The sequence below is a fragment of the Equus caballus genome, chromosome 24, assembly GCF_041296265.1.
Source record: "Equus caballus isolate H_3958 breed thoroughbred chromosome 24, TB-T2T, whole genome shotgun sequence".
Lineage (NCBI taxonomy): Eukaryota > Metazoa > Chordata > Mammalia > Perissodactyla > Equidae > Equus > Equus caballus.
Window position 1 is genome coordinate 14,490,309 of NC_091707.1, and position 144,179 is coordinate 14,634,487.

At 39.0% G+C, this 144,179-nt stretch overlaps 1 protein-coding gene across 9 annotated transcripts; it reads right to left on the reverse strand.

The window, feature by feature from the left end:
* Positions 1-11,589: 11,589 nt before the first annotated feature.
* DDHD1 (DDHD domain containing 1) lies at positions 11,590-97,243 on the reverse strand. 9 transcript variants are annotated; one of them, XM_023627749.2, is made up of 15 exons: positions 96,370-97,242; positions 70,243-70,416; positions 69,595-69,615; positions 62,883-62,984; positions 60,843-60,971; positions 59,611-59,758; positions 54,737-54,843; positions 48,388-48,494; positions 39,867-40,129; positions 38,376-38,451; positions 25,573-25,722; positions 23,164-23,416; positions 21,993-22,184; positions 19,384-19,467; positions 11,590-14,273 (listed from the first exon to the last, which is right to left on the reverse strand). In XM_023627749.2, the coding sequence occupies exons 1-15, from the start codon at positions 97,133-97,135 to the stop codon at positions 14,092-14,094; spliced, it is 2,754 nt and encodes a 917-aa protein (XP_023483517.1). In that variant the 5' UTR covers positions 97,136-97,242; the 3' UTR covers positions 11,590-14,091. The 9 variants fall into 9 exon arrangements, with proteins under 9 accessions (XP_023483517.1, XP_023483518.1, XP_023483520.1 ...); XM_070249472.1 differs by lacking the exon at positions 11,590-14,273 and adding an exon at positions 15,644-15,828 and having other exon boundaries at positions 96,370-97,243; XM_023627750.2 differs by lacking the exon at positions 69,595-69,615.
* Between the last annotated feature and the right edge of the window lie 46,936 nt (positions 97,244-144,179).

Below are 144,179 nucleotides of genomic sequence, written 5' to 3' on the forward strand. Positions count from 1 at the left end.
GAGTCAATTATCAACCACCTTGTGCAGACAGGGCAGGAAGTGCCCAAGAGTCACCTGTGCTTCATTCTAACATTAAGATCTCTGCCCCAGAAGGAGCTTAGCCTTAATTCCTTAACATGTGATATATGTGGGAGCATGTTTTCAAACTGCAACTGCGCTAGTGAATATCCACCTCTACATGTGATGACGAAACTTGCCTTTTGAATATTCATTCCCCATCTGAAATAAAAGGCCCCTGCTTTCCCTTGCTTGGAAAGCCAGGGCTTTGGAAATGATTCCCTGTGGTCTCGTTACTTGCTGCAAATAAATTTTACTTTGTGTGACAACTACTTCGGGTGAAGGCTTTGATTTCAACTCACTGAGAAGTGAACCCACTTTGGTTTGGTGACACCAGGACTAGTTTCTTATCTTCCAGAGGTATTTTATACTCCCCTCTCCAAGAGTGCACCTCTGTACACTCTACATTCTATATACACTGTTCTGTAGTTTGGGTTTCACTTAACCATAGAGTTTGGGGATTGTTCTATACCTGTGCATTGCCTTATCTTATAAGGCTCTTATAAGGATTGCCTTATCTTTAACTTTTTTTATCTTTAAGCTGCACATGATTCCCCTTTATGGAGATACCAGCATTCATTTAACCAATTCCACTCAATGGACATTTACATTGCTTCTAATCTTTTGCTATCACCAACAACTCTGCAATGAATTACTTCATGTGTAGGTAATTTTGCATGTATAGAATATTTGAAGGATAAATTTGTAGAAGAAAATTGCTGAGCTAAACAGTATGGGTATTTTCAATTCTGAAAGCTATTGCCAAATTATCCTCCAGAGGGGTTATGCCCACTCACGTTTCCACTAGCACCGTTTGAGAGTTCCTGTTTCCTAGCACCCTGACCCACACAGCATATCAAGCTTTCGAACTTTGTCAGTGTTATAATAGGTGAAAAGCAGTTTCTCGTACTTTTAGATTCTTTCACTGAATGATTTGAAATGTCAAATTTATCGCATACTATTTGTCTATCTGACCTATTTCTGGACACTGCTCTCTCATCCCTCCCTACACTATTACACAGTGGCTTTACACTATGTTTTACTCCACAAGTCAGTCTCATTACCTTTATTGCTCTTCTTTTCCCTAAGGCTTTTCCTGTCTATTTTTCTTATTTTTCCTATGTGACTTTGAGAAATAGTTTGTCTGGCTTAAAAAAAAATCCTGTTGCACTTTTACTGAGATTGCATCACATTAATAGGTTATTTAGGGGGACTGTTCCCTGCTAAAGCTATCGTCAGGAGCTTACCATTTCTCGTCCCTATCTTTTGAGTTGTGTCTTTCTTGTGCTTATAAAAATGTCTTAAATAAAACGTTTTCTTATTAATTCTTCACAGCATTTTTGGAAACAGGCAGGGAAGGTAGAAGATAAGGGATTAAACTGAGATTCTATTTGAGAGAAAGTCCTAATCCAGTTTACATCTGCTATTTGGTAAGGTCTCACTAGCGGATTTTATGCAAATTCAAAAACAAAACAAACTTTTCCACCAAGGATTAGATTTTCTTACTGCAAAAAGCTAGCAATACGTAAGCACAACTCTGCAGTGTCTTTCCGGTGTATTTCCTGTGGCCAAGCACAGTGGAATGCATTCCAATAGCAAAAGAATTCTGAAACCAGAGTTAGCTTGAATGCTGTACAATGACACCCGAGATCTTGCCCTACTTCCTAGATTTTCCTTGTTTGGTTTTTTATCAAGTTTGATCATGCCTGGGAATTTCCTGAATATGGTACTTGGAACAGTGACTTTCTGAATGTGACATTGAGATCAATGGCATTTGTCTGCCAAAGGGTCTTTGGACTATAATTTTCAGAAATACTGGAGTGGTAACTCAGTTCTCTACCGACCTGGTTCTCAGGAAGCCCTGGAACAAAGGTGCAAACAGGAAGGGCAACTGGTGAATTGACTATGGAAGGTAAAGATCTTGAGGGAGAATGTTCTTTTGTGAATATTGAGTTACATACCTGGGCACTCTGGCATTCCAGCTGGAGGATCTTCCAGGCTTTAAATAAGTGTCTAATGAATTTAAAAGCTATCTTTAATGCTGCCTTTGATAAATGGCCACTCACTAAAGGTCAACCAAGACTTGATCAACAGTTGATTACCTGCAGCAACCTGGGCACTTCCCCCCATCAGCCTACTTCTGCAACACGGGGAGAGCTGAAAAGGAGCCTGCATACGTTACTGAATTACTTAGGATACAGTATGTGTTGACATACATCTGAGTGTATTTTTGGATTACGTTTCCAAAACAAATATTGTTTTCATCATTGTGTTATAGTCAACACTTTTCCCCTCAAACCCATGTGTAATTAAGAGCTGATGACTGCAAAAAATATTTTACAAAGTGTACAGTAGTACGATATACATACCTAGGTAATGTCTGAGGTTTCTTGCTACCACGTAAATGAGAACAGTCTTTACTCAGCCCTCTGCAACAAAAAGACTACTGTGTTCTAAGAGAGAATGTTATGCAAGAATCTGAATAGCACACAGTTTACTGAATGCTCAGACTGTTTAGTGACATACCAGAAAGTAGGACAGAGGCTAAAAGCAGAAGTGTGGGGCAAGTTTTAAGTAATGAAGTTAAAGGCACGTGGCTGATGAAATATTTAATTATTAAAGTGGAGACCAGCTTGTAAAATTTAGCTAGTAAAAGTATAAAGATGAGCTGTGAACAGGAGAGCTGTTTAATTCAATGATTTCACTGGTTTGTTGAGCATTGAGAATGTTGCCAAAATCACTAAATTAGACCTTTCTGAACAGAGAATGGCAATGGTGTGACAGGGTCAGATATCACTTGCCTTTTATCCCCACTATAATGGTAACACTTCGGGCTATAAACATTTATTATTTAGACACAAGAAATTAATGAAAGGTGAGACAAAATGGGCAGCAAAAGGAAACTGTTACAGTAAACTAGTATCCTGCATATCAAGTTAGGAGAGCATTTTCAAGTCTGGGAAAATGACATACAAATTTCCTGATTATCCTTATATTAATAGAATCTGTTTCAACCAAGTCATATGAGGAATAATTTTTATAAACATGACTGTGCTCTGAAGTTTGAAATTACTAAATTCTGTGGTTACAGGACTCAACAAATCTGAGATAAGTGGAAATCCGAGTCTGACAAGTCTCTCAGAGAAAATAAAGGGAATTCTAGCTCCTTTTGATGAGAATTTTTCATTTAAGATTTATGGATTCCTTAGTTAGGGACCTTAGTACAGCTGAGGACCTGAGCGCCTTTATACAGAGACAGACATATATATTTATATACACACACACCTATGTGTATATCTATCTATCTATCTATATATATATATAAATAATTGTTCTAGAGAATTGTCTAAAAGATTTCAGGATCTGAATTCTGGAAAAGACTTCACACCATTAAAAATGTGGTTCCAGGATGATTATAATAGATTACAATACAGGATATTTTCAGCCTTCTTTAGCCTGGGGAATGTGGATTGACAATTCCCAGGACTACTGTATTCCTAGGTAAGAATATTTAGCTGCCATATGTAGTGAAACGAATACAGGTAAGATAATACGCGTTGGGCAGTTAATCTGTCAAGACGGTCAGCCATTGTGCTCACAGCCCTGAAGGAGGCAGAGGAGGATGTGTTTACTTCGGTTTACTCTTCTCACGAAATATGCTCATTTCTATTTGACTTGCAAGCATTGTGGTTATTTTTACCAGCAATAGAGACCAGAAGCAGGGGAGTGAGCTGGAATCTTGACTGAGGTAATGATTCTCAGGGCTCTGGCTGCAGTTGTTTGTGTGGAGTCTGGCCCTGAGTCCATTGGACTGCCTGCCCGCACGCTGCACTGGCAGACGCAGCAGAGCACAGGCTGAAGCATCCACGCACTGCGGCTCCACCTCGTCTGGTAGTCGTGAGACCATGGTCTGGTTACTTAACCCTGTGTCTTGGTTTCCTTGTTGGATGATGAGGGCTAACGATGGCATTTACCTTACAGAGTATTGTGAACACCAAGTGAGGGAAAAGGTGTAAAGCGTCTAGAACAGTGCTGGGTAAAAGTTAACAATGATTGCAATAAAAGCCACACGATTGAGGATTTAATAAATTTGGCAAGCTAGTAAGCTTCCAGCCCTACGTATACAGATGTATCCTTAAATCTGTTTACAGTTGAGAGGGGAAAGAATGAGCAGAGAAACCTCTGAAACAGGTGGTGGTAGCAAACCTTTACAAGCAAAGATCTAGCTGAGGAGAATTCCCAGTTCTCTGACTTGGCGTCGCTAAGAGGAACCAGCTCAGCCCCGGAACAAGACACCCCTCTTGTTCCCGTCGCCCAAGTAACTTTCCACGTCACTGCCTTTGTGAGCAGTTCTCGCCCAGACTAGTCCTTCCGCTTCACTGTGCTTGGTATCCTTTCCCCACAGAAGTCATCTTTAGTACAACTTGTGGGCAGTCAACTAGCAGAGGCAAAAGTTTTGTGTAAGGACTGATCTTGAGGCGCATTTATATATAGGTACACACTGGCGATCCTTAGCCTCCAAAAAAGTTGCTGTCCCAACAGCTATTTATATAAAATTGGGAATACATTCCCTTCTTCATAAACAAAACACAACAAAACGTTACAGTGTCTCTGACTAAAAGCAAATTAATTGACCAACTACCATTTCCCATGAACTCATCTTTTCCACTTTTGCTTGTTTTCCCTTCCATTATGTTTCAGTTGCCGAGAGAGTAAATCCTAAGTTACCGTTTGGTATAGAGAGAAAATAGTCTGCAGCTGGAATTGGGAAAGCACTGGGAATTTTTTCTTCTCTAATTATAAATGCAGTGATTACTGACTTCCAAGTAAGTAAAAGTTCAGTAACGGGGAAAAAAATAGAACACATTCCAGGGTGCAGGGACAGCAAGTGCAAAGGCGGAGAGATGTGAACATGCACTGTTAGGTTTAGGGAACAGAACATGGCAAGAAGGAAACACTTCTTGGTCTTTGCAGGACACAGCCCCTGAGTTACCATGGGGCACAAGCTGGGGCGTGCCTGTAATTATAAAATCTAGTTAGGCATTTTCATTGGGCACAGGTTAATGCAACAATCAGTTTTTAAAATAGTACACCTAAGATGTATTTTCAAGTTCATCCTGACATACTTCCCGCTCTTCTGCCACATCCCAAAAGCTATTAATTTTGCTTTCTTTGGTTGTGGAAAAAGCAAGGCCATTTTGTCTGAGCTTCTTCGTTCCTGGCAGGGTTTGCCTTTTCTCCAGGCTTCTCCCAACTCAGCAATTCTCATGAATTTTGATCACGCAATTTTCCTACTAGAATGTAAACTTCATGAAAGCAAGAATTTTTATGTTTCTAATTCGTGGTTATTCCTAGCACTTAGACTAGAGCCTGGTACATAGTACAAGTCTAGATATAGTTCAATAAATTTAAACACCCATGATGAGGTGCCCTGTGCAGGGCCCGATGATGTTTAACGTATGCTCCCTATCTTTAAAGAGCTTGCAAACAAGTGGGAAAGGGACATGTAATCAAACTTCAAATCAAGCAAAAGGAAACCAGTGCAACTACTGAGGTACATACTGTTAACGGTGGGGGGGTGGGGGGGGTGCTATGGACTGAATGTGTCTCCTCCAAATGCCTATGTTGAGACCTAATCCCCACTGTGATGGTAGTTGGGAGGTGACTAGGTCATGAGGGTGGGTAGAGTCCTCATGAATGGGATTAGTGCCCTGACAGAGAGAGATCCCAGAGAGCTCCCTCGTCCCTTCTGCCATGTGAGGTTGCAGTGAGAGGATGGCAGTCAATGAGGAAGTGGACCCTCACCAGACACCAAATCTGCTGGTGCCATGATCTTGGACTTCCCAGCCTCCAGAACTGTGGGCAATGTCGTTTGTTTGTAAGCTGCCCACTGTACGGTATTTTTGCTATGGCAGCCTGAATGGACTATGACAGGGTGCTCACAAGCAGTTATTAATTTCAACTAGAGGATGGAGGAAAGAAAAATTCACAAGACATTGTCCTCAAAGACAAAATTTCCACTAGGGCTGTGGAGGTTATTTTTGGTTGAACGATAATTAATTTGAACTCTTCTGGATCCAAGAAACAGAAACTCATCTCAAAATAGCTTAAGCAAATAGAAGGAAGGTATAACTGGGAAATCTGGGGGTGGCATTTTCTTCAGCTCTCCAGGAGCTCTTGGCCTTCATGTGTACACTTCCTTCTCCCACACAGATGGACATAATCCGTGTTGCAGATGGCTCCAAGCTCACATCACACCATGAGCCACTGGATTATACTTAAGAGCCATGGAAAGCTATCTGCAGTTTGGGGCTAGCAAATAAAATCCCATGGAAGGCATCTACTTGGTCTAGTTTGGGTCATGTGCCTATCTCTGGGCTAATCACTGTGGCTCATGGGGTGGGAAATATGGTCTGACCTGAATCATGTACCCATCACCTGACCATGGTACAGACATTGCTGTGATTGAGCTGTGTTAACAGGGGCTCATACAAAGCAGAACATAATTTTAACCAGGGGTGGGAAAGAGTTGCAAGGAGAGTTTTATAGGATTGGCTGCCTATGAGAACAGGGAATAGGCAGGGCTAGGGCGGTACCTCATAAGGAGATGGGGAGGAAAGGACCCAAGAGGAGAAATAGGATGTTGGGCAGACAAACACAACGGGTAACCACTACAATAACTAAAATGCATGCATTCTTAGACGAGTGGTGCACAGCTTGCTGTAATAGAAATATGACTGCTGAGGCCAGGCAGTGGGAGGTCAGGCAGAGGAGCTGGGTTGGGCTAGGTTGTGGGGAGCCTCCAGTGAAACTGGCGTCGTCAAAGGGCTTCAATTGAAGGAATGTTGTGATCAGACCTATCACTCTATTCTCCCTTTCTCAGAAACAGCCCCTGGGCTAGCTTTTCTGAAACATCTGAGCTGTCAGATCATCACGACCACATACCAAGTCTCTTTCCTTCCCAACGTTCGCCTTTTCTTTCTCCAGTCCACACAACTGTCCCACTTCAATCCTATATGTAGTCCTACATCCTGGCCATTTACTTCCCAATCCCAGATCAGTATCCATTCAGGGAATTACTTTTGTCCAGCACTGAAATTCCTAGATTCTTACAACGTACATCTAGAACCTACTTTTCTGTTACTCTGGCACCAACAAAGGACGTGGGAGTGAGAGGTTAAGTGGGAATTAGTAGCAGTTGGCCCCAGTCTGCACTGGTTCTTGGAGTTAATTTTCTATCAGTTACCACATGTTCAGATTAGTCTGAAAGATAACTCTTGAACCCTGGACTCACAAGTTGTGAATGGATTATATGCTCCAAGATGAGAATGTGTCAATCTTCTCCCATACACATACTCTATCCTCTGATGTTCTCGAGGAAGGAGTGTGCCACGGTGGCCACCAACCCTCCTGGTAAGAGGCAGTGTGGGTGACCACGGCTCATGAATAGCTGGATTTTAATATCTTTCACTCTTCATAAACTTTTTGGGAAGATTACCATGAACTGTACGGGATCAGAATTACGTTTCCAGGAATGCTTGGAACAGCCTACTCTTTGAGGTTGTTTAACGTGGGGCACAGCTACATGCTTCTGGTGAACGAGATAATGAATGGGTCAATTCAGCAAGAGAAACACAGTCAGGCCAGGAGAAAACTACATTTACCTCTCACTTCCTTGAACTATGTGCACGCACTAGTTCCAAATAAGAAAAATCAAAACTGGACAATCTAAAATGAAAGTTATGGTTTTTTGTTTTTTGTTTTTTTGCCATCCAAGCTGCTCACCGCAGAGATAGAACAGGACTAATGCGTCAGGAAAATTGAAGATTCTAAGAAAACTACCCTGCCTCGACTATTGAACATGAGAGGCAACAAAAGAAAGAGAAAAGACAAAGGTCAGCTTCTAAGAGTTTTCCTGCAGTCACTGACAGCCCCTGGTGCTGTGTGGGAGCCTGAACGTGAGAACAGGTCCTGGACGCCGGAGGGGGAAGCGACACATGGCTCTCAGGGGAGTCACAGTGCTGGCTGCTTCTGAGAAATCTACGTAGGAGCAAAAAGCAAAAAACGCCCCAGACTCTTACTGGCAGAGTTTGGATTTATTATGACAGCCTTAGGACCAGAAAATGGTCACAGGGAGTCAAATATTTTCAAAGATGAAGCAGAGATGGTAGTGTATGTGGGTGTAATCAAGGAAAGGTATGAATGATGCTCATCCAGGAGAAAGCATTAAAGCTGAAGTACTAACACACTTGTTTTTCATCTTACTCCAACAGAAGACCAGATGTACCCTTCCTAAATAGCGTCCCCACATGCCCTGACAACGGTAGGGTGGGGAGGAAGTGAGCTGCACCCTGTTATGCATAAACGAAAAACCAGAAGGTAACAGACAGTACTAAGCTCATTCCCCCCATTCAAATACAAAGGCAGAGGAAAAGTGCATGCTACGTCTCTGCCAAGAGACTATTTTTGGGGAAAACACACACATACACACTCACTCTCTCACACACATACACACACAGAGCAGCAAAAACTCTTCTATTCTCCAAAAAGTACAGTATTTAAATTTTAAAATTTCTATTAGTTAACCTGTGATGGAACAGTTTTAGAAGGGATCTATCTACTTGTCCTGAATTGATGAAAGGGCAACATATAAACACTATGGAAAGGAATACCAAACATTCAACACTGTGCAACTTGTCTCCCTACCAAGTTTGCATTTGTCACCAGAATGGACAACTAACACCACGTTTCCTGGGTATTTTGTGTTTTTAATTTATTTAATTTTCTTATTCTTTTGCTTTTCTTTCTCCAGGATCTTGTGAATCTGAGATATGGAAGGAAGTCTGTCCAGGCCTGGCAGGTCACTCGTTTATGAGGGCCTGGAAACAAGGTGACCACTGGAGACTCAGGCTTACAGCTATCTGTTGAGAGGCTGCAGCACAAACAGTGTCAGGTCACACAAGAGGGTGGGGAGTGGGGACGAGGCACAAAAGATGCAGAGAGCTGGTTCCTGTCCTTCAGCAGTTCCCTGTTAACTAGGGGAAGGAAAGAGGCAGGACGGAGTAAGACACAGCTGGGACTCAGGGAGCCAGGTTCAAATTCTGACCGTCTTTGGCTGGCCATGGGATCTTACAGGGTGGGAACACCCACTTGTCAAATGAAGGAATCAATCTCTGTAAAATGCAGGGATTAAATATGATCAGCATTTCTCTAAGAATATTCCAATAAACATAACTCTGGTTAGCTAAGTTTGGAAAAACTGCCCCCGCCCCAGCACCAGATAGTGTCACACTGCACTGAGTGCATCAAAGGCTCCTCACGTCCTGCTGTAAAGGAATCTTTAACTGCATTTCTCAAACTTACTTTCTGAGACAACAGCTGTTAACATGTGCAGAACACGCTTTGGGGAATGCCCTCCCCACCCATGCCAGCTTTAGAAGTCTGCCTTGCTAACGGGGCTGGCCCTTCGGGACTCCACCTCTTCCCTCCTCTGCTGTTGTGTATTCAGTCCACCACTGAGCATTTGGGCTGAGCCTCACATGCCACCACTCAATGCCGCCCCTCACTTTACTTCTCATGAACTTCATGTTATTTAAATGCTCACATGAAACTAAAACAGAACTGGGCTATATAACCTCTAAAATCTGGACAAAGCCTGAAATTTTAGGATTCTTTGAAAATGATCACCAACATCCACTGAAACAGGATGTATATAACCAAGATGTTTCTACCACTGCACTAACATTTTCTAAATGAGACCTCAGACGAAATTCCATGCCCCTGCCATTCTGCACACTGCTCTAAGCTCAACGCTGCATCTCCTTGACAACTTCCTTTTCCCTTGACCAATGCAAAAGAAGAATGCAGGGAGACAGCATGGCTGTATTGGCTCCCCAGACCCATCCAGAGGTAACAGAGCTCAGGGGAGTGCTTCCTGTCAAATCTGCTCTTTGTAGGCACAGCAAAAGGTTTTTATGTAGGCAAATTATTATAAAACGTTAGGAAACTATACGTATTGCCCATAACCATAAAAATATTTTAATCTATGTGTTTCAAATTGAGCCAGAGTATACCATCCAATTCCTGGCAGACCATGAGGCCCCGGGATGACAGCAGAAAATGGATTAGACACAATTTGAGAATAACCACAAAAGTCAACTACCCTACACTCAGTTTAGTCACATTCTAGTTCTTTCTCCAGTGTATGACTGCAGCCTCTTTCTAGTTCTGCCTTGACTCTTCTTTAACATCATATATTCCTTCTTCAGTCCCATGTCCATAACGACAAAAGATTATTCAGGGTGGCCCTGTGGCTGAGCGGTTAAGTTTGGGTGCTCTGCTTCAGTGGCCCAGGGTTTCGCCGGTTTAGATCCTGGGCGTGGACATGGCACCGCTCATCAGGCCACGCTGAGGCGGCGTCCCACATGCCACAACCAGAGGCACTCACAGCTAGAATCTACAACTGTGTACTGGGAGGCTTTGGGGAGAATAAAAAAAGGAAAGAAGACTGGCAACAGCTGTTAGCTTAGGTGCCAATCTTTAAAAAAGGATTATTCAAAAACAATTTTAAGACATACAAATTAGTTTTCTCAATTGTCCAAATGCCTTATTCATTAGTAGCTGAGAAGACAGAAATATTAACCAACCCAATTAATTAAAAGCAAGTCAGGGGCTTGACCCCGTGGTCGAGTGGTTAAGGTCACATGCTCCACTTCAGAGGCCCAGGGTTTCCTGGTTCTGATCCTGGGTGCGGACATGGCGCCGCTTGTCAGGCCACACTGAGGCAGTGTCCCACATGGCACAACCAGAGGCACTCACAGCTAGAATCTACAACTATGCACCAGAGGGCTTTGGGGAGAAGAAAAAAAAAGCAACTCAATCATTTTTCCTCTCCTGTAGGCCTTAATGGTGCAACCTCTAGGTTTGGTCTGCCTCCACTTTAAGCAGCTTGCGTTCCGTCACCGGAATGAACGCTGGAACTGGCTGACAAGAGAGCGCATTGACGATTCTTCTGTCTACTCTTTGGGAGGATGCAAAGCTGGGATATGGTGTGTTCAATGCTATGAGGACCAGGACGCTTCAGTTCCCAAAGAGGAAACAACAGAGAAAAAAAGAGAATGAAGATGAAGATGACTGTGTACACATCACTGTCTGAGGCCTTCAAAAGAACATATTCAGGGTGAGAATTCCCAAAGACTGACAGATGCTGTTTAATAGAAGTAAAATGTAAGATTCCGAAGGCTTGCTTCACATTTGAGGAGTAGTTATTGGGAAACCCAGTACATTTTGTAATTATGTTCTAAACTACAGTAACACTGGATTATAACATAAGCATGGTTACCGCTGAAAATAAAGCTATGAACTAACAACAAAAGGCTTTAGCAAAGCCTAATTTTAAAGTAAAAATAAAGCAAGATTTAATCCAAAAGATTCTCCTTATTCTAAGTTTAAATAACTCTTGGGAACCTAAGTGGATTAAAATCGAACGATCTGCCCAGTACTTAGAAGAATCATCATAGCGTGTACACAAAATAGAGAATAAAATTTTAATGGTATCAAAACCAGAACTTTTTGGCCAGTTTAGTACTTGCTGAAATAAAGCTGCAAAATGTTACTCAGTAACTGACTTAGCTTCTAAATCAAGCCAGAATTACACATATTCTGTATATTACGTTAGTATATACAAGTACATTCCGTGATAACATGCAGAGACATGGAAACAAGAGTACTGTAAAGTCAAAATCACCATCTCTATGGATGAAATAATGAACTGAAAGCAAAATATCCGTCCAGTAATGCAGAATATCTCATTTTGAAAAAGCGGTTTTGAATGTTGCTTTTTCAACAATTCAAATAAACTCCACATGGTTAAATCTGATTTTTTCTCAATATGAAAAAAGGGAAGCAGACATATTTCATAGCTATGGGAATATGTTTCTTTTTACTCAATATCAAATTAAAAGGTTTGATAGACTTTCACTCTTAGGTGAAAAGGACTCTTCACACCGTAGTGGTTAAGAATGAATCCTCTGGAGCTTGTAGGCATTTGAGTGTCATACCACCCACAGCAACATATGCTCAGGTATCTTCAATGATCCAGTCATATGAGACATGAGTTTAATATTCCGAGAACTAACTTAGACCTATGAAATAAACAGGGTATGAAAGTGGCCCGAGCTCACAGGACTCTCTGATCCGACAGAGACTGCGTCAGCGCTGCTAAGATCTCATCAGAAGCCTTTTATAGCACGGATTTCTTAGTGAGTCACATATTTGGTCACGGAGCCTTGGGATCTTTTTAAATACTAAAAAGAAGTGCTTTGTTATGTTGTGCAAATTCAGTGAAAGGCCAAAATAGACAAGAGGACTGATGGTGCTGAGTAAAGCTTACAGGTAAGCTACAGATTTTACTATCTTATAAAGAAAGGAGTAGGTGAGATGTGCAACTGACCAGCTTCGCTCCCAGTTTGACAGTGATACTGGGAGGCCAAGAAAAATCCTTGCAAGATAAGCAAAGACAGCACCTTAAGTGAAACCTGGTGGAAGCTACTCAGAAGTGAGGGTTGGTTGTGGCAGAGATGGCTACCAATCCCCTCTAGTAACTCCTCCTTTGTGGGTGAGAACCCAAGAATGTATAAGACAGGAAGGGTAAAATATTGGCTTCAGTCATTTCTCCAAATTACGAATTGCAACTACTTATTATTGTTTGCGAACTAAGAGGTCACATATGAATTACTAGTGGCTTAACAGCATATAAAAGAACGTGGTCTGGCTTCAATTGGGGCTCTTCTGCTTTGCTCTGTAATCTAATTCAGGACACTTTAAATGTTTTGGTGCCTTAGTGTATTAACATGTAACATGAGAAAAACTTGCCTCAAGGAGCTACTACATAGATTATTGAATCGTAAAGCACTTTGAGCTCCTCAGATGAAAAGCACTGTGGAAACAATTGCAGCTGAGGAAAATTCTCCCAATGCCTTGGAATCCTGACCTATTGTGCCGTGTGTCTCAATCATGTTTTCTTAAACATTTTGAAAATAAAATTTGTTAGTGGAATTCTATCCCTTTATATATTTTAATTGTTTGGCACAAAGATTTTTATATATTTAAAATAGCTGTCACACTCCCTACTCCAAAGTAGTTTACTAATTTTCCAATAAAGTTAATGAAATGTACTCATTATGGAGTACTCTGTCAAGTTCAGAAAACTTTTACTTCTTCTGAGGTACATGTGATGTAATATAAAGTTAATTTTTTCCCAATACAATTGAACTAGTGTTATTTGTGTGGAACTACAAGTTTATAATGAAAAATTACTCAAAGTATGCCACACTGTCTACATATTCATCTGAAGAGTACAAAGATGGAGTTCTGAGAAAAAAGACAACACTGTAGAAAATAAATATGGTTCTTAAATTGTTCAAAGGAAACATTTAAAAAAATGCAATGTTTCATAACTTAAATAAAGCAATTAGTCAGAGGTAATAAATTATAAATACAGTAGTTCAAACATTTTGTTTCTTTTTTAGTTTTTCCAAACAAGTTAAATTCAAACACTTTCAATCTGTCATACTCTTCTTTCAAAGGCATTTTGGAAATGGAAGCTTTCCTAGAAATCCGAACAATGATACCACCTCCTGATCTTTACATAGAACACACTGGACCTTGACCGTTCTAGATTTCTAACATACTTTGGTTAATACATAAGCTTCAACCCATTAATATGCCTCTATATTTGGGAGAGATTAGATTGTGATTTATAACCCTGCAGTTCGCCCAAACCTGCTTCACTTCTTGCTTGATTCTCTGCAGGGGTTTCTGTCAGACTGACAATTAAAATGATGAAACCTGTAAATAACTTCTTTCGGACTGAAAAAATGTTTTGTTTTTAGAATAAAATAAAGTGCTTTTAAATGCAAATATTTCTTGCTCTAAACAAAATTGGAACATACTTAAACCTGAAGTCTCCATACCTTGACACACATATTTTAACAGAAAAAAATGAGTTTTGGGCCATTAATGTCCTTCAAGAGTTCAGACAGGATCCAAACTGGGTTTTGCATTGTTATTGTGCTCATGCTTGTGCATGAAGGTTAAAAGAAAGAGGGCAACATCCAAGGATGACCAATAGGCCGTGTGCGAGGTGACAGCTGACCAATAGCGGCTCTCCACGAGGCCTTCTCTGAGCTCAAAATCGATTCTGTGATCCAGTTCCACTGAAAAGAAAAGGAGTCAAATGAATACGTATGACAATAAGATAGTGTCTATAAAGACTTACTAGAGTTGAGAATAACAATTTAACTAATACAAGTGATTCGCCTAATTTTTTTCTTTTTAAGTGACTTTTCAGTTTAATCTTATGGGAAAAAACACTCAGGGCCTTAGTAGCCCAGGATTCTATTCGGTGGAGTCCTTTCCTTTGCAAGTCCAGATCAATATGGAATATAAAGGAAGAAAACAAAAACATTCACGTGGCATCAGAGTATATTTGGAGTAAAGACTCTCGGCTCAACTCCTGGCTTTCCCATTTAATCTGTGTGCCTAGTGGGTAAAGTAAGGAAAACAGCCCTCTTGCGCAATCACGGGCCAGGCTTACACGCCATGATGCCTGTGAGAGGGCCACAGGGCGCTCAACGGCTCCGTCATGGGGAGGCCCGATACAGCAACTGGCTCTCTGGGGATGTGCTAGAACACCAGCATCTCTTCACAGTCCTAGAACGTTTTCTTCCCCACTTGGCTGAACTCCCCAAAGGCAGTATGACCCACCCTAGCCTCCATCCAGTCAATAGGGCCTACCCTGTGCCGGGGCATACAGGTGCTCAGTAAATGTCTACTCCATGAAAGCACCCACTGGGTGGCGGGAGGAACGGGGAGGAAGGACTGCATTTGTAACTGCTGTCCTCAAACACTTCAGTGAATTCAATCAAGTCTTTTCTAAAACCCACAGAAAGTGCCTGCAATATCTGTTAGAGAAAAATCATCTTAACAAAAGAAGGCTATAGGAGAAATGCAATCGATTCATTTAATAAATCCTTAGCGACAAAACACATAGAAAAATATTTTGATCTTCAGAAACTCCTTAAAACTGTCAATGACCCCTATGGTATTTTGAAGGGTCTATCTTAAAAACAAAAACAACCAAATCACCACCACTCAGACACTCAGTCTGTTCTTTGTTCAGAATGCCAGAGGATGTGAAAAGTAAAAACTGGCAAAAATTAAGGATGTTGGAGAAAGTCAGGTTTTGCTTTACACTGGGAATTCGGTAACCCTTCGTAGGAAATCACATCTCTCTTGAGGAGGATTTCATCTCACTGTTTAGCTAATGCTTATTTTAAACAGGTATTTTGTGACAAGACCAAAAATGCATATACAGCTGCTATTTTTTTATTTAATGGTGCTTTTCTGACAAGGAATGTCCATCGATCTCTCTATACATTTTCAGATAAGGTTCACACTTAAGCAGCAGAAATACCAATTAGCTTATAAAACACCTATAAAATATAATGACATAGGTTTTATAAAGTTTTTTGTAACTGCTATTTTGCTCATTTATATTACGATAAACTAATCCACAAGAAGTCAGAAGCAGCTGGAATCCGTATGTGCAACTGTGGGGTAGCAGTAATGTCTTAATCTTTTATCTTTCATATTCCATGGGACATTTGCGTTAGATTTCTAGGTACATTCTGGCACAAGAGACAGGAAGATGAAAAAGAGGAAACTGGAACTCTCAAGCATGATGAAGAGGAGTCAAGGTGAAGTTAGTTACTAAAAAAAAAAGGGAGAAATAAGAGGAAAACCAGAAGAGATGGGAAACATACGCATTAATACTGGTGAAGACCACCAAGCTATAATTTCTAAGAATTCACTTTCAAATGCCACTGTAGAATGTCTTCCTACTCCAACAGTCTTAAGCTGAATTGTTTTACAGGTAAAGAAAAGGAGATTTTTTTCTGTTATAACAAGTGTTACTCTTAACATGCTATTATGGCTATGCAACACTGCCTCTCAAACACCAGACACTGAAGTGCTAAATTTGATTATTGTCCTATGACATGCCTTTGTTGTTCCTGCCACCCACAGGAGCTTTAGTCAGTCGCTAACTAGACTGGCCTTCCCTATCCTTATTATCTGTCGGTTGTCCCCATCAAAACGGGAGTCAGGCAGCCAGCTTGTCCCTGATGAGCCTGTTTTAGTCTCTTGCCTTCCTTAAAAGGTTTAGCCCAGGCAGTCTGGTTGCAGGTGCAGCAGACCCCACAGGTGTTGGTTTGCAGGTGGATGGATGGAAGCAGGGGCGCCTATGTCTCATCTTCCCTCCACCTTTTATGGAGATGGCAGAATTCCCAAGGGAGTGAGGTTCTACGTGGCAGCACCAGTCTCTATGTGCTGTGAGATCCGTTCTTAGCCAACGCTGGCCCAAATCTACATGGAGTTGCCTTGGATCTACTTTCCCATTAGCACCATTTCAAGAATGGGTGGTGCCACACAAATTGGTAGTTTTTTTTGCTAGTTTATCTTGCTGAGTTAGGTGAAAGAGAAAGGGGAACATAAAGCCATCACTTTGTCCTTCTTTCTCTCTCTTGAGTGCCTAAGTGCTAGAGTTTCTCTATCTACAAAGAAAAGAAGGAGATTCCTGCAGTTGAAGAGAAGTAAAAATGAGAAAAAGACTGTGGGATTTTAACAGTCAGCAGCAGTTTGCTTATACTGTTTTAAAACATGGATCACAGTCGTCCCTTGGTATCCACGGGGGACTGGCTCCCGAACTCCCTGAAGATACCGAAATCCGTGGATGCTCAAGTTCCTTAGCTGTCCCTCTGTATCTGTGGGTTCCGCACCTGTGCATACAGAGGGCCGACTGTATTTTCTTCTCTGGGGAGTCACACATACAGGCATACTTCCCCTCCTCATGACCCAAAGTGAATCCCTGCAATCTACATAGTGTCACCAGTCCTGTGCTTTCATCAGAGAGTCCTTTTATGCACAAGGCTTGTCAACATGGATATAGTATTAAAAAGATAACATGTGAATAGAAAGTAAGCATCTTAGTAATATGTGTACTAACTGGACAGGTTTCTACCATTTAATGGAAGCATCTTAACTTCCCTGGAGAGAAATTTTCAAAAGTGCAACAAATCTTAGAAGTTATCTTACTTGTAAGTAATAATTATGGTCATAATTGCATGATTTCAGCTCTAGGAAGACACCAAGAAAAATACTTAAAGTAGTAGTGAAGGAAACCCTGTTTCCAAATGACTGGTGAAGGATTCATTTGTAATAAGAAAGATTATGCTCAGAGTTCTTGTTGGTAAGGTATGTCTTCTTATTTTTGTGCTGCCTCACGGTGACTATACATTTCTACAGGGTAGGTGTCTGACATTCAAAGAATGTTTACATTTTGTGAATTATCATAGCTCCAAATGCGTCTAAGACTATTCTCCAGTCATCCTTTGATAAAAAGTAACTAAAAATCCTAAAATGAGTTTTACAATCAGTTGTCATACTTGCCAAAAAAAATTTCCCAACACTAATCTTCCCTGAAAGACATTCAAATACCTGACATTTGACCACACATGGGCTATGTGGGTAAATATAGGTTCTATGGGTAAATTTTGAATACAAACTAACTCCAAGAGACGGCCAGATTTGTTGGACCCTCTCCAATCTGGTTTAAGAAACTTTATTCAATCATATTCAGAACCCCCTTCCCTCACCCATGGTTCTTGTCAAGAAAACCATCTTCTGATTCTCAGTATACCCACGCTTCCCACCTCTGTGCTTCTGCTTCTGATGCTTCTTCCCCTGCAATGTCTTTTTGTCTGCATGTCCAAATCCTACTTCCACAATGCCTTTCATATTTCTCCAGGTGAAAGTATTTTCTCATTCCTTAGAACCGACAGAGTCCTTTACCTGTGCCTCCGTTATGTGGTTCATCACATTCTACCACATATTACAATTATTTATGCAGTTATCTACCTTTCCTAGTAAAGTACATGCCCTCTAGGAAATTTTTAATTTCTACAGTAGCATTTAACATCTTTATGGGCAGTACTGAAGTCTGTTTCATCTGGGCATCTTTTCTACTGACTACCCTGGTATGTTGGCTCATGGTGAACACTTAATAAAATTGTTGAATGAATAACAACAAGGGAGGAGAAAATAGAAGCCATATACACATGACCATCTGAACCAGTGTGGTGTAGCTACGGTTAGTGGTCTAATTGCTCGGGCAGTTGGAATCGCTTTAAGACAGTGGATGTAAGGCTACTTGAATGCAGCACCAATGTATGAGTAGATTAATTTTCCTTTCTCCAAATAAATATACAAAAAGCACAGATCCAGTGATTTCTTTACAGAAGTGAATAGGACATGAGCAGGGACCAGAGAGAACATTCATGTAAGATCACTTCTTAAGTGAAATCACTGAGTTAGATCAACGCAAACTGTTGCCATGGAGCAAAAAACCCCAAATCAACTTGTTATATGAAAACATTATTTTGAAACTTGTATCAAGCAAGAATTTCTTTTAAAAATAGAAAAAAATTAATGAAAATTAGCAATTAAATACAGAAGTTATAAAATTAGATGCAGTTAAAAATCCAAAGAAAAACCTGTAACATTTTTTGTTAAGACAAAACCCAATATTAAAGAAAAGGCAAGAGAGAGGAGCTATGGAAAAAGAAACGAGAAGTTAATGATAAAAATAATTTTAAACTGCTAAGATTAATCTTAGTGATACATTTAGAATCTGCTGAAAATTAGGAGACTGAAAATATCTTTTGCATCCAATGATACTAATTTTTTTTAAGCAGATCTACCCCTCTAACAAAACATTAAATATTTGTGTTGAAACCAGCTATCAGCTATGGCATGCCTATGGCCCTACCTGGTAGCATCTGACATCTGAAATAACTAGGAATGAGACAATTCTTTATGCCGTGACACCCTTTTACATCTAAGTGTATTACACCAAAAGCAGAGTGAACCTCTTTGAAGCCTTTAGTCCTAAAGGACTACTGTCCAGTATTGTCCAAAGAGAAGAAAGTAAGCAGCCTAATGCTTTTCTCCCCTCTCCAAAGGCCCTTCTTTGTAGGCATGTACAGGAACATCATGTATTCTAGCATATTAAGTGGCTCATCGATACTTGGGTTTCATGATCACTACCATTTAAGATAAGAAAATACAGGAAGGAAATACATATACTCTACAATGGTAACATTCAAGCTGATCTCATAGAAGAATTGATCCGGTTTATCAATGAGCAGAAGAACTCTAGGCAGTTCATTTTCACAATACTCTGAATGCTATTCCTGACAGATACCATACCGAGGGCATTATCTTTATTCTGCATTACATTTTCCGGAAAAAGAAGTTGTGGGAGATTAAAGAACGATTCTTGAAGTCTGAAATCTGTGGAAAAAAAACACAAGATGCTGTAAAGTGTCGGCTGATGGTTACAAATGGCCTTCAGATGCAGTGGCCAAAAGTTAGAATAATATTCCTAAACGTGCTGATTGAACCTAGCACACACAAAGCAGCACTCACTGCGGTTCTTGTGAAGAGCTCTTACGTGGAAAAGGTAAGCATAATTCACTTTGAAATATAATGCCATAATCTGTTAACACCCAGACATCCCCAAAATTTATAGCTCATTTAAGTTCTAACCTAGAGGCAAAACAACGCTAAAAGAATTCATAATATGTTAGAAATACAGAGCCCAAGAAATGAAACAGTGAAACTACTGGAAATAAGCCTAGACTTTTCAAAAGAAATGAAGAATAGCCATATAAGATATTTCAGCTTGATAATAATAAAATGGTCTCAACTGACAACACATCCTTCAAAGAGAGAAACCCTGATTACTCATGAATTCAAAATCTGTGTCCATCTTACCCTCAAAAAGCGAGAGAATCAAAGTCGGCAGCTTCAGAACAAAGATTATCGAGAAGAAATCAGGCAATCAATGTGAGCAGAAAGAAGGAAGGAAGCCAAAATCACCAGTCACAATGACCAAATTCCAGAAAGAAGACTGATGGAAAGAAAGGTTTTACGATTTGCACGATATAGCCAAAATAGCAGTCACGACAAGAATTTGTCTAAATCAGGAGTACATGGAAGAGTATATTACTGAAGCAAGTCCAAGAATTAGTAAGGCAAATCTTGGGAATTTGATTTAAAAGATAGACTTCTACTGTAGTACTACTCCAGTTTTACTAGTTACATCTATGTCTAGAGATGAATATACGTAACTAAGACTCGTGATTAGTTCACATTTAGTTCGGAGTCTGTAGTTGACAAGGAATTAACCATTAGGACTAAGAAAGAATTTATATGCAAGGATGACAGAAAATGTGCTTCGTTAGGCTATCAAAATATAATGACGCAACACAGCTAAGCACTTCTACTGACTGTGGCCCTAAGAGAAGAAACAGGCTCCTCTACCATCATTTTGAAATTACTACCTTAAATAGTAAAACTACTAAAAATAGCTTTCGTCTCTCACATCCTATAGATTCTCTCTGTATGTCTTCATTACCCTCTTCTGGGGCTCAAACCCTCCTCTGCTCTTCTCGTCCCCTCACTCACCCTAACATTTACTGGCATCATCACTGTGCATTAACATTATAAGGAACTGTGACTTTTTACCTGCCATTTAACAAAATTCTTTGAAATTATTTTTCCTCAGAAGTTTAGATTTCTTTTGACATCTGCATGTCACAACAGCATTTTCTATTTTCACGAGCACATTTCTGATATTAAGTAGAAGTGAGAGCTTAAGTCAGCAATGGTATAGGAACTCAAAAGAAAACTGAAATATTAATTTTGTACATATATCAAAGTCTAAAAAGAATGTTCTAGACAGTGTTCAAAAGGCTTGCAGCTACAAAATTTTCAGCACTCAGTCTGACACAGACAGGATTAAGTTAAAAAATGCTATTGGCCCAAATAGGAATGTCCAGGATAATTCACCCTGGAGTATGGTTGACTGTGGAGAAGGACCCAGCTTTCAGGGCTATCACTCCTTTTCAAGTAAGTTTTATGGATGGGAATTGATGCTGGTTATTTTAAAATTTAGAGTAGCAGACACAGTAAGTAAACAAGGCTACAAGTATCTGAAATGAAATCTGTTTAAAACCTTTTAGAGAAAGTTTTCCTCTTGCTATAGTTACAGAAAGGAAGTAACTGGTTTCAGAAACGTTTCCTCATATAAGCCAATGGAAAAATAGGACTAGACTTCTTAGTCTTATTTTACTGGACACTTAAAATAAGGTTCAAGTTTAGACCCTTGAAAGTAAATATACAAGAAGTGTATTACTGTTTGACTACTATTTGAGATTTTAAACCTTATAAATGCACTGGCAGAAAACTAAGCCATCCATTCACTCGCTCGTTTCTTGAGCTCCCACTTCACCTGAGGTAGGTGGAGAGGACTGGACGCCACACAGTGGATCTAAGACAACTGAAGCTCTGAAGGTTGCAATGAGGTTGGACGAAGGCATTCAGGGGACTACCAGCAGGACGGCACTGGCTCAGCATTTAAAAAGTGTCAGGGGTAGACAGAGCATAGGTTTAAAGCAATTACATGAATTTTTAAGGCTGAGAAGACTACATTTTAAAACATCTACTTTGTAAAAATTAGGGGTGCTTACCCCAGATAGATTTGTTTTATGCTTGGTGTTTAAAATGCCTGTCCCACAGGGTCCTGATTAATAACGTTCTCATCTATTAATTCACCAATGCAGAGTAAAACTGCATTTACCTGGGGATTATTCGTAAAAATGTAAGCAGAGAGAAAGTATTTTTTCTTTAAAAGCTTAAGTATGCTTTAGGTTTTAGAGAGCTGACCGCTGGTGTTAATATCATAATCCCCTTTGCCTTTCTCAAGTGTTATAAAGATACAGTATAAACTTAAGGAAAGAACTGTGTGAACTAACATGCAGAATCAAGAAACCCAGAACTGCTGTGTGGAAGGGTCTGTGTTGCCACAGTGGTGGTAGCAGGCGAGGCAGCCGGCTTCTTCTCATCTTCTAGGGAGTCTTTGGATGTCTCAGATGGCTGTGATGCAGATGAGCGTCCAAATCTTGAGAACAACATTCCTCCGAGCCCCTTTCCAATGCTCGCAGCCCCTGCGTTTCACAAACAGGGCAGTCACTCTGCTGAATTACACCATGTAGCAAGCTGAGAGCACCACCCACAATCACAGCCAACTGGCATAGGGACCAAGCCCTAGTCACTTGTTCCAGGGTGGGAACGTATCAAAAAGACAACTTACACTGTAGGTTTCTAAATAAAAATGGTGTTGAATAGAATGAGAGCTGTACCAACTCTAGGAATACAGCTTACAAACAAATGAATAAAGATTCTATGTATTTTATTCAAGTGATCATTGCTTATTAAAGGGTTCAGTAAGATTAAAAACTTTAATTAAAAAACCATGCCACTGATATCGGCATATATTTACCATTGACATACTTACTACTAAAATTAAGTGGATGATAATCTGTGATATGATCAAGTAAAGTATCAATGAGTCCAGCAGATAAAGCCTATTTATAGTGCCATCTTGTGGCATTTTACATGAAGGCAACTTACAAGCAAAAGCAATGGACAAATTCAAGTTTCACATAATTGAGCTCCAATGCTACACCAAACACTGTGGCTTGTCCTGGAGATCACTCAAAGGGGAACTAAGTCTCCTTGTTGCCCTCAGGGAGGACACAGTTTAGAGATTTTTGGAATTGGATCAGAGAACTGGCTAGCTAGGGCACCCTTAAAACTTAAATATTGCCTCATTTCTCTGAGGAGGAAGCAGAGCATTAGAAACTGTGTGAGTTGCCCAATATCTCTCAGTAAGTGGTAGGGCCAAGACTGAAAGAGGGACTTGATTCCTAGGCCTTTTCTAGTGCATCCAGCTATTCAGATTCTAGACAACGACAGGGGCTTTTGGCCCTCATATACGATCAGTGAGAAGGTAATTAACTCTAAACACATGAATTAACTGTTGGACGTTTTGTAATACATAGAGTATTCCCAAGTACCCCAAAGTTAAATGCCTATATAAAAAGTGCTTATACTCATTGATAAGGAATACTGAAGAGAAATTACCTAATATGCTTGCTTTGCCTATATTTGTTATAGATTCCCCATAGTGTCGGCGGGACAAGACTGGTGAGGTCACGGGGCTTGGTACTGTTGAAACGCCTTCATTCTCTGAAACTGAGGTAGGTTCTTTTGCTGGGTGGAGAAAGCTTGGCTTCATATGCTCATAAGGTAGAGGATTGGAAGTATTATACCAGTGGATCTGGACAGGTGAAATGTTGCTGTAGTGTTTCAGTATTAAAGGTTCTAATCTATAAGCCTTGATTAAAAAAAATTCAAAGAAACACAACATTAAGGCACAATGCTTGGATTTTAGTAAATCCTGTTTATTCTTATTCTATTGCATGCTCAGTAGACATTAGGGAACTTTTAAAAACCTGAAATTTCTAACATGGATTCCTATTTGTTCACTCTTAATAATGTGTATTTGATCAAATTATATACCCTTAATGATGAGACTACGAAAAGAAAAAGAGAGTTAGTCCAGGCTAATAGTGCCCATTAATTTATTTTCAGAGAGACAGATTCATTTTTATTATGTTCTGATATCATCTAACAATTAGATTTATGTTAGTCTCACAAAAAAGCCACAGTAGTAAACAGTAAACTGGAAAACAGGAAATAAGGTCAATTTTTAATTTTTAGGAGCTCCTACTGAACTCTGTTTTTCAAACAAATTAATATAGTAACACAAATTAGATGAGACATAAGATCATTTGTCTAATGTGAAGCAAGGATGATACGGCAGAAAGGCAATGGCCTTGGCGTCAGGATCACTAGAGTTTATACTCTGGCCTCTGTCTCTAACTGCATGACACTTACTGAGTCACAAGGTCTCAGAGCCTCAGCTTCCTGAGCAACACTTCTTACCTCACAAGGATGTTGGGAAGAAAGATGTTTTTAAAAACTGCCTAGCACAGTTCTGACAGAAACCATTAAAAAAACCATTGCATACAAAAAGAAATCAAAGAAAAACTATAAAATGAATAATAAAAATAACTTTAATAATATTTTAAAATGAGTTTGGAACTCTCCTTTATCATATAACAAAGTTAAGATGATACAAAGGATGGGGTATTCTCTGAAAGCTCAGAGTTCAACTATGAACTCAAGTTCATGTTCAAATGCTAAGAGAATGAGTAAACAGAACGTATATGAATGAAATACTTAACGTCTAGCTGGGTATTTTCACATATATTTTACTTAATCCTGACAACCCTATGAAGTAAAATATTATCATGTGCGTCATATAGATGAGAAACACGTCTCAGAAGTGACTTGGCCAGGACTGTGCAGGCTGTATTCGAATCTAATACTAGACTCCAGGTCAGTGAAAGTTATTCTTAAATAGAGCAGTTTTGATTCTTTCACATATGGGTAATTTTCTAAAATGTAGTGTCTAGTCAATGTTATATTTATTTGCTACTAGCTAAAGATCTTTTAAAAAACTTTACCCAATTATATAAAGCTGTTTTTCAGAGAAGGAATGCTATAGAGAGTAGTTTCTTTTAAATTTAGTTCTATCTAGGAGCGGGCCTGGTGGCGCAGCTGTTAAGTTCCCACGTTCCGCTTTGGCGGCCCGGGGTTCACCGGTTCGGATCCCGGGTGGGGACACCACACTGCTTGTCAAGGCATGCTGTGGCAGGTGTCCCCCATATAAAGTAGAGGAAGATGGGCATGGACGTTAGCTCGGGGCTAGTCTTCCTCAGCAAAAAGAGGAGGATTGGCAGCAGGTATTAGCTCAGGGCTAATCTCCCTCAAAAAAAAAAAAAATTTAGTTCTATCTAGCTTATCCCTAAAAAAAGATTTTAAGGAAGCATTTTTCTCACCTAAAAATCATACTTGGCATATAAACTGCTTACCTGCATGCAAGATCTTTGGAGTGTTCACATTAAAAAAAATTATTTACAGTACAAAGAAATGAGAATGTAAAAATCCAAAATTTTATAATTCTACCAGGCTAAAATAAACTCTTCTACTTTTTCATGTTTAATACACAATACTTAAATATTTTCATTTCTATGAGGATCTATCAAACATATTTCAATATTGTAGCATGCTTTAGAGAAAAAAGTAAAGTGGGATTTTAAAAATTTATGGTTGTTAATTAGTATTACAACTGGTTAAAGTTTGAAAGTCCAGATGACTCCTGTCCCTTGTATTAACTGTCCAGAGATCATATTTTTACATTATACTCTTACACTACAAGTTAAAATATAAACAGATCAACTCTAAGATATTTTATTTCCTGAGTCCTAAATTAACCAAAACATAAAAGTTCTAAAAACAGGAACCTACGCAAATAGAATCAGATAAATGAATTTTTCTCATTAATTCAATGGTACTTTGCAAGATTTCTTATGGATTCTTTTAGGAACAATTTAACATTGAGAGAAAAATGTATCTGCAACTCACCACTGGATCTGTCGGATGAAAAATATTTAGTAACCGGTTACAAATCTCTCTGGGCAAAATATGGTCTTGACTTCCAGTGTTTCCTGGGCGGATGCCACGCAATGCCAAAAAAACTGCTAGTGGGGATCCCATGCAGAAGAAATTCTCAACCTAAAATGACAAAGTCATCCTAAATTTTAAAAATGGTGAAGTGTTTTTCAATAGAATTTGGCCACGACATAATATATGATAAAATACAAACAATAAAATTATCTCCAAATATGTCTTTTTTAATGAGTTTTGTCTAGATGGTATCCGCATTATTTGTTAACTATACGCCAACCACTAATTATCCTAAACAATCTATTTACAGGAGCAACTTCATTATCTTTAAATCTAATAGAAAATGAAGAATGAGAAAAGGTGGATAGAAGAGGGAAGATCATTTCATTGTGTGTTTCCATACACTAATTAAAGATTTATTAAGCTATTTTTTAATTAAATTATTTTATTGAGGTAACAGGGGTTTATAACATTATATAAATTTCAGATGCATATCATCATATTTTGATTTCTGTGTAGACTACGTCATGTTCACCACCCAAAGACTACTTACCATCTGTCACCATACATGCGCCCTGTCACTCCTTTTGCCTTCCTCCCTTCCTAAGCTACTTTTTCTTATGCTTTTTGGTGAGGAAGATTGGTCCTGAGCTAACAGCTGCTGCCAATCCTCCTCGTTTTTTTCTCCCCAAAGCCCCAGTACATAGTTGTATACCCTAGCTGTAGGTCATTCCAGTTCTTCTATGTGGGATGCCGCCACAGCATGGCTTGATGAGTGGTGTGTAGGTGTGTGCCCAGGATCTGAACCCATGAACCCCAGGCCGCTGAAGCAGAGCATGAGAACTCAACCACTTGTCCACGGTGCCATTTTGAGTGAAGTAACACACTAGGTGCTCTTAAGGATAGAAAGACCAATAAGGCAGAGCTTCTGCACTCAGAGTTTACAATCCTGTGGGGGAGGCAGAATAAAATAAATCCATAATAGAGTGAAAGAGAGCAGAGACAGGAACAATTAATTCCAACTCTGAGGGCTTTACAAAGGAGGAAGCACTTACACTGACCACAAAAGATGAAAAGGATTTCCACAGTTGGGGTTGGGACACTGGGGCTGGGAAAAAGGACATTCCAGACTGATACAACCACATGAACTATAAAGCAGAGGCAAGAAAGAACCTGGCTCAATTTAGAGAACAGAAATAGTGTGACATGGCTGAAAAACTGGGTGTGGGGAAAATGTAGTTTGAAATGAAAATGTACAGAATCTTGACTGTTTGAGTTAAAAAGCTGGACTTAATTTATAAGTAGTGAAGGACAATAGGATTTGACCCATGTTTTAGGAGGCTAGTAAACCTGGTACTAGCTTGCGGATGAACTGGAAAATTGAGAGGCTGGTGGCTCAGAGACAAGTTAGGAAACTACTCAAAGAGTTTAGGCAAAAGATAATCTGAACCTGGGCAGGACAAACTGTTCCATTCAGAAACGGAAATATGAGAGGTTAGGGTGGAATCAATCTGAGTGAATGGAGATGAGGAATGAGTCAGAGGCAAGTCACAAGATTTGAGTCTGGCTGATTGGGAGGATAGTGGTTCCATTAATCCTAACAGGAAGCTCTAGGTAAATCCTGCTTTTGTTCATAATAAGTTTGAGGTATCTGTAACACATCTAACAGGTAGCTGAAAATTTAGGGCAAGAGATATAGAATTGCATATATCATCATTTAAGTCTGTGTGTCACCATCATAGAAGTGACATGGAAAACCAAGAGAATGGGTAAGACTGCCTAGGAAGTGCACAGAGTAAAAAAGGGATTTCGATAGAACTATGAGGACTATCTATTTGATTAGCAGGTGAGGGAGGTAAAACTACAACAGGGAGAGTGAAAGGAGAAAGGGAACCAGGATAAAGTAGTATCATGAAGGCCAAGGGAGGAGAGGCCTTCAAGGAAAACAGGGTGTCACAGTGCTGCACTGCACACAGAACGCAATCTCTTTCCCTCCTAAGCGCCCCCTACCTCTCTTACATGTTCCATCTCTTCATGAGTGAGACATCCCAAATACATCCTTCCCTCTCGCCCCCAGCGTCTAAGAAATCATTCCAACAGAGTCTAACATTTCACCTCATCACAGCTCAAATGGACTATATTGTAACAGTGTCCCTGCCTCCAATTTTAAACTCCTTTAATTCCTTCCCCACAATGTCTCTGGAGTGATTTTTCTCTATGTCCAAATTAAAAAATACATATGAATGAGTATGCATTTTGAGATGGTACTTTTATGTTAAATATAGTTCTTTTTTTAAAAGATTGGATAACCAGAATGTTTGTACATGACATCAGCAACATGGAAGAGTGAGCTGTTCCCTCTGTCTCTCCCATTTTGAGCTACAACGTAAATGGACATTCACTGACCAACAGAGGGAGCCCACACAGCACAACAGGACGCCTGAGACACACATGCAGCTACAAATCTGAGGGTGGTCGGACTGGTCCCCCCGGAAGTGGCATAGAGAGGTGAGCATGCCCTTCTCTCCCTAGTAGCCCTGTGCATGCACATGAACATTTTCCAACCTGGCACAAGTGCCCTGAAAGTGGGAACATGCACCGGGGCGACTGTAGGAGGAGGTGGTGGTGACCCTTAGCCTGTAATCATGATTGCTCTCGTGGTGATGGCGGGAGCCCACCATGCCCCTGTGCCACCAAGGAGTGGCCCTAGCTTGGTCCATTGAGAAAGCCCCACCCGCCAAGCACAGCAACCCTGCAGACTGTAAACAGAGACTGCAGCAGATCTATGCACTGGGGCAAGCATAGCTGAGGCCTGCATGCGAGCGTGCTCACAGTGCTGCTGAGCCCCAAAAGAGGTAACATGTCCTGGGAAGCTGTGGAAAGAGGTGGTGGCAGCTTTTAGCTCACTGGTTATCACTCTCCTGGTGGGGAGGGGTAGCCCATAGTGTCCCTGCAGTGCAAAGGAGCGGTCCTAGCTTAGGTCTCAGCAGGAAGCCCTGCCCACCAAGCAGAGTCCACACAAGCGCCTGAATGCACCCCACGCTGGGGCATGCACCCAAAATACCCCCACAGCATCGAGCAGACAAGGCAGGGCCAAAAATGCTGCTCCTGCTTCTCCCTAGTGGTAACACGAGCAATCTGTAACCTAAAAACACCACAAGTGTCCTGACAAAAGATTAGTTCATCCAACACCATGAGAAACTGCAGCAACAATTCAGACCAGGAGGAAAATGACAATTCTCTAGAAACCAAAACTGAAGACACAGAAATTCAGAACCTAAATGACAGAGAATTCAAAACAGCCATCGTAAGGAAATTCAACGAGATGCAAGAAAACACAGAAAGACAATTCAAGGGGCTCAGCAATAAAATGAATCTCTTCACCAAAGAGATTGAAACTATAAAAAAAATCAAGCAGAAATTCTGGATATGAAAAGCATAATTAATGAAATAAAAAACAATCTAGAATCTTTAAGAAATAGCACTGATGTTATAGAGGAAAGAATTAGTGTTCTAGAGGATAAAAATGTAGAAATTCTACAGGTGGAGGAGGAGACAGAACTAAGATTTTAAAAAAATGAAGAAATTTTTTGAGAAATATCCAACTCAATTAGGAAAAGCAACATAAGGATTATAGGTATTCCAGAGGGAGAAAGGAGCAGAGAGCTTGTTCAAAGAAATAATTGCTGAGAACTTCCCAAACCTGGGGATGGTTCCAGATTTACAAATAAAGGAAACTAACAGAACGCCTAATTTCATCAATGCCAAAAGACCTTCTCCAAAGCATATAATAGTAAAAATGGCAAAAGTCAATGATAAAGAAAAAATATTAGGAGTAGCAACGCAGAAGAAAATAACCTACAAAGGAGACTCTATCAGGCTTTCAGCAGATTTCTTGGCAGAAACCCTACAGGCTGGGAGAGAGTGGAATGATATATTCAAAATACTGAAGGACAAAAACTTTCAGCCAAGAATACTCTATCCAGTGAAACTTTCCTTCAGATACAATGGAGAAATAAAAGCTTTCCCAGATAAACAAGACAAGGATGCCCTCTATCACCACTCTTATTTAACATAGTACTGGAGGTCCTGGCCAGAGCAATCAGGCAAGAAAAAGGAATAAAAGGAATCCAAATAGGGAGGGAAGAAGTGAAACTCTCGCTGTTTGCAGACGACATGATCTTATATATAGAAAACCCCAAAGAATCCATTGGAAAACTGTTAGAAGTAATCAACAACTACAGCAAAGTTGCAGGGTATAAAATTAATTTGCATAAATCAGTAGCATTTCTCTACTCCAGTAATGAACCAACAGAAAAAGAACTCAAGAATACAATACCATTCACAATCGCAACAAAAAGAATAAAATACCTTGGGGTAAATTTAACTAAGGAAGTGAAGGACCTATATAATGAAAATTACAAGACCTTTCTGAGAGAATTGGATGACGACATAAGGAGATGGAAAGACATTCCATGTACATGGATTGGAAGAATAAACATAGTTAAAATGTCCATTCTACCTAAAGCAATCTACAGATTCAACGCCATCCCAATCAGAATCCCAATGACATTCTTTACAGAATTAGAACAAAGAATCCTAAAATTCATATGGGGCAACAAAAGACCCCGAATTGCTAAAGCAATCCTGAGAAAAAAGAACAAAACGGGAGGCATCACAATCCCTGACTTCAAAACATACTACAAAGCTACAGTAATCAAAACAGCATGGTACTGGTACAAAAACAGGTGCACAGATCAATGGAACAGAATTGAAAGCCCAGAAATAAAACCACACATCTACGGACAGCTTATCTTTGACAAAGGAGCTGAGGGCATACAGTGGAGAAAAGAAAGTCTTTTCAACAAATAGTGCTGGGAAAACTGGAAAGCCACATGTAAAAGAATGAAAATTGACCACTCTTTTTCACCATTCACCAAAATAAACTCAAAATGGATTAAAGACCTAAAGGTGAGACCTGAAACCATAAGGCTTCTGGAAGAAAACCTAGGCAGTACACTCTTTGACATCAGTATTAAAAGGATCTTTTCGGACACCATGCCTTCTCAGAGAAGGGAAACAATAGAAAGAATAAACAAATGGGACTTCATCAGATTAAAGAGCTTCTTCAAAGCAAATGAAAACAGGATTGAAACAAAAAAACAACCCACTAACTGGGAAAAAATATTTGCAAGTCATATATCTGACAAAGGCTTAATATCCTTAATATATAAAGAACTCTCACAACTCAATCACAAAACATCAAACAACCCAATCAAAAAATGGGCTGGAGACATGAACAGACATTTCTCCAAAGAAGATATACTGATGGCCAATAGGCACATGAAAAGATGCTCATCATCGCTCATCATCAGGGAAATGCAAATCAAAACTACACTAAGATATCACCTTTCCCCCGTTAGAATGACAAAAATATCTAAAACTAATAGCAACAAATGTTGGAGAGGGTGCGGAGAAAAAGGAACCCTCCTACACTGCTGGTGGGAATGCAAACTGGTGCAGCCACTATGGAAAACAGTATGGAGATTCCTCAAAAAACTAAAAATAGAACTACCATACGATCCAGCCATCCCACTACTGGGTATTTATCCAAAGAGCCTGAAGTCAGCAATCCCAAAAGTCCTGTGCACCCCAATGTTTATTGCAGCACTGTTTACAATAGCCAAGACGTGGAAGCAACCTAAGTGTCCATCAACAGACGAATGGATAAAGAAGATGTGGTACATATATACAATGGAATACTACTCAGCTGCAAAACAGAACAAAATCATTCCATCTGCAATAACATGGATGGACCTTGAGAGAATTATGTTAAGTGAAATAAGCCAGCAAGAGAAAGATAATCTGTGTATGACTCCACTCACATGAGGAATTTAAAACTATGGACCAAGAACAGTTTAGTGGATACCAGGGGAAAGGTGGGGTGGGGGGTGGGCACAAAGGGTGAAGTGGTGCACCTACAACACGAATGACAAACATTAATGTACAATTGAAATTTCACAAGATTGTAACCTATCAATAACTCAATAAAAAAAAAACTGGAAAAAAAAAAGAAAAAAAAAAAAAGCTTTCCCAGATAAACAAAAGTTGAGGGAGTTCATCGCCACTAGACCTCCCTACAAGAAATAATTAAAGATGCCCTCACAGTGGCAACAAAAAGACAAAGGTCTACAAAGCCCCAAGCAAGGAGACAAATAGACAAAATCAGAAACCTGCAGCTTTCTATCAGAAAAAGGAGGCAAAGACTCAATTACAACTTTTTAAAAGAGAAAGGGAAAGAAAGCATCAAAAGTAATGATAAAGACTTCAACTTAGTCACAAACTCACAACATTAAAAAGAACGATTTGTAACAGCAATTACTCAGAAAGGGAGAGGAAAGGGAAGGTACCTGCTTAGGTTAATGGAGAGCACAGGCCTTAAGAAAACGGACAATCCCATCTATACAATTCTCATGGTAACCACTAAACAAAAAATCAGAGCAGAGCCACAATTCACAAAAAGAGAAAACTGAGGAATCCTCCTCAGAAAACCACCACAATGAAATGGCAGATGAATACAAAGGAAGAGAAACAATGGAAACATAGAACAACCAGAAAATAAGAGATAAAATGGCAGTATTAAGCCCTCAGATATCAATAATCACTCTAAATATAAACGGATTGAATTCTCCAATCAAAAGACACAGAGTATGCGGATGGATTAAAATTCAAGATCCCATAAAATGCTGCCTCCAGGAAATGCATCTCAGCTCCAAAGACAAATACAGGCTTAGAATGAAAGGATGGAAAACAATACTCCAAGCTAATGGCCAACAAAAGAAAGCAAGTGTTGCTAAACTTTTAGCAGACAAAGCAGACTTCAAGATAAAAAAGACAATGAGAGACAAAGAGGGCCAGTATATAATGATAAAAGGAACACTCCACCAAGATGATATAACAATTATCTATATATACGCACCTAACACAGGGGCACCAAAGTACATAAAGTAATTGTTAACAGACCTAAAGGGAGAAATTAAGAGCAACATAAAAATAGTAGGGGACCTCAACACCCCACTTACATCAATGGAGAGATGATCCAGACAAAATGTCAACAAGGAAATAGTAGATTTAAATGAAACACTTGATCTGATGGACTTAATAGCTATATACAGAGCATTCCATCCAAAAACAGAATATACATTCTTCTTCAAGTGCACACGGATCACTGTCAAAGATACATGATATGTTGAGAAACAAGGCAAGCCTCAATAAATTTAAGAAGACTGAAATCATCCCAACAATCTTTTCCAACCACAATGCTATGAAGCTAGAAATCAACCACAAGAAAACAACTGGGAAAGTCAGAAATATGTGGAAACTAAAAAACATGCTGTCAACCAACCACTGGATCATTGAAGAAATCAAAGGGGAAATTAAAAAATACCTGGAGACAAATGAAAATACAATATACCACCTCTTATGGGAGGCAGGAAAAGTGGTCAAGAGGGAAATTCATAGCAATGCAGGCAAACCTCAACAAGCAAGAAAAATCTCAAATAAGTAATCTTAAAATGCACCTACAAAGTCAGCAGGAGGAGGGAAATAATAAAACTCAGAGCAGAAATAAATGAAATAGAGACTAAAAAAACAGTAGAAAGGATTAATGAAACTAAGAGCTGGTTCCTTGAGAAGATAAAATTGACAAACCCTTAGCCAGATACACCAAGAAAAAAGAGAATGCTCAAATAAATAAAATTAGAAATGAAAGAGGAGAAATTACAACAGATACTGCAGAAATACAAAGAATTATAAGAGAATACTATGAAAAACTATATGCCCACAAATTTAATAACCTGTAAGAAATGGATGAATTCCTAGACTCATACAACCTCCCAAAACTGAATCAAGAAGAAACAGAGAATCTGAACAGACCAATCACAAGCACAGAGATTGAAACAGTAATCGAAAAACTTCCAAAAAACAAAAGTCCAGGACCAGATGGCTTCTCTGGAGAATTCTACCAAACATTCAAAGAAGATTTAATACCTATGCTTCTCAAACTATTCTGAAAAATTGAAGGAGATGGAATGCTTCCTAACACATTCTATGAGGCCAACATTACCCTGATACCAAAACCAGACAAGGACAACATGAAGAAAAACTACAGGTCAATATCACTGATGAACTTAAGTGCAAAAATCCTGAATAAAATATTGGCAAACCGAATACAGCAATACATTAAAAGGATCATACACCACAATCAAGTGGGATTTATTCCAGAGACGCAGGGATGGTTCAACATCCATAAATCAATCAATGTGATACACCACATCAACAACTTGAGGAATGAGAATCAGATGATCATCTGAATAGATGCAGAGAAAGCATTTGATGAGACCCGACATCCATTTACGATAAAAACTCTCAATAAAATGGGTAAAGAAGGAAAGTGCCTCAACATAATAAAGCCCATATACAACAAACCCAAAGCCAACATCATACTTAATGGTGAAAAACTGAAAGCCATCCCTCTGAGAACAGGAACAAGACAAGGGTGCCCACTCTCACCACTCCTATTCAACATAGTACTGGAGGTACTGGCCAGAGCAATTAGGCAAGAAAAAGAAATAAAAGGAATCCAAATTGGAAAGGAAGAAGCAAAACTTTCGCTATTTGCAGATGACATGATTCTATATATAGAAAACTCTAAAGAATCCACCAGAAAACCATCAGAAATCATCAACAACTACAGCAAAGTTGCAGGGTACAAAAATCAATTTTAAAAAATCAGTTGCTTTTCTACACACTAACAATGAACTAGCAGAAAGAAAAATCAAGAATATAGTCCCATTTACAATCACAACTAAAAGAATAAAATACCTAGGAATAAACTTAACCAAAGAGGTGAAAGACCTATACACTGAAAACTATAAGACATTATTGAAAGAAACTGAAGAAGACATAAAGAAATGGAAAGATATTCCATGCTCATGGGTTGGAAGAACAAACATAGTTAAAATGTCTATACTACCTAAAGCAATCTAGAGATTCAATGCAATCCCAATCAGAATCCCAATGACATTCTTCACAGAAATAGAACAAAGAATTAAAAAACTTACATGGAACAACAAAAGACCCTGAATAGCCACAGGAATCCTGAGAAAAAAGAAGAAAGCTGGAGGCATCACAATCCCTGACTTCAAAACATACTACAAAGCTATCATAATCAAAACAGCATGGTACTGGCACAAAAACAGACACACAGATCAATGGAACAGAACTGAAAGCCCAGAAATAAAACCACACGTCTACGGACAGTTAATCTTTGACACAAAGGAGCCAAGAACATACAATGGAGAAGGGAAAATCTCTTCAATAAATGGTCTTGGGAAAACTGGACAGCCACATGCAAAAGAATGAAAGTAGACCCATTAACTTGCACCAGACACAAAAATTAACTCTAAATAGATTGAAGATTTGAATGTAAAATCTGAAACCATAAAACTCTTACAAGAAAATATAGGCAATACACTGTTTGACATTGGTCTTAGTAACATTTTTTCAAATACCATGTCTACTCAGGCAAGGGAAACAAAAGAAAAAGTTAACAAATGGGACTATGTCAGACTAAAAAGCTTCTGCAAAGCAAAGGAAATCATGAACAAAAGGGAAAGACAACCCACCAACTGGGAGAAAATATTTGCAAATCCTTTATCAGACGGGGGTTATCTCTAAAATATATAAAGAACTCATACAACTCAACAAAGTAAAAACAAACAACTCAATCAAAAAATAGGCAGAGGATACGAACAGACACTTTTCCAAGGAAGATACATAGATGGCCAACAGACACATGAAATGATGCTCAACATCACTAATTATTAGGGAAATGCAAATCAAAACTATGATGAAATATCACCTTATACCTGTCAGAATGGCTGTAATTACCAAGACAAAAAAGAACAAATGTTGGAGAGGATGTGGAGAAAGGGAACTCTCATCTACTGCACGAGACAGTTACTGCATGATTTCACTGATATGTGGGCAATAACAAATACATGGATAAAGAGAAGAGATGAGTGGTCACCAGAGAGGAAGAGAGTTGGTGGGGTGGGGGAAAGGGATAAAGGGGCACATATGTATGGTGATGGTTAAAAATTAGACTACTTGGGGTGAGCACAATTAAGTGTATTCAGAAACTGATGAACAATAATGTATACCTGAAATTATGATCTCAATAAAATTACTTGAAAAAAATGTTTGAAGGCTGCAGAAAATTAACTTGTATTAAGAAAAATTAAAAATATAAGAAAAAAAAGTGAGGGGCCCCGTGGCTGAGTGGTTGTTCACACATTCCACTTTGGCAGCCCAGGATTTCACCAGTTTGGATCCTGGGTGTGGACTTGGCACCTCTCTTGGAGCCATGCTGAGGCAGCGTCCCACACAGCACAACCAGAGGCACTCACAACTAGAATATACTATTATGTACTATGGGGCTTTGGGGAGAAGAAGGGAAAAAAAAAAAAAGACTGGCAACAGATGCTAGCTCAGGTGCCAATCTTTAAAAAAAGGAAAAGAAAAAGCAAGTGAAATAATAGTGACACAGATGAAAACAGTGATTTCTGAAAGGATTAAGGTAATTTCTTCATCTGTAAAGTGAGGAGAGGATAAAGGAAAGAGAAAGATACAAAAAAATAGTTGAGATAGAAGAGAAAGCTGTGTAAGTCCTTTCTGCTTGACAGACATAGGCATACAGGCATACACACATCTACCCCAGGAAACTGCTTCATGCACTGGTCGGGTACTTCATAAATGCTTATTAAATTGTTAAATCCACAGAATAAACAACTTTCCTTTCTCTGTTTATGACTGGTCTGCAGTCTGACAGACAAACACACAAAGGAGTTATTCTCTCCCAGGTAAGAGTAATCCTCTTTAGTGATGCCCAAATCCATCGAAGAATTTTAAAGGCGAAAAAGAGTTTTAGATATTTAGTTTAATCTCCTTGTCCAGGGACAATCAGATAAATTCAGAGATGTTAAATGATTTGGCTAATGTTACTTTACTAGTTAGGCAAAGCCTCATGATCAGAACCAAACTTTCCCACTCTCCAGACCAACGTTTGTCAATATTTTCTTCTTTTTTTTAAGTTCAACGGTCACTTGTAACAGATTGAACATCTGTATTCTAAAAGTAAATCCATCTGCTGGTTAAGAGGCAAAGAAAAATTTCTATTCCTTTTAGAACTCAAGTGCTAAATATTCATTTGCCAATTTATGAGACACTCCTTTTTAAATTTCAGATTTCTACATTTTTCTCTATGACTAATTAAATAACAATTAAAAATCCTTATTATTAGGCTACATATAACTACATATTAGAAGGATACACAATTATAGTACATAAGTTCTAGTAATGTGATATTGAATTTTGAGATCCTAATACACTTAGTGGATCATACTCAACTCTCCAGTAAAATACTCAAGCCATGAAATAGAAGAGTTTACTTTTTCTACCAAATCAATTCTATACATTTAACACTGATTATGTATAATAATGGTGGTAGAGATGGAACTCAAATTCCTGGTGGGGATGACTCCAAAGACCATGCTCTTACGGTTTTTAAATGTATGTTATAACTTTACCTTACGGCCTTTAAATGTATAAGTTAAAAAAAAAACTTTGTAAATCATGGAGATAGATTCAATAAGAAAATTCTTACTGTTTTAAAAAAAATTTCTACATCATTCCATAACTTAACCTGTATGTTAAGTTCCTGTGATAAAGAAACAGATTTCAAGAAGAGATGATATAACACACTAGACATGGGCATACATTCAAAAGAAATGAGTATTAGGAAACATGCCATACTCCATGTAACACTGCAAACAAATTATTTGTTATTCAGCTATAGGCTGTGTTCTTTCCAACAGTAGATCAATGTCGACATCTCTCTTGCCACTTCCTTCTAAATCACTGCTCCATTCTGATGCTCAAAAACCCTGAAAAGCTTCTACTGCCTATATCATATATAAGTTCTTTCCTTCCAGCTCTTCTTGCTCTCCTACAGCCCCCTGCTCTGGGTCCTGTTTATTGTAGCCAAACTAGCTTGCTCGCCCTCCAGACTAACTACACGCACCCGCCTCTTTCTTGTGCTTTTGTCTCACATTCTCATTGATGGAAATGCTAATTTTCCATCCCTGGAATTCTCACTGATATACCTCCACTCATTTTTCTTACCACCCACAACTAGTTGGTCACTAAGGTTTGTTAATTCTAAATACTAAATATCTTCCAGATCTATTTTTCTGTTCCCAATACTTAAGGTTTCGTGGTGTTTCTTGGAGGTACTAGGTAGTTACATCCCTCCACACCTTTGTTCATGCTGCTTCTTCCCACAGAACAGCAGTCCTCTTTTCTTCCACTTGGCAATATCCAATTTGCTGAGATCAAATGTCATTCCTTCGTAAACTTCTCCAGGCAAAATTAAAACCTTTCTCTCGCGCATGTATCACTCTGTATACTGCTAATAGCACCAATAACACTTCGTTATATAACCTGAGGGCCGAGGAACTGTCTCGTCCATTCTTTTCTTTGTAGAACCCAGAAACTGTGTCCAACACAGAGTATGTGTTCAATAAATATTCATTTGAAAGAACAATTATTAAGATTTCATTTGAATCCTAATGTCATGCTTCAAATGATGTTTGGAAAAAAAATTGAGATCAATAATGAAAATCTCATCTATCTTTCTTTACCTTAAACTTTAAGGCAGGTGTTTGTGTCACAGATGATGCCTTGAGTCCACACAGCCGTTCTTCTATTTCTCTCAGCCTAGGAAGCAGTGTGAGATTATGAACACACTCGTATTCATAATTCCATAAATACTAGACGCTCACTAGTTCACTAAAGTATAGAGAAGAAAAGGATGCCTCAGTATCTAATCCCTCAAATTAACCCGTATGGACAGTATTTGGCAAATGCACTTGCTGTAGTATAGAAAAATCTACACAAGTTTACGAAATGATTAGTGAAAGTACCCCTACTCTTCATAACACCTGATGTTAACATTTTTTTGGGGAGATCTTTCAGTAAAATGTGAGGCAAGTACAAGCATATATACACCTTTAAAAAAGTCACATCAAACATTCATACCACATATACTGTTCTGTGTCCTTTTTTCTACATTCAATAATGGATCTTAGAGATCTTTTCATTTCACTGCTTGTTGATCTGCTTCAGTCTCTGTAACAGTTGTGTAACTGTCTACCATATGGGTGAACTACAGTTTATTTACCTTATCTGCTGATGAACATTTGGATTATTTCAATTTCTTTCAATTACAATGTTTTGTATCTACTTACATTTAATAAACAATGAAACTAAGTTAAAAAAAGGTGCTGTTCATTTTCTAAAGCTGTTAAAAAACTTTACCAGATTTTATATCTAAAATGATGCTCTAAGACTTGCCAACATATTTTCTTTCAAAACTATCAATTATTTTGACACTATATGATTTGTGTATCTAGCTTATTGTACTTAATAAGGTTCTAAATGCAATTTAGATATCTTAGACAACTTCTATGACACTAAAATAAATCCAAGGCTTCCTGAGTAAGAATTTTAGTCAACTAAATTGGTTGTTTTTATATAATGTTAACTATCAAAACGAGTGACTTTTTCACTGTTAAGAACTGATCAGATGATTGCTAAGAGGACAAAGAAGATAGAGCTCATAACTATATATGAAGATAGGAATGTAGCAAAGAATTAAAAGATAGCATCAGGAAGGCCACAAGCGATCAGATAATTATAAAATCTGTCAAAAATATCCTTGCCAAGAAAAAAGGGCTTTAAATGATTTTCAGAATAATCAGAAAGGTAAAGGCCCATCTCTAAGATTAGTAAAACTACAAAGGACTACACACTGGCAAACATTTTCAATAAGGATTCTATGCAGTGACTCAGCCTGGAATATATTTTAGATTTCATGCTAAATAAATTGTGAAGACAAGACAGAAGGGAAAAGAGGAAGATGACAAAACAATTTATTTTATGCTGTAGGAAAACATATGTAATTAGCATGAAATTAATAGTCTCTAGCTTGATTAGGCATGTTATCTAATAATCTTAGTACCCTAAACAACATATTTCTTCTTTATCATGAGAATCTTAAAAGCATTCTCCTATGAAGTCCAGTAATTCCATGAAGTCATTTTAAACTGTCTTCAGAGACTAGGGCATCTTACCGCCGTTTTGTTAAATAGAGCTCGTCAAGGAGACGTCGCTCTTCATAGCCCATCCATCGCGCATCAGGCAACTCCTCCTCCTTTTGCAGCAACTGTTCATAGAGGCGGACTGGGTTCCAGCCAGTCATTATGTCATAAGTGATCACACATCCCAAGGAATGTGACACTATTGAGACCTTACCCCCTTTTTCTTCAAAGTCTGGATTCCGAGAACAGAAAAGGGAATATAATCGATTCAGCTCTTGCTGAAGGCCTTTAACTAGCTGTTTGAAATAAGAAAACATTGTCATATTAGAGTAATCATTGATTGCTAAAAACTTTATTTCTAAACTCAAATACATTGAGAAAGAAAAACACACATTACTGGCCAAATATATCTAGATTATTAAAATTAGCAGCTTCAAAAGCTTGCAGAAAATGAAGTAAGGTTTACACGCTATTCTAATCCATATCATCACTGAAGAATAAAAGCAGATATTACCCACACAGAGCCTTCCATAGTCCTTAAACCAACTATATGAGCCAACAGTTCCGTAGATTAAAAAAAATGTTCTATGCAGATTCCAATAAAATTTCCAAAGAGCCCCTGGAAATTTCTTCTCTGCAACTTTATACATATGTAATTCTAAATTTTTGTAGCTTGTAGTTTTTAAGCCACAGCAAATTTTGGAAAAGAATATTTCAGTTTACGATAACAGGCGTACTAACATATTATATGTACTTATAGTATGTATTCTGTAAATACATTCTGCATTTAGCCAAGAGTAATGTAATGAAAGGCCATTGTATGACTGAAGAAAAAGCTAACATTGATCTACTTGATATTCCAAAACTCCCATTAAGTTGGCAATACAGAGTTGAGTAAAAAGTTTTATATGTCCAGAAAGCAGGGCTTTGAAACGTTTAGAGGTTAATAATCTGGGAACCATCTTAGTCATTTTTCTTTGTAAAACTGCTTTCTTTGATATTTAGCTTTAACAAATATTGCTAAATATTCCATATGGTCAGAAGAATAAGATTTTTTTGTTATTCAAACCTATACTGGGCCCTGATCTGAGTTTTTTTTTTTTTTTTTTGATGAGGAAGATTTGCCCTGAGCTAACATCTGTTGCCAATCTTCCTTTTTTTTGTTTGAGGAAGATTCTACCCGAGCTAACATCTGTGTCATCTTTCTCTATTTTGTATGTGGGTCACTGCCACAGCATGGCTTGATGAGTGGTACAGGTCCACGCCTGGGATCCAGGCCTACAAACCTCGGCTGCCAGAGTACGCAGAACTTAATCACTATGCCTCAGGGCCAGCCCCTGACCTAAATTTTAAGGCAGTCTTCTCCTTTTTCTATCATTTACTTACTACTGTTTGATTATAAATTTCCTCCTTGATATTCAATTTCTCATTTCAGTACCTAATATGCAAGCTGTTACTCCAACATACAAACACTAGTTATGTTGCTGCTTCCATTTTCAATCTTGTTATTTTGTCTCAAGAGACAACTAGCCTCCATCAGATTTTACTGAAGCTTCTCTACCTGCTGATACGAACTGAAAACCAGGTGAGCTTTCATGCTTGGCAGGGTTGGCAGGGACACAGATGAGGCCAGTGTTCTCTCTGACTGCTCACATCTCAGAGCTCTAAATGTGATGCTGAGGCCTGGCTAAACCCACTCTAACCATGTATGGGATCTAAGGAAATATATTCAGCCAATGAAGGAAGAGAAGGAAAGATGAGCTGGTATCATGTGGAAGGATGATAAGCTGCCTTTTCTTCAGCAAAAGTTTCACTTTAACTGGACATTACAGTTTTTTTCCAGGGAAAAGCAACAGAAATATGCTTTAGTGCAATGGTTCTCTAACTTTCAGTGTGCATCAGAATCACGTGGAAGGCTTGTTAAATACATATTGCCAGGCTCTATCCCAGAGTTTCTGATTCAGCGGTTCTGGGGACCACACCTTAGGACCTACTGCTTTAGTGGTAAATGTATATAACAACCTCCTAAGACATGCGTTGTATGTAATTCTAGTCAATCTAGTTCAAGGAGTAAGCAGTGTGATATGAAATTACATGTTCTGTTTAAAGGGAGCTATAGCGCAATGCTTTGAACTTGGCTTTGATAAGAGTATCAATTAAGTCCTAAAATTTTATAATTTTCCTGATTTATAATCTACCTGAAGGGAGGTGTAGAAAATGCTATGTTTAGATAAAATAAATTCCTTTAAAAGCAAGATTTGTTAACAGTTTTTACTTTAAAGGCCTTGATTTTAAGACTCATACCATGTAAATCTAGAAACACTAAAAGATACATAATTAAGTACTCTGGCAAAGGTACCCAATCTTTTTGTTTTTTTAAACACCAGACCTTCAAATTAAAATTTAAAAATTAAAAGAAAAACAAAAGATCTACCAGTATCTCTACCAGTGATTAACCTATTGCATATTAAAAAAATTCAAAGCCCCTCTCACTCTACGCAATACTTCCTCAGTCCAGCAATCATATATGGATAACAAAACAAGGGTAAACATCTGAGACAGAAAAAATACTGATGTGACATTAAAATATTCCACCATGGAATGAAACACAGAAAGGATGGTTTCTAAAGAGCTGGTGCTTTCATCTGTCTTAATAATCATATACTTGAATAGAAGCAGTCTTTGTGTTTCGTCATTAGAACATATCTAGACATGGCAGCATTTAAAATCTCTGCCTATAGCTTACATATACAGGGACATTTGTGGCCAACACATTATGATTTTGAAAGCCAACCTTTAAAATGGCTTTGCACCACCTCTAAATGCTTTTATAAATCACCTACTCAGCAGGAAAAGGAGAACTCCACCTCTATGTTGTATCCAAAAGCCTACTCTAATTAGAGTTCCCCCCCTCCTTTTCCTCTGATCCAATTATATTCTCCCAGCTAGAATCCCTTTGTGACCATGTCTGTTCATTTGTGATATCTGAACCAAGATTAATGATATACAATCGTAATTTTATTAGCCCTAAAATATTATCTAATCAAGTCAGCTAACTACTTATACAGTAGGCACTGGATGGCTTTTTAAACACTTAGAAGAGTTTCTAATTCTCACATCCACTGCTCAAAAGTTAAAATTTATGAAGAAAATCAACCCAAAAGGAAAAAGCCAGCAGTTTTAAGAGAGAATACAGACAAAATATGGCTTAAGAATATAATTAGTCCTCTGTTTTCTCCCCGCTTCAGGAAATTTTAATGAGAAAAAGTAATTTAGAGTTTTAGTCATATACATCAATTAAACAATTTTTGAGTAACAATGGCAAGATGTGGCCATGACAATTCTCTTTATAATTCTTCATTTTAAAAATCCACTCAAAAGAGAGTTCAGATGTGCACAAAACATACAATTCTCTCTGGATTTTTCATGTTACTTTATTTAGGGTTAAGGTAAGGGCCAAAGGCTCTCTGATAATGTCTTCATAGTCTGGAATGAGTTTCTCTTTTTAAACTGTTCCTCAGAAAGTGTGACCTGAGAAGTACTGACTAATACACAAAACTTTTTCCCTAACCATGGCTTTTTAGTGATTATTGGCAGAGCCACTAATTGGGACCCTCCCATGAGCACCTCATAATCTCGAGTGCAAAGGGTCCTCACACGGCCTGACTCAAACTGCTGAGAACGTAGGAGTCCCTTTAGCAGCTCAGCATCTGCCCCCGTGGTCATTCCATTCTAAAGTGGTCACTTCTACTTTTTTCAAATTATTTTTTCCAGTTCTACTGGGATATAATTGACTTATAACATTGTATAATTTTAAGGTCTACAACATAGTGATCTGATGGATGTATACATTGTGAAATGATTACTACAATAAGTTTAGTTAAAACCCATCACCTCACATTATTTACAAATTGTTTTTCCTTGTGACACTTCTATTTTTTAAGGTAGCTTTAGTTATGACAAAGTTCTTCACTAGTAAACAAACATGTCCCCTTCCACATTTTCTCTTCATTGATTCTTATTTCATTCTCTAGAATTAACACAGCAAGTCTACTGATTTTTTTTTTAAAAAAATGGTAGCCCATGAAATACATAAAGACCGATACTTAATCACAACTTGAGAATCTAAGGATGAGGAATTGTACTGGGAACTTTATATACATTATGTCTTCAATCCTCATGGCAACCTTTATCAGGTTGGTATTGTATGCCCATTTTATAAGTCAGGAAGCTGAGAAATTCGATCTAAGGTCACATAGCTGGTTAAGCGGTAGGTGTTTCTTTTTTGCTGAGCTAACATCTGTTGCCAACCTTCCTCTTTTTGTATGTGAGCCACTGTCACAGCATGGCTACTGACAGACAAGTGGCGTAGGTCTGTGCCTGAAGTGGTAGGTTTTGAATCTGCATCTATTTGATTCCAAAGGCTGAGAGGAAGGGGAAAAAAGGCTCTTTTTTATGTCTATCCAATAAACCAAACAATGTTCATTCACCAGGCATGACAATCCTAAAGGACTCCTGCTGCCTGTTATCACTGCTTCTCTAAGGAAACATATACTGTTTAAAAATAACTTATTCTAGAATATTGCCTAACATCAACCTTGTGCTAAATGGACTGTGATTTGTAGAATCAGCTTTCCTTTTTATAAAAAAAGAACAATTTTTGCCCACTTCTCTCAAAGTTTTTCTTTTGTTTTTCAAACGCCTTAAGTGATGTTTCCCAAACTTCTTGGATGGTATCACTTAGGGAACTGTCAAAAACACAAATTCACAGGGTCTACTTCAGACCTACTGAACTGCAATCTCCAAGGAAGGGATCTGGGAAATTCTTCTTTTTGGTTTCCTTTTCTTAACATTTATTAGGAAATAATTCCAAATTTATAAAATATTGCAAAACAGAAATAGTATAAAAATCATCCATATACCCTTTACCCAAGATTCACCTATTTTTAGCAATTTATCCTAGCTGCTTCGTCATTTGTTCTGTTACTATAACACATACACACAACTACTTTGTGAACCATTTGAGGATATCCTACATAAGTTATGTAATTTATGGTCCTTTACCCCTAAATACGCCAGCATGTATTTCCTAAGACGAGGAATATTCCCTTTCATAATCATAGTGTAGTTATCAATTTCATAAATTTACTTTGATATAATATTTCATCCAATTGAATCTGTCATCCACATGTTAATTTCCTTAATTGCTCTAATAAACCCCTTTTGGTGTCTCTCCGTCCAGCACAGGATGCAGCCTAGGATGAGACGCTGTACTTAGCTGGCACACCTCCTCAGCCTCCTTTAATCTTGAACATTTTCCACAGCCTTTCTTTGTCTTTTATCATATTGACATTTTAAAAGAACAGAGTCCCATTCTTCCTTTTTTATTGGAACTCCCTTATTTTGTGTCTGTCTGACGTCCCCTTATGATTGAAATACTGCATAAAATGACAGTCTCCTTCTCTTGGTGTCCCTCAGTAACACTCAGTAAATGTGTTGCCTGCTTTCTCCACTGTATATCTTTTCTCATTTTTTTAACTAATAAGCAGTCTGTGAGGAGACACTTTAAGACCATGCAAATATTCTGTACATCAACATTTTGCCCTCAATTTAGCATTCATTGATGTTTGCCCAGTCCTCTCTTACCTGATCTTACCATGACAGCTGTTAAAAGAGGACCTTCTAACTCCAGTATTCCCTCCATATTTACCAGTAAGCCCTTGGTATTCTACTGTAAGCAAGGGACCTCCCTTCTCCCTCATTTGTTAATGTACTTAAAATCGACATGGACTTTTAACTTTTCCGTGATTCAGAATAGCTCATTATATTATCCTTAATAATTCTCTATTAAAGGTACCACTAATAATTCCTTAAGTAATAATAATTACTTAATTATTTTGGTGCTCAAATTGTTCCTGATTTGGTCAGTGGGATCTGCTTCTTCAATCTGGCTCCTGTGTCCTTGTGGTCTGCCCCAACATTCTTTTCTTTCACCTTTACCCATTCTGCGCTAGTCCTGGAACCAGCCACTTTTCCGAGGAACTCTAGTTCTTAGTGGAGAGTAACAGTGCTAGAGGCAAAGATCTGGGTGCCAGGTGTGCTCATTAGACCGGGGTGTCTTTGCTTCTTGGCTCTCTCAGTGGACAGAGGTAGTAAATATATATATGGATATAAACATATAAATATATAGATAATATCTATACACACTCACATATTTTCAAAATCATAAATTCACATTAATATCCTCAATTCCAAAGCCCCCCACAGGGTTCTCTTTTTGCCTGCATTTTTATGAGTACTCAGGGTAACTTCTAATTAGGGATGTTTGGGAAACACTGATAAAGATTACTAAAAAATCTTGGTCACAAGTTCAGAGTTTTTCCATGAAATGCAACTGGATCAACAAACAAACTCATTTAAAACACTGGGTGTTCTCTTTCCATTTTGTTTACCTTAGCTATCAGTTCCCTCTTCCTACTGAATATCTGTTTTATTCAGTTCCATTCCGAGGATAATTATCTTTGAAGATATAAGAGCAAAACAGAAAGTGACCACTTTCTCAGTCATCATTAGCTAACAGCCAGAGCTTTAAGTCTGACACTTGCCTCTTTCTAGTTTTTCTTGCTGTTAATATCAACTTATAACTTAAAAAAAAAAGGTCCTTATTATTATTCATGCCTCAGCACATTTCAGCCTTGAACATTCAGGATACCTTCCGTAGGAGTGCTACCAACCATATATATACATGTGTGTGTTAAGGCAGGTATATATGGGGTGTGTGTGTGTAGAGTAATACGCTCTTGGCCATTCTCTTTCCGTTTTCCCCTCACTGATTTCACTTGCAATATTATAGTCCTACTTCCTAACCTTTAGGGCATATCTGACAATGTCCACTGTGCACTATAAAGGACTACAAACATGTTAATTATTAGTATTCTACTTCACCAGCTAGGCCTTTCTTGTTGGTTAGAATTAGGTCCAGAACAGCAGCTCTCCTTGAGGCTTCTTTTACTGCTGTCAATCAGATCAAGGCAGACCCTGCCCAATACTGGTACATGGCAATGAGGGGATATAGAAAGAAGAATGGAGAAAAATCTTACGGGCATGGTAGCTGCAGGAGAACATAGTTTTTGTGGCAACTAACCAAACACAATTCTGTAGATAAAGGATATTTCGAATGAAGTCAGGGAAGGACTTCGAATGAATAAAATCAGAACTGGACTGGCTTGGAGCAGCACAGAGCAGCTCTACTGGTAACGACTCCCTGCACCAGTTCCTTCCTCTTTCAAATGAGAAGACTAACCATATCTACTTCAGAGTTTTTATGAGGATTAAACAAGTTAATACACCTTAGGTAACTACCAAGCTTATTCCTAGGAAACAGGACTCTTCTTCTCTTACCAGTCAAGTGACAAAATGCATTTGGTAGCGCTTCTCTCACTCTCAGAACAAACTTTCACCCCTCACCTCCTTTAGGGTTAACTTTGTGATATGTTGGCAGCATTACCATTTGAGAACTACAGTAGTTCCCCTGTGTCTGGAATTTCGCCTTCCACAGTTTCAGTTATAAGCAGTCCAAAAATATGAAACAGAAAATTCCAGGAATAAACAATTCATAAGTTTTAAATTGCATGCCATTCTGAGTAGTGTGATGAAATCTCATGCCATCCTATCCAGGATGTGAGTCACCCCTTGTCCAACGGATCCACACTGTACATGCTACCCAACCATTAGCCACTAAGTAGCCATCTCAGTTATCAGATCGACTGTCACAGTATTACAGTGCTTGTATCCAAATCACTCTTATTTTACTTAATAATGGCCCCAAAGCACAAGAGTAGTGATGCTGGTATTCGTAGAGAAGAGAAGCCGTAAAAAGCTTCTGTAAGTGAAAAGGTGAAATTCTCGACTTAATAAGGAAAGAAAAGAAATGATATGCTGAGGTTGCTAAGACCTACAGTACCCTTTATTACAGCATATTGTTATAATTGTTTTATTTTATTATTGTTGTTGTTAATCTCTTACTGTGCCTAACTTAGATATTAAACTTTATCATAAGTATGCACATATAGAAAAAACCAGGATGCCTAGGGTTTGGTACTATCTGCAGTTTCAGGCATCCACCTGGGGGTTTTGGAACCCGTACTCCCAGGATAAGGCATGACTAGCGCATACAAATCCACTACAGACATGACACAACAAAAGCAAGTCTATTATATAAAAAAAATTTGAAGGAAATTTCTAAATGTCTAAAACTCTTTTGTGAGGACAATAATCATAAATACAATTAATGAGATTTATGAAAACTGTTATTTTTCAAAGAACTATTTTCTAACCAATCTTCCGCTTCCAAGATTATCCATTTTATTAAGGGTCCCAATGTGCAGTTTGAAGACTATCAAATTCACTATCGAATATGGGTTATTTATAAATTAATGGATTCCTGTACTTTCTCATTTGCTTGTAAAAAAAAGCACAAAATGTTAAAATTCAGGACATATATGTTATCACTCTAAAAAATACCCAATAGCAACAAGATAATCACAATACTTACTTCATCTCTATAAAGTGGGCTAGTATAATACATTATGTCCATTGCACTGCTGTTCAACATATCCCTTAAACCTCGTACTTTGTCAGGAGTAATGGAATCAACAGTGTCTACAAATTAAAAAAAAAAAATTAAACTTACAGAAGATCTCTGTTTTAGGGAAAAAATAAACTGAAAAAAGTTACACTCCCTGAGATAACAGCTCTTTAAGTCAACTAAAATACTCAAGACTCACTTTGGATCTAGAGAACCTTCCCATCCTGCGAAATACTGCAAGGATAAAAAGTGAAAGACAAAGGGGACATGAGAAGAAAAGAAACATTAAAGGATGGAGGCCATTACCACATTCATAAAGCCTCATCATTTTTTATATGTACAGACTTTTTTTTTTCAAGATTGGCACCTGAGCTAACAACTGCTGCCAATCTTTTTTTTTTTTTTTTCTGCTTTATCTCCCCAAATCCCCCCCAGTACATAGTTGTATATCTTAGTTGCAGGTCCTTCTAGTTGTGGCATGTTGTACTGACTTCTGCATGACACTCAGAGGTCTCAGAGCAAAACCAGACCATCTCTATTCCTGGAACAAGTGTCAAGAGACACAATCTCACTCTTTCGGTACCTCCTTTTCTGTTTCCTTCCTCTTCTTCTTTGGCCTATGCTCCTTGGGCCTGGTAACACCCACGTGAAATGCCTAGAGCCACCGGTGGCAAATCAGCAACAAATTAAAAAGTTTCCCTACACTTTACATGTACCTATCTTTAGTGAACCAAAGATCTGAAGGGCAAGAGCTGTCAAATTACAAAGGCAAATGAGCAGAAGGCCCCTTCAGTAAACAAGATAAAGCTGGTGTACCTGACTTTTGGAAAAAACTGCTACACAAACTGCATTGCAGATAGTTCAGCCTTCCAGGAGTTACAGCTAACCTCTGGAAATTACACCTTGGGAAGATTATTCTATTAAATGCCTAATAAGATGACTAGAGATACAGAAAAATTTGCATTTCTTATAGCAATACAAAAAAGGCCAATACCTGGATGAGTATCATGATCTGCAAGAACAGGGTGGGCAGGAGAAGGCTTATATTTTTAGTTTAGTGTAATTTCTCTTATCTTCCAGTTTTTCACTGCATTGCTTTAGATTATTTTATTTTTATTTATTCCCTACTTTAATACAATCTAACAAAGACTGGAAGGCAATGATTCAAGCAAAAGCCAGAGGTGTTTTCAAAGAGGGAAAGGGGAATATTGTGGCTTTTCATGGGTAGCACAACATATTTATAGCCTGTGTCCATTTTTAAATTGTAAAAGTGAAAGATGTGACTACCAAGCTGATACAAAAAGTTCAGCTGTCATTTCAACACATTTCCAAAAATAGTCTGTACTGTGAAATACTCATACAGACAAAAGAAGATATTTAATATATATGTGCAGCTGAAAGAATAATTTATAAAAAGGACAACATGCTCACCACCTAGCTTAAGAACACTGCCAGTATCTCTGAAAGCCACAGCACAGTCACGTGCTTAGAATAAGGCTTTGGTAAATGGACTTTGTACACAATGGTGGTCCCATAAGACTAGTACTGTATACTCTAGGTTTGTAGAAGGCTATACCATCTAGGTTTGTGTAAGTGCACTCTGTGATGTTTGTCCAACGATGAAGTCACCCAATGGTGCATTTCTCAGAACGTGCCCCCACTGTTAAGTAACACATGACTGTATATTCCTAAACGATCACATGCCCTGCTTCTCTGCCAGAAGTGACCACCAATAAAAGGTTTGTGTTTATCACACTCTTGCTTTTCTTTATATATTCCTACATATGTCCATTAATATTAATAATTTTAGCCAATTCTATAGCATTTATTATGTGCCAGAGCTAAATATTTCATTGCATTTTGTCTGTTTCTAAACACTATGTAAATTGTGTTACTGTCCACGGTTTGTTTCACTCTCAACATTGCGTGTCTGAGATTCATCAATGTTGATGTATATAGCTTTAATTCATTCATTTTCCCTGCTGTACAGTATTCTACTCTATACGTATCTTACAATTTATCCTTTTTCCTTTGAAACACATTTGGGTTGTTTCTAGTTTTTTGCTAATATAAACTGTTCCTAATCACACTACATGCCTCCTGGGTGCACATATCTAAGAGTTTCTTTAGGGTATATCTATCTAGGAGTGAAACTGCTGTGTCATAGGGCACACGCACATTCAACTTCCAAGATGACCTCAAATTGTCTTCCAAAGTGATTATACCAATTTACATTCCCACCAACAGTGAATAAGAATCTTCATTGTTGCACATCCTTATCAACATGTGGTGTTAAGTACTTCCATAAATTTTTGCCTGGTGTGAATGATAATTCATTGTGGTTTTAATTTGCATCTCGATTACTGAGATGAACATTTTATATATATTATACATAAATATATATTTAAAATGTGTCTGTGTGCATATATATGTTGTGTGTATTATACATAAATATATATTTAAAATATGTGTCTGTGTGCATATATACGTTGTGTGTATTATCTATCTATCTATCTATCTATCTATCTCCATTTAAGCTTCCTGTTCTTTACTCTGGATATTAAACCTTTGGTGGTTATATCTGTTGCTCTGTTGCAACATTTTTTCCCAGTTTGTGGCTTGTATTTCACTCTTTATGGTGTCTATTGAAAAAGAGAAGTTCTTAATTTTAATCTAATCAAATTTATCCACATTACTTTATAGTTGTGTTTTTGTGTCAAGATATTCTCCTATATTTTTTTCTAATACTTTTTTTCCTAATACTGGTACACTGGTGTATTTGCTTATCCTTGTGCCAATATAAACTGTTTTAATTACAAACGTTAAATAACAGGTCCAGCTATCTACTAGGACATGACTCTCCCCCCAAGCTCACCCCCTTGTTCTGTATCTTGGCTGTTTTTGGGCCTTTGCTCTTCTATAATAATGTCAGAATCAGCTTGCCAAGTTTCATGAAAAGCTCTATTAGGATTTTGATTGGAATCGCAGGGAATTATAGATCAATTTGGGAGAACTACATCTCTGAGATATTGAATCACCCAACCTAAGAAAATTATTGATCTTCGCATTTAAGTTGTATTTAATATCTTCTAATGGTTTTTTCGTTTTTAATATAAATATACATATTTTATTAGATTCATTTCTAGGAACCTTATTTTTTATGCTATTTCTTTTTTTTTTTTTTTTTAAAGGTTGGCACCCGAGCTAACAACTGTTACCAATCTTCTGTTTGTTTTTTTTTTAAAGATTTTATTTTTTCCTTTTTCTCCCCAAAGCCCCCCCGGTACATAGTTGTGTATTCTTCGTTGTGGGTTCTTCCAGTTGTGGCATGTGGGACGCTGCCTCAGCGTGGTCTGATGAGCAGTGCCATGTCCGCGCCCAGGATTTGAACTAATGAAACACTGGGCCGCCTGCAGCGGAGCGCGTGAACTTAACCACTCGGCCACAGGGCCAGCCCCACCAATCTTCTGTTTTTACTTCTGCTTTTTCTCCCCAAATCCTCCCAGTATGTAGTTGTGTATTTTAGCTATGGGTCCTTCTAGTTGTGGCATGTGGGACACCGCCTCAGCATGGCCTGACAAGCGGTGCCATGTCCCCGCCCAGGGTCCGAACCAGCAAAACCCTGGGGCGCTGAAGCAGAGTGTGCAAACTTAACCACTTGGCCACCGGGCCGGCCCCTGTGCTATTTCTAACTGTGCTGGTATACAGAAACGTAATTATTTTCATACACAGATTTTCTATTTCACAACCTTGATAAACTGTCTTATTCTAATAATTTTTCTATAGATTCTTGTGTATATTCTGTGCAGACAATCATATAACCTGCAAATAAAAACAGATCTTTTCCATTCCTTAAAACCATTATTTCTTTTTCTTATCTTACTGCACTGGCTAAGACTTCAGGTAGAATATTTGTTGTAAAAGTGGACATCCTTAGCTCGTTCCTGCTTTGAAAGAAATGTTTTAGTCTTTTAATACCAATGAGTGCAATGACGTTTGCTGTAGGTAACCTTTTATCATTATTTTAAAATTTACAAACAGTAAAATGACTCTCAGTTTTAATGCATTATAGTTTTGCATACCTACCACCATGATCAGGATACAGAACTGTCTCATTACCCTAAAAAATCCCCACATGTTGCCCTTTTGAATTTGAACCCTCTCCTTCCCCTAAACTCTGGCAACCCCTAATCTGTTCTGTCCTGACAGTTTTGGCTTTTCCAGGATGTTACATAAGGGAAGCCTAAATTATGTAAGCTTTCAGATTGGCTACTGTGATATTGTGATACAAGAAACATATCTTTGGTCTTTGTCCCTGGTTCCTGGAACAGGGTTCCTAAAACTTGAAATTTCATGAGTGATAGGAGTGAGAGGAATGTATTTTATTATTCATAATAAGCCCCTCTCAACCACACTTAAGTTTATGTTAATGAGGTGACTCTTGGAGGATGGGGGCTGGTTGCCAGAGGAACCAACCATGTGATTAGAAGGTTGAATTTTCTGCCCCATTCCCTGACCTCTGGGAAGGGGAGAGGGGCTGGAGACTGAGCTCAGTCACCAATGGTCAATGATTTAGTCAATTATGCTTACATAATGGGACCTCCATAAAAACCCTACACAACAGGGTTTGGAGAACTTCCGGGTTGGTGAACACGTGGAGGTAGTGGACGGGTAATGTACTGGAAGAGGACATGAAATCTCTCCACCTGTTCCCCATAACTTGACCTACGTAACACTTCATCTAGCTGTTCTGTTACATCTTTGTAATATCCTTTAAACCAGTAAATGTAAGTAAATGCTTCCCTGAATTTTGTGAGTCATTCTACTAAATTACTGAATCTCAAAATGGGGTCATGTTATTTCCCACCCCCAGCCCCCAATTTACAGCTGGTCGGTCAGAGACACAGGTGACAATCTGGACTTGTTATTGGCACCTGAAGTGGGGGGTAGTCTTGTGAGACTGAGCCCCTAAGGTGTCTGCACTCTCTCTGGGCAGATGGTGTAGGAACTGAGCGAGGCTGTAGGCCACTAAGTTGGTAGCCACCAACAATTGAAGAATTGGTTGGTGTGGGGAAAATCCCCCCCACGTCTGGTGTCAGAGGTGTTAAGAACAGAGAGTGGTATTTTTCCTTTAGCTGCTTTCACTCAGCATAATGCCTTTCAGATTCTATCACAGTAGTTTAAACCTAACAGAAAAGTACACACTCATGGGTTTTATTAAAGGGTGCTTCATCCATGTTGTCTACACTCCTGAGCAGTCTAAGAAATTTATCTGGGTGAATGGGAAAAGCCTGAAAGATAGCGTTATTACACTAGAACTTCACACATGAGTTGTTGCTGGCTCTTGGGCCACTGGCATTTTTTCTTAACTCATTACAACTTTTGATGCCATTTTGGTTTATAAGCTATAACTGACATTCCTAACTGATTCAGAAGAATCCTTGGAAATCATCCAGGTAGGCAGGTTAGCACTGTGATGAAAAGGGTTCTGTCATTACTCAGACCCAAATTCTGCCTGCCATTCTCAAATTCACCTTCTACTGAGCTTGTTTCCTTAGCAGTAAAACAGGGAAAATAAAATAGATATTTCACAGATTGTGAGAAAATTAACTGAGGTAATCCATGTAAAATGAACTGTAGTAAGCCAGGCACACAGTAAAGCTCACAAATGAGAGCTGCGATTATGGCCACCACAACCTACCCATTTGCCAGATTATGTAAATAATCAATCTAAATATTCTATTTCAATGGTTTTAACATTCAAAGGATACAACTTTGAGTAGAGAAAGATGTATATATACATTTTGGCTAACAGCTCTTTAAGGAGGGAAACAAAAATGATTTTATTTAAACAAATATACTGTACAATTTCTCTATGCTAGATTGTAATTCACCAGCTGAGGGATCGCAGGAACAACAGAAGAAAACAAAAACCTGAGATTGTATCTTCTAAAAGTAGTGGAGGAAAATTATTAGGAAGAAAATGTAAGGTCTTATGGAATTATGGACAACAAAAGTAACTTCGACAAGTTACTTTCATGTTAAAAAGTTTAGAAAACATTTTGTTTCCTCCACATGCCCCACTGCTCTCCTAATCCAGAGGGCATGCATGAAAACTGTGCTGTGAAATCTAGATGGTGGTCCAAAATGACACGTCAATATAATTATTTTAAAAATCAATGGATTTTATTTTCTCAAATAATCTAAAACAAAGAGTGAGTATACCTCAAGACAACTAGATTAAAGACCCTTTGTCCTCAGTGAACAACAATTCTTTGCTACTGGCTAAATCATTTAATTTTTAAACAAAATGTACCTCCGTCAAGAGTAAGCTTTGACCGCCACTCAACAGGCAGAAATTCAACATGTGTTGCATGGTTAGAAAAATGCCTTTCTTCTATTTTTCTTGCAGCCTCTCTCATCCTAAAAAAAAATAAAATAAAATTAACAGAAAAAAACTTTATCAGAGTAACTCCACATATGTATTTAAATGGTATAAAATGTCTTTCATCATAACACTTCCATTTGCTTATAACTTTGTCGAATTATGTTTCAATTACTGCTACATCATGCAATAATTTGCCACATTTTGGGCACCTTTATTTCAAAGTTACTTTCCTAAATTTGCTATGATTTCCAATATTCCAAGCTTTCACATCATATGCTAAATAATTATAGGCGTCAATGTTCAGTGGAGAGAACAGTATAATGAGCGCCCCTGTGCCATCACCCAGCTCCAAACAGTAGCAAGCCATGGTCTGTCTCTTTCATCTATTCCCCTACTTGTTCTCCCCATAACATGGATTTTAAAATTTTATTTTTAAAACTAAGATATACCAAAGTTGACTTTATTCCCTTCTGGTGTCAATTGTATAGATTCATGGTTAGCACCACCACAATCAAGATACAGTTCCAGCATCCCCCAAAAACCCCCTCACACTACTGCTTTATAGTAGCACTCTTCTGCCATAATATTTTAAAGCAAATCTCAGACATCACGTCATTTCATCTGTAAATACTTTAGTACATACTTCTAAAATGGAAGGAAAACATAACCTATTCAGTACTATTATCATACAAAAAAATTTAGTAATTCCTTAGTTTCAGCAAATACGTAGTTCAGTGGTGCATTTTCCCAGACTATAATATATAACTTTTATATAATATTAATGTGTGGTAATATTAAAAAGTCTTTACATGTGTTGAACTGTGGTCCAAATACAGTTCGTGCATGGTAATTGGTAGATATGTTTCTTAAGTGGCTTTTAATCTACAGCTTCCTCTTTTTTTTTTTGCCTTGTAATTTCTTTCGGTTTTTGTACTGTAGAGTTTTTCAGAGTCTGATTTTTAAAGACTGCATTTCTGCGGTGTTATTTAATATGTTCTTTGTCTCCCATTTCCTGCAATTTGGTAGTGACATATAGGGGCTTGATCAGACTCAAGTTCTATTGTTTTGGTAAGACTACTGCTCCACAGGTACGTACATCTGGGTTTCATCTTTTTGGTGATGCTAGCAGTTATGATGATCATTGCTTAGATCCATTAATTTATCATGGTTGCAAAAAGGTGCTTTTTAAATTCCATCACTCCTTATGCCTCCAAAAAGAGAAATTTCCTCACATCAAATATTTGGCTGCCTGTGGTACCACCAAATTATTTCTGTATGAACTGAGAAAAGGTATGATAAATGGTTCTTTCCTTTTATTAATAATTTTCAAAATACTGAGATGTTAGTTTTATATTTTTTGACATTACTAACTCATAGATTTAAACGTATGTGAAGCGTTTCAATCCACGGTAGTTATTATCCTTACAGATGTTCAAATTGTCTCCTTTTTTGGTCAGCGAATCTCTTCAAGTTGGTTTATGTGTCCTTTTGACACAACCTCATTATTTTTTTTTTAAACAATTCAGTGGCTTTTAGTATATTCAGAGCTGTACAACCATCACCACTATCTAATTTCAGAACACTTTCATCACCCCTAAAAGAAACACTATACCCACAGCAGTCACTCCCCACACTTCCTCCCCCCAGGATCTGGCAACCATGAACCTACTTTCTGTCTCTATGGATTTGCCTATTCTGGATAGGAATCACACAATATGTGGCATTTCGGGTCTGGATTCTTTCATTTAGCATAATATTTCAAGGTTCATCCATGTTGTATCATCAATCAGTACTTCACTGCTTTTTATGGTTGAATAATATTCCATTGCACAAACATACCACTTTTGTTTATCCATTCATCATCAGCTGACAGACATTTGGATTCTTTCCATTTTGGGGGGCTATTATGAATAAAGGCTGCATATTCTTTAAAGAGTTTTTGTGTAGATCTATGTTTTCAATTCTCTTGGGTATACACCTAGCAGTAGAACTGCTGGCTCATATGCTAACTCTATGTTTAAACCTTTGGAGGAAATGCCAAACTATTTTAAAAGCAGCTGTACTATTTTACAATCCCATCAGCAACATATAAGGTCCTAATTTTTCCACATTCTTGCTAACACTTGTTATTTTCTATCTTTTTGATAAGACTCATCCTAGTGGGTATGAAGTGGTATCTCTCTGTGGTTTTGAATTGCATCTCCCCAATGACTAATGATATTGAGCATGTTTTCATGTGCTTACAGGCCAACTATATGTTTTATTTGGACAAATGTTTATTCAAATCCTTTACCCACTTTAAAAACTATGTTCTTTTCTTATTGTTGAATTGTAAGAGTCCTTTATATATCCTAGATGCTAGACCCTTATTAGATATATGCTTTGCAAATATTTACTTCCATTCTGTGAGTTGTCTTCAATTTTCTTGATAGTGTCCTTTGAAGAACATAAGTTTTAAATTTTGACAAAGTCTTATAAATCTGTTTTTTCTTTTGTGGCTTCTATTTTTGATGTCATATCTCAGAAACCATTACCCAATTTGAGGCCACAAAGATTTACTCCTACGTTTTAAGAGTTTTATAGTTTCACTCTTATATTTAGGTCTTTGATTCACTGTAATTTTTGTATGCAGTGTGAGGTAGTGGTTTAACTTCATCCTTTTGCATGTGGATATCCAGGTATCCCAGCATCATTTTTTTAAAGGCTATTCTTTCCTCATTAAATTGTTTTGGCACCCTTGTTGAAAATCAGTTGAATTCTCAATTCTATTCCATTCATCTGTGTCTATCTTTATCCCAGCCAGCAGCACAACGTCTTAATTACTTTAGCTTTGTAGCAAGTTACGAAATTCAAGTGTAAGCCCTCCATCTTTCTTTTTCTCCATCAATCTTTTTCAAGATTGTTGTGACTATTCTGGGTCCCTTACATTTCCACGTGAATTTTAGAATCAGCTTGTCAATTTCTGCAAAAAAGACAGGTGGGATTCTAATATGGATTGTGGTGAATTTACAGATTAATTTGGGAAGTACTGCCCACTTAACGACATTAAATCTTTTAATGCAGGAACATTGGTTGCCTTTTCCATTTATTTAGGTCTTCTTTAATTTCTTTCAATGGTATACTGTAGTTTTCAGTGTACAAATCTTGAACTTCTTTTGTTCAACTCATTCCTAACGATTTTATTCCTTTTGTTACTATAGTAAGTGGAAATTCTTTCTTAATTTAACTTTCAGATTGTTCATTGCTAGTGTATAAATACAACTGATATTTATACATTGATCTTGTATCCTGTAACTTTGGGGAGGTCATTTATTAGCCCTAATAGTTTGTGTGTTTGTGTGTGTGAACTCTTTTAGGATTTTCTATATATAAGATCACGTTATCTGCAAACAGAGATGGTTTTATTTCTTCCCTTCTAATCTGGATGTCTTTTATTTCTTTTTCTTGTCTAATTGTCCTGGCTGAAACTTACAGTACCATGTTGAATAGAATTGGTGGGAGGGTACAACCTTATTGTGTTCTCAATCTTGGAGGAAAGCTTTCAGTCTTTCATTGATAAAGTATAATTTTAGCTGTGAACTGGTAGATGCCCTTTATCAGGTTAAGGAAAATCCCTTCTATTTTTAGTTTCCTGAGTATTTTCATCATGAAAGGGTATTAGATTTTGTCAAATGCCTTTTCTGCATCAAAAACCACATGACATGGTTTTTTTCCTTTGTACTATTAATGTGGTGTATTACCCTTGACTTTTTTTTTTGGTGAGGAAGATGTGTCCTGAAATAACATCTGTGCCAATCTTCCCCTAGTTTGTACATGGGATGCCTCCACAGCATGGCCAATGAGTGGAGCAGGTCTACACCTGGGATCTGAACCCACAGACCCCAGGCTGCTGAAGCAGAGCATGCAGAACTTAACCAGTCAGCCACTGGGCCAGCCCCTCCTTGACTGAGTTTTTAAATGTTGAACCAACCTTGCATTCCTGAGATAAATCCCACCTGGTCATGCTCTATGAACCTCTTTACATGTTGCTGGATTCAGTTTGCTGGTATTTTGTTGAGGAAGTATCTGACAGTTTTTTTTTTTTAAGTTGAACTGTACTCTGCTTTAATCCGTCAGCTGGTATTAAGAGGTGTTAGAATAAATAGTGAAATAACACTCAACACTGTATTATTATAGAGATGTTGCTGAGGATACTGTTCCTGATATTACAAAGTATTTGTTTTATAAGGACTCAAGAAATACATTTATTTGAAGTCTCAGAACCAAATACACTATGCTCTCACCAACAACTGATTTGTTCTCACACATCATAAATCTGATCAGACTTTTCTATAAAGTATAAACTGGCTTTTCTGTGTAAAATGTAGAGCTCAGATTCCTCTGGTAGTAATTAATTGGAAAAGCTAAGCTGCTAACAACTTAAAGAATTCTTAGCTTTTTCAGAATTGTGCAACTTTGCAGTATTCTCAGTTTCTGCAGTTCAGAGAGTAAGATACAAACTTAAAACTATACCTTTTTCTTGCTTTAATCAGTTTAATTAGTAAATTAACAATATATTAAGTTAAAAAGACTTTCTTATCCCTCCTCTTCTCCGTGTTGTGGAGGGAAAAAAATCAAACAAATATCATTATCTAGACAGAATCACTCTCAAAATTTGGTCCAGAAACTTCATCTACAACTTAAGAGACAGCAGAATAGTTGACATTGGAGAAACATGTGGTAGGATGATTAAACTCTATTATACCCTGGACAAAAGTGTAGATTGCAGACTAGATGGAGAATGTATTCATCAAAGAACTCACATGGCTGTATTTTTGATAATTCTTCCTTGGTCCATTTTCTGCCCAATACCATGCACAACAAACACAATATGGGTAGTCTGTGATGGCTTGTCTTCTAATGTTGCTTCTTCTACATAACCTCTATGAAGTCTGGTCCCACTACTTGACGCTGTAGAAAAATTATGATTCTAAGTTTACTACTAATTACAGAAATAGCATTTTCACTACATATTACAAGAAATAAATAAAAGAAGTATTTTGAAAAAATTTCACCAGGGTGTACGGGATAGGATTTCTAGGATGACGTATATTGACTGGCTCTGATATAAAGTGCTGAAGTGGACATGACACCAAAACCAGAAACCATAAGGAGAAAGAAAAGGACAGGAGGGAGAACAAACTGAACACAAAAATTAGAAACTTTTCTATAAAGACAATACCATGAAGCAAAGATAAAAGATGAATGACAAACTGGGAGAAGTTTTGAAAAATATGATGCACAATAAGTTAATTACCTAAGTATAGAAAGAGAGTTTACTAATCAAAAAGTGAAAAGACAGTCATTCAAATAGCAAAATGGGCTAAAGATATGATAAGGTAATTAATAAAACTAATACAACAGACTAATGAATATATAAAAAGATATTCAAGCACATCTGTTATCAAAGAAATTTAAAAAATGGGATAGTAAAACAGTTACATGAGACAAAAATTTTTTAAAAAATTTATTTTTTCAAAATAAATTCCCTCTTTTCTTCTTTTCCCTCTTTTCTTTAAGTCAAACTTCTTTAAAGAGTTGACTATTCTCACTGCCTCCATTTCTTCACCTTCTACTTATACTTCATACTACGCCAATCTGGCCTCCACCCCATCAATCCATCTAAGTCACCAATGACCTCCATTTCGCTAAATCCAACAGAGAATTTTCAGTCTTCATCTTTCCTGACACCATGTTTCAATTGCCATGTTTTATTTTCAAATCACTGCCTCAGTTTTGACTGCTTTTGTGCTTTCAGAAGTATAAAAGATATTTATTAATCTTGTCTGACCATTCTAAAGATATAATTATTTATTGATGAATACATTTCAACTCTTTTATCTGAATAAAAGTTTCGTTTAACAGGGGAGTAACTGTCACTAAAGTTAATACATATTTAAAATATACTAAAAACAGAATTTGAATAGTCTATTTTGAATAGAATAGTAAGATTTCCCCAAATTTGACAAACTATACTAATATTTATAACAATTACCTTTAGAAAATCCCAGTTTTTGGGTAACTGTTCTTGCTATTTTAGATGTTGTTGCATCACTATAAAGATACACTTCATCCACACTGTGCCAGTCCACATGGTTTCGACTCAACTTGAAACTGTGAATGGCTGTTGCAAAAAGGAAAAAGTAATTTGAAGGTCTCCAATAGAAACTTCGTTTGTGTGAAAAATCAGTAATACACAGATTTTTGAATCAATATTTGAAATCAGTTGAATAAAAACATACTTCACTGAAATGCATACTGATGTGAATCAAGTAATAGACCAGGCACTTTATTTTATAAATGACTAAACCTGCTACAGAGAAGGGCAACTTGTTAGAACAATATGGAAAATCTGGTTTAACTACCATAATTTTAAACTCTAACATGTAGTTAATATGTTTCAATTATTAAAGAACTGCTTTCCCAGGTGGTGTGACCATTCCTTAGGTCTAAGGGATATATACCTTCATGAAAGTCCTCAAGAGCTTTGACAAAGAAACTTAAGTTCCATTTCTTCTATTGATTTTATTTTTGGATCTGTGACAATTTCACTCCATGCAAGACAAAACAAGACTCGGAGGAAAAAAAAATTTACCCTTAAACTGGGAAGAGAATAATCTAATTTATTAGAACGTAAGGTATTTTTGGAATGGATATTAAGGCCAATTATCCCTGGGTATTGCTCACCACAACAGAAATCCAAAGTTGAAAGATGTTTTAGTAAGAAATCGAAATTTTTTTCTACTATGATGTTCAAATCAATATGATTATTGCATTTCTCTAACTGAGCTACGCTTGGTGAAAATGAGCTCTTAAAAAAAAAAAATCAAACCTACATGCTCCAGAAATATATAAGCTCCGTGAGGCAGGGACTATGTTGTAATCATTCTGAATCATTAGAAACAAACACAGTCCCAGTACAGCACCTGGCACGTATCATAAGTTCAGTAATGTTTCTGGAAGCAATGGATTAAGAAAATTGTCATAGCAGGTCCACCAAATTCGTAATCTGATAATACTTATATCTGAATGACTTAAACTTTTCCTCTATATCTCTGGTACAAAGGTAAGAAAAACTCACATACCCATCTGCAGGCAACCAGGCACCTTCAAATCACAGACAACCAGGCACCCTCAAATCACTAAGCCTAATTTATTTTTTTAAAATCCTTTTGAAGCAAAGTATTATCTCCGATTTATATGTAAAGACACGGAGGTACAAAGAGATTAATAACTGGTTACAGGTAGTCTAACTCTTCTGTTCTGAAGACATGTTGAAAATAACCTCAAGCTAAATGTGAAAGGACACAGCCCTGATCAAGATCTAAGATCATAGGACATTTTTATGAAAACCTATTACCTCTGGAATATACAGAAAAGTAGATCTTTTCCAGGAAAATGTACTTCTTAGTTCTATTACAAATGCAATTTCAAAATTTAATGAAAAACCAATTTATATTTTACTTACCTGCCAGGACACATTACCAACACTGAACACAAGACCAAATACAATTAATGTAACAAACAATAATATCTTCAGTTCCAAAGAATACAATGCACAAACTCAGCTTTTTAAATAAAAGAACTTTTCAAAAATTAAAAAAAGTCTTTTGCAAGAGTTTAACAATTTACTTTTCTAATTCTATGGCTGATCAAAGTCACTACTTTAACCCTTTTTATCTACTGTTTCTAAACTACATTTTTGCTAAAACTATTTTGAGCATCATATGCTTAAAACATTGAAACTAGAAGACCAAGATATTAAGAAAATAGTGTTAAGTCAACAAAATTTCATTCCTCCTTAAATCATCCACATACTGTCTTAAGGTAAAACATCTTAATATTGGCAACATTCCATTAGTGGACTATACACATCGTTTACGGATGCTTATATCTCTTATAATTAAGTAACACTAAGCAAAACAGCATAATGATACGTTTCTAAATAACTACTAATTTCTATGCTCTAAATACAACTCAATGCTCTAAGCCAGGAACATAACTACATGGAGAAATAAAACTACAATTACTGTACCTTGGGAACGCTTTCGCTTAAGACCTGCCGCATCTGTACTCTCCTTATATCCTCTCCATTTGAACAGAGAAGGGAGGGAGAAGGGAGGGAGGTGGTAGACAACTAAGAAAGCAAAAACACTGAGCTTCAAAGTAAATTTTAAATGAGGTTTGCTATTTTGCCTTTTTGTTGAATTAACTTTGAAAAATGAGTTGTATTTGACAAACATTATTCTAAAGGCTTTATTTATATAATTTCTACTTAAAAATCAGTGAAGCAAAACATTAGTTTAATGTTTATCAAATATATGCTCTACTTCTACTGAAAGGAAAAAAACAAATGATATCTAAATTTATCAGTTGAAGACAACTATGTGAGCACCATTTTTAATGTCTTTACACAGACAGAATAAAAAATACAACATGGCATTTTTGTATGCGAAGAGACTTACAAATCTCATCTTTACAATACTAAGGTTATTTACTTTCACCAAATTTGTAACTATGACATAGCCAACAGCCAATGTGCAAACTGAGAATGTAAAAAATAACATTTTAAACATTTAATGCAGCTTTGTTGAAAAGATACCACAGTATACATTTCACTGGATGCTCTCCATTACTGAAGTATAATGGAGCCTTCCCAAAGAAACAAAAACTCTTTCCACAACTCTGTTCAAGCTGTTGAAGATTTTTAAAAATGAAACTTTTCCAAAAAAAAAAAAAAACTCACCCAAATTGGAAGCTCTACTTTTAACTGATTTATAAATGATAAAATAATGAAAGATTTATTAGTGATAGAATGATGAAAAAAAATCATTAGTAAAAATGTATGCTGTGACATCCTGTAAGCATGAAACAGCCAACATAGAGGAAAGCCAGACACAGACTTGATATTTGGCAAATCAGTAGATAACCTTAAAATCAACATTTTCCCTGTCAAATATTGCTAGTTACATATCAATAAATTTCTTTATGTTCTAAATAAGCAATTATTTAAAAATCCACTTGAAATTGAAGCTTACAAATCAGTTTCTTAACAGTTCAGGTAATGAACTTCAGAATCTATGATTTAGTTCAAATTTATGTTCTAACACATTTGATTTTTACCTTCACTCCCTTCTACATTAATGTGGCCTTCAAAGGTTAAACACTGCTCAAATATGAAAATATTTAAGTTTTGTTATTACTAGAAATATTTTAAAAATCTGTTGTATATACAGATGAGGTATATTTAAAGATTTGTGCAATAAAGGAAATTGAGAAATGCTTACAAGGCACTTTATAACTATATATACTAATTAGATGGCTGCAAAAAACTAGAGTGGGATTAAAAGCTGGGTTGTAACATAAGGATTATAGAACATTTCACTGTCGCAAGGGTGGAAAAGGACAAGTGAAGCCACTTCTTCACTGAAAATGTCTCCTCTTTCCTGTGCCTTCCCATCAGTCAGTGAGGAGAAAGCAGATGCACCACTCGCAGGAGACGTTTTCAAACAAAAACTTTACTAGGAAAAAGCTAACACGCAAGGAGATCGAACTGGCATATATGTGTGACTCTACTATTTAAAGAAACAAAACCTGATTTTATAAATCCACTAGTAAAACAACATGAACCAATTCCACATTCACTAAAAGAGAACTAACAGGAAACATATGGACTATCTGACCACACTTTAAAATTATGCACTTTCAGAAAGCTATTCTTTCTAAAGGAATAGGGTAATTTAAGAATTAAAAAAAGACAAACACCTCATTATACCAAAAACAGAGAAGCATATTTATTTAAAACATTTTCACAAAATTAAATAGACACAATTCTTAACCTTCTTCTCAAATATAATTCTTATTTTCACTTGAAAGTCATTTGCTTTATTTGTTACAACACCTTGTAGCATAGTTAGCTTTATCTTTTATCAACCCAGAGCACAGAATTAGGGGGACCACCGCAGCACTGCAGAGACAAAGAGGTTTACCATCAACCCAAACAGCGATCACAGCGAAGAGAAATTTAAGTGCCAGAAAGCGTTACTTAATTTTTTCCTTTTCTAAAAGAAAGATTTACTTAGGAATTCTTAAGTAGTTTTAGCAACAGTATGCAAAAACTCAAAATACAATTGAAAATGCTAACTATTAAATGCTAAGATTTAATAAAAATTCTTTTATATAGTAAAGTCTTACAAAGCAATGAAAAAGATTTAAAGTACTAAAATATTTCCAATTAATTTCCTTACTATAATTCATCTCAAAGTAGTTTTCTTCATTACATAATTCTGAAAGCAACAGAGTATCAAGAAAGGGGGTTGCTGACAACATACCAATCCCTAGGATGTACCAACTCAGTAACCTTTCCGTTTATTAAAAATGCTGGCAACTCAGATCACCTCAACTTCAGAGGAAGGAGGCTTGCACATCTCAAACCTGCCAACTAGGAGAAAACTGGTAACCTGTTTGGATCTCAGGAAATTTAGTTAGGCCCACTTGTAAAAGTTAAATAATGACTAAAAGCTAGAAGGTGGGAATCCTCTTAGTCACCAAAGAGAGAGGAAAAGGAAAGCTGGTTGGAAAGAGTTAGCACTCCTTACCTCTTCGTAGCATTTTGACTTCTGAAATTCTATATTCACAGTTTAGGATATCCTTATCCATTTTAGACACCAAATTGTTAAATGCTATAAATTCTTACAGATCCATCAATAGTTGTGCTGTTGTAACATCCCAAATTAGCTGAACAGTAAAAAGTCTGTTTTTTTAACTTTCAACCTATCTGTGACTTTATATTGATAGTGTGACTCTTAAGGCAGCATATAGTTGGACCTTGGATTCCTAACAAATCTGTCAATCTCTGTCTTTTAATTGGAATCTTAGTACACTTACATTTACTGAAGTTACTGATATGGGTGAATTTAGGTCTACTGTTTGCCATTCATTTTCTCTTTGTTCCATCGGTATCTTTGTTTCTGGTTTCTCTTTTCCTGGTTTCTTTTGGGTTAATTAAATATCTTTTACTATTTTATTTTAATTCCTCTATGGCCTTTTTTCCTTCTTTTTTTGGTGAGGAAGATTGGCCCTAAGCTAACATCTGCTGCCAACCCTCCTCTTTTTGCTTGAGGAGGATTGTCGCTGACCTAACATCTGTGCCATCCTCCTCCACTCTCTACGTGGAACGCTGCCACAGCATGGCTTGATAAGCAGTGCATACGTCTGTGCCTAGGATCCAAACGTGTGAACCCAGGCCACCAAAGTGGAGCGCATGAACTTAACCACTAAGCCACGGGACCAGTCCCTCTATGGCCTTTAAGAAAAAAATTTTCATTGTTTAATAAGTTTAGATTTACAGAAAAGTTACAAAAATAGTACAGAGAGTTACCATATAACCTTCACCTAGCTTCCCCTAATGTTAGCATAACTATAGTACAATTAACAAAACAAAAAAATTAACATTGGTACAATGCTATCAGCTAAAATACGGACTTTATTCAGATTCCTCCAGTTTTTCTACTAACGTCCTTTGCTGTTCTATGATCCAATCCAGGGTGCCATGTTGCATTTTACTATCATGTTTCCCTAGTCTCCTCTAAACTGTGAAAAATTCCTCAGTCTTTCCCTGTCTTTCATGACCTTGACAATTTAAAAAAAGTTTCAGCTTTATTTAGGTACAATTGATAAATATGACAAATAAAATTATAAGATATTTGAAGTGTACACCGTGGTGATTTGATATACTTAGACATTGTGAAAGGATGCCCCCATCTACTTAATTATGGCCTTGACACTTATGAAGAGTATTGGTCACTTATTTTGTACAATGTCCCTCAATTTGAGTTTATGTGACATTTTCTCACAATTGAATTGAGGTTATGCATTTTTTGGCCAGACTGAGGTGCAGGACTAACCTACTTCGTTCATCTGTTTTTTACTGATGATCACTTTGATATATACATTATAAAATGATGAAATGCTAATCTACTACAAGGCTTAAGTATTTACAAAATTACTTATTTGAAGGTCTGATTTTATCCGTATAATTCATCCCCAGTGAAACTCTAGGCTTTCATTTGTTAGGCTGCTAGATAAATGTTTCCTAGCCTAGGTGGTGTGGTGGGAAGAGAATCAAGTTTTATTTTAACTTTCAGAGAAAACGAAATTTAGATTAAAGTATCTAAATGACAAAAAGCGACTGCATTTTTTGGGGTTATCTTTATCTGTATGCTAAAAAAAGCTATGTTAAATTTCATCAATCTATTTAATACAAGGCTACTTTGAGATTAGTAGGAAAATTAATGAGAAAATTCTACATATATCTAATTAATTTGTGGCTCAGCTACCCTAACTAAAACACAGATAAGGTCAGGAAGAAAAGGAATTAGTATTTTATTTTAACGTCCTTCAAGGCTAGAACTCTATTTAATTTCTTAGAAATTCTCCTAGAGCACTTAATAAGAGTTCCTGAATATAATATTTTTTAATGTTTTTAGTTTTTAAATGGATTCTTCCAGAGAGCTTCATTGGAGTACCTCCAGCGCAGTGTGATCACCTCTCTCTACTGCAAATCTCTTCTCAGAATGTGTGATAGTCACTGTGTTATCTGGACTTCCTCTCTAACTCTTCTCATCTCTAGGCTCTGCTTCCCCAAGAGGTTTACAACTGCTCGAGGGTCAAAAACCATGTCTTATCTTCTTCACACGAGTGCCTAACACAGCACTATCTGCACACAGAAGCATTCAAAATTTCCTGACAATATGAAGAGCCAAGGCTTTATTATATGTACATGAGAAAATCTGGGTGGAAAAGGCATATTTTTCCCCCCTCAAATTAATGAAATATGGAATTCCAGAAACTTGGAGGTAAGAAGCAAAATAAAAGATTATAATATTTTTTATCTTTGTAGCTGTGGTAAATTTGAGTTATTTTTCCAACAATGGTGGCTTTTTGGACAGCAAATGTTCTTTCCTTAAGACCAGTGATAATTTTCAAAGGTACTATAAAATTTCCCATAATCTTCAAAGTCAAATGTCACATCTTAGCACATAAATCTTTTACATAATACTGAATAACAAATAAAACGGCTGGAAATTTATGACAAGAGAATATGTACTGAATCAAACTTATAACCTTTGTTCATAACAAAACATGCTCATGTTTCACCTATACGCCACAGCATATTTGAAAAAATCAATTTTTCTTGTAACAAACCTCAAAGAATCATCATTTTGAAAGATGATGCAAAAGTGTTTTAAAAGTTTACCAATTTCCTGTTATTTCTAATTTGAATTTTACCACTCAATGTATATCCTTAAAGCTAGCAAAAAAAATTTACTATATTATCCCAGATTGATGCTCTAGAATCAACACACACACTCAAAGACATACTGAAAATTTACTCATACAAATAAACCATGTTCTTTTATCAGACTTATTTTTAAACGACTGGCTCATACAATCAGGGCACTGTGAAGAAAACTGAAATATTCTGCTACTTTTAATGTTTCCTTAGGGAAAAGTAGTGAGGAGGACACAAGAAATTCTAACTTTTATTGTAACAGAAACAAGACTCCAAGTAGATGGGATCTAGAGACGAGACAGAGCTCAGGACTGGCCTCCACAGGATGAATGAGCAAGTGGGAAAACCGTTTCAATACAGTAAGAGAAAGAACAATCTACTTACATTTTTATTTTTCATACTCATCCTTTTTTTTATCTCTAAGCTCTCGGGTTTTTCATACATTAACAGTAAAGAATTTGGGTGGTAACCTGGGTTGTTAAGGTGAACTCGCACTTTTGAGACAAGACTTAAGGAGAATTAACAGAAAGAAAAAAATTCAGAATTTGGCCTTCTCCAACAGCAATGAAAGTATGAGAAAAGGTTCAGTCCTTTAAACACTATGAAGTAGGCTTTTGTGATTATTTTGTTAGTGGTGATGAGAGGTTACAAAATACTTTAGTCACTGACAGAAGATTACAGATATGTAAAATTTGCTATTTGTGCTGTAACCAAAGTGCTGTCTCCATGGTAGTCTGCAGGAATATGGACACAGCTCTGCCCTGCAGACCCGGAGCTTCTTTCTACACTGACATGTAAGAATCTCGAGCATGAATTTTACAGTGAAATAAGGACAGATGTGACTCTACAGAAGAGAAAAATGAGATATTTAAAATTTCTAGCGTATGACATCTGGCACACAATAGACAACTATTACCATATAGTTGTTAGATTTAATTGCCAATTTATTCAGAAGCCATAACTTTCCTCAGTTATGCAGACTTTTAATCAACTAGATACAAAAGATATTTTAATTTGGTATAAGCTAAACCATACAGTTTCCTTGCTTGTGATGTGTGTGTGTGTCTATGTTTGGAGAGAGATAAAAGAGAGCAAAGAGTAGGAGAGAGAAAAGACTTGGATATCACTAACAATAAAAAAAAAAAAAAAAAAGCCAAAGCTTATTGTTTTGACATTACGTTATACAAACAATTACTTCCAACCATGTAACTCATGTTTTCCAAGCTACATTCTGTGAATTACTTGATCAATACTGAGTTTTTCTGCTCTAGAGATGTTTTACAAGGGAAGAGGAAAAATCAATTTGCAGTTTGATTCACTAGATTCAGTAGGGCTTGCCAAAAAACCAAGGGCTTGCCAAGAAATAAAAGCAAACATAGATGAATAAGTGCTTTTAGGAAAAAAACTTTACAGAAATCTACAAATTCTAATCCACCTGTACTTATATACTCACCAGAATAGCTGATCCCACTGCCTGCAGTAAATGGAACAACAGAAGTATTTTTAACTTTACCACACAATTTGAATTTTACTCAAGATCAGACATAACAAAACATGGCAATCCTGGCTATTACACAGATATTTTAAACTACTGCAAAGTATCCAAATGCTGAATAAGGAAATATAAGGAGATTGTTTCAAATTAAAAAACTGATATGGTTACCAATATGGAGATAGCTAAGAGGTACTTACACAAAGGAAATTAAAGTTGTTTTAAATTTCAGGAAAAGAATCAGCATTAAAATATTAACAAAACTGCTCTTTTGATATAATGACGAGATTTTTTGTAAGTTCAATTTTCTTTGATAATTAAAAAACTATTAAAAGGACTAATTCAGACAGTACATGATAATTTGTACATTTATAGGAAATCATGTTAGTGTCATGCCAGCGAACATACATATTAAGTAAAATAAAATTAAGATAGTTCAGAAATTCACAGCACTTTTAAATTCTAAAATAATAAGCAAATGTTTAAAATCAGAAAATTTTATAAATTCTAACCCTCCTGAATTAGTGTGTCAAATTTAGGAACTATTCTAACCTTTATCAACAACTTACTTGGTTTACAGAACATATTAAACGTATTAATTGGTCTTACCATCTTTTCCATCTATGGATTTTGACACTTCAATATCAAAAGTTTCCTGCATCTGCTGACCTCTAAAACAGCTGAGATGTTCTTGCTCAATTAAATTACTTTCTTCTTCTTCCAGAGGCTGCCAAGTACCATCAATAAACCACTGTCCACGCATTACTGGTATTTTATCGGCCTCTGAAAAGAGAAATCACAGAATTACACATTTTAAGATCCACCTCCCAGAAAGAGACATAGTAACGACAATTTTATATTTTGCTACTGCTGTGGCAAAAACAGACTTTCACGACCCAACAGAATCGTTTAAAATTTTCAATTTCAGACTTCAAGCCATAGTAGCTAATTTTTCACAGTATATAACTTTACTTGTATTAAATGTTACATGTCAGAATCACTTTGGCATTAGAGGCAGATGAGCACACGTGTATGTGAGTGTATCTGAGAACGCCCTACATCTCTTTTGCTTATTCACCTAACCACCTGGCCCGCCCATGTGCAGTGGTGTCTCTAACTCCGCCTTACTACTTATACAACAGGGAATGATCTTATTTTATTTCTCCTTCTCTCTCCACTCACTCAGTTTTAGTTTTGTTCTTTCTACTTTGTCAGAACAAGTAACAATTATATCCATGTCTCCACCACTGTTTTAGTCTTGGAGCTACAACTAAATTATAACTATTTCCTAGTTTCTTTCATGTTCAAAGCTGTTTATCTATAGCCCTCACACTGGAAGGACAGGTTGGCTAGCTTGAATTTTGTTTCCCTGAGTTTTTAAAAATGCTGCCTTATTGTAGCCTTCCTTTGTATTGTTCTTGAGAAGCGTGACATGAGCCTAAGTTTTTTAATTAGTAATGTGATTCCCTCCCCACCAGGAGTTCCAGAAAAAAAATTGTCATTAAAATCTAATGTTTACTAGTCTTTAAAATTGAATAGTTCATGACTCAGAGTTCATTGTTCTGGATCAGTTTGTCCAAGGTGGGCCCTTTAATATGGAGATTTCAGTTATTTTCTTATTTCGGAAAGTTCCCTTGGATTATGGTTAATAATTAGTTCTGTTCCATTGATTTCTGTTTCTTCTTCAGGGTCTCCAATATAAGTATGTTCAGTCTTCCTTTGCCTGTATTCCATTTCAACCACTTTCTCTCTGAAGGTTTTTACTTCCTTCTGCATCTCGTTTTCATTATTTTGGTCATTTTGCTTCTTTACATCAATGTCCCTATTAGGATGTCCACAAGTTTATTTGAGGACATTTTATTCAGTTGGAGTATTACAATACAGTTTCTCTTTGTTTTGTGTTTGCTTTTGGGGGGAGAATTTTTATTAGCGGAAATGTACTGAATCACATTTTCTGTATTCCTCTTAAAGCAGCCTTGTACGGTATCTTATTTAATTCTATTCCCAAGCATTTTATGGATAGAGGTCTTAGTTCAAGAGTGTCTGCTTCTTCATATTAGTAAAAGCAGCTCCTTAAATGGATAATGTTATAGTGGTGGTGGTGGTGGTGGGGATGAGTGGTGGTGGGTGGAGATTGGACTGGTGTGCCTTGTTTCTCTTTCTTTTCTCGAGGACTCCTAATTTTCTTTCTTCCTTCTTCCCTCTCATTGCCGTGGCTCCCAAGGACACCTTTCTTTCTCTCTTCTCTCCCAGGAGCAATGTTTCTCTGATGCTGCTACTTCCCATCCCTCTAACTTTCACATGCCTTCCCTCTAGCTAGTGCTATGAAATACTAAGTCCTAGGCCTGTGTTTGTATTTTGCCAGTTGCGTGGGGACGTTTTCTTTCTGAGGGTGACTTTGTGCTTCATTTTAACCTATGATCGCCCCTTTTTTCATGGTCTCTTAAGCCTCTCCTTGCCCTCTTCTCCAGACTCAGAGGTTTGTAGCAGCAACAGGAGCTCTTGTAACTTGCTCTTTCTTCACATGCAAATAACTTAACATTTGTAGCGCTGTCTCTCTTGTAGTAATGGTGAAGGTGTGAGTTATGTACGGTATATATGTGTGTATGCGGTCCTTTTTGGTCTTATGGCTTTTGGGGAGGACATGTGGAGATTTAGATTTGGACAGTTGCCATTATCCTCCAGACCCAAAAGCTCATCTCATTTAATCTTAACAGTAAGCTTAAAAGACAGCTATAATTATCCCAGTTTTACAAATGAGTAAGCTGAGTCTTAGTGAACTAAGTAACTTGCCTAAAGGCACATAGCTAAGTAATGTGAGAAGCAAGATTCCAACCAGAATTTGACTTCAAAGTTCATTCAAGCTCTTTCTAATACACAATGCAACCTATGTTCTCAAATAGGAAAAGTCTCTTTTTAACTCTCTCCCCAAGAAACACAGGCCATTTAGTGGTATTGCTAATTTTAAAATAAATAATCTGGGAAACTTTATATTGCCAGTCTATTATGAGACTTAGAAACCAGAGCCAACCATGTCTGCCCATAAAAATCATGGAAATAAAAAGCAGAGTTAGAACGAGTAAAGCAAGTTTATAGCACACATCTGCACTCCCAAATCTTTTCCTCTCTTGAGCCTAATAAATCTAAATATGTATTCTTTGGATAGATGTTTTGGAAGCTTTATCTAAGCTTTACTTATTTTTATTTTTTACTATTTTTTAAATTATAGTTGTCATCCAATGTTACTTTGCTTTACCTAAGCCCTAAATTCCACCAGTAATGCTGTCAAGTACTGCAGTGTTCTGGTTCAGGCCTCTGTCTTGAACTCTAGATCCAAATATTCAACTGCCAACTAAACATCTCTTAGTAGCTAGATCAACAGTTACTAGAATCACAAAAAGTCATGGAACACACTAAGTTTCTGGAAAAAACAAAACAAAACAGAACACAAATCTGTCACTCTACCTGTATTCCCTATCATAGTGAATGGTGTGCTGACAGTATTCAGCTGGTAACCCAAGAGAAAAATCTGGGAGTCAGCCATGATACCTCCTCCTCACTTGCTTCTTACAACTGTAACTGAACACATGCTAAGTACTGTTTATTGTTTCTCCTAAATCACCCTCAAATTCATCCCTGACTCATCAGGTCTGCAGTCAATGCCTTAGTTCACACTCTTATCACTTCTTGTTTTATTTCAAAAACATCCTATCTAAACGTAGTATCCCTAGCTTTAACTCTATGACACTCTGACCACCACTACCAAATGCCTACTCACAAGCATATGTGTATGTGTAAGCTGATGGACAAACATACACACACACGGATTCCCCTAACTTACTCTCTCCTCTTTAAAAACTCAATCCATCTTTCATAGAGTTGCCAGAAAACCTTTCTAAAATGCCACAAATCATGTTTCAATCCAGTGCAATACTGAAATTCTTTTATGGCTCCTGTCTTCCAGATAAACTCTGAGCTTCTTAGGATGGCTTACAAACTCTTTATGATCTTTCCTTGGACTACCTGATGTTACTCTAGGTATTTATTCATCTAATACCTGAATATCCACCATGAAACAGGTAGTAGGGTAGGGTCTGGGGTTACATAAGATAATGCTGATGGTCCCTGTGCTTTCCATGTCAATGAGGACAGTTCCCTGAAGGTGTGGCACTGACTCTTACTTCTGTATCCTGCATGTGCTGCACCTTCTATTTAGGATGCTCTTCCCCTTTCGCTTTACTTAGCCTTTATACTTAAGTCCTTCGTCATCTTCTCTCCTCTGTGATGCCCTTGAATTAATTCTGTGCACATCTATCAGTGTTTATCTTACTGTATTTTAACTGGTTAGTCTTCCTCACTTCTATGGGATCCTTGGATATAGGCACTATGTGCTCATGTGTCTCTAGAATCTACAAGATAGGAGTACCTGGCATAAAGTATGATTTCAACAAAGGTATGCTGAATGTTGCTGAACAAGCATTCATGCAGCATTACCCCCTGGCTGGCAAGTTTGGGATACGAGCACTTTAGTGTTCAGTTCACCTATTCAGCACATGTTCAATTCAGCACATTAGTGTTCCTAACTGGACCTTCCTCAGCTTGAGTGGTACTTGCCAGTCTGTGTAGTTGGTTTATGCTGCAGGGTCTGTCAGCCATTAACATTCTATTTTCTCAAAACTATCTGATTCAGAGGAAAGAGTCTGCCTATGTTCTAAGAATAAAAGAACAGGGGATATTTTGGGGCAAACATTTTGTGAAAGGATGACACACATACAGAAAAGTACACAAATCATAAGCACACAGCTCTATGGCTTTTTACATGTTAATGACACTCAACTCAAGAAAGAGAACATTATCAGCACTTCAGAAGCCCCCTTCTTGCATCTCCCTTCCAGGTGTTACTCCTCACCCCTCACCAGGTGTGAATATAATTCTAACCTCTAGCACCACAGACTAGCTTTGCTTTTTAATAACTTATACAACAGAATCATGTAACACGCACTCTTTTATTTGCCTTCTTTGGCTCAGTATTATGTTTGTAAGAGTCAGTTACAAAGATGGGATCATTTAAAGTACTTGCCGGATGTTAGCAGGTGAGCATCAGAGAGCTGTGAGTTATGTTCTTGGCCTAGCTACTTCTACCATTAAAACAATTCTAAATAATATAGCGACATCAGCCAACAAATCCCTAATTGTATGCTGTAATAGATATTAAATCATCAAGTCAGTAATGAATCTCCAGAGACCAAGCTCCAAGGCTGGAGAACCACTCTAAATGTGCTTTCCGTCACATAAATGAAGAACTCTCCCCAGCTTGAGCTCTGACATCCCACAATAAGCCATCATCCCTTGTGGCTCTCCTCACTCCACCCGGCCTCCAATACCCTAGACTAGTCTGCTTCTCATGTGGACACCTCTTCACTCAACTTGGGCTCTGACACCACATGCCAGGCTGTCCCTATTTTATGGGAGGAGGAAAAGAGAGAAGGGCTGGTGTAGTGGTTCTCAGCTCAGAACGATTTTGCCCCCCAGGGGACATGTGGCAATGTCTGAAGACAATTTTGATTGTCACAACTGGGGAGTGGTAGTGCTGCTACTGGCATCTAGGCCAGGGATGACGCTAAACATCCTGTAATGCTCAGAACGGCTCCTCCAGTCCCACCCTTCCCGCCCAGCAACAACGAATTATCTGGCCCTAAATGTCAACAGTGCGCAGGTTGAGAAACTCTGGGCTAGCACCATCTTTTAAAACCAAACACTGCTATCTTTGTAGAGAGCAATTCTAGACATATACTCTATAGAAACTCCTGCAAAAATGTCTAAAAATGTAGTACAAAGATGTTTACCTCAGCATCGTTACAACAGAAAACAAAAGAATAAAAACCAACAAAATGATCTAAATTTCTATCAATAGAGGACTGGATATATAAATGTTGCCTGGCACATAGTAGGTATTAAAAACATTCATTAAATAAATTAAAATATGGATGAATAGATAATACACTGATAGTGAAATAATGTTCAGAATAAGTAGGTCTGTACTTACATGGAATAATGTCTAGAATAAAAATGAAAAGATTGAATCATAGCACTACATGTATACATATTCGTGCATGTGCATATATATGTATAAATAGTATAGTTCTGTTTTTGTAAAATACATATATTGGTTTATGTACTGAAAGTAAGTGGAGAAAAATACATTACGATGTTATTAACAGATACCTCTGGGAGGTGAGAACATAAGGAACGTTCTATTTCCACATTACAAATATCTATAATGTTTGGCATGTTTACAATACATGTTTTAGTCTTACATTCATTGTGATGTGAAGCTTATGTATCAACTTTACTGGGCCACAGGGTATGGAGATATTTGGTCAAACACTCTGGGTGTTTCTGTGAGGGTGTTTTTTTGGATGAGATTAACATTTAAATCAGGAGACTGAGTAAAGCAGATTGCTCTCCATCCTCCAGAATGTGGGTGGGCCTCATTCATTCAGTTGAAGGTCTGAATAGAACAAAAGGTTGACCCACCCTCGAATAAGAGGGAATGCTGTCTGACAGCCTTCAGACTGGAACATTAAGTTCTTCCTGTCTGATGACCTTTGAACAGACACTGGCTCTCTCTACTTCTAACAAAGGCCTGCTGGCCTTGGAACTTGACCTGGGACTTCACCTCTGCAGATTTTGGACTTGCCAGCCTCCAGAATTGCATGAGCCAATTCCTTATAATCTCTTTTATTCTCTGGAGAATGCTAATGCATTCAGAAAAAATAAAGATCACATATTTTGGAAGAAACTGCAAGATGCCCATCCTCTATCTATCCTCCTCCCATTCCTCATAACAGAATACAAATTTATTGAGGGCAGCAATATGCTCAATTAAAAGACTACTGACTTTGGGTAGGGGATACAGCAGGGTCACTGGTGGTAAAGCTCTAATCTTTCCCCCTCATCTCTGCCACGTGTCTCCAGCTCCTGCAGCTCTCTTACAAAGGAAAGAAAGCAGAGTAACAGAAGGAGGCTCTGTCCCTGGTTTCAGTGGAGCTGCCACATAGCCCTGAACTCTAGACATCTACACTTCTTTTAGGTGGAGAAAAATACACCCTTTTGTGTTTAAACCACTGCTATTTGGGCTTTCTATCATATGTAGCAGAATCTCAGGCTAACTGATATGATCTTACACAGGTATCTACTTACGATGTCACTTCACTTTGTAGTTATAGAATGGTGAGATCTGGACCCACCTGTCACACAACAGACTGCAGACAGGAACCCAAGACAGACTTTCACAGGGCTGTGGTATGTGCAGAGAGGCAATCTTGACCTTCCTCAGACTCAGCTATGCCCCTAGTGCTTTACTCACTTGGGGTCCAAGGCATGCCTATAATTCACTGCACTAGAAACTTACAGAACAATCTGACCACCCAGGACTTAAAGTAGGAAGTCACAGAGTAAGGGCCAAGAGGAATGGTGGGGTACTGGTATTCAGGGGAAGAAGAAATAAGCAAGGATTAGATATAAGAAAAGCAGAAGACACGAGAAAAGGAGAAGGAGCTAGGAGATAAGGAGGATGGAAAAGAAAGAGGTGGAAGATTAAGCAAAATACTTCATCATTCATTCTTAAGGTTTGTCGTAAACTTACTATCTGGGAATTCTGAACGTACTTTTCACAGAATGAATACCATAAATGGTGGCTAGGGTCCCAGATCAGCCCCACAGAGGCCTATTTGCATCATTCTGTGCCTAACGTATTGTGCAACTATTTCTAACCACCGTGTATAATGGAGGAGGAAGGTTCTCTGTCCAGGGCACTTCCCTCTTTGGGCTCTGGCAGGGTGTGCAGTGTATTTCTCAGCAGTGCCACCTTCCCATGGGCAGCTTCCCCCAGCACACGACCTTGGACTACTTCTCCCACCCGCTTTCAGGCAGCCGAGGTGTGTTCCCAGGCCAGGCACCTGCCTGTGGAAGGTTCCTCAGCACTCCAGGGGGCAGGTTTCCAGAAGTTCCACAGGGCAGCACCTCAGTGACCACTGCCACACTCTTCAACAAGGTCAGACTCTCAGCCCTGCGAGGAAACGACATCCTCCTTGAGTGCTCTGTCTCAGTCCTGGGGGTGGTGGCTGCTACCTGTATCTGCTATTTCTGTATTCTTCGTAGAGTTCTTTTTGCCCTGAACTTCATTTCTTTGTTAATAATTTTTTATGTTACTCTTTCTCTGTTGAAATTGCTGTGCAGTTTCTGTCTCCTGATTGGACTCTTAACTGATATAACAAGATTTTCACAGAAGGGGAAATCCAAATAGTCAGTAAACCTAGACCATGAAATACACTCAGATTCACTGGTAATCAGAGAAAGAGATGAAATTTGAAACACTTCTATTTCTAGATACATACTCTAGAGAAAATCTGGCACATTTACAGAAGGAGACATATTTAAAAATTTTTACTACAGTACTCTTTATAATAGCAAAAAAATGGTAAACAACCTAAGTGTCCAAAGACGACGACAAACTGTAGTACATGCATACAATGGACTACTACTACACACAGTGGAAAGATAGCTGGAGCTACACGTGTCAGCAGACACATCTCGAAAACCTAACATGAACCAGAAAGCCAACTGCAGAAGGAGAGAAACAGGGCAGCACTACTTATATCAAGTTAAAAAAGAAAAAAAAGGGGGCCACCCCACAGCCAAGTGTTCACACGCTCTGCTTTGGCGGCCCGGGATCTCACCGGTTCGGATCCAGGGTGCAGACATGGTACTGCTCATCGGGCCGTGTTGAGGCAGGGTCCCACATAGCAAAACCAGAGGGACCCACAACTAGAATATATAACTATGTACTGTGGGGCTATGGGGAGAAGAAGGACGAAAAAAAAAAAATGGCAACTGATGTTAGCTCAGGTGTCAATCTTTAAAAAAAAAAAAAAAGCCAGTGTGAATCATAACCTAATAATCTAAACAATGCATGGGAATAAACAGCAAGTTTAGGAGAGTGGTTACTTTTGGATTGAAGAAAGGGGAATGAGTGGAGTCAAAGAAGAGATTTTGATTATATTTGTAATGTTTAATTTCTTAAGCTAAGTGAGGGAAAGTACTGATTATTGGTTATGTCATCTAGACTTCTGTACATACTTGAGATATTTCATAATAAAATCAATTAAAAACAATAAACCTGACAGTTTTCACAAGCTGGCTCATAAAATAAAAACAGAATACGTATAAAAATAATAATGTTTAATTGGCAAATGGAATGAAAGGCAGTAAATTAGGAACTAGTTATCAAAATATTACTTTCCATCTGAATACCTGAACACCTGCTCATTCACTAGACAGGAACTATAATCTGGAGGAATGATGTACAACAAAAGTAATTAATCATGTATTCTGATCTTCATTTAGCTTGGTTACAATGTTATAATTGCAAAATTGGGTCAGTAGTTAGCAATCACACAAAATTCTATCTTACAAAATATATAGACCTCAAAATATACCTGGGATCACATTTCAAAGTAATAATTACACTAAGAATACTAAATTACATTGAGGCAAGAGTTGCTGTCAATAATATCTACCATTTACCAAGTTTAAATCAATTTCACAGAGGTGAGAAACTCTGGACAATACAATTATACTGTAAGTACTGTTTGCTTCTTTTGATTCAAAAAACAAGGCCATAAGGGTTAAAAACCTGTACATATTTCTCAGTTCTTCATCAGTCTAACTGTAAAGTTGAATAAGTGGTTTATTGTCCTGGTATCAGTTTGCTAGGGCTGCCATAACAAAATACCACATTCTGGGTGGTTTTAAACAAGAGAAACTTATTTTCCCACAGTTCTGGAGGCTGGAAGTCCAAGATTAAGGTGTCAGTGGGTTTTGTTTCTTCTGAGGCCTCTCTCCTTGGCTTGCACTTGGCAGCCTTCTCACTATGGCCTCACGTGGTCTTTTCTCTGTGTGCGCATCCCTGGTGTCCCTGTGTGTGTCCACATTTCCTCTTTACATAACACCAGTCAGAGAGGATTAGGGCCCAGCCTAATGGCCTCCTTTCAACTTGATAATCACCTCTTTAAAGGCCCTGTCTCCAAATACCATCCCATTCTGAGGTGCTGGTGGTAAGGGTTTTAACATATGAGTTTGCAGGGGGACATAATTCAGCCCGTAACAGTCCTCAAAAGTTTTTATTACGTGATCCTTTCAGGCATTCACATTACGTTGTCATCTTTTTCTCAAATTTTGATTCACAGAAGGAAGATTTTAGATGTGGGCAATGTCTTCATTTTGAAATGGAGAACAGGCTTTAAATCATAGGCCATTTTTGTCCTTAGCCTTCCAAGTTTAATATTTTGGTGGATCCAGGCAAGGCAGAATTTTACATGCTTAGGAAAAAAGTTCTCTCTCGGCTAGTCAAAAAATGTTCCATGTAATCTGTGTACGTATGAGAGAGAAACCTGTGCCCAAAATAGAACATATAACATTAAAATAGACTTTCGAATTTTTAATGTTAATTTTAGCTTAGTGGAGACAATTCAATACTGACTATGGCCATTCTATGAGATTATTAAAAATCAAGAGAATATGAATTAACATATTTGGAACTATTAGAATTAGCAGTGTCATTCAAACCTATCTATCTTATCTCCTTATCTTCTCTTTCTATATGTGTTTTCCATGGTTTTACCCTGTAATCAGACTTGGCTGATTATCAGAATCATTGGAGGAATTAAATTAAAAGATGGATTTTTCAGGTTTCTTCCTACACACTTAGTAAATCAGAGTCTCTGGAGATAGTGTCCAGAAACATGTATTTTTTTAAAAAAAATTCAGGTTATTATGGTGAAGGCAATGCTCAGAAGTGACCACTAGTTCCCAATCAGTTTAAATTACTAACCTCCAAAAATATCTTGAGCACATTCTCATACATACTTATTTATACATTATGCGTATGTATTACTGTTCTAAAATGTTTTATACATTATAAAACATACAAAAATAGAAAATTTGAAAGGATGAAATAGAAAGTAAATATAAATTCAAATATTTTCACTGTAGAATCCCCAACAGGGTGTTTGCACACATCACTTAAGAGACCACTCGCTTAAATTACGAGGATCTTTGCTTAATTGCAGCACTATTTTCTTCTGAGCTCCAGACCCATATATCCAACTGCCCACTGGATGCTTCTACCCGGGTGTGCAACAGGCATTAAATGCAATATGTCACAATAAATGATTATTTAGCTTCCCTCGGCCACCCCGAAGTGGACTTCGGTGGGAAACCTATTCTTCCTCTACAATCCCCCAAGTTGAACACATGAGAGCTAAACTAGACCACCCTTCCTCTTACTCATATTGCATTAATAGCGTGCATTCTACTTCTTTAACATCTTCCTCCATCCTTCCAATAACCATTCGAAAAGGGCTGTCCTGGACCCTCACTGATCCTCACTTGCAATACTGCAATAACTCCTTAACTAGCTCTCTGATTATGATTATCACTTTTCCAGCGTTCTATTTATCTTCTCCATGGCTGCCAGAGCGATAATCTTATATGAAAAAATCTGATGAAGCAATTTCCTCATTTTATACCTTCCAACATTTCATTCTCACAGGGTAAAATTTAAGTTTGCAGTATGAAAAGGCATTGTCCTGATTTAGTCTCTGCCTGCCTACGCAGTTGCCGTCTTCTACTCTTTTCTTCCTTATTCCCAATGCTCCCGCCAAACAGAACCCGAGTCCTCTGAGTGCATTATCCTTCTTCATGACTCCAGGCCTTTCCCATGCCATTCCCTTGGCCAGCAATGCCCTTCTTTAAGATCCCAGTCGAGCAGAAGTTTCTCTGGAAAGCTTTCTGTAAGCCTGAGGTAGAGGTGGTCACTCTTCTTTTACCTAGTAGACACTAAACGAATATTTATGGAATGAAACTAATAAAATGTGGCCTGCTGAGTTGTAAAAAAAAGAAAAAAATGTATCGAAAGAAAACAGCTCACATTCACAAAATGTGGACATAATTCACATTATGAAGATTAGGAAGATGATAAACAAATGTCAAAACTGTCAAACAGCTTCTCTTCAGGCAGGTTAACTGGCTACAGATGAAACCTGGTCATCTCAGAATTTAAGCTCTAAATTAGGTCAAAAGCAAAACAAAATCTAAAATCTTCTGTGAAAAAAGAGGAACGGGAGAAAAAGGAGAAAAGAAATATTTGTGCAGTCAAAATTCAGAATGCTAACAAGCATAAAAGCAAAAACTTGAAGACATGTAAAAACAAGCTGAAAAAACATTTAAGAAGCTCCTAAGACCAAAGTCACAAGAAACTTATTTGAGGAATATATTCAGAAAATCATCAAACAGAAGGAGTAAGTAAGTATAGCAGTGAAAGTGGACAAGTAATTCTGACCTAAGCAGGCTGCCAAATACTTCAGGATATTAGGTACTAGTGGCATACAAGCTTCCCATCTGCTCAGATGGCAAAACTGTGAAGTGGTAGATGGTACACAGCAGAAAAGGAGGTGGGTAAGGACTCAGAAGGCCTAGGCTCTAATGCCAGGCCCACCCTTACTTAACCTCTCTGAGCCTCAGTTTATCATCTGTAACCTGAGGATATTCTACCTCACTGCAAGGTTATAATAGGGATTAGTAAAATACCTTATGTGAAAGCACCTCGTAAACTACAAAATCTCATTCCAAATTATGGCATTATTCTAGTTCACACAGTATCTTTTAAAGTTTCTAAAACCACAGGCAGTGCTTAAATCTAGCTATACCAAGACTAGCCTTCTAGAATCCTCAGCCACTTGACTAAACTCCCCTTTCCCCTACAATCTCTTCCAAAATAAAATCTCATGCTATGACAACCAGAGAAGCAGGTCAGAAGACACAGAAAAAAATATAAGCTAAGACTTGCAGATGAGCTCACTGCAGATCCACTTTGACTGGCAAGTTAATCAGTTCACTGATTTACTTCCTGGTGATATCAGTAAAAGGTGGGTTTGGCGGGCTGCAGGTATTATGCTAGCAAAAAGAGGCAGCAGCAAAGAGTTCTGATGTACAAGTCCAACAATCACTTCTACCCTACAGCCCAGAAAAGCTGCAGAAGGCTTCTCGGTTTCACTCTGTGTGGCAAACAGCCATTTGATCCGTATTAGCTCACTAAAGGTTTTATCATTATCCACTCCAACATTCCTGGGTGGGAAGGCATGTAGGATATGAGAGTAGTACCTTGTGCCTACTAACTACTACAGCAAGACCACCAAGAATGAAGAAAGGAAATCAGTTTGCTAAACTGGAAGGAGAGACTTCTACTTCTAACTGTGATGGAGTAACACATAGTAGATTTACTGTCCCACCTTAAATAACTAGAAAATCAGACAAAATATATGGAACGATGATTTTCAGCTATTGCACAACATGCAGAGGAGGACAGTGACTACTGAGAGGACTCCTATAACTGTCCGAGCTTAGTGCCTAGAGTTTTCACACTGCAGCGCAGGAAGAGGTAACCCAAACAGAGCCTAGCAGTCTGCCTCTGTTGCAAAACGGCTGAGAGTTCAGGGAGGCCAAGGTAGCTGGAATCTACCAGGTGGAGCAAAATATTGGAAAGTAGAGGCCTATAGAGACAGTGCTGGAGTTCACTAGGGGTTCCCTTGAGTCTTGGGTTGAACACTTACCTAAGCACGCACGGGGAGAAAACTATCTGAGGCCACGGAAAAGGACCACTGGAAAGGAGTAGGTGGAACAATCTCCAGAGCTCATATAGGGCTGGAAGAGTTCAAGTTCCAATCAGCCAGAGTGAAGAAGACCTAATCCATGGGGCAATGAGTACTGTCCTCAGAAAGGTACTGACTGCCTCAGTAATAGGGATAAATCGTCCCCAAACTAAAAGCTGCTCCGACTCTCTAATAAAGCTCAGAAGAAAGCCTCGATAGGATCAAACTAATTTGAAGTAACTTAACTGCGTACTAGAACAAAGCCCTACAAAACAAAGAACAAAGGAATCCTACAAAATCCAGCACACAGCAGAAAATTTACAATGTCAGGCATCCAAAAAACATTAACAGGTATTCAAAGAAGCAGGAAAATGCAAGCTATAACCAGGAGAAAAGCCAATCAAAGCAACAGATCCAGGAACAACACAGATGGTAGAATGAGAAGGCAAAGACGTTAAAACAACCATTACACTCCCTAGATTCAAGAAGGTAGAGGAAAACACAAACGTGACAAGAAAGAAAATTGAAGATACAAAAAAATACCTAAACTGAACTTCTGGAGATGGAAAATACAACATCAGAAATGAAAAATACACCAAATGAGATCGACAGTAGATAAGACATTGCAGAAGAAAAGATCAGTGAACTTCTTAAAGTTTATAAAACAGCAAAAGAACATATTCAAGAACACAGCAATAGAAACCAAATGAAACAGAGAAAAAAGAACTGAGAAGAAAACATACAGAGCTGCGGGACACTATCAAGCAGACTAACATGCATGTAGTGGAATTCCGGAAAAGGGTGGGTTGAACAGAAAAAAAAAGAATTCAGAGAAATAATAGCCAATTTTCCAAATTTGATGAAAACTTATAAACCCACAGTTCCTAGAATCTCCACAAATCTTACGCAGAAGAAATATGAGGAAAACCACACCAAGACACATCCTAATCAAATAGCAGAAAATCATCAATACAGCCGGGGGTGGGGGGAGGGCTGCCAGAAAAATGAATAACATGTAGAAGAAGAAAGACAAAGCCAACAGCAAACTTCTCATCAAAAACTATACAAGTGAAAGATAATGGAGTGGCATGTTTAAAGTTCTGAAAAAAAAAGTCAACCTAGGATTCTATATCCAGAAAATATCTTTCAAAAAATGAGACAGAAATACTATTTTAGACAAAAGCCAAGAGAATTTATCACCAGGAGATCTGGAGTATGAGAAACATTAAGGATAGTTCTTCAAGCAGAAGAACTTGATAGAAATTTCCATACTAGGTGGAAATTTGAATTTACATAAAGGAATGAAGAACAATAGAAATGATAAATATTTGGCAAATACAAGACATTTTCTAACTTAAATCTCTTCTAAAAACTCTACTTAAAAATATTTTGAGGGTTATGACATATGTAGAAATAGAATGTATAAAACAACAGCAAAAAGGCTTTGGGGGTAAACGGAAGCACACTAATAAGATGCTTTCACTCTACACGAAATGACAAAATCATTTTTTTTTTAAAGATTGGCACCTGTGCTAACACCTGTTGCCAATCTTTTTGTTTTTTCTTCTCCCCAAAGCCCCCAGTACATAGTTGTAGATTCTAGTTGTGAGCACCTCTAGTTGTGCTATGTGGGGTGCAACCTCAGCACAGCGTGACGAGCGGTGCCACGTCTGCACCCAGGATCTGAACCCTGGGCCACCAAAGTGGAGCACGTGAACTTAACCAGTCAGCCACAGGGCCAGCCCACAAAATAATTTTTGAAGTTAGACTGACAAGTTAAAGATGTATGATGAAAATCATAGAACCACCATACGTACAAAAAGTATAAGTGAATTTCAGCCTTTACTTAGGATGTAGAAAGCTGAAAGATTGCTGCTCCTACCCTTGAAACAAACAAAGACACACATTTAATTTGCAAAATTATAATTTTTCTTAAATCCTATAGAGATCTGAGGTCACAGGGCAAACAACTAATATTCAAGGAAAGACAGGAACAAACAAGATGTGAGCACGTGCTTACTGAGGGTAGACACCAGATGTCATATAAGCCAGTAAAAAGATTTTAGCTAAAATCTTTAACAAACTGCTAAAGATCAAGTGTGGGCTACAGTGAGAGTACACAGTCCCTGGGGCTTCAGACACAAAGGGAAACTGCACCCCTTTGCACATTCTTCTCCAAAAATTTCACTAGGAGCTCCTGAGAGAGGGGAATGGTGAGAAACCTGGAGATGTACCCCTTCATGGTGCAGGCCTGGGGGAGAGGAACAGCAGCAGCTGTGGGAAAGGAGTGAAGCCCTGCCTAGGACCTCCCTACCTCACCTGTGGAACAAAAGACTCAAGCTGCTGCTGGAAGGGGGGCAACTGCTCTTGCATTTAGGGCACAGATGAAGGCTCATATCAGCTGGGAAAAGGCAACAGAAAAAAAAAAACTACCGTTGGTGTAGGGGTAGGACACTGTCCTGGATCTAGACCACGAGGTCTCCTACAGCTGGGGTAGGGGCAGAATCACTGAGAAGGCCCCACTCTTAAGACTCAGAGACAGTGTGCCTAAGAATGAATATGGATCAGAACAACAGAGATGTCCCTTCTCCACTCCTGTTCCCACCATCATCACCAATATAGCAAGCATTTAATCTACTACTAGGGGAGGCGACGAGCATGGAGAAAATCCCTCTGGCAAACCAAGCCCCAACTAAACACAGGGTAATGCTAGGGGAATCTGAAGCCTGTGGTGTATTGATGGTAAGCGTTGTAGTAACGAAAGCCAAACCCAGCTCAACTCCGAACTAGACTGATCAACCTCCCACACTAAAGGCCTAGAAAAAGACAAGGAGTGCCTGTGTCTAGGTATAGATACTCTCCTGTCCTACATAAGATGTCCAGTTTTCAACAAAAAATTGAGACATACAAAAAGCAAGAAGAAGAAAAAAAGAACAAATCATACTGTCAACAGACAAAACAACAAAACCAAATTAGAGATGTTCCAGATGTTGGAACTATTAGAAAATTTAAAATAACTATGATTAATATGCTAAAGGTTCTAGTGGAAAAGGTGGGCAACGTGTATAAGCAGATGGATAATTTCAGCATAGAGATGGAAACTACAAGAAAGAATAAAAAATGCTAGAAATTAAAAGCACAATAAGAGAGAGAATACCTTGGACAGGCTCATGAGCAGACTCATCACAGCTAAGGAAAGAATCAGTGAACCTGAGGTAAATCAACAGAAATTATCCAAACTGAAGCACAAGGAAAAAAGGAGTGGTGAAAAAATTAAAGAACAGAATAGAGCATCCAAGAGCTGGGGAACAATATCAAATGATCTAATATATGTGTAATTGGAATCCAAAAAGCACAGAGAACATCAACCAGGATAAAAATGAAAAAGATATCCCTAAAAGCTAATAATGGAAATAAAAGAGAATCATAAAAAAATACTCAATCTAAAAGAAGGCAGGAAAAGAGGGAAAAAAGGAACAAAGAATAAATGGGACAAAGAGAAAACAAATAGCAAGATGGTCAATTTAAACTCAATGTAGCATTAATCACATTAAATGTGAATGGCCTAAAACACCAAATAAAAGACAGAGATTGTCAGAATGGATTTTAAAATGCAACATCCAATAGATAGCTAAAGACACACAAGTTGAAAAGCAAAAGGACAGGAAAAGATATATCATGCAAATACTCATCAAAAGAAAGTTGGGAGTGGCTAAACCGTATCAAAATAGACTTCAATACAATAAACCAGAGATAAAGGGGGACATTTCAAAATGATAAAGGCATTATTTTACCAAAAGGATGTAACAATCCTAAATGTGCACATACCTAATAACAGAGCTTCAAAATACATGAAACAAAAACCAAGAGAACTAAAAGTAAATAAATCCACCAATATAGTAAGGGACTATATCTTCCTTCTCAATAAATGATAGATGAGTAGACAAAAAATTAATAAGGATACATAAGTTTTAAAATGGAAGTACAGAGCAGAAACAGGTAGGTGAAAGAAAAACCAACAAGATGAAATAAGATACCAATTTGTGAGTTGAACCCCTTGAAATGCAACTTTGGACTGGTTGAACTGGCAATCCTCTGAGTGTAGGTGAAGACAACTCAAGATGAGGCAGCTTTAAGCCATTTAGACTGGAGGAATTAATGAACTAACAATGTTATCAATGTGAGGTCTATAAAACCCCGGCAATCAGAATTATTTGGGATACCTATTAAAAATGTAGATTCTCAGGCCCGAGGCTCAGATCTCTTTAATCTAATCTCCAAGGAGGAGATCTGAGAATCCACATTTTTAAGTTTTCCCAGTGACTGTCAGGCTCAATGAAATCTTCAAAGTACTGGTCTAAGACAGGATGCCGTTCTACAGTCAAGGAGCATGCAGAGGCTCTTTACAGGCTGAAGAGTATTCCACTGTCCTCACTTCACCTGCAAAGTTCAACCTCAGAGACTTCAGGAGGAATTAAGGTCCCTGTAGGGTGATACTTCATTGTGATTCCTAGAATTCTCAGGGGGTGATTAAGCAGGTTTAAGATGAGCACACAGATGTATACAGAGAGAGCAGGATGGCAGGAAAGGGAAGGTAGGGCAATATGTGTGCATGCATGTGTTAGATGTATATACAGTCATCAAATTTAGGCTGAAGCAATTTTGGTAGAGCATAGCCTCCCACTTTTCTTTTTCACAAATAAAACAGGTCAACCACACATTTTTTAATTTCCAGAAGCTAGGCTTCTAGTTCAAGAGGCAATACACCAGCCTGACTTAAATACAATAGCTAACACTTATTGAACCAGGTACTGTGCTAAGCACTCTACATATGTGTATTTCAATGGAATCTTCATAATAACTCTGTGAAACAGAAATTATCTCCATTTACAAAGGAGAAACTGGGCCATGCAGAGGTTATAACTTGCCCAAAGTCATACAGCTATGGTAAATCAAGGATTCCAACTAAGGGAATTTGACAACAAAGATCTGTTCTCTGAACCCACTTGGCTTTTACAGCCAATGCTGGATAAGGAATGGCTGTTTCAAATCCCTGGACTAAGGGCAGATTCATATTTGAAGCTAGATCTTGCACTAGGCGCCAGACCTAGCTGCCACCCCTACTACTCCTGGTTCAACTGCAGGTCAATGAAGAGGACTCCCTCAAGGTTTTCATGCTGAGGCCTCCACCGCAAGAAGAATTACAGGCCATTTTTCTTTCTTGCCATATGGCAGAAAACCAAGAACACTACCGGGTCTGCCTCTACTGAAAACTGAGCAGCCTTTTAGAAAGCTGTAAAGTTCTCTATTGTATCAAAACTCCTGGTAGCTGGTAGAGATGTCCCAAATGAGCTGCTGGGGTGGAGTCAGCACCTCCCACATCTGGTGACAGGATGTGCATACCAAAAAAAGAATATTCTCAAGAATTTAGAATGCTTTTATGGAAAAGAATTCCTCCTTTCCTACAGGCAGATATGTAACAGAATGACTGATGCACTCCTCTGGGGTCCAAGCCAGGAAGACTAAAGACAACACAGTTCTTTCTGGGGTGTGAGACTAGGCAACAATCAGTCCCAGCTTCTCACAAGAGCAGGCAACAGTTATGAGGGTTCTAGGGCTGCAGCTAACTGAGAGTCAACTACCAAGAGAGTAGGGCAAAAGAATGCTATCAGGACAGAGACTACAAATTGAAATAGGAGGGCTGAAAGCCAAGAATGTCAAGCAGGTTCTAAATTTGAAAGGATAGAAGAGGCAGGAAAATGGAGAAAATAGTAACAGCTAACTGCTACATAGAACTTATTATTCATCGTGGGATGTTTCAAGATCTTTAAATATTTCAACTCATTTATTACAACGATTCCAGGAGGTAGGTACTATTATGCACATTTTATTACAGAAGAAGAAACTGAGGTACAGAGAATTTAAGTTGCCCAAAGTCACACAGATAGTATACAGCAGAGCTGGGATTTGGGCCCAGTCTGCCCCCAGCGGTCATTTACATTCATAAACACTACACAACGCTGCCTCTCTAGAAAAAACAGTACAAACTGAAACGGAGGTGGCAGAGATGAAACTGAGGAGCTCAAGCAGGGTAAGAGTTGATTACAAACCAAATGTTGTCAACCAGGTCCACCCTTTACATTGTGACCTACCATACACTTTGATGGGTTCTAGATCTGTCCATAAAAGATGAACCCTGTCAGGCAATCAAAATTCCAAACAATTCAATCCAGTATTCCAGGATCAGGAACATTCACTATACATGCGGCAGTTACATTCTTCTACCCCACAAAAAAGTATAATAGATAATGTAGCTTACACAAATTAATGTAACAGGCTAAACAGTAAAGAAGTTAAAGAACAAACTGCAACTATATCCAAAAAGATATTCTAAAATATAAGGTCCCAATTTTTCTGGAAGGGCAAAGAGCAGAACCATGGGTGGGGTGCTAATCTTGGAATTAGAAGAGTGAGAGTAGTTAGCTATAAAATGAAAACGTCGAGCAAAGCAAGTATCTGCACATGAGCCTTTCAGACATGCACACCTGTTCATTTAGTGCCAGCCATGGAGTAAGGGTTCATTTCAGCAGTGGACAGCCAGCACGGAAGAGTGAGTGCCACTGAAAGTGCGTTCCTCATTTGAGTGGTCCTCACAATCTCTTCCAAGTAGACGCTCTTTTTCCAATGACTATCTTTTGACTCACAGAAAAGATTTGGTTCCCCAAAGCATAAACAAACTTTGCGGGTACTTGATGTTAAAATATATGACAGATGTTAAAATGCAAGTTTTACTGAAGGTCCAGGTAGGTGAATCAGGTGGACATGGGATACCCTGGGCCTATCTAGAAGCAATTCTATTAAATGGGAAGAAAACAATGTATTCAGCCAATAAAATACTAACTAAAAGTTGATCATTTGTAGTAAGTAGTAAAATACAAGGTGAGATTGCTTTAACTATGTATATCAAGGCTCAGAAGTAACTCCAGCTCGGCTCCCTGGGCACCATCTCAAGTTACCGAGCGGCACATTCCACGGCATAGGATTTAGAAGTCTCATGTTTTAGCACACTCATCCAGGTCTTTGTCCCTACCATGTGTCTCAAGGGCTATCCTGCATCACTGTTCAGAATGATGGTTCACTGAGAAGCGGCTAAAGGAAAATTAGTAATGTTAGAGAGATTTCCATTCACATAGTTAAAATTATACTCTAGCAAATAAAAACTTAACTTGCAACTATTTGGAAGAACCATACATTCAGATGGAATTTATATTTCTCTAAGATTTCCAGATATCTGAGGTCCTGGGGTATAGAAATACCAATAACAATGTAATTTCCAAAGGCTGGCTTGGCTCCCAACAATCATTCAACAGGACTTATCTGAAAAAACAGTGCAATGATTATAAAGGTTATCTAGATATAGTTTAATGTAGCAAGATATCAGAACAAATACTAATGAGTGCATAATTTATTCTTGTCATATGGCAATCTGGTATAATTAGAAAATGATACAGAAATCAGAATTACTTTTATATAATCATATCAATATTTCTACCACTTTTCTTTAGTTCTCTGGCACAAGCAATTGCTACTTTTCACCACCTTGAATTTCACTTTTCCGTAATCCAGGGGTAGCAAAAGTATCTGTATTATGCTTTTCATTTCATTAATCTACTCATTTGTCAGGGATTCAATGTCTTTTATGGGCACAATTTCCCTTCACCAAAGCAGATGCAAAAGAGCAAACTGCAGGTTATATACAATGGCTATAAAAAACGTTTTCCCTTGTTTTATTTTTTTAACTGAGCTTTTAGAAATGCACTGTGGCAAAAAAGGAGAGACTACTCACAACTAGAATCTACAACTATGTACTGGGGGGCTAAGGGGAGAAGAATACCACAAAAAAAAAAACCAAGATCGGCAACAGTTGTTAGCTCAGGTCCCAATCTTCAAAAAAAAAAAAGAGACTGTATCTATATCTTTTATTCAGTATTGAAGTTGTTCTTGATAACACACACAGTTTAAATTTCCTCACACTTATGAAAAGATAAAGGTCTACGATCAGATTCCCCAACAATCAGGGAGTCTAGCACTGCCTACCTCCCCATGTCTTCTGCCAATAATCTTTATCTCAAGTTTCCTGTGAATACACCTCCCATTTCCTGCTCTCCTTTCTATCCCCTACTCTCCTCACCCAGTGTCCACAATTCTCAGAGGATTCTGTGACCAGCACATCCAGCTTTTTCTTGCTCTCTACAGAAAAAGATCAGCCCTAGGGCTCCAGACATCAAAGATCTTAGCAAAGCACAAAGGACAGGGAATGATGTGGAGATCATTCATCCTGGGTCATCAAAAGACCCAGGAAATAAAATTTGGAAGAGGGAAGAGCACAAAAGGTCTCTTTTATAACAAAATACTAAAGGAAGAAAGAAAAGAAGGGGGGGTGATGGGGGAAAGAAAAACATACTAATCACTCTGAACATTTATATACAGCACCTACACAACATGCATTATTACATTTGAGCCATACACAAAGTGGATCAATAACTGATACCAGATCAGTTTTTAAACTAATGGTACAATGCAAACAAAAAGAAAAGTCCTGAAGGCTGTGGTCAAGTCATGCCAAGTCCTGCCCTCCACACCTATCACTCATTTGTCATTCCTATCTTTGTGCTGTTTCAGGAGGTCACTGAAAAATGCACTCTAAAGCAGGCCTGAAATGGAATGGGGCTCTCAGAAGACTTCTGCAAACCTACACAGCCAGGGCTCCAATGAAGCTCAAGGATGTTTTCCAGGCTGGGCTAGTGAGAGATAATGAAGTTAAAAAGAGTAAGAAATAAAAGTCTCCAACACATTTTCAGAGCCAGGCATGCCAATCCCTGGTCTCTATTCCCTATAGTTCTGCTTGACTGGGGGCAGAAACTGATCAAGAAAGAGTGCCTTCTACCAGCCTGGACTCCATTACTTTCCCATGATGCCCTATGCCTCATTCAGGATTACTAATTATTAAGGTTATAAACCCTTAGATGAAAAAGACCTAACAGATGGTTACAGTTATGTGAAGTCAATAAACATCACATAATTTGGGTACTTGCAGAAAAAGCTGTAATTGTTCTATCTCATTTTACTGGGAATATTATTTCCTCTTCAATATATCATGAAGACTGGTTAATTTCTAAGGTGTTTGACACTACAACTGGTTTAGAATTGTAAAAATGGAAAAGGACCTTGTAAGCACATCAGATGGGGGGAAGAGAAGGGAAGAAAGCTGTGGCTTATAGTTAATGACTGCTTCTGGAAATTACACATTCATATAAATATTTGGTCAATTAAACAACTTTATCACTTTAGTCAATGAATGGAAATTACATACTCTCTAGTTCATACTGCACACATCACTACCATTAGAACTGCCATGAGGCTATTCTAAACTCATCAAATATCTCTATAACGGCCCATATGCCTGCCTATAGCTATCACTATATGGTTTGGCCACTTTCTTGCTATTTTCTTTACACACGTTCTTTTACCTGTGATGAGGTACAGGCCAATAACAAGCAGCCCTGGGGACTAGACAGTTTTGCCCCGGTCAGCCTTCTTAACCTTCATGTGAGTTCTACCAGTAAGGTATTTTGTTTTCTGAGGTTCACACAGATATAGTTAACACCTCATACTTTGTGCCAGCCATTGTTCTAAGCATGTTATATATGATAATTCTCAAAAGAAGCCTATGAGGCTGCAAGCAGCTTAGGAAGAACACAGAGCAAGGGAGTTCATTTAGCCATTCCTCAGCAATGATGTTTTTATCTAAAACATCCACATGCAGTCAGAACAATATCCAAAAAACAGTAAAACAAAAATAAATTTCCTATAATTAACACTTTTTTTGGGTAATATATTGGCTCCCTATCTATATTAGGCAAATTCTGTTCCTCTTCTGATTCATGTACCCCAAACTGGTTCAAATTTTATCTGCTGGTAAGAGTTCAAAAGGAAGAGTGAATTTAAAGTAACATCTTTCTTTTAGACTAGGCATAGCTAACTAGCTGGCCTCGACACTCAGATGCAGTGGGGACAATGAGGTCACAAAAGTCTAAATGGCCACTAGAATCCTACCACCATTCTATGTAGGAATTTATTGGACTTTTTTTTTTAACCTTTCATTACCACTATTCAAAAGTTTCCAGAAAAGTTAAAAAAGCAAAGTAAAATGGCAGGAAGGTCAAAAACTTCAAAGTATCCTAAGAGTCCCTCCATTTGAAGAAAGGCTGAACAGTCCACACTGGGACTGACCCTTCCTGAGAAGGTGTGAAAACTTATATAATACAGAGAGCCGAAGAACCAATTAGAGCAAAATTACACGGGATTTTGTGAGAAGTGGTAAACTATGGACAAAAAACAAAACAGTCATGTGTCACTTAACAACAGAGATATGTTCTGAGAAATGTGTTGTTAGGCGATTTCGTCCTTGTGCGAACATTTACATAGAGAGCAATTACACAAGCCTAGATGGTATAGCCTACTACACGCCTAGGTTACACGGTACTAATCTTATGGGACCATCATATATGCAGTCCGGCGTTGATCGAAACGATGTTATGCGGTACACGACTGTACTGCATTTTCACTGTAGCTCAAATGAAGGCCTAGGACACCCACAGGATTACATCTTGCAGAAAATGCTAAAATGGAGTCAAAACAGGTGTTGCTGTTGTGGTAGTCAAACAAAATCGATTTATAAGCTATCACTGGTTTATTGACTATCTGCTTTAGGAAAAAAAAGATTCAAGAAGACCAAGTTCTCATTTCCTTTCAGGTTAACTTCCGCAGGCCCTCACTGTTTCTCACTTGATTTATGAAACTAGTATTCTACGATATTCTCCAATTCTCCAATTCAAGCTTTGGGTTGTCACTCATCACGGTTCTCCGATACTCAGGGGATAAAGTCCAAACTTCTTAGCACTGTGTATCCACCTTTGCTCCTTTTCTAGCTACTCGACTCGGTCCTTCACTATGTGGAAAGCTTTCCTGACACCCTCGTGCTTCGGTGGGTCAGACGCTCTGACACTGCACTGTATTCCCCTACTAGACCACGAACTGCTTCACCGCTTTCTGGCTAACCTTGAACAAGTTCATGAATTTCACTGAGCCTGTGTCTTCACATACAGAATGTTAGCATTAATTTGATATCATTATGAAATAATGCATGTAAAAATCACTTTGTAAACAGTAAAACACTATGCAAGTATTAACAATTTTGTCATAAACCAAAAAAGCACACAGTATTCTAAGTGAATATACTTCAGTCGATCTAAAGGTAAGACGTCTCCGGGTTTCCAGTCCCCTCTCTAAGGATGCACTGCATTTTATCCAACTTTCTGACTCCACTAAATCCTTGTGCTTCTATCTTCAAAGGAAAAAAATCTATAGAGACATCCAGGTCGTCTGAAGAAAGGACTAAGTGGGAAGCTCCCGAAGGGTAGGGATTGTCCTTTTTTCCACCTTCCCTAACACCTAACGCCTCCCTAACAAGAGTACTGCGTTACGCACATACAAATACCTGATAAAAATCAGAGACAAATGAATAAATGAATGAATGAGTGAGTGAATACAAGCATATTCTGTCCCTGTGAACTTATAATCAAAAGGAGTGACGTGACAGATCCCATATGAATTTGGCCTTGTGAAAATGGTAGCAAATGCCTTCAATGTCACCTTAAAGTGTAGTAAGAAATTAAATTTCCTGGTATGCTTAGTGATTTGATACACGCTGTAACTGCTATCTCAGTGACTCATGCTTAACATATAAATGTTTTAATATTATCAGCATCACATGCAATTCAATACCTATTTATTGAATATTTACTGCATTAGGCTCTAAGAGAGAAGGAAGATAAAGGTGATGGACTTTACCCATAAGATGCTAAACATATAGAAAGTCATCAATACATATAATTAATACCAGGAATTTGTAAGATGTATGGAAGACCTAAGGCTAGTGACAATTAACGAAGACAGTTGACTTAGGACACTGGGCCCATAAAAATTAAAACTGCGTATTACAAATTATTGGTGGCCAACAGCTTCCATTACTATAGAATATCTATTATATAGCGAGAACCTATTACATGTAGAATATACAGACTCTATCATATATTACATACGTAACACACGATGCATGCAACGGCAAATATTTCTGATTGCCTTCCTCCTTAATCTAATGGCAAACCTAACTGCGTTGTTGTCTAACAAGTAAGGACCCATTGTTAACACTTATATCACACATGTGTGTCAAGCACATTTCCAACCCTTTAGGTATATAATCTCACTTAACGTCCACGACAACAGGACAAAGTAGATACAATTATCCCTATTTTACAGACGATGAAACCAAGGCATAAGCCTTGTAAGGTTAAGAGGCAAAAACGAAAATACGTAAACAAGGAACTAAGGGACAAAACGCGTACTCCATAGAGGGCGAGCGACCCACTTGCCAGAACTGCTTCAAGCAGTGCTTTCCACCTCTCCCGAACGCGGTCGGCGGGAACAACCTATCTCCTTTCCTTTCCCTTCCTGCCAGGGATTAATTTTCTTTTACCGAGTCCATAAGTGAACTGTTGATTCTCGCGCAGATCCTCTCCGACATTCCCACTCCGGAGGACAAGCTGCTACTTAAATCATAGGTCGTTCAGGATAAACGAGACCGAGTCAGATCCCCGGGTGGACACAGCTCGGGTAGGATCACCGACTGCAACCTTTCGAGCTGGGCATCGTTCCTGGAGCACCTCCAGGGGAGCACCCGCTCACTAGGAGGCGCTCCCCGGCAGTACCCGCTCCTCCTGACCCCAGGCAGTTCGGGTTCTGCCATCTGCTCCTTCATCCTTCACCCGCCGGCGCTGCCCCAGTCTCCGTCCGGCTCCGACCAAACGCCAGGCCTCAGAGCCTGCCAGACCCACCCGGTGCGTGTGGGCCCCGCAGAGGCGGCCCGGCCCGCTCCCGCCCCCGCCCCCGGCCGGCTACTCACGGTTCCAGTACACCGGGTAGCACTCTCCTTGGGTCACATCCACCTCGTAGAGGCCGCCGCGCACACACACCCGCTCGACGTGGACCAGCTCCTCCAGCGCGGGCTCGCGCCCCGCCGCGCGCGGGCAGAAGCCGCAGCCGCGCTCGTCGTCGTCGTCGTCGTCCTCCCCGGAGCTGGAGGCAGGGCCGCAAGCACGGTCGCCGCGCGGGTCCTCGGCCTGGGGCCGGCCGCCCGTGGCCTGCAGCAGGGTCCGGAAGGCGAGCTCGATGCGGAGCGAGTCGTAGCCGATGAAGGGCTTCCAGGTCTTCTTGTCCTCCTTGAAGAACCAGCGCACCTCCTCCGGGCCCAGCTCCGTCACCACCTCGTAGCGGTGCCGGGCGGCCGCGCCGCCGGGCCGGGGCCACCTCCTCTCCGCGGGGCCCCCCTCCGCCGCCCCGCCGTCCCCCGGGCTCGACGGCCCCGGCGGCGGCGGCGGGTGCAGCGACGAGGAGGTGCCGCCGCCGCCGCTCCCGGCCTCGCTGTAGAAGCGCAGCGAGGGGCCCGACTCGGCCGAATCGAAGTCGTAGTGGTCGTCGCCGAGCCCGGGCTCCGCGCGCAGCAGGGCCAGCGGCACCTCGCCGTCGCCCGGGTCCCCGCCGGGCAGGCGGTCGAAGCAGCAGACGCCGCCCCCGAACGCCGGCTCCGCGTCCGCGCCCCGCTCCCAGGCGCCGCCGCCCCGGCCGCTCTGCTCGGGGCTCCGCGGGGCCCCGCGGCCCGGGTAGTTCATGGCGTGGAGACGCGCCGGCCGCCGGCCCCGCGCCACGCCGCGGTCCCGCGCTTCCGCCGCGCACGCACGCACGCCGCGCCGCACCGCGCCGCCGGGAGTTTTAATCTCTCAAACCCGACCCGGCGGCGGCGGCGGCCCCGCCCCCCATTGTCACGCAGCCCGACGTGGGAGGCGCCGGCCCCGCCCCGCCCCGCGCCGCCCGGAAGCCGGGTCCCGGGGGCGCCGCGTGCTGCCGCTGCGGCTGCTGCTGCCCCCGCCGCTGCCCCCGGCCGTGTCCCTGCGGCCGCCCCCGGCTCCTGCAGCTCTGGCCGCCCCAGTCCCGGCCGCCTGGGCTCGGAGCCCCGGTGGAGACGCTCTCCTCGCGCGTCCTCGCAGCGTGGGTCATGAGCCCAAAGGCTTAAGCCGCACGTCGAGGGGCCCCGGAAGTTGGGTCCTCCTGCCTTTGCATTTGTGACCTTGGGCCCCCCCTGCTGCCTCAGCTGAACCTTCTGGGTCACCTAGTTCGGCACCCTCCGGAATAGCCGGCCCACACGAGAGCACTCCACTCCATGCCACTGATTCCTAACATTGGCGTCACCACTGCCACTCAGAAACCCGAGTCTAAGCCTCCTTCATATGCCAGCTCATTATTGCTTGTGTTTACTACTTATTTTCTGTTTTCTCAACCTCATTGTAAGGCCCTTGATGGAGACCAAGTCTATATGTCTCAACCTCTCCCACACAGTGAGTGCACGATCAATGTTGATTATAATGATGGCAAGTCCAGCTAGTTGTGGTTATTAGATTGAAAGCCAGCGAACAACTGGGTTCTAGACTTAGCTTTGCTAGCTAACCGCAGGCGAGCCACTTAATTTCCTTGATCTTTTCGGTTTCCTCACCTGTAAAATGAAGCGATTATTGGACCAGATCACGTATCTCGAAAGTCTCTTCCAGCCTTGAAATTCTGTGACCTGCAAGGTTTCTTCCTGTTCTTTACGCATCTCTGATTCTGTCGCTCACTTTCTGGGATCAGGTTGAATGCTGAGGCTCCACTACATGGTTCTTTATGTTGCAAGAAAAGTTTTATTTTATAAGCCCATCACTCCTAGGTTTAGAAGCCAGAGGGAAACAATCTCCAACGCCAGTGTTCTCAATGCAAGATCAGACAATCTTCACATTTTCTTTTACACCCTTTGTGGTGGGATCAGATTGGTAGGGCAGTTTTTCTTGCCCTTGGGATCTAGCCTGTCAGAGATTAAGTCACTATTTAAAGCAGGACTGTCTCTAGCCTGTACAGTGCCTTTATATGAATTTTTAAAAAACGACATTGCTTCCTGTGGGCAGATACAAAGCAGTGTTGGGGGTCAAGGCTTGGTAAGCAGACCATGGGCTGGATTTCTGCCCCAATTTATGCCCTTGCCCAGATGATAATCTTGTGTGTTGAACAACCTGACCAACTGGATGCTGCAGCCCTGATTCAAAGCACCTAAGATGAGAGCCTTTGTTTCCATTTATGCTGCTTTCTGAGTAACTGCTTTTCAATTTCTTCTCCAGTCTTTTATTGATAATGTGCAGAACATGAAATTGGATCGGAGCTATACTCTATTTACTACCCATGAAGACATTCATTCCACAGTGTTTTGAGGGTCACCTCTGTGCCAGGCCTCTGTGCTTAATTCCAATACAGAAGAGAATGGGAGAGACTCAGTTCCTTCTTCAAGGACCTAACAGCCTAGTGGGGGCTACAGACAAGTAAACAGATACATTATAGTACATTGTGAAAAGTGCTATAAAGGGGATTTAAAGTACAGGATATCATAACATTGAGAATAGCTCTATTCCTTTAGGTTTCTTGATGGAATGTAGTCTACCGGTATAGCTATCTGGTCAGATTATTTTAGCTAAATGTTAGCTCTTAAATTCAATTCCAAATAATGAATATTATCCTCTGTAAAAAAAAATTACCCCTTACCCTGTATGGAAAGAATGTTTTTATTGTTTAAATGTGCTTATTAGGTTTTATGAGAAGATTACCCTCTCGCGGTCTGTTGCATAAGGCCACACTCTTTTAGGTAGCATGATCTTTCTTGAAGAAGATGTTGATCCTCAAAGATGGTGAAAAAGCCACAATCCAGTTGGCAGGAGAAGGGAAGCCCAGATTCTCTCCTGACCTCACTGTCTTGGTTTAGTCCTTGGGGAAGGGAGATGTCACTCCATATTTGTGGGAGCTGAGCTTACTTCTGCCCCTTGGAAGTGAGCTGGAACTAGGACAGACCCATGTCGCTGGCCCCAGGCTCACAGCGAGTAAAGATATTTGTAAGTATAGTATCTAATTTCACATGACTGTATGTGTTTATTTCCTTGTTATTCTTAGCCATATCAAGGCAAAGGTCATGAACTTTCTTTTCTCTTTAAAAAGTCATCCTTTATCTTATTCTTCCTGCTACTACTTTCCTACTTTTGCTTTCCAGAGCATCTTTTCAGGTCATAATATCCTGACAAGTTGGGGAAGAGTTCCTCCATTCTGGTCCTCACCTGTTGGAACAGGTGTCAGGTGGCTCCTCAGCACTCTACATCAATATTGTATGCAGTTGACATAGGAGTCTCTGAACTTCCATGGTTGTGTGTAAAGCAGTCTATTGTATTTTAATAATTATCCAAGACTGAGCCTCCTTCACATAAACCTTTATGATTGATTAAGACTTCTGGCATTTGTGGACCTGTGCTGCTGCAATAACCAAGCAGAAGGACCAAGCCTGGGGGAGTCCTTGTTGACGTGGGAGAGGAAAGGAGGCAAAGCTCGCTGGTCTGTGCTATGGAGGACTGAAGCAGCTTGCCTGCGCATCTGCCATCCTCTCTTCCCCATGAGGCATATAGCAGTGCCCATTGAGTGACTAGGGCCATCTTCCCCTCCTCATCTCTCAAAAGTTACCTAGAATAATTTTGTGTCACCTTTCCCTCTTCTGCCCTCTTAAAGATTGTCCTTGTTGTTCATGTTAACCCATTTTCAGCTGTTTAAATATATTAGTGGTAGCCTTATGCCATATACTTTATTCTGAGCCAATAACACACACCCACACTTGAAATGGCTTTGCCCACAGTGTATGATGAAATATTTAGTATGAAGAAAGAGGGCGGTCGTATGACCATCCCTCCATCTGCTGTATTTCCTGTTTGGTAAGCCATCCACTACATTTTAAATTTTATTTTACTTTTTATTTTTAGGATTATTTATCTGATTTCTTAAATGAGAGTTTCTTAATCCTTTTGGGCTGCTATAAAAAAATACCATAAACTGGATGGCTTGTAAACAACAAACATTCATTTGTCACAGTTCTGGAGGCTGGGAAGTTCAAGATCATGGTGCTGGCTGATTTGGTATTCGGTGAGGTCTTCGTGGTTTGTAGACAGTCATCTTTTTGCTGAGTCTTCACATATCGGAAAGGGCTAGGGAGCTCTGGGGGGCCTGTTTTATAAGGGCCCTTGTGACATAATCACCTTCGAAAGGTCCCACCTCCTGACACCATCACCTTGGGGATTAAGATTTCGACATATGAATTTGGGGGGACACAAACATTCAGAGCACAGCAGGGAGTATCTTCTTTGGTGCATCGACTAAATGGAATGATAACTTGAAATGAAGCAGGACATATTCATTGAACATGTGTTAGATATCTCCTAAGTTTCAGGCACTACGCTAGGCCCTCCAGTGAAGCATTCACAGTCTAGAGGTATCTTTAAATAAACCCAGAATGCCAGCTTTTTATCTGCTCTGAGGATTATAATTGCAATGCCAGAATGACCACAGGAATCATTCTTTCTCTAAAGATAGATCAATAGAGGAAGCCAAATTACAATCAAAAGGTAGTGAGGTGTGCAGAAATAATATAGGAATAAATAATGGATAAGGTCATTCATGCTTCTGTTTATTCATTCAGCAAATATTTATTGTCTAGTGCTCTTTTTCTGATAGTTTGCTTTTGTTTTTATGTTTACTTGGAGTCAGTTAAAATGTAGAATTATCAAATGCATTTACTTAAAGATTTTTAAGAGGTTTGCCCACAAAACTGTACTTATCAAAACCCCATAGAAATTTTTTTATATTCCTTCTAGAAATAAGTGTCAATTAGTATCAAAGGTATATATTCAAATGAAAGAAAATGTAAATCAATACAATATTGATGCATACTTTATGGAGGCAGCCACAAAATCCTCATCAGCTGGTTTATATCAGAGAGAGAAGATTTGGTTATTTCATTACAGAAAAGCCAGTAAGTCTATAATCATAGGTTGCTGTGAGGTCCACATTATGTATCCATTGTAGATGCATTTGAAGACTCTTGTGCTCCAGGGTTTTTTTTTTCTATCTCACCCCAGAGGTAAACTGAAAGTACACATTCACTCACAAAGTATATAACTCATATTACTTCAACAAAAAGTAATTGATAATCATAATATTGTACTGAGAAAGACTTAGAAGTGGCATCTTGCATATGTGTAGTTTATTCTGATTTTCATATAACAAGTGAAAAAGGAAAGAAACAAGAAGCTGTGTTTCAACAGGGATTTCCACTAGTGCACCTCTGGGTAATTTGCTGAGCTTTTAAAGGACTGAGTGGCAGAATTGATTCACTGTTTTTGCAAGTGCTGCTTAAGAAATCGTGTTGATCCTTACATCGTCAGTCAGCATTTCAAATGTAAGGTTTCAGCTTGAACAACATATGATTCCATGCTCACAAGCCCACAGATGCCTTCCACAGCTCTCCCACTGGCTTTTTTTTTTTTTAATTATTATTAAGGTTATGATAGTTAACAACCTTGTGAAATTACAGTTGTACATCGTTATTAGTCATGTTGTAGGTACACCACTTCACCCCTAGTGCCCTTCCCCCACCCCGCTTTCCCCTGGTAACCACCGATCGGTTCTCTTTGTCTATATGTTAACTACCACCTATGAGTGGAGTCATACAAAGTTCGTCTTTCGCTGTCTGGCTTATTTCACTCAACATAATACCCTCAAGGTCTATCCATGTTGTTGTGAATGGGACGACTTTGTCCTTTTTTATGGCTGAGTAGTATTCCATTGTATATATATACACCATATCTTCTTAATCCAATCATCAGTTGCTGGGCACTTAGGTTGGTTCCATGACTTGGCTATTGTGAATAATGCTGCGATGAACATAAGGGTGCATGGGACTTTTGGAATTGCTGATTTCAGGTTCTTAGGATAGATACCCAGTAGAGGGATGGCTGGGTCATAAGGTATTTCTATTCTTAACTTTTTGAGGAATCTCCATACTGTTTTCCATAGTGGCTGCACCAGTTTGCATTCCCACCAACAGTGTATGAGGGTTCCTTTTTCTCCACAGCCTCTCCAACATTTGTCACTCTTGGTTTTGGATATTTTTGCCATTCTAACAGGTGTAAGGTGATATCTTAGAGTAGTTTTGATTTGCATTTCCCTGATGATTAGCGATGATGAGCATCTTTTCATGTGTCTATTGGCCATCTGTATATCTTCTTTGGAGAAATGTCTGTTCATGTCCCCTGCCCATTTTGTAATTGGGTTGTTTGATTTTTTATTGTTGAGTTGTGTGAGTTCTTTGTATATTATGAAGATTAACCCTTTGTCCGATAAATAACTTGTGAATATTTTTTCCCAATTAGTGGGCTGTTTTTTTGTTTCAATCCTGTTTTCCCTTGCCTTGAAGAAGCTCTTTAGTCTGATGAAGTCCCATTTGTTTATTCTTTCCATTGTTTCCCTCATGTGAGGGGTTATGGTGTCTGAAAAGATTCTTTTGAAGCTGATGTCAAAGGGTGTACTGCCTATATTCTCTTCTAGAAGACTTATTGTTTCAGGCCTAATCTTTAGGTCTTTGATCCATTTTGAGTTTATTTTAGTAAGTGGTGGAAAAGAATGGTTGATTTTCATTCTTTTACATGTGGCTGTCCAGTTTTCCCAGCACCATTTGTTGAAGAGACTTTCTTTCCTCCATTGTATGCCCTCAGCTCCTTTGTCAAAGCTTAGCTGTCCACAGATGTGTGGTTTTATTTCTGGGCTTACAATTCTGCTCCAGTGATCTGTGCACCTGTTTTTGTACCAGTACCATGCTGTTTTGATTACTGTAGCTTTGTAGTGGGTTTTGAAGTCAGGGATTGTGATGCCTCCAGCTTTGTTCTTCTTTCTCAGGATTGCTTTAGCAATTCGGGGTCTTTTGTTGCCCCATATGAATTTTAGGATTCTTTGTTCAATTTCTGTAAAGAATGACATTGGAATTCTGATTGGGATAGTGTTGAATCTGTAGATTGCTTTAGGTAGTATGGACATTTTAACTATGTTTATTCTTCCAATCCATGTGCATGGAATGTCTTTCCATCTCTTTATGTCGTCGTCAATTTCTTTCAAGAAAGTCTTGTAGTTTTCTTTGTATAGATCTTTCACTTCCTTGGTTAAATTTACCCCAAGGTATTTTATTCTTTTTGTTGCAATCGTGAATGGGATTGAGTTCTTGAGATCTTTTTCTGTTAGTTCATTGTTAGCATATAGAAATGCTACTGATTTATGCATGTTGATTTTATACCCTGCAACTTTGCTGTAGTTGTTGATTGTTTCTAATAGTTTTTCTGTGGATTCTTTGGGGTTTTCTATATATAAGATCATATCATCTGCAAACAGCGAGAGTTTTACTTCTTCATTGCCTATTGGAATTCCTTTTATTTCTTTTTCCTGCCAAATTGCTCTGGCCAAAACCTCCAGTACTATGTTGAATAAAAGTGGTGAAAGTGGGCACCCTTGTCTTGTTCCTGTTCTGAGAGGGATGGGTTTCAGTTTTTGTCCATTGAGTATGATGTTGGCTGTGTGTTTGTCATATATGGCCTTTATTATGTTGAGGTATTTTCCTTCTATACCTATTTTATTTTATTGAGGGTTTTTATCATAAATGGATGTTGGATCTTGTCGAATGCTTTCTCTGCATCTATTGAGATGATCATGTGGTTTTTGTTTCTCATTTTGTTAATGTAGTGAATCACATTGATTGACTTGCGGATGTTGAACCATCCCTGTGTCCCTGGTATAAATCCCATTTGATCATGGTGTATAATCTTTTTGATGTATTGCTGTATTCGGTTTGCCAAAATTTTGTTGAGGATTTTTGCATCTATGTTCATCAGTGATATTGGCCTGTAGTTTTCCTTCTTTGTGTTGTCCTTGTCAGGTTTGGGGATCAGGGTGATGTTGGCTTCATAGAATGTATCAGGGAGCGCTCCATCTTCCTCTATTTTCTGGAATAGTTTGAGAAGGATAGATATTAAATCTTCTTTGAATGTTTGGTAGAATTCTCCAGAGAAGCCGTCTGGTCCTGAGCTCTTATTTTTGGGGAGGTTTTTGATTACTGTTTCTATTTCTTTACTTGTGATTGGTGTATTCAGATTCTCTATTTCTTCCTGATTCAGTTTGGGGAGGTTGTAGGAGTCTAGGAATTTATCCATTTCTTCTAGGTTGTTCAATTTGTTGGCATATAGTTTTTGATAGTTTTCTCTTATGATCCTTTGTATTTCTTCAGTATCTGTTGTGATTTTTCCTCTCTCATTTCTAATTTTATTTATTTGAGACTTCTCTCTTTTTTTTTTTTAGTGAGTCTGGCTAAGGGTTTGTAGATTTTGTTAATTTTTGTGAAGAACCAACTCTTTGTTTCATTGATCCTTTCTACTGTCTTTTTTGTTTCAATATCATTTATTTCTGCTCTAATTTTTATTATTTCCCTCCTTCTACTGACTTTGGGCTTTGTTTGTTCTTCTTTTTCTAATTCCGTTAGGTGTTGTTTGAGGTTGTTTATGTAAGATTTTCTTGCTTATTGAGGTGAGCCTATATTGCAATGAATTTCCCTCTTAGGACTGCCTTTGCTGCGTCCCAAATAATTTGGTATGGTGTGTTTTCGTTTTCATTTGTCTCCAGATAATATTTGATATCTTCTTTAATTTCTTCAATAATCCATTGTTTGTTAGTAGCATGTTGTTTAGTCTCCACATTTTTGGCCCTTTCCCTGCTTTGTTCTTGTAGTTGATTTCTAGTTTCATAGCATTATGATCAGAAAAGATGCTTGATATTATTTCAACCCTCTTGAACTTATTGATGCTTGCTTTGTTTCCCAAGATATGGTCTATCCTTGAGAATGTTCCATGAGCGCTTGAGAAGAATGTGTAACCTGCTGTTTTTGGATGAAGTGTCCTACATATATCTATTAGGTCCATCTGGTCTAATTTTTCATTTAATTCTATAATTTCCTTGTTGATTTTCTGTCTGGATAATCTGTCCATTGGTGTTAATGGGGTATTGAGTTCCCCTACTATTATTGTATTGCTGTTGATGTCTCCTTTTAGTTTTGTTAATAGTTTCTTTACGAATTTTGGTGCTCCTGTGTTAGGTGCGTAAATATTTATAACTGTTATGTCATCTTGGTGGAGCGTCCCTTTTATCATTGTATACTGCCCCTCTTTGTCTTTCTTTATCTGTTTTGCTTTGAAGTCTACTTTGTCTGATATAAGTATGGCAACACCTGCTTTCTTTTGTTCATTATTAGCTTGGAGTATTGTCTTCCATCCCTTCACTTTGAGTCTGTGTTTGTCTTTGGGGCTGAGGTGTGTTTCCTGGAGGCAGCATATTGTTGGATCTTGTTCTTTGATCCATCCTGCCACTGTGTGCCTTTTGATTGTAGAGTTCAATCCATTCACATTTAGAGTGATTATTGAAACGTGGGGGCCTACTGTTGCCATTTTATCACTTGTTTTCCAGTTCTTTTGCATTTTGTCCTGATGGAGAGCTGTTACTTGGTGTTATTGTCTTTCTGCTTATCTCCTTTGTTCTGGATTTTGTAACCCCTTTCCTTTTTTTTGATTTTTCAGGAATAAGGTTATTCCTGAGCATTTCTTGAAGAGGAGGTTTTGTGGCGATGACCTCCCTTAACTTTTGTTTATCTGGGAAAGTTTTTATTTCTCCAGCGTATTTGAAGGATATTTTTGCTGGGTAGAGTATTCTTGGCTGCAGGTTTTTGTCCTTCAGAATTTTGAATATTTCATTCCAATCTCTTCTAGCCTGTAAGGTATCTTCTGAGAAATCTGCTGATAGCCTTATGGGGTTTCCTTTGTAAGTTTTTTTCTTCTGCCTGGCTGCCCTTAGTATTTTCTCTTTGTCGTTGACTTTTGCTAGTTTCACTACTATATGCCTTGGGGTTGGTCTTCTTGTGTTAATAAAGTTTGGAGATCTATTGGCTTCTGTTACATGAAGTTCCATCTCTCTTCCCAATTTGGAAAGTTCTCAGCTATTATTTCTTTGAACAGGGCTTCTGCCCCCTTCTCCTTCTCTTCTCCCTCTGGTATACCTATAATCCTTATGTTGCATCTCCTAATTGAGTCAGATAATTCTCAGAGAGTTTCTTCATTTCTTTTTAGTCTTAGTTCTCTCTCCTCCTCTGTCTGCAGCATTTCTATATTCCTATCCTCCAAATTGCTAATTCTGTCCTCCATATTATCGACCCTACTGTTCAGAGAGTCCAGATTTTTCTTAATCTCCTCCATTGTGTTCTTCATCTCCAGTATTTCTAATTGGTTCTTCTTTATAGTGTCAAGCTCTTTTGTGACCTAGCTCCTGAACTCATTGAGTTGTCTATCTGAATTCTCTTTTAACTCATTGAGTTTTTTTAATAATGGCAGTTTTGAAATCATCATCATTTAGGTTATAGATGTCATTGTCTTTGGGATTGTTTTCTGGGTGCTTATCATTTTCCTTCTGTTCTGGAGGTTTAGTATATTTTTTCATACTGCTTTATGGCGTAGATTTGTGCCTCTGCATAGAGAAAGAGTTTAGTTGCTGCTTCCACTTGTTGCGACTGGTGTGTGGTGGGGGGGCAGCTTTTTAGACTGCACCAACCAGGAACCCTGTCAGCTGTTACTGACTGGACCTGGACCCCTCCTTGTAGTCACAGTGGTCCTGTGGGGTCCCTCATCAGTTGTGGGGGCAATTGCAAGGGGGCCTCAGGCTGCTGGTGCCTACTGTTGCAGCCCACTTAGACGCGCTCCCTCCTTGTGGTCTGCAGTGGTGTTACGGGCTTTCCCAGCAGCCAGGAGCAGGGTCCCCTATAATCGTAGCTTTGTCACTGACAGAGCCCACAAGAGCACACTTGTCCACTATAGGTTCCAGCAGAGCTATGGGTATCTTCTACAGTCTGTTGTTAGCTCACCTAGCTGTGCTACTTTTGCCCCAGGGCCTTCTTGCCTTGCGATTGCCAGTCGGGACCTCTCCACTAGTGCTGTGCAGAGGCTTTTGCTGAGGCTGCTGTAGGAACTTGGAGATCCCCCCTGGACCACATAGCCGTTTCACCGGAGCTCCACTCTGCCCCACACCACTCTCATGGGATCTCTTTGAGCCCCTTGCCTCATCTGGGACACGGCCAGAGTCTGTGGGCCTGGCTGTGGCTGGTAATCTGCTGCCTTGTGGGGAATTCTGCTCTAGGGAGCTTCCTGGTGTTCCAAATGCTGGGCGGGGCCTCCCTGCCAATGGCGAGCAGGGGCCCTCCCTGCCGGGGGGGTGCAGGACCCTGGAGCCTCCTGCGGGCCACAGAGCCAGGTGCTGGAGCTCCACCCAGTCCCCAAGCATGTCCACGGGAAGTCCAGGTACCCCATGCACCGACCCATGTGCTGGAGACCGTGGGCCCAGCAGCAGCTGGCTGGTTGGTGCCGTGCTAGGGAATCCACTCGCCGTGAGCTTCCCTTTGTACTGGTTTCTGGGAAGGGCCTCCCTGCTAATGGCGAGCAGAGGCTTTCCCTGTGGGGGGTGGGTGTGGGACCCTGGAGCTTCCCCCGGGCCTCAGAACCGGGTGCTGGAGCTCCACCCAGTCCCCAAGCACGTCCACGGGAAGTCCGGGCACCCCCTGCACCAACCTGTGCAGGGCCGGAGACTGTGGGCCCAGCAGCAGCTGGCAGTCTGGTGCCGTGCTGGGGAATCCGATTGCTGGGAGCTTTCTTTTGTTCTGCTTTCTGGGTGGGGCCTCCCTGCTAATGGCGAGCAGAGGCCTTCCCTGCCGGTGGGTCCGGGACCCTGGAGATTCCCCCTGGGCTTAGGTGTAATCACGGGGGGCTTAGGTAGGGCTGTTGTCACCTGTTTCCACCGTCGCTCTGCTGGTGAGTGCACACTCCTGTCCTTGGTGTGTGGCAATGCTATGGGGGAGTCCGCTGGAAGAGAGCCTCTTGCAGGAACTAGGCTGTCCAGGGGTTGGGGGTCAGAGAGTTTTCACCTATTTCCACCTTCTCCCCGGGGGATGTCCATCTGCCTTCCGATGCATAGCAGCACGAGTCTCTTAGGCGTCTTGATTTGCTATCTGGATATCCTTTGTTAATCGGTGAATGTCCAATTAGTTGTAGATTCTACGGGGGAGAGACAAAGAAGACCACTCACTCCGCCATCTTGGTCCCCCCCTACTCCCACTGGCTTTTTGAACCATATTAGACAGCTGTTAGGAGAATGTCATTAATAAATTAAAATGGGATGGTAGGGAAGCAAGGTTCTTCAGAAATTTAATCTTCTTCCAGATTAAACAACCTGTATTTTAAATATAAGAAATGAGTAACAATGGCCTTGGATTTACAACTCATTCTCTCTTCACTTCTTAAGTTTAGAACTTCAGATTCAAACTAATGCTTCATCATCACTAAGAGCCTTCAAACAGTCCTTCATCTGATTATTCATAGTACTATACTTCTCAAGTTAGAAATTATAAACCTTGATCTCATATAACTGTCCTTCCAGGTTAGAAACCATAATCCACAGGTGCTCTTGAGATAATTGTCATTAAGTTATAGAGGGACAGTGTATTAGTCCTGGGGCTGCCATAACAAATGTCCACAAACAACAGAAACCTATTCTCTCACAGTTTTGAATGCTAGAGGTCAGAAATCAAGGTGTTGTCAGGCTTGGTTCCTTCTAGGGGCTCTGAGTGAGGAGTTGTTCCATGCCTCTTGCCCAGCTTCTGGTGGTTGCTGGTAATCCTTGGCATTTCTTGGTTTATAGCTGCATCACTCCAGTCTCTGCCTCTGTCAACACGTGGCCTTCTTCCTGGTGCGTCTGTGTCTCGGTGTGTCCTCTCTTCTTAAATGGGTACTAGTCCTTGGACCTAGGGCCCACTCAAATCCAGTATGACTTCATCTTAACTACATCTGCAAAGACCCTCTTTCCAAAATAGTTCACATTCCAAGGTTCGAGGTGGACAAGAATTCTGAGGGGACATTATTCAACCTGCTATGGACAGTGAATGTAAATATGCAAGCGCAAGTGTCTAAACAACTTTGGTGAACACATAAACAATGACTAGATTAATTTTTTCTCAGAGAACTTTTAAATACTACTTAAATTAAAATGGTAAATGTAAAATCATAAACACAGATGAAGAAATTCACCGTTTCAAATACAGAAAAGGATATGGTACAAAGGGAATTTTGTAATATGTTTACTATAGTAAAGACAGTGATTCATTACAAAACAAAAATAGTATTTGACAGAAGTAGCTCAGGAAAAGTTGCCTTTTTTTTTTTTTAAAGATTTTATTTTTTTCCTTTTTCTCCCCAAAGCCCCCCGGTACGTAGTTGTGTATTCTTTGTTGTGGGTTCCTCTAGTTGTGGCATGTGGGATGCTGCCTCAGCGTGGTCTGACGAGCAGTGCCATGTCCGCGCCCAGGATTCAAACCGATGAAACACTGGGCCGCCTGCAGTGGAGCGCGCGAACTTAACCACTCGGCCACGGGGCCAGCCCCAAGAAAAGTTGCCTTTTGACTCACTCAACCATTTCGATTCATCCATCCATCCATTTGTCTGTTTATTTTCTCACCTATTCAAAAAGAATTTAAGGTGATTTCCAGAAATACATTCAAAACAATGAATATAAGCGAGAAAAATAGAGAAAAGGGAACAGTAGCATTAGGAAAATAAATCAGGGAATAAAACATACTGGGTAAAGTCTCATGTATTTGTGAAATTGACATGGGCCACAATTTGGCTCTGAGCTTTCCAGTAGATCAGTTACGTGATCCGTAGTCTTGATAAGATGAAACAGATGGTAATTGATTTTTCTTGTTTATATGTAAACAAGGAAATAAGGCATTATTCAGCAAAAGGAATTACTTATTTTCGTCTTGAGAATTTTAGATGATAAATATGTAATTGTAGCACTTTACTATGGATATTCCTTTCTGAAACTTCTCAGATAAGTTATAGATTTTCTACAAAATGTTTTTTGGGGGTCAATGGAAGAGCGAGTATCTGTTCAAAATCCTTACTGACAGAGACATAGTACTAGAAAGCATAATTTGAAGTGTATTATCTTTGTTTTGAAAACAGAACAATAACAACAAAACAAAAAAGCAACCCATAGTTGGAAATATCTTGACATTGGTGTGAAAACAGCAGAATGGCTCGATAGCCTAGTGTACATCTATGACTATGGAACACACTGCAGAGAGTGGGTCTGTCCTGGCATAGAAAGTTCTCCAAGTCATATGATCAAGTGAAAATAGCAAGTTAAGGAAAATAATCTGTGGTTTGATCTTATTTTGACATTACAAATACAAACAAACCTACACTTTACATGTGCGTATATACACGTACTTGTGAATATTCACCTTTGTCTGTGTAAATTTTTGGCATACGTTTGGAAGGATAAGCTACAAATCACCCACATAGTTACTTCTTGGTGGTGGGGAGGAAATGAAGTTGGACCTTAAGTTCTATATTATTTGAACTTTATACGATGAGCACACATTTGTATGTTACTTGTATAATTAAAAAATAATTTTTAAAACAAAATAAAATGGAGAATGATATTGTTCAGTATTGACCACCCTCCTCCTTTAGAGGTTTCTCTTCTCCAAGCAGCTTTCTCCTTGTATGACATCGTTAATGTGGTTGATTAGCATATTTGAATACAATCAGTATGTACAGATGTCACGGAAATCACACATAGGTTGCAGACATACCTAGGTTCAGTTCTCAGTGCTGTCAAAGACTAGCTATGTAAGCTTTGAACCTCAGATTCATCATCGATTAGGTAAGAATAATGACAATACTTGCCTCACTTTGCTGTGGTCAGGATTATTTAAGACAAAATGAGATAATAGATATGAAAGCCCTGTAGAGCCTTCCCCAATTGTCACCTGCCATAGCTGGCAGCAAACACATGATGTAATGGAAGACCGTCCTATATTTCAAAAGGTTTCCTTTTTCTTTGCCCTTGCTTTCTTTTTGCTTATCTATAAATCTTATGAAGTAGAATGGGGCTATTAAGCATCTTAAGTATCTTATTTATTTACATTTCAACTAGTCTTGTGATTCCTCAGTTACTTAACCTTGCTCTTCTCAGGACTCTCGGCCAGTCCACACAGAGGTCAGGGAAAGGAACTCAACCTCTCAGTCCTCCAAAGGTCTGTAATTACCCGTATCCTTCTCCCTGGAGCTTTCATAAACCCTGTTTGGCTCCTCTGCCTTAGTGTAACTCCTTGGAGAGGCCACAGACCTGAATTTTAGGTCACGTGGAGTCCTTGTTGCAACTCTGCCCTCTCCCCCGCTTGTCACCACTGGCTTTCTTAATACCAGTGGCTCAGCCCATTGGGGTAAGAAATAAAGTCTCACACACCCTTCAATGTGCTTTGAAATCTTTTGAGAAGTCCTGGGACCTGCGAGATTCTTTGGCACCTTCAAAGATCATGAAAACTATGAGAACCCCTTCAGAGCTAAATGAATTTTAGGGTAAGTGAAACTTGCTTGTAGTTTTCTGATTTGATGACTTAGTAGTCTGAGTCAGAGATGAAAACACAGAATTCACTACTATAATTCTTAGGAAAAAGATTCAGATAGAATTTTATTTTCAGCAGCATCTTTCAGCTCCTGTAAATAAAAGTCAGGCAATATTTTCCTACTTGTAAAATGAAAGACAATTGAAATGACCTCTCTCAAGGGGTATTAGTATTTAGGGAAAACTGACAAAAGATAACTCAAATGAACAAACACGTATCAAATGCCTATTAAGTATGAGCCAAGCACTCTATTAGGGACAGAATTTACAGTCCGCTGGGAAAGATGGGCAATTAAATCTGCAGTCCTACAGTTGAAAGGAGCCTTGAGAAGGGCCTTGAAGTGTATTATGTGGCACTTAGAGGATGCTCAACCCATCTGCGAGGGCAAGGACGTGGCCATTCAGTCACAGAAGTCTTCCTGGAAAAGGAAATGCCTAAAGCAGAACCTGAAAGATGAATAAAAGGTGGCTGAAAAGGGGAGTAGAGGTGGGGTACAGGAGAATATTCCAGGCAGAAAGAATCATGCACCTGCAAGAAAGGATTTGAAGAACTGGAAGATAGAGAATGGGCCAGGAGAGATGAGCAAATCTAGACTATTAGAGTATTAGTGATCTTCTTTGAGAGGATCATATATTGAATTTAAATAGTGGCCTTAAGTCTCTAGCAATGATCAGAGATATGACTTTCCTTAAATCAACCTGCCTGTAAGCAGTTTGATAGCTCCTGTATCATCTAGCATAGGGCCTTGCACATAACTGTCACTCAGTCTATGTTGCTGAACCAGGGCACTTCCAGGTGTTTGTTTCATTCCATGACCTGCACTGATATTATCATCATTTTCATATGGTCCCACCAGGGGCTCATGCTCTGTAAGTCATTGTTCAGTTTTAAATGGAAGGGCATTGCAAAGCTCAACCCGCTTTAAAATATTTCCTCAATAGTCCTGCCATGATGAGTCCTTCCTACTGGGTCTGACATACACCCATAATTTGAGGCACTTTCTTGAGTTACATAATAAAAGTAGGAGCATTGTCCTCATATGTGTACCCTTAACGTGTGCAACTGGTATGGCCAGGCTTGCCACTAAATATAAATGAGGTCATATTAAGTGTTTTATGCCCAAATTATAACTTGAGCCTCCACTCACTTGATTGCTAGTCAAATACTTCCCAAATATTTCCTGCAGTCCCCAAAAGGATGGCTTATATCTGCTTACAATTTGTTCCATCCCCTACAATAATCATCCCAGCCCACTATGTTCCTCTTCTCCTGCTCTGGCAACACTGTGTCTACCCATGTGCCCTTACTCGCTTCCAAGGAGCTTGAAGGAACCTTGCTGTTGCCTTGTTAATGGTGCCATCCCCTTTTGATTTTGGCGGTGGCCCTGCCAAGGTGCTCGCTCTGACTCCCTTTAAACCTCCACCATCCAGGAGCCAGAGCAGTGCCAGGCTCAGATGGGAGGAGGACAGATCAGTCCTCTTTCCAGTTCTGAGCCACACCTTTCACCAGGAACATAGAGCTCTGCCTAGAGTCACAAAATTTCCCCTTTAATCTCTCCCTTCAATTTTAATACCCAGGAGCAACTCTCAGCTCCCCTTTGCCTTCTTCCTGTCCTCCCTCCTTCCCAAAATAACACCACAAAAGCCTCAGAGAGAAAGCGTGGGGTCAACCAACACAGAAAGTACATGATCAGATTGGAATATCTAGCATCTGTGGTCAAGTTAACGCACTAACAAGGTCAAGCACTTTAACGGTTTTTCCCAAGAACCGTTACTAGTCTCCTCCAAAGGTGAAGAAAGACGTCTCTACTTCTGGGTACAAAAGAACCTGAAGCTCTTTTTTTTTTTTTTAAAAAAGATTTTATTTTTCCTTTTTCTCCCAAAGCTCCCTGATACATAGTTGTGTATTTTTAGTTGTGTGTTCTTCTAGTTGTGGCATGTAGGATGCCGCCTCAGCATGGCTTAATGAGCAGTGCCATGTCCATGCCTAGGATTCGAGCCAGCAAAACCCTGGGCCACTGAAGCAGAGCGTGCAAACTTAATCACTCGGCCACGGGGCCGGCCCCAAGAACCTGCAGCTCTTATTTTTTTTTAAAGATTTTATTTTTTCCTTTTTCTCCCCAAAGCCCCACAGTACATAGTTGTATATTCTTCGTTGTGGGTCCTTCTAGTTGTGGCATGTGGGACACTGCCTCAACGTGGTTTGATGAGCAGTGCCATGTCCGCGCCCAGGATTCGAACCAACGAAACACTGGGCCGCCACTCGGCCATGTGGCCAGCCCCATAACCTGCAGCTCTTAAATGACAATTTCCTCACTTATAGTCACCCAGGTTTCAAAAATCTTAAGACTCAAGCCCGGCTGGGGAACCCTGGGCACAAAGGAAATTTTGCCACCCAGAAGGAAAAAGATAGCTCTTTTCCATTAACCCAATAAATTCCCAATAGTTTATCAGATTGGTAAAGGCACAAAGGGTCGAAACTCTTAAGACAGTCAATGTCAATGTATGAAATAGCTGGAACCATAAAACTCTGGGTAGTTCCATGTGAATGTGGTAGAAAACACAGGAAGGGCGGACGGTGAGAGGGAAACCTTCCAAAAAGAGATTCTAGACATGAATTGGGTGGAAGAAAAACTCTGGCCCTGTCAATGAAGCTGTGAATGTTTTGACTTTCTAAATTCACCCATAAGTTAATGTCATCAACAAACTGAAAAGATGTCATAAATATGACTGACATAAAATTACAAACCTTAATAGATAGAGTTCCTAGTCGTAGATTGGAAAAACTAATAAGCCCCCATCAGAAAACTGGGCAGAAGTTATGAACAGAAAATTAGCAAAAGAGGAAATGAAAACTTAAAAAGTGAGATAAAGGGTTCATCTGGCACATTAACAAAAAAATATGTAAGTAAAACAATAAATGCATGCCACTTTGTGCCAAGCAAAGTTTGTTTGTGCTGGATCACAGGGGACCCTGAATACCGTACTCATGAGGCTAGAATTTATTCTGTACATAATAGGAAGACATTGACAGATTTTGTTAGCAGGGAAGTATCATCATCTCAGCCCACTTCCTCTTTCTAAAAGGAAGATTAATTAGTCAGTGGGGTATAAGATGGACTATAGAAGATGAGATTACCTGCCATAACAGTAAAGATGGGGGAACAGTTCCAGAAATGGTGTGTGCAGGCATGTTGTTAGAGATCTAGCTTTGGAAAAACCCACGAGAAAGGGCTGAATTATGCACTCACTGCTTCCATCCATTATACTGTCTCTCAGTAGAACTTGCTGCCTGATGAGTGATGCTAATGTGCCATGAGACTCTGTATAAATTGATATCACACAAGAACAGCCCAGAACTCATTTTTCAAATTAAACAGAGGTGTCCTTTTAAATAAATTTTGTCTTTTCACAAAAATTAGGAGGGATAAGCACCAAGAATTAGAGGATTTCCATTTTCAAAAAGTGCTTTTTTTCTTTCTTCTTCTCGATGTCCATGACATGTGAGGAACAATTTTCTCAGCCTCCTTAAAATGGATATGCCGTCCATTTTTAGTGGTCCTGCTTCATTGCAAAGATAGCCTACTGTAATGAGCCTTCCTTAAGTTTGGTTTTACCCCCCAAACAGAGAGTTTTTCTGTACACTCTTTAAAAAATATTGCAAACTTCTTGGAAGATGCCTTTCCCTAAATGGACATAAATATTGTTTCCTTCTTTCAAAGAAATTACTGAACAACAATTCTGTTTAGTTGGCAGTAACATCGAGCAAAACCTCATTTTTAGTGCCCAGGTTTCTTCTGCTTACTTCTTGTGTTTCACCATGGTCCCGGGCTCACTAAGGACGTGGTGATGCAGTGAGGATCGGCCCTCTCCCCAGCTGAGGCCTGCTGTCATCCAGACCATCAGCTGTACTCAAGTGACTGTAATTAATTGTTTTAAAAAATTATTTGTTACTATTACATGGAAGTATTTTTCAGAACTTTTCCAGGTAGAGCTGTAGGTATGGAAAAACAGAATATTTGGACCACAGTAACTTTTACTTTCTTTTTGTGCGTGGGTGCTGTAGGCCTTGCTGATCCCAGCTGTCCTTAGCATTTTCCTTCACAGAAATGGAAGGAAAAAAGTTGGTGCTATTGACAGAGGTCAGGGAAAGCATATGTGTTCCAAGCTGTGTAGTGAATGGCAGCGTGTGGGAATGAAGGAGTGGAGTAAGGATGGACGGGAAATTAGGAAACTCGGATCCTAGCCTCAGGTCTGCCACTGCTAGACAGGTGACCACCGGCAATCCTTTTATCCTCGCAGGGTCTGGCTTTTCTCATTTGTAGTATGAGGAAATTGAGCTAAGGTCATATCTAGCTGTGACCTTTTATGATTATTTTTCCTACTCCCAAATTTGACATCTGTGACTACATAAGATCTTGGCCCTTTTGCCAAAGGGGGGCATCTGGCATGCCATCATTAGCACCAAATAAGATGAAAGCAATTGAACTGATATGTCATCTTAACCCAGAGGAAACTAAAGCTATTGAAATAGTAGGAGTGTCCTGGGAGTTGGGAAGATACTGGATGTAGCTTAGAGATCGCTTACATGATCTTACGAATTAGCTCTCTTTTCTATACTTCTCTCATTTTTTCACTCTTGTCATATCTCATTTTTGTATTTTATGTTGTTTTATATTCCTCTTCCAACCCTGACCTTTTTCTTTCCTTTATGGTGTTCAGGCTTCAGTGTTCTTGCAAAGGAGTTTCCAGAATTCAGGGTCTGAAAGAAATGTCATGTGGTAACCTCTGCTAACTGAAATATAATCCTAGGCAGCTTCATGCATCAGTTTGCCCTGGACAAAGCCTCTGGAGTGTGAGTGGTGTGGTGCTGCCCCTGCAGGAGTTCCTGGCCCTGGGGTCCCAGGAAGCGGATCCTTTCCATGTCATCCAAGCACCAGGATCCTGTGACTCACCCGGTGTGAGGCAGAGGCTCTTAATTCGCTTCTGTCCATGTCCACCTGTGTCCTATCTTCTTGTTTCTAAAAAATGTTTTTCTATTTGGTCAAATTGCAACTTGTTCTATTAACCAACGTAGTGAGTATACATTACAGGCCACATATGCAGTTTCACAAGAAATGGAACCTCTTTTTTCTCTACTCTGTTACGTGGTCGAAAATTAACCTCAGGGTCTGAGTTCTGGGTTGCTCATCTGTCCAAGGAATCAGGCTGGAGGTGAGGAGTCGGGAGCATCCGTCTTATGTTGTCATCATTTATCCATCTTGGCATTTGCCAAGATGGTCAGCTTCCATGTCTGGCCTTTGATGGTTGATCAGTGGGTCACTATTGGGTGTTCCTTGTTCCAACCTCAAGGCCTCTTCAAGCCTACTAGCTCTTTCTCAGTTGTATGAACACTGCACAGCTTGAGTGCTACAGTGGCATATGGAAAACTCTGTGAAGCTGTCTCAGGTCCTCTGGGCAAGGAGAAACATTGTGCATCCATCTCTACTAGCTCACACCAGGCTGAGTGGGCAGAGATGAAGGGCCTAGCAGGCTCCCTATGCTCTACCCAAGACACTGAACGTGGAAGGTCCTAGCTGCAGCCTAGGGAAGGATCTAGGAAGCACTGGGCTGGGGGCGTTGGGTGGAGGATAGGGAGGAGAGGATAGAGGAGTAGAAGTAAGGGAGAGAACTCTAGGTTAATATCTTAAAATATTATCCCACTACCCCAATATTAACGAGTCTAAATTTAATCCTTGATTTTTGGCACAAGAAACAATAATAAACCTGTAGACTATTTTGACTTTTTCATCCTAAAGATATAACTAAGATAAGATATTGCTTTCAAAAGTCCAATGCTGTCCATAGTGATAGTGAAATTGCAAAGGGGTGATGTTGCCTGGTGTTTCTGTTTTCCTTTTCTGCTCTCTTTTTCTCTCTTTCAAGGCTTTCTCTTCCCTGTGTTGCTTCTGTCCCAGGGATAAAAATGGTTTCTTCTGTCCCAGGGATAAAAATGAGATAAGTTCATTCCTGCTAGAAGTCTCTGTCCTGTGGGAGTATTTAAATTTTAAGAGAAGAGAGTGGGGTCAAAGTTTAACACAAAGGAATGGATCATTATTGGTAGAATTTAAGATAATTGTAGGAGAGCCATTTTCACTGTTTTCTCACTACAGGAGTATCCAGTCCATGGTTCAGGGTCAAGAAGTGGGCATGCTCTCCCTGTTCCCTAAAGGCTGGGACAAATCAGGTAAGGAAGGAACAGCTCAGATGAAGGAGCAGCCCCTGAGGCAGAGTGAGCTGATGTGAGAAAGTATCTGCAAGGATCTGAGGGGCAGAGTTGCAGAGCTGCTGTCAGAAGGAGCCAATTAGAGACAGGCATGGAACCGGGCTGGTACGCTAGACCGTCAGGTCAGGTTGAGAAATGTGGAGGGGCTGAGGGTTTCCCAGGTGAGCTCTACAACAGGGAATGGGAAAGGAGATTTGTTTTATGTGGTGCTTGATGTATGCTGTGGGCTTAAAGGTACTGATCCAGACCGGTTAGTGGCTTATGGCAATATGATGGGGGAAGTGGACTCTCTTCAGTGTTTTGGAAAATCGCTGCCATGCAAGTGGGCTGTTTCTTGTTTTTTGAAATATGGCCAGAATTTATTTTCAACAGTTGTTATTTGGCATATTCCTTAAGTATCAAGAAAAATGTGTTTTAATATAATGGCTTTGAGATGTATCTTCTTATTACCTATATTCTCGGTGCAAAAGTTATAAAAAGTCTTTCCTAGTCGGTTTGGGCTGCTGTAAACAAAAATGCCATAGACTGGGTCACTTACAAATGACAGAAATTTATTTCTCACAGTTCTGGAATCTGGGAAGTCCAAGATCAAGGCACTGGCAGGTTCACTGTCTGGAGAGGGGCTGCTTCTTGGTTCAGAGACAGCCATCCTCTTGCTGTGTCCTCACGTGGTGGAACTCTCTTGGACTTTTTTTATAAGGGCACTAATCCCACTCATGAGGGCTCCACCTTCATGACCTAATCACCTACCAAAGGCCTCATCCTCTGTTACCATCACAGGGGGTTAGGATCTCGACATGTGAGTTTTAGGGGGATATAAACATTCAGTCCACAGCACAGTCTCACCTCTAACATCTTCCAACATAGCTGGATCCTTTCATTCCATCTCTGGTCCAGCAAAGTGGGGCAGGGTCAGTAGAAAAGGAATCACCTAGAATATTCTCAGGCTTCCACTGTGCTGCTTCACCTGCCCAGATCTGGTTCGGTGTCTCCTTCCTAGACTTAGGTTGTCTCATTGCATCTGTGTCTGGTTAGTCAACCCTTCAGTTGGTTAGCTGGTTGTGATTCTGGACTTCGTCACCATTCTCCTGTCTTCCCGATTGCAGGTCTTTGCTCTTGGACAGATTCTGGATGCATGTACCCTGGGACTCCCCTTGGCATATTATCGCCCAAACGTGATGACCTTGGTTAGAGTTTTTTAGGGTGATGGGGCTCAGGATTGGGAGTAGAACCCATAAAGACATTTAAGCTATAATCTAATTTCCCCTACTTGTCTTCATTTGTTGAAAAAGATACTATATCTTGGATACTAAATGTATCTATATAAAAACTTCTTTTCAATAGCTTGTTTGTAGTCCTATCATCACTGATGGTTAGTTAATTGAAATAAAGCAAATAATTTTCTGTGCTTCCATTTTTCTAGGTGACAAGCTGGCAGAACATACTTTTAAAACCAGATGCTTCTAAAGAATTACTAGCAAAGGGGATTGTTGGCTGAAGGTTAACAAAGCTTGCTTGGGAGAATCTTCTGAGGTAAAGTGAAAGTTAAGATGAATCAACTTGAGACCAAAGAGGAAATGGATGCACTGAAACAAATACACAAGCGATTCCCAGCTTTGGATTTTGGAAAAATGACAGGAATAAACAGGCCAGCCAAACACTTAAGAATCCCTGACAGGGTGGTCCTTTCTGACAAACACTTCAGGATGGAGGTTAATTAGAAAGACAGTTTCACAAACATGGCCCATTCTCGCCAAGACCCCTCTTACCTTACCCAGTCTTACTCAGAGAGCAAGACCTCGATTAGCACACTGGCGAGAGCCTGAGCTTCGGAGCCAGACAGGCCCAAGTTGGAATCCCAACCCCACCATTTACCAGCTGTGCGCTCTTGTGGGAGATGACCAAATCTTTCTCAGCTTTAGTTTTCGTCAACTGTAAAACAGATAGTAATACAGATAGTAAAACAGAGAGATTATTGCAATGATTAAAGACAATGCATATAAATCTCTCGTTCGTTAAATGATTGCTCTTATTTTAGTGAAGGGAGGGCAAATTCTAGTTACTCTCACAGTTGGCAGGCTCTTTATCTGGTTATGATGGATAATACACATGCATTCCTGGATTTGAAGGCCCTGCTCAGTATGGTCTGTGATTGCCAACATGTTCCACAGAGGCCTGTTTCCAGACTTTCCTTAGTTTTGTCAAGTAGAGCTAAATGTTGATGGAAACTGTCACTTGTCACATCCCCAGAAGCCAGGCATCTCCCTAATCTCTGTGCCTCTCCAAGCAGGGCTGTCAAAGAAGGCAAATCAAGAGTTCAGACAAGGGACTGTCACTTTGGCATCATTCCTTTGCCCAGTCATAGCGATGTGCCAGATGCTCAAAGCTAGCTTGGAGGGACAGGCTGGAGGAGCCCAGATATTTTAACAGAAAAAGATACTTTCATACATTAGTTTGAAGCAAAGGCTTATATGTTTGTAAGACAAATTTTAACCTCTTAATTGTGGTTGTGGCTAGAATCAATCACAGTTTTAATCTGCAATGCTGCAGTATAAGCAAGTAGGGGATCCTGGGAAAACATTCTGAATTTTTAAAATTTCATCTCAATAGGATTTGTAGAAGTCCCAGGTGTTATTGCTGACCTGGATTCTCACTTCCTTACTGCATGGGTGCTCATTTCCTTTTAATTACCAGTTTATTTCAAAATGTGAGTTTGCCTCCCAACGGTGACCAGCAGACCGATGGCAATTTCATGAGGTCAGGCCTGGGGAAGGACGCGAGGCCTGTTTTCACTCGGTGTCGTCCACGGTCTTTCAATCACGTGTGAATTGTTTGCTCATTCAGTGCCTCTACTGCCTCAAGTCAAGCGACAGAGAATATTAGAATCACTGTCACCACAGATGTTATTGTCACTGAGTAGTATTTATCATAAACTCACCACTGCACGATGCCAAGGCAAGGCAGATAGGCAGAATAATTGCCCATGAGTAAAGACTGTTTAACACACAGGTCCCTCCACAAAGTCCTCTAGACTCTTGTGCAAATACCCTGTGGTTTGCCTCGGTAGGATGTTAATTTGCAACAAAGGCAAATTATGTGGAGAAAAGGGGAGGAGAGTGGGTAATACTCAGAAAGTTATTTAATTACAAAATATATATTGCTATCTCCTTGCCTTTAAGGTCTTCAAATAAGGAAGGTTGGAGGTAGTGTACTATAGTTCGGTGGTTTCTAGATAGTTGTTTTTCATGAATCAGTTACCTTTTAAAAATAAAAATTGGAGGGACTAATATAAGGTTGCCAAGTTCTTTGAAAATTTTGTCAAGTAAGGAAATTAAAACAGAGAGTTCCTATAAACTCTTGCTATAATTGCATGAAGAAAGACATTTGAATATGAAAATAAAAGAGTGGATATAATTTCAGAATGAAGAATAGTCTTTCAATTGAATAATAGTGGCTAACGTTTATTAAACACTTACATGCAAAGTGCTATTCTAAGCCATTTGAATGTACTATTTTACTCATACAAACTTGTGAGATGGATACTGTTATTATTTCCATTTTATAGATAGAACATTGAGATAAAGAGAGAACGTGTCTAAAGTAACACAGTTAGTAATGATTTGGATTTGTTTCTCCAGAGTCTATGGTTTTAAAAACTAGGTGATAAGCCTTAATAAGGACTTACATACACTTAGTTTCATTTAAAAAATAGTTACATAATTTTTTTTTCTAATTTTGACACCAACAGGTGAAAACGTGGTCACAGACCTGCACTAGTCTGCAGATCAGGGTGTTGCTCCAAGAAGGGCAGTGAAAGGGTGAGGCTGGAGTAGGCTTGGCCGCAGTTCACGAGGACCTCAAATTCAGGCTTTTGATGTCATCTTCAAATACTGTTCTACATATAGACACAAAGAGACACCAACTATTTTAATAGACAACCCAAGGAAGTCACTCACCAAGTTTCTTTTTACTTGCATTCTATTATCAGACATATCTCCCACAGTGCACTATGAACTGATTTTTTTCAAAGTAAGTTTTGTAATTATCTTGTGAAAAACACCATTCTACTGGCGTTGAAACTATATTGTGAGGGACAGAGAACTTTTATTCCTGTTCCTCATTGTTTCCACAGAGGGGATGGCAATCCATCTCGTTCCCGGGATAGGCATGCCAGGACCCCTTTCATCTTCTGCCCCCTCACTCTTTCCTCCTTTAGGGAGATGGAATAACTTACCTGATTGGTGAATTGGCAAGGCTCTGTGCTTTTTGAGGTTATCTTTCAGAGCCAGTCTGTCTCCAAGATGCGCACTTCCTCCGCTCTTCCCTGTGGTTTGGCTAAGCAGGCAGCTCTGCCCCTACAAAGAGGCCTGCTATTTCGGAGTGGAAGAGAATTCAGTGTTGGGAGGGTACCAGCAGCCCCTTTGGCTTCATATCTACAGTCACATTATCCATTCGGCTTTATCTCTTATAAAGCTAACAGATATTTATTTTTCTCTCTCTCGTGATTTTTTTCAATTATTTTATTGAAATATAAAGGTTTGTAACATTGTGTAATTTCAAGTGTACATTATTATTTATCAATTTCTGTATAAACTGCATTGTGCTCACCACCAGTAGTCTAATTTTTATCCATCATCATACATATGTGCCCCTTTACCCCTTTTTCACCCACCCACCAGCCCCTTTCCCCTCTGGTAACTAGTAAGCTGTTCTCTTTTTCCATGTGTTTATCTTCCACATATGAGTGAAATCATGCAGTATTTGTTTTTCTCTGTCTGGATTATTTTGCTTCACATAATACCGTCAAGGTCCGTCCATGTTGTTGCAAATGGGATGATTTTGTCTTTTTTATGGCTGAGTAGTATTCCATTGTATATATATACCACATCTTCTTTATTCATTCATCAGTCACTGGGCATTTGGGTTGCTTCCATATCTTGCCTATTGTGAATAATGATGCAATGAACATAGGGATACATAAATCTCTTTGGATTATTGATTTCAAGTTCTTTGGATAAATATCCAGCAGTGGGATAGCTGGATCATATGGTATTTCTATTTTTAATTTTTTGAGAAATCTGCATACTGTTTCCATAGTGGCTGCACCAGTTTTCATTCCCACCAGCAGTGTTTGAGGGTTTCCTTTTCTCCGCATCCTCTCTAACATTTTTATTTGTTGTCTTGGTAATTATAGCCATTCTGACAGGTGTAAGGTGGTATCTCATTGTAGTTTTGATTTGTATTTCCCTAATAATTAGTGATGTTGAACATCTTTTTGTGTGTCTGTTGGCCATCTGTATATCTATCTTCTTTGGAGAAATGTCTGCTCAGATCCTCTGCCCATTTTTCGATTGTGTTGTTTGTCTTTCTGTTGTTGAGTTGTGTGAGTTATTTATGTATTTTGGAAATTAACTCCTTGTTGGATATATGATTTGCAAATATTTTCTCCTTGTTGGTGGGGTGTCTTTTCATTTTATTCATAGTTTCCTTTGCCTTGCGGAAGCTTTTTAGTCTGATGTAGTCCCATTTGTTAACTTTTTATTTGTTTCCCTTTCCTGAGTAGACATGGTATTCAAAAAGTTGCTGCTAAGACCAGTGTTAAAGAGTGTACTGCCTATGTTTCCTTCTAGGAGTTTCATGGTTTCAGGTCTTTAATCCATTTTGAGTTAATTTTTGTGTGCGGTGCAAGATAATGGTCTACTTTCATTCTTTTGTGTGTGGCTGTCCAGTTTTCCCAACACCATTTATTGAAGAGACTCTCCTTTCTCCATGGTATGTTCTTGACTGTTTTGTAGAAGATTAGTTGACTGTAGATGTGTGGTTTTATTTCTGGTTTTTCAATTCTGTTCCATTGATCTCTGTGTCTGTAGTATATTTTGAAGTCCGGGATTGTGAAGACTTCAGCTTTGTTCTTTTTTCTCAGGATTGCTTTGGCTTTTCGAGGTCTTTCGCTTTTCCATATAAATTTTAGCATTCTTGGTTCTATTTCTGTGAAGAATGTCGTTGGGATTCTGATGGGGATTGCATTGAATCTGTAGATTGCGTTAGGTAAGATGAACATTTCAAATATATTTATTCTTTCAATCCATGAGCATGGAATATCTTTCCATTTCTTTGTATCCTCTTTGATTTCTTTCAGTAATATCTTATAGTTTTCAGTGTGTAGGTCTTTCACCTCTTTGGTTAAATTTGTTTCTAGATATTTCATTCTTTTTGTTGCAGTTGTAAATGGGATTGTATTCTTGACTTCTCTCTCTGCTGGTTCATTGTTAGTGTATAGAAATGCAATAGATTTTTTTTTGAAGAAGATTAGCCCTGAGCTAACTGCTGCCAATCCTCCTCTTTTCGCTGAGGAAGACTGGCCCTGAGCTAACATTCGTGCCCATCTTCCTCTACTTTATATTTGGGATGCCTACTGCAGCATGCCTTGCCAAGCAGTGCCATGTCCTCACCCGGGATCCAAACTGGCAAACCCCAGGTCGCTAAAGCAGAACTGCGCACTTAACTGCTGCATCAGCAGGCCAGCCCCTGCAACAGATTTTTGTAAGTTGGTTTTGTACACTGCAACTTTGCTGTAATTGATGATTATATCTAATAGTTTTATGGAGTATTCTTCAGGGTTTTCTGTATATAGAATCATGTCATCTGCAAACAGTGGGATTTTAATTGTTCCTTTCCAATTTGGATTCCTTTTATTTCTTTTTCTTGCCTAATCACTCTGGCCAAAACCTACAGTACTATGTTGAATAGGAGTGGTGAGAATGGGCATGTTTGTCTCATGCCTCTTCTCAGAGGGATGACTTTTAGCTTTTCACCACTAAGTATGATGTTGGCTGTGGGTTTGTCATATATGGCCTTTGTTATGTTGAGATATTTTCCTTCTATACCCATTTAATTGAGAGTTTTTTTTTATCGTAAATGGATGTCTGATCTTGTCAATGCTTTCTCTGCTTCTATTGAGATGATCAAGTGATTTTTATGCCTCATTTTGTTAATGGGATGTATCACGTAGATTGATTTGTGGATGTCGAACCATCCCTGCATCCCTGGTATATATCCCACTTGATCATGATATATGATCCTTTTAATGTATTGTATTCGATTTGCCAATATTTTGTTGAAGATTTTTGCACCTATGTTCATCAGGGATATTTGCCTATAATTTTCCTTCTTTGTTCTGTCCTTGCCTGGTTTTAGTATCAGGGTAATGTTGGCCTCATACAATGAGTTAGGAAGCGTTCTGTCTTCTTCAATTTTTTTGAATAGTTTGAGGAGGAGAGGTGTTAAATTGTCTTTGAATGTTTGGTAGAATTCTCCAGAGAAGCCCTCTGGTCCTAGACTTTTGTTTTCTGGGAGGTTTTTTGTTTTTTGTTTTTAATTTTAAGGGACTATATGTGAGTTTTTAAAAATTTTATTGAGGTCATAATAGTTTATAACATTGGGAAATATCAGTTGTGCATTATTGTTTGTCCTTCACCATATATGGTGCCCCTTTACCCCCTATGCCCACTCCCCAACCTCCTTCCCCTCAGGTAATCACTAATCTGTTCTCTTTATCCATGTGTTGGTTTATCTTCCACACATGAGTGGAATCATAAGTGTTTGTCTTTCTCTGTCTGGTTTATTTCGCTTAACTTGATGCCCTCCAGGTCCATCCATGTTGTTGCAAATGGGACGATTTCGTATTTTTTACAGCTGTAATCTATTGTGTATATGTACCACATCTTCTTTATCTGTTCATCAGTCAGTGGGCACTTGCGTTGCTTCCATGTCTTGGCTATTGTGAATAGTGCTGCAATAAGCATAGGGGTGCATGTCTTTTTGAATTGTTGATTTCAAGTTCTTTGGATAAATACCCAGTAGTGAGATAGCTGGGTTGTATGGTATTTCTATTTTTAATTTTTTGAGAAATCTCTATACTGTTTTCCATAGTGGCGGCACCAATTTTCATTCCCACCAGCAGTGTATAAGGGTTCTGCTTTTTGATTACTGTTTCAACCTCGTTACTTGTGATTGGTCTGTTCAGATTCTCTATTTCTTCTTGATTCCTTTTGGGAGATTGTATGAGTCTAAGAATTCATCCATTTCTTCTAGGTTATCCAATGTGTGGGCATATAGTTTTTCATAGTATTCTTTTATAATGCTCTGTATTTCTGTAGTATCCATTGTAATTTTTCCTCTTTCATTTCTAATTTTATTTATTTGAGCCTTTTCTCTTTTTTTCTTGGTAAGTCTGCCTAAGGGCTTGTCAATTTTGTTTATCTTCTCAAAGAAGCAGCTCTTAGTTTTGTTGATCCTTTCTACTGTTTATTTTAGTTTCTATTTCATTTATTTATGCTCTAATGTTTACTATTTCCCTCCTTCTGCTTACTTTGGGCTTTGTTTGTTCTCCTTTTTTTTAGGTCTGTTAGTGTAGCTTAAGATTATTTATTTGATATTTTTCTTGTTTGTTGAGGTGGGCCTGTATTGCTATGAATTTCCCTCTTAGAACCATGTTTGCTGGATCCCACAGGAGTTGGTATGTTGAATTTTCATTTTCATTTGTCTCCAGGTATTTTTTAATTTCTCCTTTGATTTCTTCATTGATCCAGTGGTTGTTCAGTAGCATGTTGTTTAGTCTCCACATGTTTGTCACTTTCACAGGTTTTTTCTTGTAGTTGATTTCTAGTTTCATTGAGGTTGGAAGAGATGCTTGATATAGTTTCAATCTTCTTAAATTTATTGAAGCTTGCCTTATTTCCCAACATATGCTCTATCTTTGAGAATGTTCCATGTATACTTGAGAAGAATGTGTATTCTGCTGTTCTTGGATGGAATGCTCTCTATGTATCTATTAAGTCCATCTGATCAAGTGTTTCATTTAAGTCCACTATTTCCTTGCTGACTTTCTGTCTGGATCATCTATCCATTGATGTAAGTGGGGTGTTGAGGTCCCCTACTATTATTGGGTTACTGTTAATTTCTCCCTTTGGGTCTGTTAATAATTGCTTTATGTACTTTTGTGCTCCTGTCATATATGTTTACGAGTGTTACAACTTCTTGGCGGAGTGTCCCTGTTATTGTTATACACTGCCACTCTTTGTCTCTCATTGTCTTTTTTATTTTGAAGTCTACTTTGTCTGATATAAATAGGGCAACACCTGCTTTCTTTTCTTTGTCATTTGCTTGGAGTATCATCTGCCATCCCTTCACTCTGAGCCTGTGTTTGTCTTTAGAGCTGAGATATGTTTCCTTGTTTTCTAACCCATACAGCCACTCTGTGTCTTTTGAGTGGAGAATTCAATTCATTTACATTTATAGTGATTATTGATATATGAGGGCTTAATCCTGCCATTTTATTTCTTAATTTCTGGTTGTTCTATATTTCCATTGTTTCTCTTCTTTTGTATATCTGGCTGCCATTTCATTTTGGTGGTTTTCTGTGGTGACTTTTTCAGTTTGCTCTTTTTAAAAATGAATTGTGGCTCTTTTCTGGCGTTTTGTTTAGTGGTTACTATGAGGTTTGTATAAAAGAACTCCTAGAAGGCCAGCCCCGTGGCAGAGTGGCTAAGTTCATGTACTCTGCTTCAGGGCCCCATGGTTTCGCTGGTCGGGATCCTGGGTGCAGATATGTCACCGCTCATCAGGCCATGCTGATGCGGCATCCCACATAGCACAACCAGAGGCTCTCACAACTAGAATATACAACTATGCAGTGCAGGGCTTTGGGGAAGAGAAGAAGGAAAAAGAAAAAAGAAGATTGGCAACAGATGTTAGCTCAGGTGCCAATCTTTAAAAAGAGATAGTCTATTTTCTGATAGCCTCTTATCTCCATTAGCCTCAGCAGGTTCCATCCCTTTCCTCTATCCCTTATGACTTATTGTTGTCACAAATTATTCTGTTTTGTGTTGTGATTTTGTGACTAAGTTGAAGTGTTTATAGTTACTTTTTGATGCTTTCATTTCCTTTATCTTTTTTATTCTGGATTTTTTTAGTTGAGTTCATAATAGTTTACATCAATGTGAGATTTCAGTTGTACATTATTTCTTGACTGTCACCACATAAATGTTCCCCTTCAACCCCTGTGCCCACTGCCCACTCTCCTTCCCCTGGTAACCACTGAACTGTTTTCTTCGTCCATATGTTTGTTTATATTCCACATATGAGTGAAATTATGTTTTTTTTTCTCAGTCTGACTTATTTTGCTTAGCATAATTCCCTATAGGTCCTTCCATGTTGTTACAAATGGGATGATTTTGTCTTTTTTGATGGCTGAGTAGTATTCCATTGTATATATATACCACATCTTCTTTATCCAATCATCAGTCAATGGGCACTTGGATTGTTTCCATGTCTGGGCTATTGTGAATAGTGCTGCAATCAACATAGGGGTGCATGTGGTACTTTGGATTGTTGATTTCAAGTTGTTTGGGTAGATACCCAGTAGTGGGATAGCTGGATCATATGGTAGTTCTATTTTTAGTTTATTGAGGAATCTCAATACTGTTTTCCATAGTGGCTGCACCAGTTTGCATTCCCACCAGCAGGGTATGAGGGTTCCATTCTCTCCACACCCTCTCCAACATTTGTTATTTTTAGTTGTAGTGATTATAGCCACTAAGATACTAAGATCTATAGATAGCCACTATCGATACTAGGGTGGTATCTTAGTGTTATTTTGATTTGCATTGTCCTGATGATTAGTGATGTTGAACATCTTTTTATGTGTTTATTGGCCATCTGTATATCTTCTTTGGAAAAATATCTGTTCATGTCCTCTGCCTATTTTTTGATCAGGCTGTTTGTTTTTTTATTGTTCAGTTGTGTGAGTTCCTTATAAATTATGGAGATTAACCCCTTGTCAGATATAAGATTTGCAAATATTTTCTCCCAATTGGTGAGTTGTCTCTTTGTTTCGATCCTAGTTTCTTTTGCCTTTCAGAAGCTCTTCAGTCTGATGAAGTCCCACTTGTTTAGTTTTTCTTTCATTTTCCTTGTCTGAGAAGACATGGTATTCAAAAAGATCCTTTTAGGTTCAATGTCAAAGAGTGCAGTACCTATATTATCTTCCAGGAGTTTTATGGTTTCAGGACTTATCTTCAAGTCTTTGATCCATTTTGAGTTTATTTTTGTGTACGGCATGAGATAGTGGTTTACCTTCATTCTTTTCCATGTGGCTGTCCAGTTTTCCCAATACCATTTATTGAAGAAACTATCTTTTCTCCAGTGTATGCACCTTTGTTGAAGATTAGATGTGCAGTTTTATTTCTGGGCTTTCAGTTCTGTCCCATTGATCTGTGTGCCTGTTTTTGTACCTGTACCATGCTGTTTCAATCACTATGGCTTTGTAGTATATTTTGAAGTCTGGGATTCTGATGCCTCCATCTTTGTTCTTTTTTCTCAGGATTGCTTTAGCAATTTGGGGTCTTTGGTTTCCCCGTATGAACTTTAGGATTCTTTGTTCCATTGTCATGAAGAACGTCATTGGGATTCTGATTCTGTAGATTGCTTTGGGTAGTATGGACATTTCAACTATGTTTATTCTTCCAATCCATGTGCATGGAATCTCTTTTCATCTTTTTATGTCATTATCAATTTCCTTCAGTAAGTATAAGTAAACTTATAGTTTTCATTGTATAAGTCCTTCACCTCCTTGGTTAAATTTATTCATAGGTACTTTATTCTTTTAGTTGCTATTGTAAATGGAATTGTATTCTTGAGTTCTCTTTCTGTAAGTTCATTATTAGAGTATAGAAAAGCAACTGATTGATGTAAGTTGATTTTGTACCCTGCAACTTTACTGTAGTTTTTGATTATTTCTAATAGTTTTCCGATGGATTCTTTAGGGTTTCTCTATATAAGATCATGTCATCATCAAACAGCGAGAGTTTCACTTCTTCATTCCCTATTTGGATCCCTTTTATTCTTTTCTCTTGCCTAATTGCTCTGGCCCAAACCTCCAGTACTATGTTGAATAAGAGTGGTGAAAGTGGGCACCCCTGTCTTGTTCCTGTTCTCAGAGGGATGGCATTCAGTTTTTGCCCATTGAGTATGATGTTGGCTGTGGGTTTGCCATATATGCCTTTATTATGTTGAAGTAATTTCCTTCTATACCCATTTTCTTAAGAGCTTTTCTCATAAATGGCTTTTGGATCTTGTCAAATGCTTTCTCTGCATCTATTGAGATGATTATGTGTTTTTTATTCCTCAATTTGTTAACGTGGTGAATCACATTGATTGATTTGCAGATGTTGAACCATCCCTGTGTCCCTGGTATAAATCCCACTTGATCATGATGTATGATCTTTTTGATGTATTGCTGAATTTGAGTCACTAGCATTTTGTTGAGTATTTTTGCATCTATGTTCATCAGTGTTTTGGCCTGTAGTTTCCCTTTTTTGTGTTGTCGTTGTCAGGCTTTGGCATCAGAGTGATGTTGGCCTTGTAGGATGTGTTAGGAAGCATTCCATCTTCCCTAATTTTTTAGAATAGCTTGAAAAGGATAGATATTAAATCCTCTATGAAAATTTGGTAGAATTCCCCAGGGAAGCCGTCTGGTTCTGGGCTTTTATTCTTTGGGGTGCTTTTGATTACTGTCTCAATCTCTTTACTTGTGATTGGTCTATTCATATTATCTCTTTCTTCTTGATTCAGCTTTGGGAGGACATAAGAGTCTTAGAATTTATCCATTTCCCCTAGATTATCCATTTTGTTGGCATATGGTTTTTTGTAGTATTCTCTTATAATTTGTCTAATTTCTGTGGTGTCTGTTGTTATTTCTCCTCTTTCATTTCTAATTTTGTTTATCTGAACTTTCTCTCTTTTCCTTTGTAAGTCTGGCTAGGGATTTGTCAATTTTATTTATCTTCTCAAAGAACCAGCTCTTCGTTTCATTGATCCTTTCTACTGCCTTTTTTGTTTCAATAGCATTTATTTCTGTTCTGATTTTTAGTATTTCTCTCCTTCTGCTGACTTTGGGATTTGTTTGTTCTTCTTTTTCTAATTCATTTAGGTGCAATTTGAGATTGCTTGTTTGGGATTTTTCTTGTTTCTTAACATGTACCTGTATTGTGATGAATTTCCCTCTTTATATGGCTTTTGCTGCATCCCATATGAGTTGGTATTCCATGTTATCATTTTCATTTGTCTTCATATATTTTTTGATTTCTCCTTTAATTTCTTCAATGATCCATTGCTTGTCCAATAGCACGTTGTTTAGTCTCCACATCTTCGTACCTTTGTCAGCTCTTTTCTTGTAATTAATTTCTAGCTTTATAGCATTGTGATCAGAAAAAATGCTTGTTATTGTTTCAAATTCCTTAAATTCATTGAGACTTCCCTTGTTTCCCAACATATGGTCTATCTTTGAGAATCTTCTGTGCACACTTGAGAAGAAGATATATTCTGCTTTTTTTGGATGGAGTGTTCTATATATGTCTATTAAGTCCTACTGGTTTATCCTTTCATTTAATTTTGCTGTTTCCTTGTTGATTTTCTATCTGGATGATCTATCCATTGATGTGAGTGGAATGTTGAGGTCCCCTACTATTATTGTGTTATTATTAATGTCTTCTTTTAGGTTTGTTAATAGTTGCTTTATGCACTTTGGTGCTCCTGTGTTGGGTGCATAGAAATTTATGTGTTATGTCTTCTTGGTGGAGTGTCCCTTTCCTCATTATATACTGCCCTTCTTTGTCTTTCTTTGCCTGTCTTATTTTGAAGTCTGCTTTGTCTGATATAAGTATTGTAATACCTGCTTTCTTTTATTTGCCATTAGCTTGGAGTATCATTTTCCATCCCTTCACTCTGAGCCTGTGCTAGTTGTTGGAGCTGAGATGTGTTTCCTGGAGGTCTTGTTGTTTAATCCTTCTCGCCACTCTGTGTCTTTTTATTGGAGAATTCGATCCATTTACATTTAGGGTGATTATTGATATATGTGGGCTTAATGCTGTCACTTTTTTCACTCATTTCCTGATTCTCCTGCATTTCTTTTGTTTCTCGTCCTGTTTGTTTTGGTCTACCCATTGAATTATGTAGTTTTTTATGATGTGTTTCTTTGTTTCCTCCTTATTTATTATTTGAGTCTCTGTTCTGCTTTTTTGTTTAGTGGTTACCATGAGGTTTGTATTCAGAATCTTGTGTATAAGATAGCCCGTTTTCTGATGGCCTCTTATTTCCTTAGTCTAAACTCATTCAGTCCCTTTCCTCCTCCCCTCCTAAGTTGTTTTTCTCACATCTTATTCCATCTTGTGTTGTGAGTTTTTGGTTAAAATGACAAGATTGTCTTTGTTTTTGGTGTTTTCTTTCCCGTTATCTTTAATGCCATACTTGAATATTTGCTATCCTATTCTGATTCTGTCTACATGTTTATCTCCTTATGCTGTGCTTTGAAACCCGTTTCTCCCTTTTCTTTTCAGGTCTGAGAGCCTTCTTGAGGATTTCTTGTAGGCGGGGTCTCGTGGCTATGAACTCCCTTAGCTTACGTTTTCCTGGAAAAGTTTTTATTTTTATTTTTCCATCATATCTGAAAGATATTTTCTCTGGATAGAGTATTCCTGGCTAAAAATTTTTGTCCTTCAAAGATTTGAATATGTCATTCCATTCTCTCCTAGCTTGTAAGGTTTCTGCAGAGAAATCCACTGAAAGCCTGATGGGTGTTCCTTTGTAGGTTATTTTCTTCTGCCTTGCTGCCCTTAGTGTTCTTTTTTGTCATTCATTTTTACCAGTTTTACTACTATATTCCTTGTAGTAGGTCTTTTTACACTGACATATCTAGGAGATCTGGAAGCTTCTTCCACAAGAATTTCCATCTCTTTCCCTAGGTTTGGGAAGTTCTCTGTTATTATTTCTTTGAATGTGCTTTCTGTTCCATTCTCCTTGTTTTCTCCTTCTTGAATACCTATAGTTCTTATGTTGCATTTCCTAATTCAGTTGGATATTTCTCGGAGACTTTCTTCATTTCTTTTTAGTCTTAGTTCTCTCTCCTCTTCTGTCTGGAGCATTTCAACATGTATATCTTTGATTATGCTGATATGCTCCTCTATGATGTCCATTCAAGCATTCAGGGAATCTGTATTTTGTTTTGTTTCTTCCATCTGTAATATTTCTGATTGTTTCTTCTTTACAGGTTCAATCTCTTTTGTGAAGTAGCTCCTGAACTTGTTGAATTGTTTCTCTACATTTTCTTTTGCCTTGCTGAGTTTTTTGATGATAGCTATTTTGAATTCATTGCCATTTTGATGACATATTTCTGTGTCCTCCGTACTGAATTCTGGGTACTTGTCGTTTTCTCTCTGGTCTGGAGTTTTGATATAATGTTTGATATTGCTATAGGGGCTGGCTCTGGTCTTACATATCCTGATATTATTTGGTTGCAGTTCCTGCCTATCAACACTGGGTAGGGGTGAGGAACTGCGTATTCTGAGCCCTCTGCCTTCAGCTGAAATCCCAGGCACTGGAGCGGGTGCAGGGCTGGTGTGGAGAGGGGCGCTTTCTCCTGTGTGCTCTCTGGGCTTTCTTGCTCTGCTCTTGCTATCTGCTCTCCTTGGGTGTTGGCTTAATGAGGTCATCCCTCAAGGAAGCTCTTGCCCTGGTAGAGGTCTTCCCTCTAGGCTGCTTGGGACCTCAGGCGTCCTTGATGTTTCCATGATTGAATGTCCCTTCCCCTGTTCCTTCCTTCTCGGAGGTCTCCTGTGGTCCTGGATTGCAGTCTATTAGGGGAGGGAGTGAAGTTTTCTCTTACCCTGTTCCAGCTCTTCTGAAGGGTGCTCTACCCTCTCTGCCGTCCAGCGTATGGCTGCGTGTGTCTCTCTGACGTTTTTGTGTTGTGTTAGGATGTCCTCTGTTGGAGTATGGATGTCCCTTTTCATTGTATTTTGGAGGGGAGAGAATCCCAGACAAGTTCACTCTGCGATGATGGTGACATCATCATCTCCTTTATCTTTTAAGTTATAATTAAGTATTTGCTACCGTGTTCTGAAAGAGAGCTGCAATTTTCTGATTTTTGTCTATTTATCTCCTTGCTCAAGGCTTCGTACACCTTTGCGTTTTTGTTCCAGGTGTGAGAGCATCCTTAGTCATTTCTTGTAAGGAATGTCTAGTGGTGATGAACTCCCTCAGCTTTTGTTTATCTGGGAAAACTCTTATTTCTCCATTGTATGTGAAAGATGGTTTCACTGGATAGAGTATTCTTGGCTGAAAGTCTTTGTCTTTCAGAATTTTGAATATATCATTCCATTCTCTCCTAGTTTATGAGATTTCTGCTGAGACATCCTCTGAAAGTCTGAAAGGGGTTCCTTTGTAGGTTATTTTCTTCTGTCTTGCTGCCTTTAATATTTTTTCTTTGTTGTTGACTTTTGCCAGTTTTACTGTTATACGCCTTGGAGAAGGTCTTTTAGCATTGATGTAATTAGGAATTCCATTGGTTTCATGTATTTGTAGGTCTGGTTCTTTCTCCAGGTTTTGGAAGTTCTCAGCTATTATTTCTTTGAACAAGCTCTCTTCTCCTTTCTCCATCTCTTCTCCCTCTGGAATACCTATAATCTTTATGCTGCTTTTCCTAATTGAGTAGGATATTTTTTGAAGAATTCTTTCATTTTTCAAAAATCTCAGTTTTCTCTCCTCTGCCACTGGAAGCATTTCTGTATTTCTATCCTCTAAATCACTAATTCTTTCCTCCACCATGTCAGCTCTATTTTCTAAGGATTCTGAAGTATTTTTTATCTCATTAATTGTGTTCTTCATATCCAGAATTTCTGCTTGGCTTTTTAAAAATATAGCTTCAATCTCTTTGGTGAAGTATTACTTTTTCTCATTCATTTTATTCCTGAGCTCATTGAACTGTCTTTCCAAGTTTTTTTGTAACTTGTTGAGCTTCCTTATGACAGCTATTTTGAACTGTCTGTCATTTAGATTGTAAATTTCTGCAACTCCAGTGTTGGTTTCTGGGGACTTGTCATTTTCCTTCTGCTCTGAATTGTTGCTATAGCTTCTCATGTTATTTGGTGAAATAATCATTTGCTGGGGCATTTGTGGTAGTATCCGGTCACAGATTTCACCTGCTACCACTGGGTGGAAGCAAGAGCTGTGTTTCTGCTCCCACCCTATCTGCTGGAAGTTGTGGGGCTGTAGCAGTACTATGGGCACTGGTGCCAGCTGGGGAAGCATTTGTGTGTGCATGAATATCTGCTGCAGCCTCTTCTTACTGTCATGCTGGCTGCTGTGCTTGGTGGGCAGGGCTTCCTCATGGGGTCAGATCCTGGACCACTTGTTGAGACTGCAGTGGCAGGGTGGGCTCTCCCACTGGCTGGGGAAGTGTTCGCATGCAGGTCCAGGCCTGCTGCCACCCCTTCCCACAGTTATGTTAAGGTACATTCCCACTTTTGGGACTGCAGCAGTCCTATGGGCACTTGCACCAGCTGGGAAAGCATTCAGTCCGGTGCACAGTCCTGTTGGGAAAGGATAGGGGAGTGCTCACCTATCTCCACCAGTTCCTGGGTAATCAGTCCATCCACCTTCAGATGTATAGCTGCATGGGTCTCTTAGGTGTCCTCTTGTGCTGTGTAGGTATCCTCTGTTGGTCAAAGGAGGAGAGATGAAGGGAACATCTCACTCCTCCATGGCGCTTCCATCACTTCTACCTTGTGTTTTATTTCATATTTGGTTGCAGATTTTGGAAGGGAAGAAAAGAGCTGTTATTTATTTAGTCCCTAAACTCCAAAACTATACAGCATCATACAATTGTAAGATGGAGTTTTGATGAGACCTTAAGAGGTCATCTGGAACCATATCTAAGTTGAAGACTTCTACAGAATAATCATCCTTAACATTTTCCTCAGGACTGACTATGTCAAAGGTGCTGGACCAGAAGCCTTCTGCATGAATGATCTCATTTAATTTTTACAGCAGTCTTATGAGACAGGAACTATTGACATAACTATTTTACTAAGTAGAAACTTAAAGCTTGGAGAGGTTACATAGTATGCTCCAAGTTACAGAATGATCCAGCAGAAGGGCCCCGTGGTGGGTAAACAAGATAGATGCCATCCAGCCGTGTATGGAGAAGATAGACATTGAACAAATTAACCAAGTGAATAATTGATGGCAGCTATGATGAGTGACCTGCCAGATGCTAAGAACACACAACCTCTAGTCTGAAGGGTTAAGGAAAACACTCTTCCCTGACAAAGTGACATTCAATCATGAACCCCAACTGTGCGTGGGAGTGAGCAAGGCAAAGGGGGCGGGGGTGAATGGGTGGGATGGGAATCAGGATGAGGAGTGGGTAGTATTCCAGGAAGAGGGTACCACAGCTTAGAGGTCTGAAGTGAGAAGGGCATGAGTCCATGGAGCTGAAAGAAGGCTGCTGCAAAGGAGGTGAGGGAAGAGGGAGCACCAGATGAGGCTGGAAGGCCAGGTTGAGATCATGGTAGAGGCTGTGCAGGACATGCTTTGGATTTTGGATCTTATCTCAGGAGCAATGTGATGCCACTGAAAGATATAAATAAAGGGAGCGACAATTGTGCCCATTTCTTTCTGTAGTGTCCCCTGTTTCTAAGCTTTCAACTCTGACTATGTCAGAGAGAAAATTCCTATTAGGTGCTAATCTCTCTCGAATGCCTTGAGGATTTGATGAACTGCTCATCTCTCTTCTAAGGTGCAGCATGTGTGAAATCTGTTCAATAGTTCTTAGTGCCTTAGGATCACCTGGAAAACTTTTAAACATTCTGATGCAAGGACACACTCAAGAACAATTAAATCGGAATCTCTAGACATGGGAGCAAAGCATCCGTGTTTCTTAGACATGGAAGCCTGTGCAATTCAATTTAACAAACATTTATTGAACCCCTACTGACCCTAAATCCAGGCATTGTGTTAGCTGCCCTGCATACAAAGAATAAGTATGAACAGCTGTTAGCAGCTGTGAACTATTCAGAAGCTGTAGCTTCTGCAGCTGCTACAAAAGGCAAGCAAGGCTGAGGGAGCCCCAGGAGGCAACTAAAAGAATCCTTGAAGTCAAAGTCAGTGGAAAATAATAAACCATGTGGTTGAACATCCCTGGAAAATCACCTAATCTTTCCACTGCATCACTGCTTGGAAGGAAGCCCCAGAAATATGGAACCCCAAACTATAACACATGAATGCTCATTCTCTTGGTACCGGTACCTGGTACCCATGTGAGGATTCAGAGCCCTTGAGAACCCCAGTGCTTGGCTTGCTCTCCCTACCCTTGGTTTGGAGAGCTGGCCAGAGGAAGGAGGCAACACATCTGTCTATTCATTCATTCACACCTCTATTGAGCACATCCTTTGTGCCAGGCACCGTGCGCTGGGCATCAGGATCATCTACCTTTTCTGAACTCAAGTTGCTCACAGAAGACAGGAGATCCAATCTGTTTTCATTTATTGAATCAGAATGAAAATGCCTTCTGAGTGTATTTCGAAAGGCTGATCTGTGGTTAAGAATAGATAATGAATATTCAAGTACTTTGGTAAATAAAGAATTCATGATGGGTCATGAGAAAATTCTGTACCTTGAATTATGAAACCATAAACCTTCAAGGTTTGCTATTTATGCTACTGATTTTGTAATATGTTTTCAGAGAGCAGCAATGATTTCTTTCTCACTTGTTTCGTGAATCTTCTGGTATCATATCAGGCACAAAAAGGCTTTTAACAAATGTTATTTTGATTATGATTAAATGACTCTACCCAAGCCATAAAGGATACATTTTGTTTTCTGAACAAAGTTAAAAAAAAAAAAAGAACATACATTCCAGTATAAAAACAGGCCAAGAGTCGAGTCCAGTAGAGTTGTGAAAATTTTGAGAGTATAGAATCATGTCTCATTTTTGAAGTTCTAGGGGTCATGGCCTCTGAGAGCTTGAAATTCTAAGATTTTAACCCGAGTAAGATAAGAAGTCATATTTGCTTAATAAATATCCAAGTTTCCATCAAAGTGCTTTAAGTGCTTCTCCTACTTGGCTTCACTTTGAGATAAAATGAGAGAAAATAAAGATATATTTCATAGTCTCAGACAATCTCAGAGATGGGAGGGAGCAGAGCATCCAGAATGACCCAGACAGCTTCTTTAGAAACATACCTGTCGGCCCGGCTGGGTGGTCTGGTGTGGGGGACTGGGCACAAACGCTGTTGGGAAGCTCTCCAAACGATTCGGATGCCGGTGCTAGTTCAGAGCCACTGGTCAAGACCTATCACTCTACTTTATGGATGGAGAAACTAAGACCCAGAGATGTGAAGTGAGCTATTTATAGTTTCAAAGCTAGTGACAGAACTTACTATTGTGCTTTCTGTTATGTCACGTAGATTTCCATATTTCTGCCAACATTACTATACCCTCAATTCCACTGACACTGCCTTTGCTGTATAAATAATTAAAACACTTTTTCTTGGATATTGTGTAGGAGAAATCTTCTCTCTGTAAGGACCAGTGTGCCCAACCCCAGCAGCGTCAGGAGGTATGATCACAAGGACCTTAAATAATCATTTAACTGAAAGATGGGGCTACACTGGTGTGGTTTCCCAGGATTTGGAATCAAAAGGGAGCTGAAAATCATTCACTTGGTTTAAGAAACAGAAGTATATTTGTTTAGCAGTCTTTATTGTTCTACTCTGATCTTTCAAATGAAATATACTCAGACTAGTTAAATAAAATAAAAAACCGTAGAATAGTTTATTGAGAGCACACTTAAATTTTCCTTGTAATATAATAATTTGGTTATAGGTACCTTTTTTCCCCCAGCTGCTGCTAAAATTTTAAGAAACTTCTCCTTCCATCTCAATTTTAAGTATGATCAGAAACTTGTACCTAACCAACTAAGCACATATTGAGTGGAAAGTGTCACAGTTTGTGTTTCACACACATTCTCACTTATATCTGTTTTGAAATACTGAAGAGATTAGCAAGCTTGATGCTATTTATTCTAATGCTAAATATGAATGCAAGTCCCAGTGGAATTGTAAATGTTTGTTCTAACAACTCTAAATTATAAGGTGAACAATCTGTTTTGTGCTTGTCTTCTCTGCTCTTTCTAAAATTGCAAATTGCCCAGCAAGCTAAGCCCATGAGTAAGCCGAAAAGGGGCAGTGTGGGTGGAGAGATGTGTGTGCGTGTGCACACGTGTGTGTGTCTGTGTGTGTGTGTGTGATCGAAGAAAAAGAAGGGAGTTCCACTGAACTATGTGGGTAACTAGTTTTCTTACTATCACTTCCAAGGGCGCATTTGGTAAATCTCTCTTTACTTTCTTCTGTCCTGTGCAACTCTCTCTCTTTTTGTCTCTCAGAGAGACAATGTTATACCACTAACGTTAGATGAATCATTCATAGTACCATAAAAACCCCTAAATACCAAGCGACAAAAAGCCAAATTTCTAGAAGCTCAAAACTTTAAAAGAAAATCCATGCTCTGAAACTAACCATGATTCCTTCCTCAAGATGTGACCCCTTCTAGACCCTGATAGAATTTTGCTCTTGCCCTCCTAATGCCACGTACCATCTTCTACTTTGTGCCCTTAATTCTACAGTGCAATATAAATGCTTTACGGCCGGACATTCAGGCATCCGCATCTCCCACAGCCCCAGTCGGGTACTTTGTGCATAGCAGGTACTCATAAAGGAATATCAGGAGACTGAATCTCTAAGGCTAACCTAAGCAGAGGGGCCACTATTTGATAAAGAATGTAGCATGAAACATTAACGCGAGGCTTGAACATGCCAATTTCACTAAAGACTGTTCTCACATTATGTAGCAATCAGACAGATGCCTCAAGAGGAAGCAGGTTTCTTTCAATTAGTATGTAATGTCATGGGGCTTTGATAGAAGATATACCTAATGCTTTAGAAAGCTCTTAAGAGAAGCTCCCTACCTCTCTAGGAAAGCTAAAAACAGGCAAGGTGAAGGCCACAGTAAAAGCCTTTGTGGAGGCTCTCTTCACCTGCGAACTTGACAGCCTCTCAGAGGCAATATAACCTGGCTCCGTGTGGAGTTCTTGAGAGGTTCTGCCTCCCTGGTTCTCAAAGTGTGGTTCCAAACCAACAACTAACAGTTCATGGTGCTTTGGAGCTGACTAGAAATGTCAAACTTCTGACTGTCTCGGGACCTACTGAATCCGGAACTCTCCGGTGGAGCTCAGCAATCTGGTTTCTTAACAAGCCCAACAGGTGAAGGTGCAACAGGCTAAAGTTTCACAACGCTCCTGCACCCTGACCCTCCCCACTGCTGGGCGCCAGCGCCTCAGGCCACCTGGGGAAAGCTCCCTTGGGCCCTGGGCTCTTGAAGCCTGGAGGAAACGAAGGTTTATGGGGACGGTGGGGGAATGAGACTTACTCTCTTTTCTTGTCTTATTACAATAAAAATACCCCAAAGCTCTCTCCACTAAAATAGCACCTTAACTACCAATTCTAATCTTAATAGGGATTTGCTAATTCAGCTGAGAGCTGGAATAGTGCTTAGTTAGACACTGTAACCTGATTTGGATGCACTGGGCTGAGTTGACATTTATCTTCTGTGATGACCGCGAAGGAAAGGCTGAGTAGCATAACGAACAGCGTATGAACTGTTTTAAGAAGTATGTTTAATGTATATAACAAAAAATATCAGAGCTGCAGTAGGTCTCAGGAACGGATTATTTTTCTGATCTCCTTATTTTATAGAGGTCTCGTGGCCAGTTAGTGATAGATTCAGGACCACAAACCACGTTGTGACCATTCATGAAGGAGTGCTTGATCTGGGGATTCTATACGTGGTCTATCTGTGCCCCAGGAACACTTCATACCACTCAACACTTACATTTCAGTCTTCTCCTTACATGGAATTGACGGCAGGCCTAAACTCTGAGTAGACCAAAGACCAAGACGACCTCCTGCCCTCAACTGAAATACCCAATATTTTTCTTTTTTCAAGTTTTAAAAAATAACAGCTTTATTTAGATCTAATTGAAAAATCCACATACTATAAAGTTCACTGTTAAAGTGTACAGCTCAGTAGTTTTTCGTCCAGTGAACCGTTCATGGACATGTGCAGAGTGGGGAAAAATTAAATTGCTGGACATACACGTTTCCAGCTGAGGTTGAACTCTCTCATACCAAAGACAAGTGCTCTTTTTGTGGTCTATTTACTGCCACGTTCTTTGAGTTTTTGTGCTTTTTGTTGGTGATGTTACTGTTTAAAATGGCCCCCAAATGTCGCGCTGAAGTGCTGGTTACTGTCCTGAGCACCAGAAGACTGTGATGTGCCTTACGGAGAAAATAGACGTGTTAGATGAGCTTCGCTCAGGCCTGAGTGATAGTGCCGTTGGCTGTGGGTTCAGAGTTAATGACTTAACAACGCAGTGCATCCAGAAAAAGGGAGAGGAAATTTGCCAACCTGTCTATGAGGCTGCTCTGGAAAGTGCTAAAACAACGTCTATAGCGTGTGATGAAGAAGATGGAAAAGCATCTAAATTTGTCAATTCATGAGATGATAACCAATTTGAAAAAAGCATAAAGTATAGTGGATAGTATTGTTGTGAGACTGAAAGCCAGAGAAATTTACTGTCATATTACCCAGAGTGAAGAACATGTTAAACTCTTCTTGTCTAGTGTTTTAGTATAAAGAAATACTGCAAATAATTCATTTTAAGAAATATATTAAATAAGGTGTTTAAACACACGTAAAACAAGGTTATGTACTGAGTGGTGGATGAAAAATGTTATGACCAGAAGCTTGTGGGAACCTCAACCTGTATTTCCCTCAGAAGCAATGGCTCAGTCTTTATTAACTCAGTGTTGTGGCAACTTTATAGAGCACAATTACCAAGAAAAATGAGAACTGATTGTACATTCACAAAATTATGCCTCAGTCACTACTATCTAATTCCAGAACATTTTCATCATCCCCCAAAGAAACCCCATACCCATAAGCAGTCATTCTTCATTTCTCCTCTACTCCCAGCTACTTATAACCAGTAATCTGTTTTCTGTCTCTATGGATTTGCCTATTCTGGACATTTCATGGAAATAGAATCATACAATATGTGGTCTTTATGTCTCAGTTCTTTCCTTTGGCGTAATGTTTCCAAGGTTCATCCATGTTTTCCAAAGTGGCTGCACTGTTTTTCAATCCTACCAGCAATATATAAGGGTTCCAATTTCTCCACGTCTTTGCCAACACTTGCTGTCTTTTTGATTATAGTCACCCTAGTAGTATGAAATGGTATTTCTTTGTGGTATTGACTTGCATTTCCTTGATGATGAACAATGTTAAATATCATTTCATGTGGGTATTGGCCATTCATGTATCTTCTTTGGAGAAATATATATTCAAATCCTTTTCCCATTTTAAAAATTGGAATATTTGTTGAGTGTAAGAATTCTTTATATATTTTAAAGACAAGTCTCTCATCAGATATATAATTTGCAAATATTTTCTCCCAACACTGGTAATTGCTCCCTGTGTAGCCATGTGAAATGAGGGAAAGGGCACTTCCCAGGAAGGGGGCTGGGCAGGGCAGACAGTCAAACAGGGATTCACGACAATTACACAGTTATGACATCATTTCCTTTCATTATAAGGAGGGATGCACAACTACTCTAGAGATTACAGGTCACTAACGCTTCAAGGGCCAAACATACGTGACTCACTAATAATGACTTTTTAAGACAACACACTTCTTGGATCAAAAAATGCCTGATTTCCTATGAAAGCGTATAAACTCAGGAAAGCTATCGATATTTAAAAATCATCCATTTCCTTTATTTTTAATAGAGAAAAAAATGGGTGGCATTTACAAAAAGCATTCTTTTCCTCAAATAACAGTCCTTTCTTCAAAGTTTCAGAAACTGTTCAAGTAATGCTCCTAAAAAGTACCATTGTCTAGGTAGAATGCGCAATTATAGGCAAAAAATATTAAAAGAATTCAAATTTGTTCTAAGTATGTACTTTAAAGTCAACCACTTTGAACAAATTTCAAAAAAGACCTGTGTTGTACCCTATATTCCTTGTGCTATTAGGTGTAGCTAAAGAAAGATCTAGCTTAATTTTATCCCTTGTCAATACAAATATCTTTCTATTTTAATTTTATTAATGTTACAGCCTGACTTGTGCACTCCTGGAATTCATATGTTGAGATCTGAACACTCGGTACCACAGAATGTGACTCAGAGATAGTGTCTTTAAAGAGGTGGTTAAGTTAAAATTAGGTCATTAGGGTGGGCCCTAATCCAGTTTCACTAGTATCCTTGTAAGAAGAGGAAATTTGGACAAAGATGTGTACAGAGGAAAGACCATGTGAGGACACAGGGAGAAGGCAGCCGTCCACAAGCCAAGGAGAGAGGCCTCAGAAGAGCCAACCCCGCCGACACCGTGATCGCAGACGTCCAGCCTCCAGAACCAGGAGAGAGTAAGTGTCTGTTGTTGAGGCTGCCCAGTCTGTGGTGCTTTGTTGTGGCAGCACTGGCAGACGAACACAATTAGTGTTGCTATAGAGAGAATGTTTTTAGGTACCAACTTCCTCTTGTATCTGAAAAGGGATGTTATTAAGAGCTTTGACTCTTCTTGTTTATATGTCAAAATCTACTAATTAAAATATGTCATTAAGGTAGACCCAGAGGAACTGCTGCCTGGACATTCTGTTAAAAGAATTGCTATTCATGATTATAAGTGACAAAACTGTTCTAAATTATCATGCAAATGTAACTTTATCAATTGCCTTTCTCTAAATTAAAGTGAGTTAAGGAAGGTTTAAGTTTGCTAATTTAACAACTCCGGGAATTTTATTGTTATGTTCAAAAATTCTTTCTCATTCCTTTTGCTTTAGATATTCCTCCTTGAGAATAAACACTTATATAGCACTGACTATGGGCCATGCTATAGTCTGAATGTTTGTGTCTCTCCAAAATTCGTATGTTGAAATCCTAACCCCCAAGCTGGTGGGGTCTTTGGGAGATGATTAGGTCATGAGGGCAAAACCCTCATCAATGAGATTA

What these genes read in the sequence shown, in the direction of transcription:
- DDHD1 (XM_023627749.2), bottom strand. Translation starts at nt 97,135, where the DNA reads ATGAACTACCCGGGCCGCGGGGCCCCGCGGAGCCCCGAGCAGAGCGGC. An exon ending in CTACCCGGTGTACTGGAACC is followed by an intron (nt 70,417 to 96,369) that starts GTGAGTAGCCGG and finishes TTCTCTTTTCAG; the next exon opens with AGGCCGATAAAATACCAGTA. An exon ending in AAAACTGGGATTTTCTAAAG is followed by an intron (nt 59,759 to 60,842) that starts GTAATTGTTATA and finishes ATTTTTCTACAG; the next exon opens with CGTCAAGTAGTGGGACCAGA.